Genomic DNA, 144179 nt, shown 5'->3' with positions numbered 1-144179 from the left:
GGTCAAGGAGGACATGGAGACAGAGGGAGCCCTGGTCACAGGAGGACATGGAGACAGAGGGAGCCCTGGTCACAGATGGACAGCATGTAATTTATCACTTTGACCAAGGCTTTATAAAATAATAATACTTGCATTTGGTATCGTGCCTTTCATGACCCAATCTTACATTTTAAGATGAGGAGATAGTTCGGGCCTCAGGAGCAGAAATGACTACTAACATCACACAGTGGTGGCTTACAGTAGAATAAAATAAGTCAAATGGAACAAGAGGTTTCACCATCATGGTTTCTAATACTCCACAATGGATTAACAAATGTGAAATAATAATAATAATAATAATCCTTGCATTTGATATAGCGCTTTTCCTGTCTTCTAGACGTCTCAAAGCGCTTCACAGAATATACTGTAAAGTGAATTGACGATATTTGTGGGCAAAACACAGCAGCCAAATGCGCACAGCAGTGTCCCACAAACAGTCGTGGATTGAAAATGACCAATTTATTATTGTTTTTTGGGGGGATTATTATTAGGCGTGTGGAGTAAGGAAACCTGCCCAAGGTTTCACCCTGCCTGTCTGCCTGGAATTGAACCTAGGTGTCTCGCTTACAAGGCGAGTGCTCTAACCACTGAGCTACAGGACTGTAAAATAGAATTGGACGCCATTCATTAGGAAAATAGAACATAGATGACGGCAGGATTGAGTCTGTAAATAGATTACAGTTAGATATCTTATATGTTTCATTAGTAGCTAGTTAAGCAGATGCCCTGTTCTTCTTGCCCAGTAAGTTTTCCTTAATTTAGCATTTATCATCCATATGGCACTTGGAAAGAGTTATTGGATTCAATGCTATCTTTGGAATTGTAAATAAGCAAATATGCTTTTGGAGAATTTATTTGGTAATTTTTCTGAATTTTAAATGAAGGCTACCTAATCCAAAATATTTCCTGACAGCTGGAAAATGTATGTTGTCTGTCTGTAGAATCTGAAATATTCTCAATGTGTAGTATGACACAATAAATGCACAAATGCCAGGATAATTTTCTGTTAAAAGGATTTCCATCATTCCCAGAATGTTCAAAACTTTATTTTTGCTGTGTAAATAAACATATTGCGGAAGTGGTCACTTTGTTTTGCCTAAAGCCAAACCCTAGCACTAAAGCCATCTAGCACTGCACTAATGTTACTTAGTGTTGCAATAACACTTTATCAACCAAAAGGATAGCAGGTTTGATTCCTGCTTTGGGCTAAATTGGCTGATCTCAGACTAAGGGTAAGAAGGGGGGAAAATTCACTCAAAAATACACATCTGAATTACTATTCATGGATTCTTCCTAAAAAGCCGGTCAGGCACGATGGGCTGAATGGCCTCCTTCTGTGCTGTAAGATTCTATGATTCTATGATTTTGTTTCATAGGATGTGTATTGCAAAAAGTGGGAAAGTGTCCCATTCTCCACCATTAACATCCCTCACCTAATATACATCAATTAATAAACACGTATATTGAATTTTTAAAAAAACACTAGAAGCTCTATTGAAATGGTGTTTAAGAGGATGAAGTTGGAATTGTTGGAGAATAAATACAGCAAATAGAAGATCATGAAGTGGTGCCCTAAGTAATGGTAACTAAATCCATTAGTGGATGTTTAAAATAACATCTCAATGTTTTGAGTCTGATTAAATTCAGAGAATTGTGGATTATTTTGCCAACAAAGTACATTGAAAATGACAGAAAATGACAGAGACGGTTAAACAGCCTCGTAGTATGTAGAGCAATTTACTTAATTACTTAATAATAATAATCCTTGCATTTGATATAGCACTTTTCACGTCGGGAGGAAAGCAAGCAATCATAGAATACTGTAGCACAGAAGGAGGCCATTCGGCCCATTGTGCCTGTGCTGGCTCTTTGGAAGAGCTACTCAATCAGTCCCACTCCTTGCTCTTTCCCCATAAAAGTGTTCCTTTGTATTCTCTCCTGTACTTTTATAAAATTTATAAATAGTCAGTGATATAGTGACCAGATTGGTGAAAACGATGAGAACATGTACTTAGAAACTTAGCTGCAAATCTGGCAAATAATCATTGCAATAAAACCTGCATGCAAATTACATTCAATTAAATTAGTTTAATCTAGCTACATATATGCATTCAGTGTAAACTTCCTTGTAAGAAGTACTTACCAAATGAACACAGAACGAGCCAGCATGAATTAAAGTTTCTATATATAACTAAAATGTAAGAACATAAGAAATGCGAGACAAAAAAAGACCAAGGGCCAATCTATTTCGCCTTTCACCTTGTTGGCAGTCACATGCACATGTGTCCCAAACTACCTATGTACTATATCCCATAATGTTATTTCCTAAAAGAAAACTATCTAGTCTGTGTTTGAAAGAATCAACGCTTCCTGCTTCAACCGTCTCCCTCGGGAGCCTGTTCCATAGGTTCACTATTCACTCACTGAAATAGTGAGCGAATAATAGTGAGTGAAAACGTAATGTGTTGATTATGCACATTTGCTAAACTCAGCATTTTAATCTCTTTGAAATATTGTTCTGACAATAGCATATTGTAAGAAAAAAATCTATTGAAGAGAGAGCACCAGAGTCATAATAATAAAATATTTCAAGACAAAACTTTGAGATGTCAGTAAATTCTTCATACAACTTCTGGGTGTGTTTGATATGTCCATCTTGACTGGATTGGTGCTGCAATGGATCCTTCTTCAGGGGATCTTGCCTTCCCCCTCATGACTGTACAGGAACTCTTCAGTTTGCATATTGTCTTCAGCCACACCAGCAGGTTATGTGTATTCAGCAGACATCTCTTCAATAGAGATATCAATGGATATGGAAGAATGAATTTTCTCCCCCTCGCTCATGAAGGCTGTAAATCAGACGGGACACAAAGTCTGCTTGGAATGCAAAATTCTCTGCCACAAACCATTGTTGAACCAAAGCTATAAGTTATTTTAAAAGGGAATTAGATAAATCTTTGATAAAGGGGAATATTAAAGGGTATGAGGAGCGAGCAAGAGAGTGGGATCAAATTACATGGCTCATATGGAGAAAACCGCTATGTGTAAACTTGATGGGCTGAATGAAAGAAGTTGCATTTTTATTGAGCCTATATTTCATAATGTCTCAAAGTGCTTTATAGTAAAGGATCTGAATGCATGTTATTGTAATGTATGTTACAATAATACCTTTGTCACTTCCTGGCTGGACTATTCCAACGCTCTCCTCGCTGGTCTTTCCAGCTCCACCGTACACAAAATTCAACTAATTCAAAACTCTGCCGCCCAGATACTCCTCTGCACAAAACTCCATACTCTCATCACACCAGTCCTTGCCAGGCTCCACTGGCTCCCAATCACTGAATGGATCAATTTCAAGATCCTCTCACTTGTTTTCAAATCCCTTCATACTCTCGCACTTCCCTACCGTGGAGTCCTGCAGCTCAGTGGTTAGAGCACTCGCTTTGCAAGCGAGAGACATGAGTTCAATTCCAGGCAGAGGGCGAAACCTTGGGCAAGTTTCCTTACTCCACACGCCTAATAATAATCCCTCCAAAAAACAAAACAATAATTGGTCATTTTCAATCCATGACTGTTTGTGGGACATTGCTGTGCGCAATTGGCTGCCGCGTTCGCCCACAAATATACAGTCAATTCACTTTACAGTGTGTTCTGTGAAGCGCTTTGGGACGTCCTCCCGACGTGAAAAGCACTATAACAAATGCAAGGATTATTATTATTATTATTATTATTATTATTATTATTATTATTATTATTATTATTATTACCTATCCGATTTGCTTTCTCCCTACTCCATCACCCGCTACCACCTCTTGGCTGGTTCCGGTCTCCCATTTTTGTCCCTCGTCCCCTCCGCTCCCCCATTGGTGGCCGTACTTTCAGTCACTACGCCCACTATACCCCAAAACTTTGGAACTCTCTCCAACATTTCCCCTGCCTTGCCTCCACCTTCCCACTTTCAAATCCCGCCTAAAGATCTTCCTTTTTGATCGTGCTTATGGTCACCTCCCCCTTCCCTCTCCCCCTGGCTCAGGGCCAGACACCGCCACTGTCAAGCTCCGGGATGCTACCCTGCATGAAAGGCGCCTTATAAATGCAAGTTGTTGTTCTAATGCACATTAAGTAATGTGTAATACTATACAATATTACATTTGTAAAGCGGCTTTCACGTTAGGAGGACAACCCAAGCCGTTGGACAGTCAGGTATTAGGACCCGAGCGGTGAGGCTTGGGATCAGGGAGGGTGGGGGGCAGAGAGGGTAGGAGGGTGGCTAAAGGCACATTCAAAGAAGACGGTCTTGAGGTGTACCTTGAAGGAGACAATTCCCAGTAAATGCAGAATTTGTTATTAACAAATAATTTTATAAATCTCACAAACGAGGCCCCAGTATGCAATAACAACAAAGTTTATAAAATAAGCAATCTACTCACCCTATTTTGCATTACATTATAAAAAATTCTCACCAAACTCTTTGATAATACTGAAGAGACCAATGGTTTATGGACCAAAGCTTCCCTGGATACTTGCAAGGTCAAGGTAACCATTTGTTTTGTTCAATAATAAAATAAACCCGAAGCAAGAACCTTTGGCTGGATAACTAGTAGAACCTATTCTTTTAAATTGATCTTTTAGTTTTTTAACAACTATCAAAGAAATTATCCATTGTTCTTTTTGCTTTATTGCTATCTTATATGGACCAGTATGAAAAGTTTGCTTTTAACATTCTTTGCAAGGCAGCTAGATACAATAGTCTTCATACTTTCACAAAGGCTTATTGTCTTGTATTACAACTTAGGACAACAAGTGATTTGGCATTTTGTACTCCAAAAATGTCACAAATTGCTGTTCTTGTAATTTGGTAACATTCATATTGGGCATTTCAACAAAGAAGGAACAATGTTAAACTACCTTCCTATTGCTCTTCCTGACCCTTTCAATTGCCTCATGTACTAACTTCCTTCTTATTCCTTCAGTTGTTAGTCAATTGGTGGATCGCTTTCCAGAGGTAATAATCCTTCCAAAAATAATAATAATTTGATCAATCAATCCATGATTGTGTGTGAAACACTGCTGTGCGTAATTGGCTGCCCACAAAATATAATAATAATAATAATAATCTTTGCATTTGATATACCACCTTATCATGTCTTTGAGACATCTCAAAGCGCTTCATAGAATATACTGTAAAGTGATTTGACAGTATATTTTGTGGGCAAAATTACAGTCACTGTACTTTACAGTGTAAACAAAACACAAAATACTGCAGATGCTGGAAATCTGAAACAAAAACAGAAGTCGCTGGGAACACTCAGCAGTTCAGGCAGAATCTATGGAGAAAGGAAAGTGAGTCAATGTTTTGGGTCTACCACACTTCATCACAATGGCTCTGACAGTGGAGCACTTTGAGACATCTCAACAACGAGATAAGGTACTATTTCAAATGCAAGAATTATTATTGTGTGAAACATACCAAAGAGTCAGTGTTCTGTCATTTTTCACCTTCCATTTGAGTGATGGCGTAATTATTTACATGGAAGGAATGAGGACTGTATAATAAGCAGGGAAATTAATGATCAGTCCTGCTTTTGTTAATAGAAGTGAAAAACAGGCAATTTCGTCTTAACCATTTAGACCTAACACCTGAACTGCCAGCATGTATGCTAGTTCAATTTTCAGATGTTCCAAAAATATCAGAAAGAGACATGCATAAATCATTCGTTCAGGTGACTAATAATTACAGGCTGATTGCTGTAGAAGTCAATGGTAAGATTCAGGATTCCATTGTAGTATTATGGACCTTCTGCCGCTCACTAAAAAATACCATGGTTCAATTAGAAGGATCCGGAGGGTTTTGTGACACAGAATCATTCTCGGCCAATGGTGCAGGAAACAAAATAAATACCTAAGTAAATAAAAGGAGTAACCTATAAGGGTATGGAGAATGGGCAGGTAAATGGGACTGAAATAATTGCTCTTTGAAGAGTCAGCACAGACACAATGGGCCAAATGGCCTTCAGTGCTGCAAATTTTTATGGTTCTAATTCAACTTTGTTCAACAACAATAACAAAATTACATTTGCATAGCGCCTTTCACGTCGGGAGAACCAATGGTGGGGAGGGCGAGGCAAGGGCGTGAAGTAGGCCAGTATTGAGCGGAGGGAGGGAGGTTGGTAGGGGATTAGGAGGTCGCAGAGGTAGGGGAGAGCAAGGCCATGGAGGGCCTTGAAGGTGAGAACCAAGATCTTGAATTGTATCCTCTGTGTGATGGGAAGCCAGTGGAGTCGGGGGAGGATGGGGGTAATAGGGTCGCAGAGCTTGGTGCAGGAGATGACATGGGCTGCAGAGTTCTGGATGATCTGCAGCCTATGGAGCAAGAAGTAGGGGAGGCCGACAAGCAGGGAGTTTGCATAGTCAAGCCCGGATGTTATGAATGCGTGTATGAGGGTCGTGGTGGCCTGCGGTGTGAGACAGTGGCAGAGCCAGGTGATGTTGCAGAGGTGGGAGAATGCAGTGCGGGTCATGGTATGGATGTGGGGTAGAAAGGATAGTTGAGGGTCAAACAAAATGCCAAGGTTCCAGACTGACTCAGTGAGGTGGAGTGTGCAGCCATGGATGGTGATGCTGTTAGTGCCTGAGATGAGGAGGTGCTAACGGGAGCCAATCAGGAGGGCCTCGGTCTTGTTGATATTCAACTAAATAAAGTTAACCATCATCCAGGACTTGATGTTTGACACTCATTCTGTAAGGGCAGCAGTGGCCTTGGACTCGAGGGTGGAGTCAGAGAGATAGAGTTGGGTGTCAGCGACATACTTGTGGAAATTGATCCCATGTCTGCGGATGAGGTCACCAAGAGGGGGCATATAGACATTGAAGAGGAGGGGACCAAGGACAGAGCCCTGAGGAACGCTGCACAAGATGATGCGGGGGCTAGAGGAGAAATTGTTTGTGGAGATGAAGTGGAGATGGTGTGAGAGGTAGGATGTGAACCATTCAAGGACAGAACCATGTAGGTTGAAGTAGAGGAGGATAGAGTGGTCAACGGTATCGAAGGTAGCAGAGAGGTTAAGGAGGACAATGAGGAAGAGAGAGCCCTGGTCGCAGATGGACAAAATGTCATTAACCAGCTTGTGTCAAATATTATTACAAAATTATAAATTATGATGCCAAACTATGGCCGAGCATAAAAGCAAACAAAGCTTATTTTCTAACTAAAAGAAGCAGAATTTTGAATTCTGAAAAACATGAGAGAAAAACATTCTTCAGAAGTTGGGAGGAAGGAAGGGGAGTTCAGTACAAGCCTGTCTTTAAATTCAGGTTTTCAAGAAGACGTTTTAACCGCATTTTCTGCCCTTGTGGTAATTATCTCCAGTGATAATTATCATTCCCCTGCCCCCTTTCAGTATTTCAAAATTTCAAATTGTAAAAGGTGAGATTTTGAAACTTATTAAAACCCAACCAGCACAGACACTTCCATCATGTGACACATAATAAACCTGCAGATCGAGTTTTACAATGTTCCTTTCACACCTCCAGAGAAAACCAGAGACAGCCAGACCAGATATCCAGGTTTGGATTGCCTCACTTCACATCTCTACAAAGGCTGTGATCGTAAAGCACAAGGCTGTCCTGCTCTGCTTTTAACCTTACATTTGGAAATAGTACATTAAAAAAACGCCTTTGTTTACCTAACAGTAGGTGGGAGCCCAGTCATCAGTTGATTGGCAGATAGTGGAAAGAAACTATTTGATAAAACCAAAACCCTTTTTAAATGTTTGTCCCGCTCTAGACCTTTTTGTGCTGTCCCAATAACTATGATGTTCCCTAGTAAAATGGGAGATAATGCAAAGGATCAGCTACAGTTAGTGCTTCTGGAGAACTGGCAGCCTCACAATGTAAGAAAAAAAAGGACTTCTGCATCCTCCATCACAGTCCCTCCACTTTCCTCAGGAAAGGGTTTAAAGGAAGCATCCATGTAATTGTCACTTCTGAGATCTGGCTCTGAGTCAGAATGAAATGACTCTGCAACATGGAGCACTGAGTTCAGCCACAGTATTGCTCATTTCCTTGAAGTCGGGCTGCAATGGCCCCTCCAGATGCTCAATACCAGACTAGATTGCTATCAATCAAGTTTATTCTCTGTGATGAGAGCATGATATTTTGCGGCAAACATTTCATTCTTGTGTTTACACAACTTTAATGAGCGGTATGATTTTTTATAAAAACTCTTTTAACTGGCTGTCGACAAGACTATGTGTAGATCTTTTCTGCAATGCCTTTGGAATTTCCCTCCAGCTGAGATGCCATGTCTCTGTGTAACCCCTCAGTTTCATCTTAATTGTTTTGGATTTGCTTACATATCATTTTAAAAATTACAAGGGAAATACTGTATTGATGGGTGAAATTTTTGACATTTCATAGCACACTGTGAATGTGTTCGCATTATGTATGTGTGTATAGAGTTGGCGGCCATGAAATTAGTGAGTGTGGCATTAGTTAAAATTTGGTTTTCACTATACTGATGCAAGCAATGAATCTTTCAGCATATTTCAATAGTCTGCAAGCACAATGCTGAGATTTTAGCATCAACATATTTGCCATTCCTGACATGAACACAACGAAAATTTGTAGCCAATCTGAAATAGTTTACATACTTTGGGCATATTTGTATTTCAAAAGAAAAATAAAACCAATTTAAAGCAGAGTAAGAAGAACAAATCTGAAATATCAAGCTAGTAAATATTTTACTGTTGATATTTAATATTGAGGTGTTTCACGTACCAGTGACATTATTTTTAGGTTGTGTTTCAGGAGAGTAAAGTCTTGGCCAAGTTCCTGAACCCTCTCCTGCCAGGTATTAATAATTCTTGCATTTGATGTAGCGCCTTATCACGTCATTGAGCCGTCTCAAAGCATTTCACAGAAAATACTGTAAAGTGAATTGACTATATTTTGTGGGTGAAAAACAACAACTTTCATTTATATAGCACCCCTCACGCAGGGTAGTGTCACAGAGCGCTTGACAGTGGCAGAGCACGACTCAGAGCTGGGGGAAGGGGGAGATGACCATAGACACGGTCGAATAGAAAGGTTTTCAAGCACGACCTGAAGATGATGAAGGAAGGAGCAAGGTGGAGTGATGGAGGGAGTGTTCCAGAGTGTATATTTTTTGAGGGATTATTTATTACTCCCAGAAAAGCAATCCGCCAAATACAGCTGAAACCCTGAAATGTGTTTGTCACCTGCCTGGATTACTCAAACGCACTCCTCGCCTGTCTCCCCAACTCCACTATTCAAAAGATCCAGCTCATTCAGAACTCTGCTGCCCACATACTGACCCGGACCAAACACTATACACACGTCTCACCAGTTCTGACCAGACTCCACTGGCTCCCCAACACCAAACGGATCGACTTCAAGATTCTCATACTTGTGTTCAAATCCATTCACTCTCTGGCACCTCCCTACCTCTCCAACCTTCTCACTCCCCAATCCACCACCCGGCACCTCTGCTCGATTGGCACCGGCCTCCTGCTAGTCCCTTGCACCTCCACCCCACCATCGGAGGTCGCGCTTTCAGCCACTACACCTTGAAACTCTAGAACATTCTCTCTCAACCCTTCGCCTTGTCCCCTCTCCCCTTTTCCAAGTCCCACCTGAACACCTTCCTCTCCTACTGTGTTTACGGCCACCTCCTCCCCACGGCTCGGAGTCAGGCTCCGCCACTGTTAAGCTCCCTGAGACGCTACCCTGCATAGAAGGCGTTATATAAGTGCAAGTTCTTGTGGTTGTTGTGGCATGTGGAGTAAGGAAACTTGCCTCAGGTTTCACCCAGCGCCTTGGGACATTCTCCTGACTTGAAAGGTGCTATACAAATGTAATTTATTGTTGTTGTTCTTGTTGCCCGGGAAACAAACCTGGGTCTTCTTGTTTGTGAGGCAAGTGCTCTAACCAATATGCTACAGGATTGTTTTCTTCTGAGAAGAGTTCCAGGCCCAAGGCCTCAAATCCAATCAGTAGAAAACAATTCCTCACCTGAGAAGAGCGTGGATTTGGCTCCTCAGCAGAATATATTGGAGCCTCCCCTGCCTGGGCTAGAATTTACAATGATACTCACCTCACTCCAAGGGAGAATAGAGATGGCAGTGAGCCAGGTCTGAAAGGAAGAGGGCACTTCCTGGAAGGAGTGCATTGCCACCTAGTGGTCTTTATTCTGGCATAATTTCATCCAAGTGCTTTGAAACATGACCAACTTCATCGCGATGTTTTGGATTTCCAGCTTCGTTAGTTTTGTATTTATGTCTTCCAATCTCAGTTGCTTTCTCCATTTGAGCAGTTCTCCCTAGATTTCTTTTCAGCGGAGTCGCCCACAAAATATACAGTCTCTACACTTTATAGTATATCCTGTGAAGCACTTTGAGACTTCTCAATGATGCCATGAGGTGCTATATCAAATAAAGGGATTATATTACATGTATTATATTGGAATGTCATTCCCCCCTACTTTCTTACTGCTGGGTACCTCACCTTTGTCATCTTTTATGATCAATGCAGTCTTTCACAAACTGGTAATGAACAATTAACTATCCCCTTTGTACAAGATCATTGTCTCAATTTTGTAACTTTTTCACAAACTTGTGATTTCTTGGCCTTACTGCCTTGCTGGATCATATAAATAGATTCCTCCAACCCAATTGCCTTAGTTGTGATGAAGAGTCTTATGTGAAACATTGAGCTATCTTTCTTTTATTTTGATTCACTTGCTGTGCACTCCCTGTATTTTCTATTTTTATTTCACAAGACCAACTAGGTAGGATTCCCACTTCGGATGCCTGAAATTCCACCAAGTCTTAACCTTGCAGAAAATTCTAAATTACACTTAATTTGGAACCTGGTTCCCTTTAAGAATTGCAGAAAATTAGCTTTGAAATTAAGACCAAATGTAAGAAATTTTCAACCGTTCTAAAAGATTTTACACTTTTAACCAAAGTAGCTAAAACGAGGTAGGATTTTGGTCTCTGATTGATTTCTATACTAACCCCTGCTGAAGATCTGTACCTGTGGACAGCAGGTGAGAACAGACTAAGCAGTGAGGCCCATTCTCCGGGTTTAAATCACCTCCTAACACTCTGGGTCAAGGATTGCACATGACAGAGGGCAGCTGCCATCTGTAGAACTATAACCCAATATGAGTCAGGAAAGAAATGAAAACTGGAAAGCTGAAAAAAGTACAACTTTTCCATTTTCTCTAACATCTGGAAGATGTTCCTGATTATGCTAAGAAACACTTTACTAGAACACCCAACTAGTCTGAGTCACCCACCCACCATCAACATTTCCCCTTAAATACAAAGAGCATGTGGACAATTCTGCCTAGGTGTCTAGCTTTAGGTCCTTTGAAATAGAGGGCAACAAAGGAGTTCTGGCCAATGTGTGCTGTGATTTCTTTTATTTGTTTAGGTTTATGTGTCTATCTAGAATTGTTTGAATTAGGCAACCAAACATAAGGAGAGAATAACGATGAAAAATGCCCCCAAAATACTATTGCCCAAAAAGGTTCCCATGAGTTAAAATAGATAAAAGACTTCCTGCTATTTTTGTGATTTTTCCTTTTTTGAAGTTGCTCTGGAAAAAGACCTGAACGATAGAAGCATTTTCAGAATCAACCATTTTCTTCTTCAGTCTTCAATAGAAAGCATAGTGTTTTTGGCTGCTACACTAGCTCTTAAAGTGTTTATCCCTGTGTCCTGGCCAACAATCCTACAAATAAAATTGGTCACTTACTCAATGGCTATTTGTATGACATTGTTGTGTGCAAATTGCCTGCCACATTCGCCCACAAAATATACACAGCCAATATGCTTCCTGTGAAGCATTATGAGATGTCTCAACGGCACAAGAAGGCACTGTATCAAATGCAAGGATTATCATTATTTCAGCTGCTAGCTATTTTATGCAGGATTTGAGTTGTTTCAATATCTGGCTTCATTTATGCCCCTTAAGTTTGAAGTCATCCATTACTGGATGTCCAAAGGCATGGTTGAAACTGTAGTTAGGGTATAGTTTGCCAGTGTAGCTATTGGAACATTTGATTGGGGACATCTTAAAAGAATTGGATAAACACATACAGCGGAAGGGTATAAAGGGGTATAGAGAAAGAAAGAAGAGAATTGGGATGAGGATGGATGGCTTCTTTTTCATAGATTCATAGATTCATAGAATGTTACGGCACAGAAGGAGGCCATTCGGCCCATCGAGTCTCTGCCGGCTCTTTGACAGAGTAAGTCACTTTCACTAACCCCAATCACCAGCTTTCTCCCCATAACCCTGCAAACCCGTCTTCCCCAGATACCTATCCAGTTCTCTCTTAAAAGCTGTTATCGAATCGGACTTCACTACCCTTTCAGGCAGATCATTCCAAATTCGAACAACTTGCTGAGTGAAAACATTTCTTCTAACCTCCCCTCTGCTTCTTTTGGTAGATATCTTAAGACTGTAACCACGGGTCACAGACACACCTACCAGCAGAAACAGATTTTCCTTATCTAGCCTGTCAAAACCTTTCATGATCTTGAAGACCTCTATCAGGTCCCCAGGTAACCTTCTCTGCTCTAATGGGAAAAGTCCTAACTTCTCCAGCCTGTGCTCATAGCTAAGGTTCCCCATTCCTGGCATCATTCTTGTGAATCTCCTCTGCACCCTTTCCAGTGCCTTAATGTCCTTCCTGAAGTAAGGTGCCCAGAACTGGACGCAATACTCCAGCTGAGGCCTAACCAGTGTTTTGTATAGATTAACCATAACCTCCCTGCTCTTATACTCTATGCCCCTACTAATAAAGCTCAGTACACCAAATGCCTTTTTTACTGCCTTATCTACCTGCCCCGCTACCTTTAATGATTTGCTTACTTGAACACCCAGATCTCTCTGTATGTTCACCCCCCCTTAAGATTGAGCTACCAAGTCTATATTGCCTCCTATCATTCTTCCTACCTAAGTTTATCACCTCACACTTATCCACATTAAATCCATCTGCCACATGTCAGTCCATTCCACCATTCTGTGTATGCTTGCAGTTGGTTACAGTCCTCCTCACTATTTACAACAACAACAACAAGATTCCATTTATAAAGCGCCTTTCACGTCAGGAGGACGTCCCAAGGCGCTGCACAGTTGGGTCATGACCCGAGCAGGGGGGAAATGGTCAGGGTGAGGGGAGGGAAGGGAGGGAGCGAGGAGGGGGAAATGGTCAGGGTGAGGGGAGGGAAGGGAGGGAGCGAGGAGGGGAAGAGAGTCGAGAGGGGAGCTGAAGGCACGGTCAAAGAGAAAGGTTTTGAGACCGGCCTTGAAGGAGGAAAGGGAGGAAGCAAGGCGAAGGCACTGGGGGATGGAGTTCCAGAGCCTGGGGGCTGAGAGGCTGAAGGCCCGACCACCGATGGTAGGGCGGTTGGGGCTGGGGACGTGGAGCAGACCGGAGCCAGAGGAACGGAGGGTACGGGCAGGTAGGTAGGGGGATAGTAGGTTGGAGAGGTAGGAGGGAGCAAGGCCGTGAATGGGTATTTACTACCCTACCTAACTATGTATCATCTGCAAACTTGGAAATAGTGCTCTCTATGCCCAAGTCCAGATCATTAATATTATTAGAAAGAGCAGTGGTCCCAATACCGATCCCTGGGGGACACCGCTGCACACCTCCTTCCATTTTGAGAAACACCCATTAACCACCACCCTCTGCTTTCTATCATTCAGCCAGTTCTTAATCCAAATTGCCACTGTCCCCTTAATACCGTGGGCCTCTAATTTTTTTATTAATCTCTTATGCGGTACTGTGTCAAAAGCCTTTTTGAAATCCATGTAAATAACGTCCACCACATTTCCCTCATCAACCCTCGCAGTCACCTCTTCAAAAAATTCTATTAGATTTGTTAGGCAAGATTTGCCTTTAACAAATCCATGTTGGCTGTCTCTAATTACCTCATGTTCCTCTAAATAGAGATTTATTCTGTCCCGGATTATGGTCTCCAGTAGTTTTCCTATTACCGAAGTTAGGCTGACTGGCCTGTACTTTCCGGGTTTGTCTTTCTGCCCCTTTTTGTAGAGGGGGGTAACATTAGCTACTTTCCAGTCTCTTGGCACCACTCCTGTGTCCAATGAAGATTGAAATATAATGGCCAAAGCCTCCACTATTTGAACCCGTATCTCCCACAGCGACCTTGGGTGAAACCCATCTGGCCCTGGTGACTTATCAATTTTGAGCCCAGTCAATCTTTTCAGAACTTCCTCTCTGTCTATAGTAATCTGATCTATTTCCTCTACCCTCTCATCCAATACTGCGGCATTTGGGGCATCCATTTACGTTGTGAAGACAGATGCAAAGTACTTGTTCAGTACATCAGCCATGCCCTCTGCCTCCACAAGATTGCCGTCATTATCTTTGATTGGCCCCACCCTACCTTTAACTAGCCTTTTTTACTTTATGTGCTTGTAAAATATTTTAGGATTCCCCTTTATGTTACCCGCTAACCTCTTCCAATTGTCGTACGCTGTCTTCTTCTTTTTCATCCTGGACAGAATATCCCTGGTCACCCAGGCTGGCTTGGTTGTCGCACATTTCCCTTTTGTGGGAATATATCTATTTAGACCTTGAGCTATCATATCTTTGAAGATCTCCCATTGCTCATGAGTCATTTTACCTGCTAATCTTACTTGCCAGTCCACCAACTCTAGGTCCCTTTTTAGCCCATCAAAATTAGCCCTTTTCCACTCAAGCATTTTTACCCTTGACTGTACTTTGTCCCTGTTCATGAGTAATCTAAATCTAATAATATTATGGTCACTGTTACCTAGATGCTCCCCTACCGAAACCTGTTCAACCTGACCTATTTCATTCCTCAGGACTAGATCCAGCAATGCTTCCTTCCTCGTAGGACTGAAGACATACTGCTCAAGAAAATTTTCCTGTACACAGTTTATGAATCTTTCTCCTGCCTTGCCCTTAGCGCTGCTATTTTGCCAGTCTATATTGGGATAATTGAAATCCCCCATTATTACAACTCTGTTCGCCTTACATCTATCCGCGATCTGGTTGCAGATCTGCTCCTCTATCTCCTTCTCGCTGTCTGGTGGTCTATAGTAAGCCCCTATCAGTGTAACCACTCCTTTCTCATTTCTTATCTCTAATCAGATGGATTCTGTTGTCCAGAGCCTCGTTCCTTTCTACAGCTATAATTTTATCCTTAACTAATATTGCCACCCTTCCTCCTTTTCTTCCTTCTCTATCCTTCCTGAATACATTATATCCTGGAATATTTAACTCCCATTCCTGTCCTGGCTTGAGCCATGTCTCGGTTACTGCTACCACATCGTAACCCCCTACAGCTAGTTGGACCTGCAGCTCATCAACCTTATTCCCTAAGCTACGTGCATTTAGGTACATGCATTTGAGGAAATCGTCCACTTGTACCTGCTCTACACTTCCCACTTGCCTTTTTCCTCTAATCTCTAATCCGTTGTTTATCCTTGGATACCCATCCCCCCTCGACACTGGTTTAAATCCGCCCCTACAGCATTTGATAATCTCTTGGCAAGGAAGCTCACCCCTGCCTTGCTTAAGTGCCACCCATCCTCAAGGTAAAGATCCCACCTCCCCCAGTAGTGGTCCCAATTGTTCAGAAAATGGAAACCTTCTTTTCCGGACCATTTCTCCAGCCAATCGTTCATATGCCTGATCCTTTCATTATGGTGCCTTGTTGCCCGAGGTATCGGGAGTAACCCAGAGATCACCACCTTAGATGTTCTGGACTTGAGTTTGCTCCCCAGCTTTTGATACTCTCCCTGCAGTATCTCAGCCCTCTTCTTACCAATATCGTGGGTCCCCACATGGATCACGACTTCTGGACATTCTCCTTCCCCCCGAAGAATCTTGTCCATGCGCTCTGTGAAGTCCACTACCCTTGCACCAGGAAGGCAGCAAACCATCCTAGCTTCACGATTCTGATTACAGAAGATCCTGTCAGTGCCTCTTACTGTTGAATCCCCCATCATAACTGTATTGCCCTTGTGAACCATGCCCTTGTCCTGCTGTCCTCACGAGAGACTTCCACGTTCTCAATAGCTAATGTTGAGTACCGATTAGAGACTGGTATTCTGTTGGGGGTGTTCTGCCTTGAACAAGCCCTCTTCTTGCCCTGTCGTACTGTCACCCAATCACTTTTAGCATGAATGAAGGGTGGCTGTGTGTTGGGCTCCTCTGGGAGTGGTCCTTTTCTTGAACTCTGACCTCCTGATAGCTCCAGCACCCCTCTCTCATGACTCCTATACAGCGATGGGCTGCTATAACTGAGTCCTAAGGGAGTGAGGGTCTCCTCCACCATGCTGTCCAGGAACCTCTCACTGTCCCTGATGGAGCGCAGTGTCTGCACCTGAGATTCCAGCTCAGCTATTCTATGTTGGAGCTTGCTCAGTTGCAGACATTTCCTGCAGATGAAGTCACCTGGGCTCAGGTTGCCCTCCATCAACTCCCACATATCACATTCCTCGCACATCACCTGCCAGACCATTATCTATCTCCTCTTACTTCCCCTTAGATATATAACCTGCACCTTCTTGAAGGAACACATACTCAGGCAAAAACATGTGCCGAATGGCCTTCTACAGCATCATACATTTCTATGGTTATACAGCTCTAAATTGAAGCTACAAGTCTCTTAGTGATATTCACAATAATGTTATAGTAAGACGTATGCTTCAAGAAACAAAGGGTACATTGATGTCTGGGGATATCTGATGGTCTTGGATCCAGGCAATGTGTTAGAACCTGAAAGTTAAAAACTGCACCAGTAGAACAAAGGCGATGTTGATCTGCAGTAACCTGCGTTTCTTCCTTATTCTAATATGTAGCTGGGTAATCCGCCTCCACTGGTTTTTCCAGCTATGGCTTAGGAGGCTATGAGCAAGTCATGAAATGGTTGCTTCTTGTGGTCTTTGTTAATAATAACATAGGACTCAATCTACTGGTTCTCTCAATATTATCCACATCCAGATTAAAAGTTTTGGATGTGCACAGACATTCCCCTCTCCCATTCCCTCACTCTGGGATTTTCTCAACATGATCCATAAAGCTGAGTATGTTGAAGCTCCAGTTTGTGGCTCATGATCTTCTGCCATTTGTTGGATTCAGTTATTTGTCAATCCACAGCACAGTTTAGATTCAATAGATCCTTTATTTCAACCTTGCACTTCAACTTTTATGTTTCCTGCTTGCTTCTCATTGTCAATGTCCAAATGCCAATTTAGCCTTAAAGCAATATGCAACAGCAGTGGCAAACTGCACAGGTTACAGTGTAAGAATGCATTCTGAAAGTTTCACTGTGCTGCTTGATTCAGTCATGACAATGTAGCTTCCGTGCCCTGAATGTCTTGTGAGATAAACGGCTGCAACTGTGAACAATGATACTTATTTGAAGCTTTTCATTCAGGATGAACATCTCGAAATGTTTCACAAGATGAACAAACCAATCTTGCAGATAAATATCCACTATCCGGGGTCATGCCATGATGATGAGAGATAGGGAATGAGCCTGCTTTCCAAGGACCTCTTAATCTTCTCTTTTTCAGTGAAAACAGACCAATTTTTCGAAGGTATCCTTACAACTATAATCCCTCAACCCTGGCATTATCCATGTGAACCTATGTTATACATTTTCTTTGATTTGATGTCCTTTCTGTAATCTGCATTTGTAACTACACAAATTCTTCCAACTGTAGTCTTATGTAAATTTATCATCACTTTCTTACTTTGGAAGATATTTTCTCCCCTTTCCTGTCACTCTGCCACACATTATGTCCACTTCCAAGTCTCTACAACTTGGTTTCAACAAATGTGTGAATACTTCAGGGAATATTTCCTTTGCGTGTCACCTTCGAGATGACACCCCACAAGAAATGCGCTATATAAATGCAAGATGGTGTTGTTGTGTCTGGACTCTGACGAATATCTCTCAGCAAGTAATAAATAATAATAATATCTCTCAGCAAGTGAACAATAGCACAGAGAAACTCAACCACTACCAGTCTGTGCCACACTGTTATCGTGCTCCAGTGCCACGATGCCATCCTATAATAATAATAATCCTTGCATTTGATATACCGTTTTATAATGTCTTTGAGACATTTCAAAACTCTTCACAGAATATACTGTAAACTGAATTAACTGTGTACTTTGTGGGCGAAACACAGCAGCCAATTGCACACAGCAGTGTCCCACAAACAGTCGTGGATTGAAGTGACCAATTTTTTTTAAGGAATTAATACCCCCTGAAAAGCAATCCACCAATCAACTAACAATTGGGATCCTATTTACTGCTGGTAAACAGAGGCATGTGGAGTAAAGAAACTTGCCCAATATTTTGCCCTACCGGGAATCAAACCCAGATCTCTCACTTGCGAGGCGAGTGCTCTAACCAATGAGCTACAGGACTCCACATGCATGTCTATCTACGATATATTCAAGTGAACCATGATTATGTGTCTTACCATGACAAAAGCCAAGTGACAGAATCAGTATCAACAAATAGGAATTGCTGAATAATAATAATAATCTTTGCATTTGATACAGTCTTACCATGTCTTCGAGATGTCTCAAAGTGCTTCACAGAATATACTATAAAGTGAATTGACTGTATATTTTGTGGGCGAATAATGGAACAGACTGTGGTTGTTCACAGAATCCTCACTAATAGCTTGAAAGAGTAGCTTATTCCTGGAAGAACATTGCTAGGATACTGGAAGAAAGCCACCTTGGTGGCTGTTTGCATGGAAACCTGATTTTCATTCCTTTTGTGCCCTTTCAAACTGTACATTTTGACAGCTTGCAGAATCGCTGAGCTCCCTGTGTGAAGGTCCCAGTGGTAGCTGAGCCTGAATGTGAAGTAATATACTAGTAAGGCAGCTCACCTTGTTAGTTGTAAAAATACATGTTAGAACTTGTTTCCTTTTTTAACTGTCAGGTTCTATTCTGTTCATCAACTTCCCTTCTGGTCTCTCTCAACCCCAATCTACAGGAAGGCACAGCAGGTTACCTAATTCTAATCAAAATATGTCCATCTGTTGCAGAGGATTTTACAAAGAGCCTTTACAAGAGCCTCAAGTATCAAGACACTGTTGTGTCGCTAAGGCAAGTGGATCAATACGGGCAGAACTTCCTTGTGCCTGCCGTAATAACTGACAAGACTGCTGTTATTCAGACAGCTGGCCTGGTGTAATTGCTTCCTCAGGAAGTCTACCAGAAGAACATGGTAAACCACCTGATCAGATTGGAGGACCCATTCAGGATATATAATACTGGAGCTGATCCCTTTGTTTATAAGATCATGCCCTGTGTGCCACATCAAAGCTCTTAAAGAGTTTGAAAACGATAGACCTTCCTTCCTCACCCCCCCCCACCCCCACCCTTCCCGCCGAGGAAGAAATCATGATTGGGATTTTAAGGTAAAGTTTATAGACATCAGAATTTGGGTATACCGTTCAATCTCTGTTACTGTTCATGCCATTTACCTGCATCTCAAAGCATTTGTTCTTCTATGTTCAGAGCCTTGGGATGTCCTCCCAACGTGAAAAGCGCTATACAAATGTAATTATGTTGTTATGTCCAATGTTATTTTTAGTAGTTTTCCAATAAAATGATATGTCAAGGATTGCAGTCTTTGAAACCTTTAGATTCAATACACTTTTTAAAAGAAAATCATTGATTTACATTTGTTCAATGAATTTGTTTCAAATTAGTGAGATAATCCATCACATCAGAATATCACAAACTGATATTTATTTTGTAGTTTGAAATGGATTTGTTTTTCTTGTATCATTTTCAAGTGGAATGTTTAAAATACACTTATATTCTCGCACTCCCCCTTGCTCAGCGCACCCCATCATCTTTGTGAAAGATTATATTTGAAAGGTGCCAATCTGGCTCAATTGGTTTTGGGTCTCTCGTCTCTGAGTCAAAAGGTTATGAGTTCAAGCTCCATGTCAGCACTTTGAACTCACAATCTATGCTGACACTCCAGTTGGAGTGTAAAAAAATAAAATAATAATAATAATAAATTGGATCACTTCAATCCATGACTGTGGACATTGTTATGTGCATTGGTTGCTGTGTTTCACCCACAAAATATACAGTCAATTCACTTTACAGTATATTCTGTGAAGCCCTTTGAGAAGTCTCGAAGACATGATAAGGCGCGATATTAAATGCCAGGATTATTATTAATTGTTGGAGACAACATCCTTCAGTTGAAAAGTTAAACTAAGATCCCATCTCTCTATTCTGGTGGATGTTAAAGATCCCATCACGCTACTGTATTCAACAACTTCAACAACTTGCATTTGCCTTGGGACATCCTCCCGACATGAAAGGCGCTATACAAATGTAATCTTGTTGTTGTTATCTTGTTGTTGTATAGCGTCTGTCATGCAGGGTTGTGTCCCAGAGCACTTGACAGTGGTGGAGCACAACGCCGAGCCAGGGGGTGGGGGAGGTGACCGTAGCCACGGTTGAAGAGGAAGGTCTTCAGGTGAGATCTGAAGATGGCAAAGGAAGGAGCAAGCTAGAGGGATAGAGGAAGAATGTTCCAGAGTTTGGGACCCTAGTGGGTTGAAAGAGTGGCTGCCAATGGTGGAACAGAGGACACAAGGGACACGTAGAAGGCCAGAGCCAGTCGAGCGGAGGCAGTGGGTTGTGAGTTGTAAGCAGATTGCAGGTTCTGGGCACTGCACTTTAGGAAAGATGTTAGGGCATTGGAGAGGGTGTAAAGGAGGTTTACCAGGATGGTACCAGGAATGAAGGACCTTAGTTATGAGGAGAGGTTAGCGAAACTAGGATTATTCTCCCTAGAGCAGAGAAGATTAAGAGGGGATTTAATAGATGTTTTCAAGATCATGAGAGGATTTGATAGGTTGAACCGGGAAAAACTGTTTCCACTGGCATGTGGGTCAGTAACTTGAGGACACCGATTTAAGATAGTTGTTAAAAGAAACAGAGGGGAGGATAGGAAAAAAAAATTCAACCAGCGAGTTGTTCGGATCTGGAATGCATTACCTGAAAGGGTAGTGGAAGCCAATTCAATAACAACTTTTAAGAGAGAAGTAGATGGGTATTTGAGGAGGACAGGATTGCAGGGCTATGAAGAGAAAGCGGGTCATTGGGATTGAGTTGGATTGCTCTTTTAGGAGCTGGCGCAGACACGATGGGCTGAAGGGCCTCTTTCTGTGCTGTATGATTCTATGATTCTATGAAGAGGTAGAGAGGTTCCAGGGCATGAAGGGATTTTTAAACGAGTGTGGGATCTTGAAATGGAGGGAAGAAGGGGATGAGAGTTTCTCCCAGTATCCTGACCAACAATCCTTCAGATAAAATTGATCATTTACTTTATAGCTGTTTGTGGGACATTGACCTATGCAAAGTGCCTACCTCATTTGCCTACAGACACAAGGTCACTACATGTTACAGAATAAACTCTGTGAAGCACTTTCAGCTGTTTCAGCTTGATAAGGCATTATGATAAAAGGCAGGATTATTATTACCTGAAATATGTCACCTAACGTACTTAAAAATAATTCTTTTTTTATAGCATCTTTCAATCGGGAGGCCATCTCAAAGCACTTCACAGGACATACACACAAGACATAAAATATGTGTATTTTATAGGCTTTTTATTTTAAGAAAACAGAACAAAGCTGTGTTACGGTTGTGTTCTTCAACATCATAATCTTTTAAAAGGCAATGTCATATATTATAAATTCTTAGCCATTGTTAAGAAAAAAAAGACATAACCCCGTTGGTTGAGGAAGAAACCATGTATTTTTATAGTTTTTGTTATAATTTTAGTTTACAATTTATTTTCAATTCTTTCTCCGACTGACACTGCTCCTGATCCCTAGTCTCCTCTTGCTGAAGTGAGGTCCTACGTACACTGGTTTCCCTCCACTATCTCAACCAAGTAGCCATTATTCCTATTATTCCTGTGTGAGGCTTGGCAGTGACGGTCAGCAAGCCACCCAGCTGTGGAGGGCATCATGGCTAAGTGGTAGGTGGACCAGGAGTACTAACCTAGCTGGATCTCCTCTCCATAACCCTGAAAAGGCTGGGGCCAATTTAGCCATCCCATGCAGCCCTGGCTGAGAACAGCCAACACAACACAGACAGCAAGCTCCTGGTCCATAAGCTGCAACTCCATCCATTCACTGTACCATTGGGGCTCAATCTTTTTGTAGCTTCTTATCACATCAAAACATCTCAAAGCATTTCACAGAAATTACTGTCAAGTGTATTTGCAGGCCACAGTTGAGTGAAAATTGTTTCCCAAAGGCTGTAATGATAAGTTGCTTTTATACAGCTGATGTGTCTATAGAGGCAAGTCTGGCTTTAGATCTGCCACTCCCCATGACAAAACTTTTGCCCACAAAATATACATTCAAACAGATTTACACTATATTCTGTGAAGCACTTTGAGATGTCACAACGATGTGGTAAGGCGTTACATCAAATGCAAGGATTATTATTATTATATTATTATTATAAAACTTGTCATATTTACATTCAGAGTTGTTTCCACTTTATGACCGTGGAAATAATCTTTCTTTTCTTGGAGTCAGAAGAGTTCCAAACCAAGGAAATATTTTCTTATCTTCTCCGTTAGGTCCAACACCTCCCCTCCCCCATGGAGCACAAGAGAAAACCAGCAGCCACCATCAGTCTCTGCTTCTTCCATACATCACACGCTTGGAGCAAAAGAGGAAACACACACAATAGGGAGCACGAATGAGTCAAGGGTAAATCCCAGGGAAGGGCCAGCTCCCATGCTGTGCACAAAAATAAGGGGAAAAAACATACGCCCAAAGGAAAGGTGCTAACCACAGCGGTCTGTGTCTTTCTATATTTTATTGTCACCACTGCATCTCAGATCCTTCCTCTCTTGGCTCTTCTGAGGCCGAAATATGCTGCTCCACTCTCTTCCTCCTCCCATAGCCTCACTTTACTGAAACCATTCTTTCCCAGGACCTTAATGCTGTGGATTTCACTTCACTCAGCCTTTCTTTTCTCTTACAAACACAGACGTATAAAACCTGAGCTGGTACAATCTAACTTGTTCTCGCCCTGTCTTATTGTTTCCTTCCCTTTTTAACCTTGGTTACGTGACTCGTGTACAGACGACACTTCACTTGTGTTTTTTTAAATCCTCTCCTTTATAATGTATCATGGGTCAGCCTGGCTCAGTGGTGGAACTCTTGCCTTTGAGTCAGAGGGTTTTGGGTTCAAGGCCCACATCGGGAAATAACTCACATTGTCTATGCTCACACTCCAGTGCAATGTCAGAGGTGCCAGCTTCAGATGAGATGTTAAATCAAGGACCCATCTGCTTGTTCAGATTAAAGACCCCATGGCAATATTCGAAAAGAGAAGTAAGGTTCTCCGGGTGTCCTGGCCAACAATCCCGCAACTAAAATTGATCATTCATTTCACGGCTGTTTTGGAGAAATTGCTGTTTAAAAAACTGACTGCCGCATTTGCCCACAAATAACAGTCACTCCACTTTACATCAAATCCTATAAAACGCTTTGGGAAGTTCTCCTGACGTAAAAGGCCCAATACTAAATGCAAGGATTTGGATTATTATTACTGGCAGAGAATTGTCACAGGATTAGTAGGAAGAATATTAATTATTTTATAATAATTAATTTGTCATGAATTAAATCCAGTTGCATTTTGATTTTTGTTTTATTCTTTTCCGTTGCAGTGGCGTAAGTGTATATTGACTATGATCCACAAACTCAATCAACCTCAATAATAGAGAAATTCAACTAAATTCAGTGCAGTAATAATATATTACACCCTCTAGTGGCTGTGAATATTAATGAACATTTAATTGAAAGGGTATTGTATTTATATAATATGTAAATACATGAGTATTTAATAAGGTGTAAGTGGTGGTTAAAAAATTTTATGTAAGGAGGATGTCTCAAAATGTTTCACAGGATTTATTGTAAAGTGTAGAGACTGACTATTTGTTTGCGAATGTGCAGCCAATTTGTGCACAGCATTGCACCACAAACAGCAATAAAGTAAATAACCGATTTTATTTGGAGATTGTTGGCCCAGAATATCGGCAGAAACTCCCTTCTCTTTTAGAATGGCGCCATAATAGTGTAGTCACAGCATGATTCAAAATTAATTTGGAAATATTGATTAAACAGATGCATATCAACAACAAAATTGTAGAAATGTAAAGCGCCTTTCATATCAGGAGGATGTCCCAAGGCACTGAACAGTTGGGGATCAGGACCCGAGGGTGGGGAGGGCAGGGTTGGGATGAGGGAGGGCAGAGAGGTAAGAGGGGGCAAGCTCATGGAGGGCCTTGAAAGTGAGGACGAGGATTTTGAATTCTATCCTCTGAGGGATGGGGAGCCAGTGGAGCCGGGCAAGGGTGGGGGTGATGGGGTGACGGAGTCTGGTGTGGGAAAGGACATGATTTGCAGAGTTCAGGATGATCTGCAGCTTGAGGGAAGAGTTGGGGAGGCCGACAAGGAAGGAGTTTCCGTAGTCGAACCTTGAGGTGACAAATGCGTGTATGAGAGTTTTGGTGGCCTGAGGGGTGAGGCAGTGGTGGAGTCGGGCAATGTTGCAGAGGTGGGGGAAGGCAGAGCGGGTCATGGCACGGATATGGGGGAGAAAGAATACCTGAGGGTGAAACAAGACGCCCAGGTTCCCTACTGGCTTGGTGAGGTGGAGTGTGCAACCGTGGATGCTGATGCTGCCAGTGCCTGAGGTGTGGAAGTCAATCATTCAGAAGGGCCTCGGACTTGCTGACATTCAGCTGTAGAAATTATGTCACCAAGGGGGAGCATGTAGAGGTTGAAGAGGAGGGGACCGAGGACAGAGCCCTGAGGAACACCACATGAGACTGTGCAGGACTGGAAGAGATACCATTGGCGGAGACAAATTGGAAATGGTATGGGAGATAAGACCTGAGCCATTCAAGGACAGAACCTTAAAGGTTGAGGTGAGAGGAGAGGCAAAGGAGGAGAATGGAGTGGTCTACAGTATCGAAGACAGCAGAGAGGTCCAGGAGGAAGAGGAGGCAGAGGGAGCCTGGTCACAGATTGACAGGATGTCGTTTGTGTCCTTGACCAGAGCTGTTTCCGTGCTGTGAGCTGTTTTTAGGGAGCTGGGAATGGTTCCAGATAACAGACGATCAAGATGATCTTTGGGAAATCTGCACCAACATGGATGAAGGAAATCTCTTTGCAGTGGAGTTCCTGTGGGTTGGTGTAATGCACATCTTGTTACCTGCAGGAATCAATCCCCTGCACCCCCACCACTGGTGGTCAGGCCTTAAGCCTTTCTGCCCCCACTCTCTGGAATTCCATCTCGGAGTTCCTTTTCCTCGCCCCCTCCGTTGCCTCTCTTTTGTTGTCAAGTGATGGTTCTGTGCAGCCTGCCCAAAAGCAAATCCATCTGAAGTCAGTTGGATGTACAGGAAACCCCACATATTCATACTAAAAACATTTGCATTACTGTAAACAAAAAGCATGCTTAATTCAGCTCCAGAATCCGAGGCATTATGTTAAATTGGTATTCTTTCCACTGGAAACAGGCGAGATTGAAATGGGATATAAGGGGAGGATATGGGGAAAGAGTTAAAATTTGACATTAATTAAAAGGTTAACTAAAATACTAGAGGTAACAAGTGGTAGAGACACAATCTGAAATGTGTATGTTTCTATGATTTTAAGTCAGATATGTAGTTGCTTAATAATTACAAAACATAAGTATATTCCTATCTGAACCTGTGCTGCTTTTACTCCCTTTTTCATCTTTTATTTAAACATTACATTTGATATTTTATCAGCACCAGCAATCTGGCGATTATGAACGCCTTGTTTGTGGTTCTACGGACTTCCTTTAGATGAAACTTCCTAGTTTGTGATAACTTAGTACTTGTATTCTCCTCCAATTTGGTTGGAGAAATGATGTTTGGTTTATCAAAGTATAGTTCATACCCTTTCTGGGATCTGTAACTGGTATTCCCAGATGCTTACAACATCTGTGTGTTAGCTTGACTCAGTTGGTAGCACTCTTGCCTCAGAGACAAAAGCTTGTGGATCGGATGGCAGGATTTTGAGCTCACAGTCTCAGCTGAACTCCAGTGCAGTGCTGGAGGAGTACTGCATTGGTTGAGATGCCGTCCTTCTGAATCAACATTAAACTGACATCCTGCTTGTGTGGACATGAAAGATTATATGACAATATGTGCAAAGAGAAGGAAATTTCTCTCAGTGTTGTAGCCAACAATTCTTCAATTCCCTCTTGGCCATTTGTGAAATTTGCATGCAAATTGTTCGCTTCATATGCAGACGAATACACATAGAAGTACATAGACTGATGAGGCATGGAAATAGGCGATTCAGGTGAACATACTTGCCGGTGAATAAACTTCACTCAAGCCACCACCCATCAGATTCCCCTCTCCTATACCCCTTTATGCCATGTCACTACATTTGACCTGTGAAGGTCTTTGAGACATTTTATTATACTGGCTGAATCAAATACAAAGGTTATGTATTATTATCCATCTTTGTTAGTTAGAGGGTCACTCAATGATACTCGCTTGTATATCTTGTAGAGTCAAAACAGTTGTAGTAGATACTTCAGGTACATTACCTGGTCTATCTACTTGGTTGCTCTCTTAGTCAAGAAATAGAGGAAAAAAAGGGAAAGATCAGAAATACTAAAAAAAACTGCAAATAATTCTTTCAAAATTTCCCTTGGGCAATGGTGGCAGAGTTAATGTTGGTTCAACCAATGGAATATCCAGTTCCATAACAAACTTTAAATTAGAAGAGGAACTCATACATAGTTTATAATAAGTAATGAAAAAAAGTCATTTATTTTCTAAGTTAAATAAAGAGGAAGACGTCAAATACTAAAAGAAAAGAACACGACCAAACAAAGAGATTATGTAATTCCAAGGTAAACTGTTTCTTAAAGCATGACTCTATCAGGGCATAACTTTTTGTAATCAAATTTGAAGGAGTTGCTGGAAACAAGAGTTTTTTTATATAAAACAGAATCTCATTCAATCAGTATGCACATGCCATGTTGGAATGAAACAATATTCAAAGGAGTTCTTAGCAATTGGTAAGGTTTACTCTGCAATGTATATGAGCTGAAGGAGAATAAAGATATATGAACCTCAATTAATTCAATACAAAATGATACTCAGCTACTGTTGATAAACTGCACAGATTTAAATATGACTAGCACACTATTAGAGCTAGCGGGATAGCCTCCCAACATGAAGGTGCTATGTAAGTGTAAATTTTAAATAATATGATAATAATTATTATTATAAATTTTGTTGTGTATTGCATTTTTAACTGTTTATTTGAGTATTTAATTTGTTCCCAAACAATGGGAAGTGAAGGTATCCATACCTTTTTACCCTCATGAGAATGTTTTTTATAATAATGAAGTGCACAATTCCCTTCTAAACCATACTTCAATAAATAAATAATCGCAATCCTTGCATTTGATATAGCACCTTTCACAGATGGAGGGCATCTCATAGCACTTCCTTTTTGTAACTGCAAAGTGTAGTTGTGCACAAATGTCACATTCACCTCCAAAAATGCTCAGTCACTACTTTACAATGAATCATGTGAAGGGTCTTGATATGTCCTCTTGATATGAAAGGTGCTATGTCAATTGCAAGGGTTGTTATAAGTGAATTGATGGATTTTAAAATAATTTAGTGTTGCATTGCATCTCTGCAAAGAAACAAAATTCACCAAACACGTTTTTGTGAAAATAATGCATCTTTAAACAGCTCTTGAAAGAAAAGAACAGGAAATGATTTACAGACTTTTTACTGATATTAAAAACAATGCAGCCACTTTCACAGAGTAACTGACCAACCAATTCAATGTGAATGGAAGTAGACATCCAGCTGCCTACACTTTTACTTGCTCCCAATGGTGGCCAGGAAGTTGCTTCATTCTTGAGTTTTATCATGAGATCAATTAGCTCTCTCCGCCTTTTGGATTATTCACCAATCTGCTCTTTGCTTTGCTTTCCAGGATGTAAAAGTCTCAGCAGTGTAGATTATCAATATGATGATAGGTACTGCAATAAATCATTTGCATAGACTTGGTTTATCAAAGTGTTACATTAATTATTATTTGTATCAAATTTAGCAGTTTCAGAACTATTTCAGTTTTAGAAATTTAGTATAGTTTTAATATTACTAAATTAAACAAAATTTAGTTTTGATATTTTAGTTTCAATAGTCTATAAAGAGTCAAGATGTAAAATGTTTACCACAAACATTTAGCATTAACTTAAATTTCCATAATTTGTGTAATAATAATTTAGTTTGGATACTCTTAAGCATGGCAATGGGTTTGAACATTTGTCAGATACCCAGCTATCCAAAAAAATGCTCTCCCATTGTGTCATTCAGCCCATCATATTAGTAGTTCAAAAATAACAGACACAGCTTTTTTACCTTCTGAAATCCTTATCATTGTGCACGAAGTGAATGAATCGTAGAGATGCCTTCAGCACCATTCTGTAGACAACCACTTGGAGGTGAACCACGGTAGCCTAAGCTTTCTGTCTCTTCCACGAGCCCCCTCCTTCTCCTCCCATGTCCGTACAATTGGTCTGTGATGACATCTCTGATGCAGGAACTGTTAAGAACCTAACTTTCTTCACAACGGCCCAGCATGACAGAACTCGGTTGCACTGTGCTGTATCCCAATCCTGTCCTTTTCGACTTCATCAAGTGTGTGCTAAAGCAAACTCAACCTCATCCATTATAATAACATTGTATCAGAACAAACTAATATACTAACCCGCTTGTTGACATTTGTTATATTTTCAACTATACTGATACTTTCCTTTTGAAAAAATATTTAATTACAATTATTATATAATATATTATTAATTCACAATTATATTAAATTATTTAAAGATTACATTTGGTATAGCACCTTTGACATCAGGAGGACATCCCAAAGTGCTTCACACGATATCTGTGTGATTTTTGTGGGCGAATGCAGCAGCTAATCTGCGCACAGCAATGTCCCACGAACAGCCATGAAATGAATGACCAATTTTATTTGGGGGATTGTTAGCCAGTAAATGTTTGCCTCGGTTTAATATCTCATCTAAAGGACGGCACCTCCAACAATGAAGCACATCCCCAGCATTTCACTGGGGTGTCATCTTAGGCTACATGAGTTCCAAGTACCAATGTGAAACTTGAATCCACAACTTTCTGACCCAAGAATCTTTTTTTAGAATTATTTTTTCTCCTCTTTGGAAGATGCGTAAGATTTAATTGATAAAGACGTACATTTGTCTTTTTCTACCTGGAGTAATTCATTTTTATCGCTGTTGTCTCAGACTTGTCCCTGTTGCCTACAAAATTGATTTGTTTTTAAAAAACTGTAGCATTATCATTTCTGCTTGGTTTGCACTCAGATCGCTTTTGGTTTGCTAATGTATTTTAAATTATTCTATAAGAAATACGTATTCCCGTTACAGATCTCTCCTGGGATAATTCTCTTGGAGAGTGCAGTGCTTCCTCCTCTAACCTTGGAACATAAAACTAAAAATAGATGGATAAGAAAACTAAAGCAAGCCTGGCAATTAAGAGGTTAACAGAAATATCCAGGCAATTGTGAATTCCAAATAACTCCAGCTGTACAAACAAGCCCGAGCACCACTGGAGACCTGGAGACAAAATGTCTGATAACAAACTGGATTTACAACTATTAAAGACCCAGGGGGTCAGAAAAGATTCACAGTTAGCTTTCTTAGTTACAGATTAATCACCAAACTTTGCAAGATAAAAGAAACAGATGTTTTCCCCTGTAGTCTGTAGGAAAGTGAAGACGTGTCTGTTTTATAGGATGAGAATTATATCCGTCCAATTTACACGATGAGAAATCATTCTGTATGGGGTTGTAAGGAATATTTGTTAGTACTTATGTGCCTATGCATCATACTTACCTTAAAGTGGGGCACCATATGAATTTGTCTAATGCATTTAGGCTTTGTCTTACCTTACAGAAAGAATGGTGCTCAATAGGAGGCTTTGACACTTGAGAATTTTTTTTGTTTTCTTTCCAAGTTCAGTTCCACAGTGGTGTCATTGCCTACAGAATACACAGTTACTACACTTTACAGTAAATCCTGTGAAGTACTATGAGACATCCTCTCGACGTGAAAACCACTATATAAAATGAAAGATTATTATTATTTTGTATCTTGTAACATACATGAATGGTTTCACATATATTACAAGGTGTATGTGATGAAATAAGATCTTAGGTCCTGTGCACATGCAGAAACATTGGTGGCAAAAAGGGTTTACACCCTCCAATAAAGTCTCATAATGTTGTTTATGGTCATGATATTGACATTAATGGTTCGAGTATTTTAATTTACAACAACACATTGCATTTATATAGCACCCTTCACACAGGATAGCATCTCAGAGCATGTGAACGGAGCTAAGTAAATGTAAGCTGTTGTTGACTGCAGGGTTGCCTTCACTGACCAACTTACAGTTTAAATTGGATGCTTATAGGATATTGCTATGCACAAATTGGCTGCCGCATTCGGCCACAAAGCAGTCACAGTACTTTACGGAGAATCCTGTGAAACGCTTTGGGATGTTCTGCCAATGTGAAAGGTGCAATACCAAATGTAAGGATAATTATTAATAATAATCAACCCAGCATAAGACAACAAATCAGAAAATTGTTTCAGTAATAGTTTTGACCAGTTTAACAAATTTGAGATCAATCTCTCATTTACCTCACTGTAATACCAACAAGCCTCAATAACTGAGAAATGCGAACCATATTTTACAGAACAAGAGTTGCAGTGTATTACAGATGAGGTGATGGAGAGGAAACGAGCCATTTTTGGCACGACCACCAATTTCCCCCAAATCCACCGCACGTTGCAAGTCACAAGGGAAAGCGGCTGACTTAAACAGTTTCCTGGATAAGAAGAACTGGCAGAATGTCAGAAAACATAAAGAAGACAGCCAAGAAGGTTGAACTGAATCAGTAGGCTTGCAAAGCCATTGAAGACCACCCAGTCTTGAAAAACGGATACAGTACCAGCAGAGGAAATTACATCTCCAGTTCTTTTTCCTTTATTTGTTTCAGGGACGGAGAGGTGGTGTGCTATTTTTATTTTGGGTGCTAATTTTCTTTCTATCTTGCATTTTGACTCATTGCTGGGGCACAATGTCATAAAAAAAATATAATAAATAATCATTAAGATTTGATATAACACCTTTCACGTCAGGAGGATATCTCAAAGTACTTCACAGGTTAGGAATTTTGTAGGTGAATGAGCAGTGAATGTGTGCACAGCAACATACCACAAACAGTCATGACTTGAGTGACCAGTTTTATTTAGAGTTTTCTTGGCCAGATTGCTGGCAGAAATTCCCTTCTCTTTTCGAATAGTGCTATGAGACCTTAAACGTCTACCTGAACAGGGAGACGTGTCCGGAATTTAACGTCTTATCCAAAGGCGCATTAGTAGCTTTTTCTGTGTTATTCATGGCTGAGCTTATTAAATAAATGTTGGGGGGGTTCTTCTGCCATGAATAGCATCACATGAAATAACAATATCAACATAAAATAATGGTTTAAAAATAATATTTCCGATGATGGTATGCATTTGGAGTTATACATAACATATATTGGAGATGTGCAAAATGTGGCAATTTTTTATTCTTATATTCTCAATTAGTTTCATTTTGCCTCTTATCAGATTGTCAAATTATAACAACAACGACAAAATTACATTTGTATGGCGCCATTCACGTCGGGTGGATGTCCCAAAGGCTCTGGACAATCAGTGTTTCGGACCCAAGCTGGGGTCGGGATCAGGGAGGGTGGAGAGGAACAACAATAGCAACAACAACTTGCACTTAAATAGCACCCTCCATGCAGGGTAGCATCTCAGAGCACTTAACAGTGCCGGAGCCTGACTACGAGCTGGGGGGAAGGGGTGGTGGCCATAAGCACAGTCGAATAGAAAGGTTTTCAGGTGGGTCTTGAAAGAAGGGAGAGAGGGAGCAAGGCGGAGAGTGAAGGAGAGTGTTCCAGAGTTTCAGGGCATAGTGGCTGAAAGCACAACCACTGATGGTGGGGCGGAGGGTGCAAGGGATGAGCAGGAGGCTGGTGCCAGTCGAGCGGAGGCGCCAGGTTTTGGATTGGGGAGTAGGAGGTCGGAGAGGTAGGGAGGTGCCAGGGATTGAATGGATTTAAACACGAGACTGAGGATCTTGAAGTTGATCCAGGTGATGAGGAGCCATTGGAGCCTAGCCAGAACTGGTGAGATGTGGGTACAGTGTTTGGTCTGGGTCAGTATGCGGGTGGCAGAGTTCTGAATGAGCTGGATCTTTCGAATAGTGGAGCTGGGCAGACCTGCGAGAAGTGCGTTGGAGTAATCCAGGTGGGAGGTGACAAACGCATGCACAAGGGTTTCGACTGTATTTGGGATAAGGTACGGTTAGAGGTGGACAATGTGACGGAGGTGGAAGAAAGCGGTCCGATCAGGGACCAGATGTGGGGGAGGAAGGACAGTTGGGGGGTTGAGCCAGATGCCTAGGTTGCACACTGGTTCGGTGAGTCTGAGGGAGAGTCCAGGATGGTTTAGGAGTTTAGATCCTCAGGAGTGAAGACTTTGACGGGAGCCAAGAAGTATGGCTTCTGTCTTGACCATATTCAGCTGCAGGAAGTTTACACTCATCCAGGCCTTGATGTCTGTCAGACAAGCTGGTAGAACAGTGACTGTCCTGGAGTTGGTACTGAAGGCAAAGTATATTTGTGTCATTCGCACATATGTGGAAATTTACCCCATGTCTGTGGATGACATCGCCCAGAGGGAGCATATAGATAAGGGAAAGAGCCAAGGATGGAGCCCTGGGGTACCCCGCAGGTGACCAGCCGGGGGCGAGAGGAGAAACCATTTGCTGAGATGAAATGGAGGTGGTTGGTTAAGTAGGATTCAAGCCACTAAGGTGCATGAGGGAGGAGAGCCGATGGAGGAGGATGGCATGGTCGACTGTGTCGAATGCGCTATAGAGATCCAGGAGGATGAGGAGGCATGAGGGAGCCCTAGTCACAGATAGAGAGAATGTCATTTATGACTTTGACAAGCGCTGTCTGTGTGCTGCGGGCAGGGTGAAAAACAGACTGCAGGGGCTCAAGGATGGAGTGGAGGGAAAGATGTAACCGAAGTTGACCTGCAGCAGTGCATTTCAGGACTTTGGCATGGAAGGGTAGGTTGGAGATGGGACAATTAGAGGGATCGAGGATGGATTTTTTGAGGAGGGTGTGATGGCAGCGGTTTTCAGGGGGAGTGGAACAGAGCCTGAGGAGAGAGACTGGTTGACTGTTGGCCAGCAGGGGGGAGAGAAGGAGTTGACCAGCAATACAGTGTGATACAATATATATAATATATACAAAATATAGTGTGACCAGCAACTGGGGGGGAGGGGATCGAGGTAGCAGGTGGTGAACTTCATTGAGTGATTATGGTTGAGTGGGAGGAGCGAGAAATGGGGACAAAGGAGTGTAAGGAGGGGCTAGTGGCAGGAGCCGTGGCGGAGGGAAAAGGCGGTGTGAATGGTCTGGGTGGGGTGGAAGGAGACATGGGGGGGAAGATCGATGCAGCCAAGTGGATGTTTTCAATTTTTGAGGCAAGGAAGTCTAGGACCTTTTTGCGCTTGCCTTTTGACGTGAGGATAGAGGGGGCTTGAGGGAATGCACGGAGGAGGTGATGGACAGTGGAAAACAAGGTCTTTGGATTGTTGTTTGCCTCCAGGATGACCTTGGAGTAAAAGTCAGATTATTCAGAACTCTGTAGCTCGTGTCCTCTCCTGTACCTGGTTCTGTGACTCTATCAACCCCACCCTTGCCTGGCTACACTAGCTCCCCATCTCCTAGACGATAGAGATCAAAATCCTTGTACCCGCCTTCAAAGCCCTCCATGGCCTTGCTCCTTCCCTACCTCTGTGAGCTGCTAATGCCATATCGAGCTGTTCGCTCCCTCCCCTCCGCAGGCTCCGGTCTGCTCCACGTCCCCCGCCTGGCCTACCTCACCATCGGCAGTTGGGCCTTCATCTTCTCTGCTCCCAGCCTTTGGAACTCCAACCCACAGTCCTTCACTTCGCTCCCTCACTTGCCTTCTTCAAGGCACATCTCAAGACCCTACTTTTCGACCATGCCTTTATCCACTCTCCCACCCCTACTTTCCTGATCCCAAACCGCTGCTTGGGTCCAAATCCCTGACTGTCCAGCGCTTTGGGATGTCCTCCTGACGTGAAGGGCGCTCTACAAATGTAATTTGTTGTTATTGTTGTTGGGTGCTGAAGCACAATTCAATCATTAGCACTGCTGTCTCAGTCAATATCAGAGGATATAACGCTGGAGGAGGAAGCACCTGTTCAGATCCCTTTCCAACTCTTAAGGAGAAAGAAGGTCACAGAGACGGAACAAGGAAGGCATGTGAACATAACCTTCAGGGACAAAATTCTATTCCATCAACAGGATGTGGAAACTTATGCTCTTTCAGTGAAGCAATGCAGGAAGCACTTCAATAGCATTGTAAGAGTGCATTGCATGTTGTACAATTTGTGTGTCAGTTTGATTCAATTGGTAGCACTGTAGGTCAGAAGGTATGGGTTCCAGCCCTTTGTCAGGGCTTAAGATCATAGCCTGGGTTGACAGTCGAGGATTGTATTTGGGGAGTGTTGTATTGTTGAATAGTTTGTCCTTGGTTTAGACATTAAACTGAATTCCTGATCCAGTGACACTATTTGAAAAGGATAGAGAGCTTCTTTGGCTAACAGTACTCCAGATAAACTGGTCATTCACCTCAAGGCTCCTGCTAGCATGTATTGCTGCTATACATGCACACAAAAATAGTCACGACCTTTATCCGGATCAAATTGTCACATTGACAGAAATCCTCTATCCTTTTCAAGTATCATTATAGGATCTTTAATATCCATCTGAATGGGTGTCAGTGTGCTCAATTGGTAGCACCCTCACCACTTAATCAGAATGTCGTTGAACTTACACTGAACTTACACTCCAGGATAAAACTCCAATACAGAGTCGGGATAAAGCTGCATTATTGAAGGGGCAGTATTTTTTATTTGACATGTTAAACTAGGGTTCCGTCTGCCTGTTCAGATAGATGTTAAAGATCCCATGACACTATTCAAAAAGAGAAGAAATTTTTCCCAGTGTCCTGGCCAACAATCCCGCAGATAAAACTTACTGTTCACTTCTTTGTTGTTTGTGGGACACTGCTGTGGGCAAATTGGCTGCCACGTTCTCTGCAATCTCAGCTCCCCCACCGCCTACCATAAACTTACATATTCTGTGTGGTCACTTCTCATGCAGTGTCCTTGATGGTAACATTAAAAGTGTTTCAGATATGACCAATTAACTGTGTACAATATTAAGAATGAATTAAAAAGTGAATTAACTGTATATTTTTTGGGTGATGGGACCTTTCAACAACAACAACTTGCTTTTGTACAGTATTTTTCACACAGAACAAAAGTCTTGAAGAGTTTTATAAATATGATACAGAGCACCAAGCAGGGTGAAAGAGGAATGTTGACAACAGGCATGGGTGAAGATGTCTATTCAGTAGGGGTTTGAAGGCGAGAGGAAAGAAAGTTTGGGAAAAGAGTTCCTTGGGGCAGAGCTTCCCATGTTTGCCACAAATCCACCTCACTACTTGATCCCGAACTTTGCAAAAGAGCCGGAGGAAACCCCTCCACTGCATCCCCAGGAGCTCAGATCCATAAAGAAGGACTGTTTTCACACTGATTTTATAGGCCGCAAGCTTGACCTGTGTTAGGACCTTGCTGTGAAGAGAGATAAGCACAACCAGAGTGCCCTTTACTTCTTCTCTGCTCAGTCCTTCAGGACAGTGTTGAAGTGACTGCAGTGCATTTTTCCGTGCAATCATGAAAATCCAGTGGTATCATAAAAGCATTGATGTGGGCAGCCTGTGCCTTTGGGGATCTTGGAAAGAAAGTGGATATATCTCTATATCCTTCAACATAATTTGACATTGTCAACTGTCAGCGGCACAACAATCTCTTCCTGGTGACTGGACATGTGTAGCATACAATATAATAGCAGCAGACATGTCCCTACAACTGGTAGTGCTGTGACATTGAGAGATGATGACTTCTGGTAACCATTCAGCATTTGGCAATCTCTGGGTAGCCAAAACTGTTAGTTAAATAAAGCGAGAAAATTATCATTGGATGACAATTCCTTTACAACTGCGTCACTGCTTAAATACACAACATGAGAGATTTGTGTGTTTATTTTGTCTCCCCTGAAGGAGCTGCTTCATACTGTGGTGAAGGAGTTAATAAGAGTCTCAGGACTCTGGGGGAGAAGTATAGGGAATCTTTTTAACAAGATTCAAAGGAAGTAATATTCAGATTGATTCACCATCTGACACATCTGCTGTGATATTTGCACTTTTCCGCTTTTAATTCTACGTCATTTAAAGCATAAAATTGACCTCCACTGTCTAAACCAATTTTCGCTTTTAAAACTCGCTTCTAAAGAATTTTATTTTCCAATCTAACTCTCTCCCCAGTCAGACTCACTGTACGTTCTGCTCTACTTCATGTTGACATCAAATATAAAAGTGGCTTGTCTAGTGGAAACCCCACTGAGGCTTTCTTCCAACCTTTTTTATTCCAAACAACATTCTTCTCAGGCTTTGGATTTCCGCCCATCTCCAGTCCTCGGCTCATTCACCACAACCATAAAGTCAGATGATACAGGGCTGCGATGAGTGATCACCTAAATACTAGCCAATCAGATACTGCAAACTCTCCAAGTGATATATGCCAGAACATTACTCAGAGGAATCAGGCTGAGTGAATTGAAGAATGTGAGGTTTACAAAGCGTTTGACGGAAAATGGCAGCAGAAATGGCTCCTTGTAATGGGAGACTCCCCATGGGTTGTAACGTCCATATCTTTCAGAGAGCAACAATGATTCTGTTCCCATAAGATCTCAGGTTGGACATGAACTCTCTTAGGTCAGCAAGGCATATTTGGGATTCCCTGGAGAAGACACTTTACATCCCAAAGTACTTTATCCAGTGCAAGGGGCCATTTTCACTTTGGTTTTCTTGTTAAGTGCTTTTAAGCTCCTGCATAACTTTTACTGAATTCGATCTGGAACAAGTATTACAAAATAGCTATTTTTCCTCTGGATGATTTATAGCATAGCTCTGTATCTTTGGGAGTACAAAAGGTGAGCAACATTATAGCTTCTCTAATATTTTTTCCAAAAAAGTGTTGGATTCAAAGACTCCAATCCTTAACTTGTCCTGGAAACTCTTCTGCTGAGCTTTGTATTAGACTTCGGTTATTTGTCCTCAAAATACTCTGCTGTGCATCAAAAGAGCTTCTTTTAAATCCAAGATTCTAATTATTTCCTCCAAACGTGTTGCATGATCAGAAAGATTTTTATGATATCTTTATCAACAATTGTGTATCATCCTGGCTCAGTTAGTAGCACTCTCACCTCTGAGTCACCCCTGGGTTGTGGGTTCAGGCACTACCTGATACTCCGATGCAGTACTCCGATGCACTCCAATGGAGTGTGGCATTATTGGAGGTGCTGTCCTTTGGATGAGATGTTAAACCGAAGCCCCGTCTACCTGTTTAGGTGCACCTTAAAGATCCCACGGCAATATTCAAAAAGAGAAGGGAGTTCCTCCCAGTGTCTGTGTCAACAATCCCCCAAATAAAATTGGCCATTCTCTTTATAGCTGTTTGTAGGACATTGCTGTGTGCAATTGGGTTGCTGTATTTGCCTACAAATACACAGTCACTCCAAGTTACTGTAACAATCCTGCAACGTACTTTGAGATGTCCTCCTGACATGAAAGGTACTAAATCAAAGGCACAAATTATTACTATTATTTGTTATACATAAAAACAACATGAGTTGTTATTCCACATTTTATCCATAGTTTCTAACTTGTGTCATCAGTTTCATCAAACCTCGGCAGTTGAGTCATTTCGTAGACTCTGAGGGATTTTTCCTCTATCAATTCTTGCCATTTAAGTCCAAGCACTAAGCTAGCAATTGGTCATGGGTGGGTGCAAAACAGGATTGCATTAATTATTGTGGTCTGTTTGTGACAATGACTGGAGGGTGAAGATTGCTCTAGTTCAGTTACCTGCTTCAACTGGCAATCTTTGCCTGACTGAGCTGCAGAGTTCATGACTGTTTCCTCATATGGGACATGTTGGCTTACATTCAAACTTGCGTACAATCTGCTGGCTGTATTTGTTTTAATTTTCCTGCTTTTTAAACTTTATATCCATAGATTTGTTGTTGGCTATCATCACACAATACTGGCTAGTGACCAACTAGTGATTATTCTCCCGGGGGAGAGGAGGTAAGCAGATCCCCTTGGAGCTAGCTGAACTAGCTTCAAAGTGACATGTTTGGCAACGGAATGTTGGAATCGATTCAACACTTTGTGGCGTTCTTGGTAGTGCATTTTCTGAGCCGGGGGATCCTCAGTAAGTACTCCAGGGTACTGCTGATGACAACACAGCCAGCCTGGTTCATTGGTAGGATTTGAAGGACAAATCACTCACAGGGGACAGGAATTCCCCCCGCTCAGCTCTTGTTAACCCTGCAACCTACTAATAATAATAATCCTTCCATTTAATATAACACCTAACTTCATTTTCGAGATGTCTCAAAGCGCTTCACAGAATATACTATAGAGTGAATTGACTGTATATTTTGTGGGTGAAATGTGGCAGTTAATTGAGCACAGCAGTGTCCCACAACAGTCGTGGATTAAGTGACCATTTTTGTTTTTAATGGATTATTATCCCCAGAAACTGATCCGTTAATCAACTAAAAAATAGGTTCCTACTTACTACAACAACAACAAAATTACATTTATAGAGCGCCTTTCACGTCGGGAGAACATCCCAAAGCGCTGAACAATCAGGTGTCGGGGCCCGAGCATGGGGGAGGGGGGGGTGGTGTAGGGGTGAGGGAAGGCAGAGAGGTGGGAGGGAGACCAAAGGCATGGTTGAAGAGAAAGGTCTTGAGACCGACCTTGAAGGAGGCAAGGGAGGAAGCGATGAGAAGGGACCGTGGGATGGAGTTCCAGAGTGTGGGGGCAGAGAGGCTGAAAGCCCGGCCACTGATGGTAGAGCGGGTGGAATAAGGAAACTTGCCTAAGGTTTCGCCCTGCCCAGCAATCAAATCCGGGCCCTCTTGCTTGGTTTACAAAAATATGTTGGTGGAGTTAGTTGGGACAAGCAACGTGAAGTTTGTCAGACTGTGCTTTAAATGGCAAACTACATGGTTTTAGCTGGTTAAACTCCAACAGTACCCCAACACACACCCTGGGATTCCCAAGGCTTGAGCCAAATACTCTTCAAAATTAGGTAAGCAGAATGCATCTCTCTTCACGCTCCACCACCTCACTACCACTCTCGCTGTTTGTATCCCACTTCTCTGCCCTCCACTTTTGTTCAGCTAATACAGGCCGCTGCACATTCCCCAATCCCTCTGTGCCACAATCGGTGGTCGTACCTTCAGCCACTGCATCCCTAATCTCTGGAATTTCCTGCCTGGTTCCCTCTGCCAAGCCCCCTCTTTATCTATATTTAAATCCCACTGATCGCACCTATTTCTACGATCACACCTAGGAGATCAAAGGGTACTTTGTAGGCGTTCGCCTAAAAACAACAACAACAACAAGGGCAAGATTTCATTTATAGAGCGCCTTTCACGTCGGGAGGACGTCCCAAGGCGCTGGACAGTTGGGTCGGGACCCAACACAGTCACTACACTTTAGAGTAAAAATCCTGTGAAGGGCATGGAAACGTTCTCATGACATGGAAGGCGTTATATCATATATACAGATTATTATTGATATTTATCTGACTAATCTTGTGATCATTCAATTTAGTGCTCTTTTCGGCTGGAGTTCCTGATGGCCATTACATTATTCCGGAGGTGGGGGGGACAGTCCAGCCTAGTGACAATTTATAAACTGCAATTATTTCCTCCACTTGCAGCAACCTTACTGTAGGTGTCAGAGTAACTGAGTAACCATGCTATAACGATTCTTGTTTAGGCATTGTTGCCCCCAGTGACTGGTCTGTTCTTCCAAGTCCTGCTAATGAGTCAGTCTTACTGGTCTGTCACCAACAGCATTTTGAAGTACTGTGGACTTGCCTGGCTCAGTTACTAAACTAAGGCTGCCACACTGGATCCACTCAATTCCAATATTCCATTGCCAGGCTCCTCCCCTTGGCAATACCCACAAAAAGACCCGGCTCTACCCTAGGCACCCTGCCCCCAGGAGATAACCACAACTTGGTCATTAGACATTTAAGAAGCACAGTGATATGGATTTGTGATAAAAAGGATTAGAAAGCTGTGAGTTCAAGACCCGTGTTGGAACTTAATAATAATAATAATCCTTGCATTTGATATAGCGCTTTTCACGTCGGGAGGACGTCCCAAAGCGCTTCACAGAACACACTGTAAAGTGAATTGACCGTATATTTGTGGGCGAACGCGGCAGCCAATTGCGCACAGCAGTGTCCCACAAACAGTCATATGGATTGAAAATGACCAATTTATTATTGTTTTGTTTTTTTGGAGGGATTATTATTAGGTGTGTGGAGTAAGGAAACTTGCCCAAGGTTTCGCTCTGCCTGGAATTGAACTCAGGTCTCTCGCTTGCAAAGCGAGTGCTCTAACCACTGAGCTACAGGACTCCAGGACTTGAGCTCATAAGCCCAACTGACTTATGACTTATTACAATGCAGTTTCGAGGAAGTGGTGCCATACTTCAGATGAGGCATTAAACTAAGATCTCACTTGCCTGTTCAGAACAAGAATTTTAATCCCACAATACTATTTAGAAAGAGAAGTGAGTTTGATCCAATGTCCTGACTAACAATCCTCCAGATAAAGACATTACTGCGCGCAAACTGGCTGCCGCATTTACTCACAGCAATTACCCATGAAGAACTTTGACACTCTATCAAATGCAAGTATTGTCATTAATTATGTAGAAAATACAATATTATATTGAAATTTTAGCTCAACAATGTAAACGCTCCACTGTTGTGTTAGCCCCATATTCGAAAAGGAAAATGAGAACTAGTGTAAATATTGCCAATATAGACTTTAACCAGCTCAGCATTATCCAGATGGCTGTACCTCAGCATATAAATTGCTGACAGACAGGTTATCACTCTTGCTGCTATCTGGATATTCTTTGCTGGAACAGGATAAAGTCTTGGACAAGGCTGAGCTTCAGCACGGTGCTTATAAGAGCAATCATTTCATAAAAGATAAATATATCTACTGACCTTGCAATGTAATCGCACTAATGAGAACATAACAAGAGAAGAAAAATATATTTTTCATATCTTATATCATACATTTTCTGACAAATTCAAAAGATTTTAATCTCATCTGCATTAATTAGTTATATCACGTCATCAAACTGTCTCAAAGTCCTTCACAGAATTGATTACAAAGTGCAGAGCAGTGACTGTGTATTAACGCATAAGCCAACTTGCATATAGCAATGTCCCACCAATATCCATGAAGTGAATGATTATTTTTTCTGGGGCAATTTTTGGCCAATGGGAGGGAAATTCCCTTCTCTATGTTGAATTGTATACAACAATCCCATCTTTAGGAGTTGTTTAAATGCCTATTTAAATGGCTACAGGTAGTTAAACAATTGCAGTTACTTATCAGGTACTTATTTGTTTTTTTGAATCTTCATTTCCAAACAGTAAGGCATAAGGTACGAATTTCACCAGAAGTTGTTTGGAATATGATGCTGTATCGACCATAACAGCAACAAAGTCTAACTGGAACGTGAAGTGTTTGCCTTTGATTAGGAACAGATAGACAACATTTCTGCAATGACAAGTGAAAGATTAGAGATTGCAATTTGTCTGAAAAAAAGTCAAGGTAAATAAACTAATTGGCAGAGAGACAAGTGAGAAAACTCATGAAATCTGAAGAGTCTGAGTTCATTAAACAAATGACTTCAACTGTTTACCATTTACTTACTTAGTCAATTTTAAAATTGGTTATGGATTTTAAATGCCTGTTTTGAAAAATTGGATTTATTATGAAATACTTCTTTTTAAAAAAAATTTCATAAACAATAACTTCCAAATGTTCAACCTGATTAAGAACAATTTTTGATTCAAATTCCTGATTACACATCATTAGAGATAACCGTATGGAACAATAATAAAATTGGCCACTTCAATCCACAATTGTTTGTGGGATACTGCTGTGCACAATTGGCTACCATGTTTCACCCACAAATATACAGTCAATTCACTTTACAGTATATTCTGTGAAGCGCTTTGAGATGTCTAGAAGACGTGAAAAAGCACTTATCAAATGCAAGGATTATTATTATGGAACATTAGGAACTTAAACCAACACCGGGATTTAATTTGTGAGATTCTCTAAAGATTTGTATATAGCAGATCCTGTAACTATTTGGTGTATTTCAGACTGATCTCCCCAAAGACAGGTGCCTCAGGTGCCGGGAGCCACATTTTGGCCACAATCAAACTTCAGGGAAGTCAATTCATAGATGCTAGAATATCTTATTCCACAATCAACTGAGCCATTATTCCACAGGCTTGCTCAGAGATACAGCTGGCTATCTGTAAGATTTGCTATTTACAAATTCTATCTTAGTAACTCAGAGCATCTAGAATGTTTACAGTGCAGAAGATTGCCATTCAGCCCAACGGATCTAGGATCTGGAAGTAAATGCCCAACTTAGAAAAAAGCAGAGATGAAGCTTTAATATTAATTCTAGGAAATATACATATTTCTCTTCATGGCTGTTTGTGGGACATTGCTGTGTGCAAATTGACTGTCGCATTTGCCTACAAAATACATAATCCCTACACTTTAGAGTAAATCATGTGAAGCACTTTTAGATGTCCTTCTAACATGATAGACACCTTATCAAATGCAATTTTGTTATGTGTCAGGAAAAACCTTAACCAATTCCATAGTGAACACTTCCTTGACAGATACTGGGCTAAAAATGATTTTAAAGGTAACATTTTCAAGTTAAAAAGCTCTTTTTAGCAACTATGAATGTAGTAATTGTGACCTACATTGGAAACAAAGGTGGTAGAATTTCTATTCTGAAAAAGGCCAAGAGAGAAATTTTGACCTCATATACACATGGGGAAAGTTATAGTTGTAAATGATATGTGCAAAACTCTGTTCAGCCAGAGAATCAAAGCAGCTCTGCTACTTTTGAAGTGCCTTTTCAGCCACTGAACAAACCAGTTGTTTCTTAATTCAGTAGCCTTTAATAAGGTCTTTAGAAGTTAAATTTGTGTTTTCTTTCCCCTTTACACAGCAGCTTTTTGCTGTTTTTTCAAGGGAGTTGGAATACTTGAGTATCACTGAACCCAGATGATTAATCCATTGGAGTATCTTTCAGAACTTTTACCCATTTATTTGTTCCTGGAGATTAGCAAACAGAGCAATGTCAGTCCCTAAATTGCAATCATGGGTCCGAAATTCTTGATTTAAGTCCAAAGTTCTTTAAGTTTTAGAACATAATAATAATAATAATACTTGCATTTGATATAGCGCTTTTCACATCAGGAGGACGTCCCAAAATGCTTCACAGAACACACTGTAAAGTGAATTGACTGTATATTTGTGGGCGAACGCGGCAGCCAATTGCGCACAGCAATGTCTCACAAACAGTCATATGGATTGAAAATGACCAATTTATTATTGTTTTTTTTTGGAGGGATTATTATTAGGCGTGTGGAGTAAGGAAACCTGCCCAGGGTTTCACCCTGCCTGGAATTGAACTCAGGTCTCTCACTTACAAAGCGAGTGCTCTAACCACTGAGCTACAGGACTCAGAATTTTGGGGGAAAATCATAAATTCCATCTTAATTTGCAAGCCGATTCTCAACATGGTTTTTCTTTGGTTGTGCAGAAAATTGTTCCAAATTAATTCTGAATTTAAAACTGTTTCTAAAATTCTACATAATCTTTTATTTTAAGACAATGATCTTAAACCAAAGAATTGGAGAAATTTCAAGAATCCTTTCCATCTCAGATATGCTGAGCCAGTTATTAATACTATTGCTGTCGCTTCACCCAGGCTGAGATAAACTAACTCAGCACAGTCCAGTAGGTGTTGAACTTGGAAGTTTCTTGATGTTTTTTTTACCCATTGGAGTTGAACTCATTCTAATTTTTAAAATTGGTGATCTTATTGCTGCAAAGTGAAAAAATTGCTATATTTATCAATCAGTATAAAATATCCCCACTGAATAATTCATTTTTGTACATTTTGAGTGTTTACGTCCTTCTTTAGTATGTAAATGATTGACCTTTTATATGAAGTGCAGAATATTAAATAATATATTAAATTTTATATTAAATATCATATTTAATTACTTGTGCTTTATCTTTTCAAAATTGTGCATCAGCTGCTGCAGATACTTAGCAAACATAAACCTCCCTACCTTCAAGGAAAAAGTAGTGTTAAAAACTTAAGTAACAGATAAAAAGCACTCAATGCTATGTGCTTACTCAGAAAGACTTTGACTTTAATCCATATGCATTTACTCAGGCTTCCTATTTTAGAACTACCGTAACCTGGTTTAAAAGGTGAGCATTTTTCCTTCAGTACATAGTTAAGATGAATTGTTTTGAAGACTGATCAATGCAATGGTCAGGCTTCCCTTTAGAGCATTGTTACAGTTTAAAATCTAGATTGATTAAATTTGCCTGTATATCTTGCACTCCGAAATTAAGATTGAAAGTTTAATGTGCACTAATGCTTGCAATATGCAGTTACAGCATGAAGATTAAATGTGCCATATATGTTTAGTATTTAGCCATAACCTATAAATTGCAGACCAGTGATTGAATTCATTTAGAAAAAAATAGGAGGAATGAATCTGATTTACACCATCATTTGTCCATTTTTTTACATATTAATTTGATTTGGTTAGGCACTCAGATGAAACAGTTACCATATAATATATCAGTAGCCTCTGAATTGATCACAGCTGGAAGGAAATTCATTGATAACGGCCTACAGAAATTCATTTAACAGCATTATTTACCAGTAACAACACCACAATGGCTTCCATGACCTGAATGACCAATTTTAGCCTAACTGATGAGTTGCAATATATCTATATTTAGATGCAAGCTAATAAGATCCCTTTCTTGCTCATTAGGTAAATACACTGCCTGAAGTGCCACGGTGGCACAGAGGAATCAGGCTCAATAGCGTATGCTGAGTTAGCTGATCCCAGCTAGGGAAACTGTGAGAGTGTAACAATTGACTTTGAGGAGAATCAACCATGATTCCTGCCCCTAATTGCTAACCATAACCTTCTTGTAAGTATGTTTGTGTTGACCTCAGGTGAGAATAGAATTAAAGATGGGCACAGAGAACCCATCGTCAAGTAATAGCCCAACAAAATTTAATTGCCAAGGTTAACACAAGATAAATGACCTTGAATGGGATTAGTCACCATTTTATTTGGGTCAGCCAGCCAGGTGCCTGACACATGCGGAATCCATCACCATGTTAAGATTACCCAAACCAGACTGAGAGTTTCCCCATATAGATAGAAATATATAGAAGTATGTGCCCTCTACAATGGGAAATTTCACTATGTCTTGAATGGAACATGCCTTCTCTCCCTGGAGGGATGAATCATGCTTAAGCACTCTGAGACACTTCCCCGCACAAAGAGCACTATATAAATGTAAACTGTTGTTATTGTTGGTTTTGTTTATTCAATTTTAAGACACTATTAGGCACAGGTTGGTAGGAACCATGTTTAGGGATCCCAGAGTGTGGGTTAGGGGTACTGCTGTAATTTAACAGGCTAATACCGCTTAGCTTGTTAATAATAGAAAAATTCTTGCATTTGATATAGCTCTTTTCAGGTCTTCTTGACGTCTCAAAGCGCTTCACAGAATATACTGTAAAGTGAATTGACTGTAGTTGAAACGCGGCAGCCAATTGCGCACAGCAGTGTCCCACAAACAGTCGTCGATTGAAGTGACCAATTTATTATTGGTTTTTTTCTTGAGGGATTATTATTAGGCATATGGAGTAACGAAACTTGTCCAAGGTTTCACCCTGCCTGGAATTGAACCCAGGTCTTTCGCTTGCGAGGCGAGTGCTCCAACCACTGAGCTACATTCAGAGCTGCTTATCCAGCTAGGACTACTCTATCTGTAAGGGATTTGGCTTCAGAATTAGCAGAAGCTGAGTGCTCTCAGACATTAGTCTTCCCCTCCAGGTCCTGCTGCCAAGGCAGGCTGGTTGGTTTCTTAGCAACAGTATCTTGGAATACTGGAGACCTACCTCGCTCAGGAACCAGACGACTGAAACAGCCACATTGGATGGACTTGACTTTGACTTTCTGTGGCCAAGCTCCTCACCTTGGAAGCAGCTCATCACCAAGGAGACCCTGCTCACCTATCCTCCCCCCACCCCCATAAAATCCAACAAGTACATATTGGAGCCCTCAATCAGTAGATAGCAGTGCCTTCAGCCACTACGACCCGAGGCTCTGGAACTCCCTTCTTCATGCTTTGCCCCCTCTCTTCCTATTTTCAGGTCTCGGCTGAAGACCTTTCTTTTCGACCGCACCTTTGGTCACCTTTCCCCCCCTCCTCCTGGCTCAGCCCCAGGATCCGTTACTGTGAAGTGCTCTGAGACGCCGTCCGGCGTGGAGGACGCTATATAAATCCAAGTTGTTGTTGTTGTAACAAGATCTCCCTGTAAACATCCTGATAAGCAACACAACTCAGCATGAAATGTGTGAGAGCATTGCTACCATTCTCCTGCCCACAACTCAGACACACATCCCTACCATTGAACAATGGTTCCACTAGCTGAAAGTGCAGAGCTTGAGCAGAAGCAATTCGCTTCTTTGCAACTCAATCAAGGTGGATACCGAGGCCTGGACATATGAGTGTACGTCCACAAAAGTCAGGACAGAATTGTAGCCTAGTATGAGAACAGAAGGGAGACAAACTCAAACAGAAAATACAAGGTCACAAGATCTAGTACCTAACTCTCTGCTAGGAAAAACTGTTATCTGTTTTACAAAAAAAAAGAAACATAATCTCCATTGCAAAAGTAAATAGCAAACTATTTTTGTTGGTCTGCCAAACACTTAAAATGGTGAAGTGAATCACATTTAAGTCAATTATGAAAACATGATATAAATAATGAGCACTTCTATAGATTGTTCTCCCTCTGGTCATTACATTTCTTTTGCTGTATGAAACAAACTCTGCTTGAACTAAGAGCAGAGCACTTAGGATGTACACTTAAGATGCATTGCACCTTCCCTTAATTGGTAATACAATATAGTGTTTTAAATTTGATCTTGATATTCTTTTAATTCTCAATATTCCTTTACTCTTTATTCCTGTTTAAACCAAGTTCAAATCTTAAGAAATCAGTCAAGAAACACTGCAGATCAGCATCCAATAAAGAACAATGATAAATTCCTCCCCAATTAGATTTACTCTATGTATGTAGCATTTAATGAGCATCCAGAATTTGGCAAATTCTTAAATAGATCCACTTTTCTGCAATACTTCAAGAAACTACAGAAAATGATTTCAGATATAAGACTGAATTAAAAAAATTGGCAATTTGCAGATTGGGAGCATTTAAAAGAAGATTTGACAAACACATGGATAGGAAGACAATGAAAGGAAATGGGGATGGAGATGGGAATTGAGATTAGGATGGATGGTTTCACACTTGTCACATTGCAGCATAAAGCAGACAGAGTGCAGAATGGAACACAAAAATATTGGGAACACAAAAATACTTATTGTATGAAACATGTAAGTGAAACTTATTAGCTTCTCTGTGAATTATACTTCAAAAGATCAAACAGTGAACTGTATGTGTTTGTGTTTGGGTGATGGGAGCGCGGAGGGGAGAATGGTGTTGTCAATGTTCTATCCATTTCTTCTCCTTCTACTAAAGGCACTGATACCTGATGGGTGGAATTCAAGAGTTGTAGCAGCACTTGGCTATCTTACAAAAATGATTATTTTCCTTTGTAAGTGCAATAAGTGAAGGAAATCTCAGTTTAATCCAATACTTTTCTCACTCAATGTACATAGCAAGCTCATTCTCAAACAGGGAGTTATTGATCAGATGCAGGAACCTTGGCTGATTTCCCCCCCCACCCCCCACCCCATCCTCCTCGCTGATACATATCTGAATTCTAGTGCCCTGACCACTGCCCCAGCAGAAATCTTAGTCTTAATTTTAGTTTCTTAGTCAGTGTAAATTAATAAGAAAATGTCACAAATTAGACAACACGATCAGCAACCTCTTCAAACAGAGCCTGACATTGAAGCCACTGTTTCATGACTGGAGATAAGAATTTATATGAAATGTGAAATATTACAATGAAATGTCAGGAGAGAAATTATTCATATGAAGGGTTTTTGATTTTTGAAAAGTAAATGCAATCAAAAACACAATCATGTGAAAACTGTTGGGTGGCTCAGTGCTCGGAATCATGCGCTCATTAAATCATTTTTTAATATCCCAAACAATAACCTAAAATAGTTTCTTAAAAATAGCCTGAGTAGATTAAATGATTGACCAAAATATTAAAGAAAAGCAACGTTTGAAGAGGAAAACGTTTTTAAATTTAAAAAATTAGGCAGGGGTACCCACTCAGATCATTATAGAGTGACATCTGTTGGGAAATATTTGTGTGTGGTATTTGATGAGAACAGGATTGAGGTTAGCTGTGATAATTTATGGTCTAACAATCTGTCAACTAGGGCTTAATTCCAAAGGATATATGAATGAAACATGCTCTTTGTCTCATTTAATCTCATTCACCAGAATACCCACTTTACAGTCAGAATACCAATCCTGTTGCCTTCACCTTAGAGTATCAGGTTATCTTATGTGGAGTCCTGTAGCTCAGTGGTTAGAGCACTCGCTTTGTAAGTGAGAGACCTGGGTTCATTTCCAGACAGGGCGAAACCTTGGGCAAGTTTCCTTACTCCACACCCCTAATAATAATCCCTCCAAAACCCAAAACAATAATAAATTGGTCATTTTCAATCTACGACTGTTTGTGGGACATTGCTGTGCGCAATTGGCTGCCGCGTTCGCCCACAGATATACAGTCAATTCACTTTACAGTGTGTTCTGTGAAGCGCTTTGGGACGTCCTCCCGACGTGAAAAGCGCTATATCAAATGCAAGGATTATTATTATTATTATTATTATTATCTCTTCAATGAGTCCAGAGTCCTGGCATCTGCCACTTTTCCTGATGACTCTTTGCAGTTGCTTATTACCCTCTGTGTAAAAAAAAATACTTCCAGGTGTTTGCTATAAAATTCCCTACATACTTGTTCTGCTGCCTTGGTATATCTGAAAGTATTGTTCTAGATTTACTTTCTCAATCCCATTCAGCATCCATCTTTAAGGTCCTCCTCATTTCAAAGCAGAAAAACGCCACCTTATCTATTTGTTCTTCTTAGCTCATCGCATTAACACTGCAGGATTCACTGATCACTATTATGCAATAATCTTTCACTATATCTTTAGCATAGGATTTGACATCATGAAGATATATCAAAAATATATATTTTTTACCAATCATAGAATGTTTACAGCAGAGAAAGAAGTCATTCAGCTCATATATGTTTGTGCTGGTGTTAGCTTCCCCACTAGAGTTATCCACTTCAATCCTGTTCCCTTGCTCTTTTGCCACAGTCTTTCAAATTATTTCTTTTGAAGTATGTATCCAATTTTTTTATGGGCCCAGGTGAGGGAAATTAAATCCTTATACCTAGGTTCATTCATGAAGAATGGTTACTTGAGTAAAAAATGCAACCAAAACCCAGAAATAGTCACAGCCTTTAGTTAGGAAGAGAGCAAAAGATGGATATTTGCTGAAAAAAGCCCAAGCACTGTTATATGACCTGATGTAGCCTTGATCCTTCATTACAAAATCAATAATAGCTTCTCTTCTATGTCACACCCAACTGGTTTCAGATTCGAAGGACATTACAAAACCTCCATATCAAGAAACCGAGCCAGACAACAGTAAGTAAGTAAAGTTCCTGGTATATATTATAAATGATAGCAGGAATGTATAATTGGATTTAAGGCTATAATCCAATCTCAAGAGTTCAGATAACAAACGTAAACTGCTCAAACTCAGCTTTCTTGATTTATGATGTCATCTGAATCCCAAGATTGGATTACTGTCTTGTAATTCACTTATATGTATCCATTCTCCAGCCAGTAATGTAGTAAAACCAATTCAGTGCAATACACATAAAAATTATTCTTCCTATAGTGTTTCCAGCAATTTAGCCAGTCAACCACAATCATGATCTTTACTGAGACATTATAAAGAATTATCCACTAATTCTTTAAGGATGCTGTACCAATTTGGAACACATTAAAATAACACCACTGGAATCTTTCAGGATGTCTGGAACTTACTATAAATAACCACATACATTTACAACACCATCACCTTTCTTATCATAGTCTTATATTTTAATTCAAACACATTACCTTCCTTGTTATGATTATACATTATATTTACAACTCTATATATTATGGAACGACTTAATTTAAACTTTTAGATGGAACTGCACTAACATTAACTGTATAATTCTTTCAGCTCCACATGAGGCACAGGAAGAACAGCCACAGCCAGCCAATGGTACACCCTTTTTGTTGTTATTATTTAAAGTTTTTCATATGGCAGTTCAATCCATTGCCTTAATGTTACTTCTCAATTCCTCATTTTCCAAAATAAAGTCAACCCTCTTAAACTGCTACATTTGGAAGCCTTGCAACAAAGTAATTTACCTTGGTTGCTGATTAGAAAATGTTTTGAATGACTTCACTATTAATGTGATCGACATTCAAAGGGATATGTTGAAGAATACATTATTAGACTTAATGGTATATCAATCTGTGACATTAAGTGACTGCAACACTACAAAAATATTTTGGTGCAACGATAAGACTTTTGCTTTGGTGTACTGATACTATAATAATAATCCTTGCAATTGATATAGCGCTTTTCACGTCAGGAGGAGGTCCCAAAGCGCTTCACAGAACACACTGTAAAGTGAATTGACTGCATATTTGTGGGCGAACGCGGCAGCCAATTGCGCACAGCAATGTCCCACAAACAGTCGTAGATTGAAAATGACCAATTTATTATTGTTTTTGATTTTGGAGGGATTATTATTAGGCTCTGTGTGGAGTAAGGAAACTTGCCCAAGGTTTGGCCCTGCCTGGAATTGAACTCAGGTCTCTCACTTGCAAAGTGAGTGCTCTAACCACTGAGCTACAGGACTCCACAAAAACTATTGCAATGGTTTGTATTGGAAAGCTAGTTATTTTTCACCTCCTGCCAGTGGTGCTGTAAGTTGTCATTCAGGGGGATGGGAGGACCTGTCAATCTCAGCGTAGGATGGCACTTGCTTTGTTAAAGCCTTTAAAACCTTCTGCTTAAATAACAACAATAACAACATGGATTTATATAGGGCCCTTCACGCGGCTAACGTCCCATGTAAAGGAGGTAAAAAATTAAAAATGCTTCGAAAGAATAAAGCTAAAACAAAAGTTGGCTTATTTCCTACAATTTATTTCTTAAATAAAATATTTTGATGTGAAACTGAACCATACAGATGGGAAAGGTTTCATCCCTAGTCAAGATCCTCATCCTCACCTACAAGGCCATTCACGGCCTTGCTCCCTCCTACCTCTCTGATCTACTATCCCCCTATCTACCTGCCCGTACCCTCCGTTCCTCTGGCTCCGGTCTGTTCCACATCCCCCGCCCCAACCGCCCTACTATCGGTGGCCAGGCCTTCAGCCTCTCAGCCCCCAGGCTCTGGAACTCTATCCCCCAGTGCCTTCGCCGCCTCCTCCCTTTCCTCCTTCAAGGCCGGTCTCAAGACCTTTCTCTTTGACTGTGCCTTCAACTCCCCTCTCGACTCTCTACCCCTCCTCGCTCCCTCCCTTCCCTCCCCTCACCCTGACCATTTCCCCCCTGCTCGGGTCCTGACCCAACTGTACAGTGCCTTGGGACGTCCTCCCGACGTGAAAGGCACTCTATAAATGGAATCTTGTTGTTGTTGTTGTTGTTGTAGTCTTTGCTGAGGTGCCTGATATCAGTCTGAGCATAAGTTGTGGAGCTACAATTCACCCGAGGGTTAAGGAAGGGAAAAAGTCAGTCAAGGAAACGATCACTTTTTTCTTAAAAGGACAATTTAGCTCTCCCTTTCCCTAGCCTATGATTAGGAGGTGCTACCAACATGGAGCTTATTTCAGATTTCTTTTGAAAATGCCCCGTCTGACTGCTATACCTCCAAAATTAATTCCAACATATTATAAATTCTAAATTGACCTCTAAAATGTCTACCTTATTGTTATGCATAAGAGGGGTTGTCCAAGACTAGGTAGGACATCTTAGAATTCGATTCCTGTAATAACATTTTTGTTGAATAAGAGAATGAGAGGAAGCAGACACACATAATCTCTCCTCAAAACCCACACTGTCTGGTATCAGGCCCTCTAGGTTTAGACACAGGTTATTATTCAGAGTGTTTTTGACTTATAATAAAATACATATTCATTGGTTTACAACATGTTCGCAGCAGTTCAGCCTCTGTGTCATTCCTGCTGCCACACAACTCATTACTAATTGACAAAAAACATCCAGGAAAATTTAAAAGGCATGTGGCTAGGGAAAGATTATTTATGAAGGTACAGAACTAGAGTGCATAGTTTTAGAATCAGGACTGTGCTGAACGGCGATTAGGAAAACTTTTTCACACCAAGAGTGGTGGAAGTGTGGAATTCTCTGCAACAGTCAGTTGTTCAAAAAAAGGCTGAACACAATAAGGTTGAGGGATATGAGGGAAAAGCCAGGATAAGGGACGAGGGATAGGATCTAGATATGTGTGTGGAGAATAATCACCAGCCGGACTGGATGAGTCGAATGGCCTGTTTCTGAACTGTACCATCTATGAATCTATGTCTCAAATCTCAACTTGTGCAAGTTGCTTTGATGTCTAAAATATTCAATAATACCAAAACATTTAATACACCAAAGAGTGTCACATTTGAACTTTGGCTGTTGGCATTCATTAACTACTAAATTTCTGATTTTATTAAAATGGTGGTTTTAATTTTTATTTTATTAAAATATACTTTACATTTTTATAGTGTCTTTCACGTCAGGAGGCTGTCCCAAAGACCTTAACACTACTGGCAGGGCACCCGAGTTTCGAGTGGAAGCCGAAGGAGGTGGAGACGAGAAAGATGACCAAAAGTGTGATCAAAAAGCATGCCTTGAGATGGACCTTGAGGTGAGGAAGCAAGTCAAAGGGATGGAGATGCTGAGAGAATGGGCAGAGTGGCTGAAAGCCCGCCCACCAATGGTGGCGAGGATAAGGCAGGGGACATGTTCGCCAAGCAAAGGGAGCGGCCTGTTCGGGAGGGTATATTTTATAATAATCAGGGTAAAAATAGCCATTATAAAATTGCGATTAACAAACTTGTTATTTTAAAACATTTTCATTTCATGAGCAGACTGGAATTCAAACACAAAACTGCACTGAGCCTCTTGGTGTTTACTCAGGCTATGGAGCCTCACAGCAGCCAGCAGTTTGGATGCATCTTCCACAACTGCCTAATAACTGTCCTTCTGGCCTGGAATACCTCACTCAGGTAAGAGAAAAGTCATGGGTTTATCACGCGCTTAACTTTAGAAATTCCTAAAGGATTGAATAGAAATTATTCAGATATGCCCGAGGCAGATATTCCCAATGCTGTTCTCAATGCTGATGTCCAGGAGGTCACACCGCACAGTCAAATTCCAGCTCACTGCTTGTGACACTTCACCATCAGTTATCGGGATAGAGGCTTTTTGGTAAACAAAATATTTATATTAAAGAGGCAAAAGATTCAGGTTAAAGATTCAATCCTCAAGTTGAATGAAGCAGTACTGCAGGTGTGATTGGCAGCTCCTCTGTGAGTAAGCAAAGCTACACTGAAGGTGTGCCTGGTAGCATCTCTGTGATATTTGTGAAGTAGCTGTTGGAGATGCCATCCCTCAGTTGAGATACTAAAGCAAGGCTCGGTCCTGGTGGTTCAGCGGGATGTTAAGGATCACATAACATTACTTTGAAGAAGAGCAGAGAGTTCCTGAGAAATCTGTTTAATATTACTCCCTCATCACAATTCACCAAAAACATATATAAATTGGCTAATTGAATGACACAGGATAATATAGTCCTGTAGCTCAGTGGTTAGAGTATTCGATTCCAAGCAGGGTGAAATGTTGAGCAAGTTTCCTTACAATACAATACAAAATTACATTTGTAAAGCACTTTTCATGTCGAGAGAACGTCGCAAGGCACTGAACACTCATGGATTAGGGCCCAAGCGGAGGTTGGGATCAGGGAGGGTGCAGGGCACCCCACAGTCCTCTGTTTACCAAGCAGTAAGTTGGAACCTGGTTGTTAGTCAATTGGCAGATTGCTTTTCCGGGGGTAATAATTCCTTTTTAAAAAAGAAAATTGGTTACTTCAATCCACAACTGTTTGTGGATCACTGCTGTGCACAATTGGCTGCTGCATTTGGCCCACAAATTATAGTCAATTCACTTTACAGTATACAGTATAAAAGCTGTTAAAAAAAAGCATATGGGATACTAGGCTTTATAAATAGGGGCATAGAATACAAAAGTCATGAAGTTATGATGAGCCTTTATAAAACACTGATTATGCCTCAACTAGAGTTCTGTGTTCAGTTCTGGGCACCAACACTTTAGGAAGGATGTCTAGGCATTGGAGATGATGCAAAGGAGATTTACCAGGTTGGTACCAGGAATGAGGGACTTCAGTTATCAGGAGAGGCTTGGAGCAGAGATGGTTAAAAGGAGACTTAATAGAAGTTTTCAAAATTATGAGGGGATTCGATAGGGTGAACAAGGAGAAACTATTTCCGCTGGCGGGTGGGTCGGTAACCCGAGGACACAGATTTAAAATAGTTGTTAAAAGAAACAGAGGGGAGGGGAGGTGAGGAAAAAAATTTTCACACTGCAAGTTGTTTGGATCTGGAATGCATTGCCTGAAAGGGTGGTGGAAGTCGATTTGATAACAACTTTTAAGAGAGAAGTAGATAATTATTTGGGGAGGACAAGTTTGCAGACCTGTGGGGAAAGAGTGAGGGAGTGGGACTGAATTGGATAGCTCTTTTCAAAGAGCAGACACCGACATGATGGACTGAATGCCTCCTTCTGTGCTGTATAATTCTATGTAATTCTCATGATATATTCTGTGAAGCACTCTGAGACATATCAAAGATGTGATAAGGTGCAATATCAAATACAAGGATTATTATTTTTAAATAACTTCAGAATACAGAGGTACAATATGTTACATCTGTAATTTTTGAAACTAAGTATCATGCCAAATCAGCTTACTGTTTTGATCAAGTGAACAAGATACTAAATTTGTTATTTGTTATTTAGTTAACATATTTTTCTTTATGTTACAGATTGATCAGCTGCTGGTTCAACAACAAATGGATATTCTAGAAAGTAGATTCTATCAATATTGGTACATTTCTCGTTTTTAGCGAAAATTACAATCTTGCAAATCAAATATCAATGGATGCTTGCATAGCCGGTACAGAATCTCTACAGAAGCTGTCTTGTTCAACTCCCAACTCTGCTTTAAATCCCGCATTTGTACTCCGCTTATCTTTCCACCACCTTCATAATATTGCCCACCTCCGCTACTAACTCTCCCCTCGGACCAACAAAACTCTAATCCATGTATTTATCACATCAAGACTTGATTACGCCAATGCTCTGCTCACTGAACTACCCAACTCTTCCTTAGACGAGCTGCAGACTATCTAGAACTCTGCAGCTCACGTCTTTTCCCACACTAGGCTCTGTGACCCAACATCTCATCTTCACCTAGATCCATTGGTTCCCCATCCCTCAAGATCCTTTTCCTCATCTCCTCAAACTGTAACAACCTAGTTGTTCCCTTCCCTCAGCAGGCCTGTTTCATGCTACACCCCCAACCATGAGAGGTCAAGCTTTCAGCCTGTCTGCCCAACTCTTTGGAACTCTAGAGTCCTGGAGTCCCCTGACTCATCCCCTCCCTTACCTTTTTCAAGGCCCTTCTCAAGACTTTCCTCTTTGACGGCAGCTTTGGTCATCTTTCCCCTCCCCAACCCCTCAACTCTCACCCAGCTCGGTTGCCAAGCCAGGACCTTCAAGCGCCTTAGAATGTCTTTTTGATGTGAAAGTGTTACATAACTGTAAATTTGTATTGTATTGGTGGTGTTCCATCACATCAAAACCTTCCCAGAACTTCGCACAATTGAGGTTATTTTACTCTGATTGCTAAAAGCTGCAGTTTTGTTTACATTTTAACTTCTTTAAATACGTATCTACTTGGGGTTTAGGAGTTAAATGAATAAGTGTGGACTGAGAAGAACAAATATGTTCTATGCGACACAATGATTTCTGTATTTCTGTGCCTGGATAGTGGGTTATGTGGAACAATGGAGGACAATATTGCCGTTAAGGGAATGGAAGAATATTTTGGACAATATTTTGGTTTCCTTTGAGGATCAAGCAGTCTGCATTAGAGAACCAGTCCAAGAAGATAGAATGGGTGAGGGAAAGTCAGCAAAGGATACATTTTATGTGGTCTGTGCAAGGAGTAGGCTGAAGGACTAATGGCCCTTTCTTCTTCCATATTTCCCTTTGTGGCCAGCCTAGCTCAGTTGATAGCAGTCTCATCTGTGGGTCAAAAGGGCTTTTTCATCCAAACCTCCCGTTATCATTTAATGAAGACCTTGGGATCTATTCTTCAACACAAACTTTTAAGATTGAAAGAAATGTTAGATTTCGTGGCAACCAGATTCTGTTTTATTAGAAAGAGATCATTTATCACTAAGCGTTATGTGAGAGTCAACCGTTTTAAAGTCACTGCATTTCTAGAAATATGTTAGCGTGAGATACACTATTGCAAAACCCATAAATTAGGAAATCTCTGATGTAAACATTCAAATAATTTGAAATGTTTAACACTCAGCTGTAAGAAAATGATCTGACTATGTTTGGTGATGGTATTAAGGCTGATACAGTTAAACGCACAAGGTTTCTGTGGAGTTTTTGGGGGTGATGAAGGGCTTAGACAGTACTGAGGGAAACATGTTGCAATATATTTTCTTTATCTCCTTTCTTCAATTATTGCTGGTCATCCATCTACAAATAAATACCACATTAAAAATTTTTGCAAGTGAAATTATATATTTTTCAGAAGAGCATAGCATGAAGCCTGGAAACCTCAAGGCACTTGAGACACAGATTTGTAATATCAATAAACAGGAGGTGATTCACCTGAGCCAACCTTTTAGTTGCTCTTTCATGATCTGCCCTTTTAACTTACGGGAGGTGAGTTTTGGTCGCAAGTCTATTCCAAATCTTCATTACAAGGAGATAGATCATTATGCTTGAATTCACACATTAAAATCATTAATATTAATTACAAGAAGAAATCAGGTTAAAATTCACTAAATGTATCAAATATGTCAGTTTTCTCTTTCTCTCTCAACCTCTCTGCCTATTCAGTCATTGCTTCTCTTTCCAATTTTCTCCCATCTTCTCGTGAAAACATTTATACAAACTGGGATATGGTTCCACCAACACTATCATGTTCCTACCATAACTTAATACAGACAAAGCATTGAACAGGAAGCCTGTCTAGTCTATATGGCCCTGTTACCCACTGAACTGGGAAGTTCGAATGGCTTTTAACTAATTCACAAAATAAAAAATTTATTTTCAAAATTGTTTTAGAGATCCAGGTTTTATGCAAACGTTTTCATTAAAGGAAAGAACATGTCACAAAATTATCAATATAAAGCATTATTATGCCTAAAAAGATATACACGCTAGATGGCCTCGTACAATGCTTTTCTGACTGTCTATTGCATTGTTCCTTATGGGAGATTGGAACAGAGTTGAGTCGAGTCCTGTAGCTCAGTGGTTCGAGCACTCGCTTTGCAAGTGAGAGACCTGAGTTCAATTCCAGGCAGGGCGAAACCTTGGGCAAGTTTCCTTACTCCATACCCCTAATAATAATGCCTCCAAAAAAAAACAATAATAAATTGGTCATTTTTAATCCATGACCGTTTGTGGGACACTGCTGTGCGCAATTGGCTGCCACATTCACCCACAAATATACAGTCAATTCACTTTACAATATATTCTGTGAAGCGCATTGGGACGTCTAGAAGACGTGAAAAGCGCTATATCAAATGCAAGGATTATTATTATTATTATTAACATGTCAATACCACAACTTCAAAGGTGAAGCAAAATCCTTTTGTTTCCATTGCGAGGTTCGCCAATTACATGGCATTGGTGTGGAGCGCAGAATGGAACAGCAATTACATTGTAAGGAGGTCAAATAAACAATTGTAGTATGACAAGAATGTGAAAGCTTAGTTAAGATTCCTGAAATTAAAATTGCATGAAATTCAGCTTTGCCCTTTTATTTAGATTGTTCCAACTGCTCACTAAATTTAATCTATGCAGTGAAGATATTATCTTTGTTATAATAATAATCTCTTATCTCTTATGAATCACTGCTGAAACCCTTATTCAAGACTGTGTTACCTCCAACCTAGACTTTCCAAATGAATTCCACAAATCTACCATCCATAAACTCCAGCTAAGCAAAACCTCCAACGCCCACATGCTTACCCACATCAAACTCCATATTCCCATCACCCAGGCATGCCAGGCTCCACTGTCTGTCTGACAGCGTCCTTACCCTCACCTTATATCTGTCTCTTTGATCTTCAGAAGAAAGTTTAAAAAAAGCAACATTGAATAAAATGCCACAAAAATAATAAAATTCTGATTCTTGGGAAGCAGTCATATTAATGCTGTTACATCTGGGGATGAATCCCTCAAAATTTATTGTGTGGAAAATTGAGCCACAATAATAGTTAATGGCATGTTATTAAAGGGTTTTATCAGTTGATTTATCAACAAAGAATTCATACAAAATACAATTAACATCATAGTTCAGCTATAGAAAATGTAGCATTGTCACATGAGCAAATTTCGTTGTTAACTGTAAAATTACCAAATTTGTTACATGCTTTTAACAATATTATTTATGCTTTAGATAGAAATTAAGGCACCTCCTGGAAAGGTCATAGCTTATGTGAAGCAGAAATACCATCCATGTGCTCCCAGGTTCCTGATTAAAGATGGCCAGGGGGAAACTGCTCACAATCAGAAGCAAAAGTTGCATCTCTTTCTCTTCAAACAATATCAACTTTGAGGCAAGTTTTCGAAAAATGTTCTGCTATTATACTAGCCCACCTTGGAGTTTGATATGTCAGAGTGATTAATTAACACAAGGAATGTATTATGAACTGGTGCAAATTTTACCCTAATGATTGGCAACTTTAGGTACAAAAGGATCGTAAAAACTTATCCTCTCCAAATAAAATAAGGTCGGTTACTTTTACCTTGTTAAATTTGGTTCAGTTTAGTGTTATGGTTTTCTATGCTTCAGGCTGGTTGAAAAATAAAATCTTTCATAAATGATTCAATGTAATTGCAAATCTGTTAAAAAATAACATTTCAGTTAATAATTATCGGTTTCGGGTATGAACGCACCCAATAATTTAGGCACAATAGCTGGAAATTAGGCTCCCTTAATCATAGAGAATAATGGGTTTGGAAGCTAAATATAAGATAACGGCATAACTCAACCAGTATGCTTTAAAATCACACTCAGATGCTGCTGCCATGGTTAATAAAAAGTAGTATTGGCTCCCTGGTAAGTGCAAATCCAAGCTGGGGGCCAATCAAACTTGAAAAGAGTCTTCGGAACAAATTATTATGCCAAGTTGGAAGGTGTATTCACACCAATTTAAATGTTGCTGTTTCTTAAAAGATTCATTTTCAACACTGTATATCTACGAATGCAATTTTCCTTTATAAGAATATTCACAATGTTATTTTAAAGCAATAAGATTTGAGGTGGGACTTATCTATGGACAAGGTCATTGTGGACATCAATTTACAATACAATTTGTATTTATATAGCACCTTTCACATCAGAAGGGCATTCCAATTAATTTTTAATTTGGTTATTGAAGTAAATAAAATTATGATTTAGGAAACTTTCAGAATCCATAATAGCAACTCTGGGATTTGGGGACCGAGTACAGAAAGGATTCAGAGACTATAGACAATCAGAGCCATATCTATTTCTGTAAATTAACATCTCAACCATCTGCTTTATGTTTTGTGCAAACTCAAACTGAAGCTGTGTAAGTTTGGAATTAAATTTTGTGTCTAGGGAGACATTACAGCAGGAATTGTTCCATTTTTCTTTATCAGCAGCAGAACTGTGCAAGGACATTTCTCCTTCCATCTGTGGAATTGGTTAAGACTGCAGAGTACACTGATGGGATGAAAAGCTTGTTACTTTTACGCCTTCTACATGAATTAAGTTTGAGCTGTCTCAATCCAGTTCCCAGTGTGTGTACCTATGTCACAAACCTCATATTTGACATTAATTTGAAAGGCAATCTCTCTCTCAAAGTCTCTTGGCATTGCTGCAGAGAAGATATTGGGCTCTAAATTTTGCCGATTGATAAAACTAGCAATTTCTTTGGTAATTTTTTATAATGGACTTTCCCATTTTACCATTAAGCATACTATAGTCTCCAGTAATTCATCAAGCTGGTTTTGAACAATATCAGATTCCCTAAAGACTGCCTTAGACATTCTGTAAAAATAAAGAACATATGTATGTCCAGAATTATGATTTGAAATGCAACATTGATTAAAACCATTGTGGGAATGACAATTATATTTTCCAAACCAAGAATAATGTACGACCCATTTAAAGTTGTTGTTACCATCTGAATGTCTGATTGTTTTCGTCAGATTTTTGACAGAAACTGGGAAGGTTGAGAAGGTTGGTGTCATCTCATGGCATATTACAGATGCATCTCAAGACCACTTTGCTGATAATTTTTCAATATAATTCCCATTGGATCTACATTCAAAGTTACATTCATAAAATATACCTTATTTGTCAATTTAAAAATTAAAAAAATCTAGTATTTGAGCAGTTGTGGAGTCCTGTAGCTCAGTGGTTAGAGCACTCGTTTTGCAAGCGAGAGACCTGGGTTCAATTCCAGGCAGGGCGAAACCTTGGGCAAGTTTCCTTACTCCACACGCCTAATAATAATCCCTCCAAAACTAAAAACAATAGTTAAATTGGTCATTTTCAATCTACGACTGTTTGTGGGACATTGCTGTGCGCAATTGGCTGCCGCGTTCGCCCACAAATATACAGTCAATTCACTTTACAGTGTGTTCTGTGAAGCGCTTTGGGACATCCTCCCGACGTGAAAAGCGCTATATCAAATGCAAGGATTATTATTATTATTAGTTGATTAATTTTTGGAAAATTATCTTCCATAATTGTGAAATGGAAATATCTTGTCTTTTCTAATTGCTGTGTCAAGGTCTATGCAATACAAAATTACATTTGTATAATGTGTTTTAAGGCGCTGGACAGTCAGGGATCTGGACCCGAGCAGTAGGGTTGGGATCAGAGAGGGTGGAGTTCAGGGAGGGTAGGAGGGTGGCCAAAGGCGCAGAAAGAAGATTGTCTTGAGACTGCCTTGAAGGAGGCAAGGGAGGGAGCGAGGCGAAGGGCATCTGGGATGGAGTTCCAAAGGGTGGGAGCAAAGAGGCTGAAGGCCTGACTGCCGATGGTGGGCAGGCCGTATGGGGTACTTGGAGCAGGTCGCAGTCTGCTGAGCGGAGGTAGCGGCCAGGTTGATATGCGGTCGCAGGTCACAGAGGAAGGAGCAAGTCTGTGGAGGGCCTTTTTTCTATTAGAGCAGAAAAGCATGTACCAGTCTGGCTAAATTGGTAGCCTTCTCACCTCTGAGTCAGAAGGCTGTGGGTTCAATCCCTCCCCTTCCCCCCACCCCAAATCCGGTCTTTAGTCTAGTCTGACACTCTAACACAGTGCTGGAGGTGCACGTATTGTAGAAGGTATCATCTTCATTTGAGATGTTAAACCAAGGTCTCATCTGCCTGTTCAAGTACATTAATGATCCTATGGCACTATTCAAAAAGAGAAGGGAATTTCTCCCAATCTCCTGGTCAATCATCCCTCAGATAAAATTAGTAATTCACTTTCTGGCTGTTTATGGCACATTGCTGTACAATTTGTATATACATATATCCATCATATACAGTCACTACAATTTACAGTAAATCCTGTGAAGCACTTTGAGACATCCTCCTGGCATTAAAGGTGATATATCAAATGCAATGATTATTATTATAAAAACCAATCATTCCTCCAGTACAGTTCATCATTTGTGTTAAGAAACATGTGGTTTTGTTGCAGGATTTCTTGTACTTTGATTACAGAAAGAAACCTATAGCCCATCTAGACTGATGACAGCAGAGAAACATGAAGAATTTTCAAACCACATCCTGAATAAAATTATACTTTTGTCAATTCCATTATTTATTACAAATCCAACCTTAATGAAATTTTACCCAGTATATTGACTAATTTAAACAAATACAATTTGAATTAATTGGGACTCTAGCAGTGTCAGCACAACGTTAATATATATGCAATGTTTCACCAGTGGGATCTGTTCTGTTTCAGAAAATACAGAGATATTTGGAATAAACAGTTGTTTACTGGCTCCCATATGGTTTTGAAAAAGCTGTTGATAATTAACATAATGATATAATTTGCATTGTGAAAAGATCATGAAAGCACAGCTGCATTACACACAATTTCATTGCTCTTAAAAAGAAGGCCATTTGACCTTTTGTGTCTGGGCTGGTTCTTTAAAAGAGCAATGCATTCAGTCCCATTTATCTGCTCTTTCCCCATACCCCTGCAAATCCATTTTAGATATCTCTTCAGTTTCCTCTTGAAAACTAATATGGATTCTGCTTGAAATATGGCATCTGGCACAACATTCCATATTTTAATAACATCAATATGGGGTCATATCCACACACGCCAGTACATTAAACATTGGAAAAATCCTAAATTTGACATAATCAGTAACCAGTTATCCATCCAAAGGAGACACAACCACATATTAAATAGCAATGAGAGAGGGGGATATACTCTTCTGATGTATACAGTACAAAAGAATTGTTTCACGATCACTGATTTTATTTTTATTTCAAGAGGAAACAATATTCTGCAATGAATCATTTTTAGTACATATAGTATTTGTATTAATTAATGTGTTGTTACATATTACTTAACAGCAAGTCATATAAAGGAATACTGAGCAACATTTACTGATGCTCCTTTTATATCAGAGATGTGACATTATTTCCACAATTACAGCAATTTAAACTGGAAACCAGACTTTCACTGTCCACTTCAGGTCTTTCTTGCCTGTTATTGAGGACAGCTCTGCATATGTACAACTAAGGATGTAGTCTTATCTCAGCCTTCCTAGCAAGTGGCCCTTAAGTAAACATTAAAAGAAAATGTACTCCTTGATGAAAAGTGGTAACACCAGCCAGGGGCATTCAAAGCCAGTTTCGGCCTGCTCTGAGACCAATTTTAAAATGAGAATCTGCAACATGTCTGATAAAATAGATGAAATATTAAAACTTGAAGCAGTGTGAAGAATATCTTTGCACATCCAAGCATTTCAAATGGCTAAATTTTTCCAAATATGCCATGAAGCAATAATGGAAGCACCCATCTTTTTAGGTCTTTGGGCATTTTGATGTTTTTTTTTCAGTTACATATAGAGATGATTTATTGGCTGTCATGACTAGAAATCATATATGAACAGTGGTCTGAGAGTTAGGCTAGTGCAAGGAGCATTGATAAGCAACAAAATATTAATGAACATATCCCTCCAGCAGTAAGCAGATTTAAGGGAAGTACAAATGATTGCTCTGGGTTAGTCCTGGAGTACTATTTAATTAGTTGGATGCTTCTAATGAGATAACTTATTATGGCAGTACTCGGTTCCCCAGGCTGCTAACATAGGTTATTTCATCGAGTTCTTGAGGCTCCCAATGAAACACTGGAAAAATGTCAAAAGTTTGACCTGGGTAGACCAATATTCAGTCATCTGAATGCCTTTGGAAACCACTGGGTTCCGGCTCCAAAATGGAAGGATATCAATACACAGAAACAGACATGTTATTTTATTCAAATAATAATAAAAAAAGTAAATAAAAGCTAAAATAGTAAAGCCACATCAAAATATAAAATTGATGACACTTGCATTTTACCCACAAAAATTGTGTCCAATTTTGTCTAGCGTACAATACCTGTATCCAAGCTGCTCAAGAAAGGACAAAGCAATTTCTTTGTAGAATTATGATTCAAGTCACTGGATCAATCACTATCTTGCTGCAGTAATTTTATGCCTTTGTCTTATTTTTTAATTGCCATAATAATATTCATTTAGTATCTAACATGTCATAAATTTAGATTCTACTTACTTTTGTAAATCTGAGAGCAGAAGGCTATTTGATTTAGTGGGTGGAAAACCAGATGGCACTGGTTTAAGATTAACAAACCTCAAGTGACCTTCGAGATTACAAGGATATTTTCCCAATACAATATTAATATTTACAATATATTATATAATTTATACAGGATAGAGTATGCAAAACTAGAGTAACCTTGACACTACACACTATGAAGCTCTTTGATATATTTTGACAATATGATAAGGTGCCATATCAAATGCGAGGATTATTATTGGAGTACGTTTTTCTATTTTCTACCTGTTATAATGCCAACGGTTTGAATGCAAGTTCCGCATCTACCTGAAAACAATTTCCATATCAAATAGTTTGAATAATGCATTAATACTATACATTTTGAAAGCTATTTTCAGTAAATTGAGTTCATATAAAATCTTGACACTGTCACAATCTCACAATCCAACCAGAAGAACCGATTTTCAATTATTTGCTCCAATACAATACAACTTCAAATGTATTCAAGCATATTATTCAACAGCATTTTACGTTTCTATAGCGCCTTTACAGTGGAAGGATGTCTCAAAGCACTTCATACAACTGATTGAGAGCCTGAGCTGTGGGGGTGGGGTGGGAGTGAGGGGAAGTGCCTGAAAATGTGGTCAAAGGGTAGGTCTTAATGTGGTATTTGAAGTCTGGGAAGGTGGGAGCAAGGTGGTGTACTTTGCGATCGAGTTCCATCAATCTTGCCCACGATAATAATAATAATCCTTGCATTTGATATAGCGCTTTTCACTTCGGGAGGACGTCCCAAAGCGCTTCACAGAACACACTGTAAAGTGAATTGACTGTATATTTGTGGGCGAACGCGGCAGCCAATTGCGCACAGCAATGTCCCACAAACAGTCGTAGATTGAAAATGACCAATTTATTATTGTTTTGGGTTTTGGAGGGATTATTATTAGGCGTGTGGAGTAAGGAAACTTGCCCAAGGTGTCGCCCTGCCTGGAATTGAACTCAGGTCTCTCGCTTGCAAAGTGAGTGCTTAACCACTGAGCTACAGGACTCCACAATGGAGTGGAATGGGATGAGGTGGGGTGAGTCTGGTCAGGTCAGGCAGGGGAATGGATTTGAAAGTGAATAAAGGGATATTGAATTTGAAGATGGGGAGCTAAGGGAGGATAGGGCTTGCGGAACCTAGTGCAACGGCTCATAAGCATAACCCTTCTGAAAAAAATCAAACGCACTTGCTCTATGATGACTGATTTGCTCGCATTAACACATAACGATTTATTACAATATATGCTACAAAGAAAATATTGTATCTTAGCATTTGAAATAATAACAGCAATATATAAAAAATGTTGGCATCATCATTTCTCATCTGAAACAACAGATTGAATGAAGTATTTATGCACAAATGTATTTTCTCATTTCTAATTAGAATCAAGCACCCATAGGAACTAGTTCAATAATAAACTGGAATCTAACATTATTAAGTAGATCTATCCTGAAGGAGCAGAAACCTTGCGGGTGTATAGTCAATCACATTGCAAAGATTTTTATATTTTAATGAAATTTAGCAGCATAGGGGAATTGGGGAACCAGATATGGCTCACCTTATATATTCAATATGAACCATATTAATCCACTTGTCATTTATGTTTTTATATAGATAAAATTGTCTTAACATGAAACAAAACATTTCAGTTCTGAAGAATTAAACATACAATGCCTCACAGAATCCCCTCCCTCCGTGAATTTCCAAATAAGCAATTGCTGTAGTTGCAACTTGTTAGCAAATTTGAAGCCATAAACAAATTTAATGGAGATTTGGGGAACTGGTAAGTAAGGCCTAGCTGATGACTTTGAACGATACACAGATAAAGTGAATTGCAATTATTCTTTACCTGGGTATGTGTCAAACACTCTTCAGAAAAAATCTCTTTTGCAAAAGGCAATAATTTCCAGAGTTTGATTTTGGGTAATATCTCAGGATGTCTTCATTGAACTTTTATAACAGCAATAAGTAGGTGACTTAGTTGAACTGACATTTTAGTTGCTCCCTGGTTTGTTGCCTTTGCAATACACAAGAGATTCTGTTACAACTCGTGTATATGCTATAACCAGGCACAAATTCTGAAATTATCACATTTGAGAACCGATCTGTAGATGGTAACCATCAACTAACAAAAAACAATACATATTTGGGTTTATCCCAGAAGTGAAAGTCTCTTTCTTAAATTCCAGAGTTAGTTGTCTTAATAGGGAACTTTCACTTGAAGATTGATATAAATTCTAACATGGATTGCAATGAGCCATATCTAAGCGCTGTGGGACGCTACCCGGCATGAAGGGTACTATATACATGCAAGTTGTTGTTGTTGCATCGTAACAAGAGAAAATAACAAAAAGGGGCTGCAAAGTAGGTATAATGATTGTATATCAGCATTAGCCATGGAGGGGAGTTCAAACATAAGGCGACAACATTAATAAATACTAAAAATGGCAAATGTTGGAAATATGAAATAAAACACCAGGAATATGAAATAGAAATTGTGTTTGAAATAAAACATAATAATCCTTGCATTTGATATAGCCCCTTATCACGCCTTTGAGACGTCTCAAAGCACTTCACAGAATATACTGTCAAGTGAATTGACTGTATATTTGTTGGAAATATGAAATCAAAAAAAACAATAACGTGGGAAAATATAAAAATAAAATGCGATAACGTTGGAAATAAAAAGCGTAGGTTTTAACAGGGCTGGAAATCCAAAAATAAAAACTGGTGCGAAACGACGAAATAAAAGAACTAAAATACTGAAAAGCCCGACAGCGAGACAGGTGTTTGACAGAAAAGGAACAAGTTGAAGTTTGAGGCTCTGGGGTGAGGTGGGTGGGGGTGGTGGGGGGGGGGTGGGGGGGGGTGGGGGTGCTGGATAGCCAGAAATTTAAAAATATGTTTGTAGCCCAAAGTCAACCAAAACACTATCCCAAAAAGTGTGGTCTCCAACAGGTAGCAGCAGATTGCACTTCAAACTGTGTAAGAAAAGGTCTTCAGAGGTGGTGGGGGGGGGGGGGGGAGGGTGGTGTGGGGGGGGGGGAGGGGGGGGGGGTGGTGGGGGGAGGGGTGGTGGTGGGGGGGGGGGGGGGGGTGGTGGTGGTGGGGGGGGGTGTGGTGGTGGGGGGGGGGGGGGGGTGGTGGTGGGGGGGGGGGGGTGGGGTGGTGGGGGGGGGGGGTGGGGTGGGGGGGGGAGGGTGGTGGTGGTGGGGGGGGGGAGGGGTGGTGGTGGTGGGGGGGTGGGGGGGGAGTTTTTTTTACAGGTTCAAATTGCAATTATAAGAGTATAAAATACACGGGTCCGTTGCTGGAAACCTGCAATAAAAACAGAAGTCGCTGTGAACACTGAGAGCAACAGCGCAAACCCAACCCATTGACCCGCTGTGGCCCAGTGTGTTTGGGGGGCGGGCGAGGGGACGGGGGCGGGGCGAGTGGGCGGGGCGGAGTGAGTGGGCGGGGCGGAGTGAGTGGGCGGGGCGGAGTGAGTGGGCGGGGCGGGGGGAGGCGGGGTAGCAGTTTGACACCTCCGGCTGCTGGTTTTGGCGCCACAAGTGATTGACAGGAGGTGGGGCGCGCGAGGCAGTGACCGTTAGACCGGGAGAGAGGCAGAGAGGGAGCGCGCGCGCGCGCGGCTTCCGGCTCGAGCCTTCACATGGCGGAGGGTGAAGCCCAGGTCCTGGTGTTGGCTGTGGAGCGGTACCTGAGGGACCGCACGGGCCCGGGCCCGGGCCCGGCCTCGGGCTCCGGCTCCTCCCTGTACGATGTGACCGTGACGGGGCTCGGGGTCCCGGTCAAAAAGTACCTCCTGTCACCGCAGCTGAACCGCCTGGTGCAGAGGAACCTGCTGAGCTCCGGCTGCCTCCTGAGGGTCAGCCGCTTCTCGGCGCTGCCGAACGGGGTGCCTGTGATCGAGAGGGCCGAGGCCCTGGGAGCAGCCTCCCCGGCTCCCGCTGCCGGGCTGCCCGCCTCCCTCCCGGGTTCGCGCCCTTTAACCACCTGCAGACGGCACTACCTGCCCCTCTGGGGCGACAGTGATTATTACGGGGAGGAGTGGAGGGCGATGGGCTGCGAGCAGGAGGATGTCAGCACTGAAGGTGACCACAGCCGCAACCTGCATTCATAATAATAATAATAATAATAATAATCCTTGCATTTGATATAGTGCTTTTCACGTCGGGAGGACGTCCCAAAGCGCTTCACAGAACACACTGTAAAGTGAATTGACTGTATGTTTGTGGGCGAACGCGGCAGCCAATTGCGCACAGCAATGTCCCACAAACAGTCGTAGATTGAAAATGACCAATTTATTATTGTTTTTAGTTTTGGAGGGATTATTATTAGGCTCTGTGTGGAGTAAGGAAACTTGCCCAAGGTTTCGCCCTCTGCCTGGAATTGAACTCAGGTCTCTCGCTTGCAAAGCGAGTGCTCTAACCACTGAGCTACAGGACTCTTTTGGTCACTCAGTCCACGACTGTTTTGGGACACTGCTGTGCAAAATTGGCTGCAGCGTTTTCACCCACAAAATATACAGGCAATTCACTTTACAGAATACTCTGCGAAGCGCTTTGCAACGTCTCGAAGACGTGATAAGGCGCTATATCAAATGCAAGGATTGCTATTATTGTTGCTACTGTTTATTGTAAAAGCTACGAGTACTTTTATTTATGAGCTGCTAAACTAACATGATTATCATTTAGTCATGGAAATGACAGGACACGTCCTATGCTCGTTGTATATGTGCAAAGGGTTGTCATCCCACCCTATAGCACCGACGTCAAACTGATCAACTGCAACATGATTTTTTATTTTGCAAAACTGAAGAAAGAAACTCACCCCCATGCACTTTTCTAAGCACAAATGCTTTGTATGTGTTTGGGGACAGACAAGAGTCCAGTGTTTGCCAACCAAAACTTGTTGCAGAATAACACAAACTTTCTTAATGGACCCTTTTCCAGCGTAGGTGGTCATCAGAAGGTTATGGGTTCCAAAGCCCTATGAGATTTTGAGCTCATGGTCCTATGAGTCATAGGACTATGAGCTCAAAATCTTCATCAGAACAGTTCTGACGAAGGGTCGTGGACCTGAAATCTTGACTCACTTTCCTTTCTCCATATACGCTGCCTGACCTGCTGAGTGTTCCCAGCGACTTCTGTTTTTGTTTCACATTTCCAGTATTTTGTGTTTTGTTTTAACAAAACACAGATTGCTTTGTGCTCATTTTCCAGTTGTAACAAAATGATCTTTATGATAATGGCCTCTAAACATTCTGGGACGTAAACTACAACAGAAATTCTGTTGATTTCTCACAACGTTTTTGATACAAGACAAAATAGAAGCACCCAAAATTTCTCCAAAGAAGGAAATACAAATTAATTTCTGCATACATTGTGTCACTTGTACACAGAATTATTTTCCCTATTTGTATACAATAATATACGGGGCCGGAGGAAAAACTGGCTTTTGCAGGTTAATCTGTTGGTGATTGATCCAAATGTAACATATACATGGCACCTCAAAACCTTTCTAACTGATTTGTACAAAGTCCTAGTCTAACAGTCTTCATTAAATTAACTTTCATAACCTGTCACTGGAAAGGGTGAGATTTTATTCAAAACATACGGGAATATATTCTTTGAATTTGATATAGTGCCTCACCCATCATTGAGACATCTCAAAACACTTCACAGGTCCCAGTGTTCTGCAATGCAATAACTTGTTTACTTCTGACTTGACTGTCAAATTTAACACATCTGAATCTTATTTTCCAGCTTCCTGGTTAACTCTTCTGTTTCTTCTTACTTTATTAATTTACAGGTCTAAAGATAATCACTCTAAAGGAGCTGGAGATGACTTGGAAGGGAAGGTGGAAGTTACCCCCATTATTGGTGAAAGTCATGTACAAATCCAGATTACGGCATTATGGAAAACCTTGCAAAAATGTTGATTGGCCTTATCAGGCAAGTGATTATCCTGTGCACTATTGAATCTTTAAGTTAAGCTTGTTGGGTGAGTATGAAATAATAGAAGCCTCTAATTTTAAGACCAAAAGTAACTACCAACATTTGTATGAAACTTTTAAATCCATTTTTCTACTAATTATATACCGCACAATGTTACCAGGAATTTAGTAAAGTGTACCAGTGTGGGTGTAAAACAGTCATGTTACTGTACAACCTCTTAACTGTAAACACTCAGCTGTACCATAATAGATTCTAAACTTGTATCTGTATGGGCAATTTTGAGTGATGTTACGCTATGATAAAGTGATGGAAGCAACATGAGATTCTACGTTAAATGGTATTAGATTTTGTGGTGTTTTTCTTATTGCTTCTGTTGTTACTGACGGCCATAATCTGGTTGCAGGCGGGCTAAGATCTTAGATTGATAAATCTAAGGCAGAAAATAAAATAAGGTTGCAATTTGCATGCGTAGTTGTTTCTGTATTGCCTCTGATGCAGTAGATTCCTAAAGTGTTGCACCTGCATATATTGTGCAGCAGCTTTAGGTCACACATGTGTTGTCACCTTAGATTGTATGAGGTTTTATTTCACTCCTGTTGCTCTGGTATGATGACAGCAGTTCTATGGAACTCATTATGTCCAAGATTATTTAGGAGCCTGGAGATTGGAACAGTATTACTTATACAGCAGTATGTTGTAAAAGATGGATATCAGAAGCGGACTCGGCCTGTTTCATACTACCCGGAGATAAAAATCTGCAATGAAATTGGTAATGAGAAAGTGTTTTGTGTTGTAGCTATAATATCTATACTATTAAAGACGAAATGTCTGTGCGTGTGTGTCTGTCCGCCAATTACGCAATAACCGATTAATGTAGAGACATGATTCATACCTCATCGGAAAGATCTTGCATGGGGGAATGTCATGGGCGTATGTTTTTGGGGGCGGGATGTCCTAGCGTTGATGAACAATGACCTAAACAAGCTCATCACACATGTATGGCAGTTTTGCTTAAGGTGTGCACACAGGGTTTATAGCACATAAAATGGTTTGTGAGTGGTATCACTGAAAACGCCAGCACTAAAAATGAGCATTAATAATAATAATAATAATCCTTGCATTTGATATAGCGCTTTTCACGTCGGGAGGACGTCCCGAAGCGCTTCACAGAACACACAGTGTAAAGTGAATTGACTGTATATTTGTGGGCGAACGCGGCAGCCAATTGCGCACAGCAATGTCCCACAAACAGTCGTAGATTAAAAATGACCAATTTATTATTGTTTTGTTTTGGAGGGATTATTATTAGGTGTGTGGAGTAAGGAAACTTGCCCAAGGTTTGGCCCTGCCTGGAATTGAACTCAGGTCTCTCACTTGCAAAGCGAGTGCTCTAACCACTGAGCTACAGGACTCCACGCATACAGAAATGATATAGCCAGTATCTACAATCGTTGATGAGATAATTCCAATATATGTGTTATTGTAACATATGAGAAATATGTGACGTCAGATGTAACACTGTCTGTACGAGTTCAATAGTACATTTTCTTAAGATGCCCAAGAAGTAAAGACAAATAAATATGCCAGACAAAATACAGAAAAACAATTAAATTAAACTGAAGAACAAAGAACAGCACAGTTGGACTTGGACCACAGAAAAGCATGCAAGAACACGGCAAAATGAATTGCCCGCTCAAAGAAACACTCTGCTGGACTTCAATGCTGAAAGGACTGCAAGAGCACCGCAAAATGAGTTGCTCTCTTAAAGAGCAGTTTGGCTGGACTTGGATGGAAAAAGACATGCAAGAACACAGCAAAATGACGCCCAGCAGCAGAGGTCACTCCAGTTAGCTGCAAAAGCAAAATTGACAACTTGTGAACCAAACAATTGGCAAAGTTCTGAACTGTATCTGAATATCACAGAAGATCATTTTAATATTTTAATTTGTCCGAAGGCAGAATGTCATCACTCAACTTGCATGGGAAAGAGGAAATAGTACACTATTAGTAATTCTGGAGGGTTCTGAATGAAAGTGCATATCCACGCACATGGAAATGACTGAAGTATACATCAGTATTTGCTGATATATTTTGCCCACAAAATATAGTCAATTCATTTTACAGTATATCCTGTGAAGCGCTTTGAGACGTCTCAAAGACATAAGGCGCTATATCAAATGCAAGGATTATTATATATCATATAAAAAGGTGAAAAGTTGACATTCATACAAAGCCTCTTTTCAATGGTGGGGAGAGAGAGTCATCAGTGGGATCATTGGCTGAATTTTCTTTTTCTTCCCATCTGCTAGGTGCTGAGGTTCCTATTGGTGTTCTGCTTAAAATAATCTTAATTCAGCACAAACTAGAACCTGAACAGCTTCACAGAGCTTAGTACCACACTGGCATTTACTTACAGAGTCATTGGGTTGCTTTTCAGAGTGCACTATGTTGAATAGAAAATCTTTGTAATTAATAGCTCATTTGTTTGTTGTAGACATTTCTTTGAACTCTCAGAAGCCAACAGCTGATATCAAGATTATTCCACAGAATCAAGTTAAACCTGAGTGGAGGCTACCAGAGATTAAGTATCACTTTATTACAAGGTAACTGACCAGAACTTTGCCTCTCTACAGTTGTACTCATGATACCTAGATTAAAAAAAATACCATTCACATTTAGTAGTCACAGAGCAAAGTGTTAAAACAGCCACAACAGTTTTTGAAAGGGTATTAGATACATGGTATCATCTAGCTGGCAGCCACGTTGGCCTACGAAATACAGTCGCTATACTTTAAATCCTTCAAAATCTGTCTTGCTCATTGTAGTATTATATTAATTTTTTGAAGAGTTTGAATTTGGGCCTTCTAAATGAATTCTGATTTTGGTCAAATAATTTAGTAATATTATCTACCCTTGGTATCTACCCTTTGTGGAGTCCTGTAGCTCAGTGGTTAGAGCACTCGCTTTGCAAGCGAGAGACCTGAGTTCAATTCCAGGCAGGACGAAACCTTGGGCAAGTTTCCTTACTCCACACGCCTAATAATAATCCCTCCAAAACCAAAAACAATAATAAATTGGTAATTTTCAATCTACGACCGTTTGTGGGACATTGCTGTGCGCAATTGGCTGCCGCGTTCACCCACAAATATACAGTCAATTCACTTTACAGTGTTCTGTGAAGCGCTTTGGGACGTCCTCCCGACGTGAAAAGCGCTATATCAAATGCAAGGATTATTATTATTATATTATTGGTGAATATTAAAGTAAAATTAGTCACGGTTTCCAAGGTTTGTTTTAATTACTGTATTTGTGCAAATTAGTATACAATGTGTGTGATTATAAGATTTGTATTCAATAAAGAATTCTGCTGTTTAATTCAAAATACTGTATATAATCAGGGAATATTTGGCTGAGACTTTTTACATTTTGAATATGGTACTTTTGCAAATCCTTAATTTCATTCATAAAGCAACATATTTTTTGTTTCCAGGAATAAACTGGAGACACTGCCTGATAATTATACTTGTGATGTCATAGGCCTTGTCACCTTTGTGGGCAGATGTGAAAGAATCAGAAAGACAGGTATAATGTTTGTAATGCTCATTTTAAAAAATATATAGTATTAGCAAATGCTAACAGCCATGAGCTATTTAAAGGTTTCTCTTTTAAAATGCATTATCTAGATGATGAGGATTTTTGGATTCGACGGTTTGTTGAGATGGTGGATGAAACCAGTGAAAAACCATTTATTTTGGAGCTTTATTCGACTTCCCAGCCAGAAATTCATGAGAAGCTTCACCCAGGTATTGAATATTGTTTAAGTTTGTCAAATGTATATTTCTTCCTAATTTATGTTCTGCATACCATATTGTTGCTGAAACGTAAATTAATAAGTGACCTTTTATGTTTGACAGCTGGCCACCTAATACAGGATTCCCCTCAATATGGAGAACATCTCTGGTCTTTTTAATTTACTTTCTGCTTTCTTGCTATTGGACTTTATCTGATGCAGCAAGCTTCGTAAGATGTAGAGCGTTTTTTAACACCTGACTACCGACAGACCAGTGAAATTCTGTGCTCTGTTATTAATAATACATTTTTATTTAGGTGCAAGGAGTAGCTTTATTACTGTATTATTGACCTTCTACTTCTAAAACACACTATTAGTGCAGATCACATAGGTTAATGGAATGACTACTCTGTTGCAAAATATAGTTTTTTTTAACAGTTGAATGTTGTTTATTTGAACAATAAACACTGTTTGCATAAGTGATGTTTTACTCTTTCTTGGGATGTGGGTGACGCTGGCAGGTCCAGGATTTACTGTACATCCATAGTTCATATTATTTAGATAAATCAGCAAATAAACTGTATACAATTAAATAATGATATACCCAGGGAAATGTAGCTGGTTAGTTTGGATGGACAGTTTCATGTGTCCCTGTCTTAAAAGAGTTTGCTGCAGATCCTGTTCTTGATAATATGTAAAATAATTTGTATAATATTTAAATCTGGAAGGGATAAACATGTTAAATCATGTAAACTGACTATTGTGTTTCAACAAATGATCTGACACTTCAAAAGTTAACTGAAGTAATGTAAAACAAAATTGTAGTTTGATATGGGGATTACATTGTTCTTTGTGGAGGGGTGCAAAGATCAGAAAACAATTGTTTACTTCCTTTGTTATCTTTTTATCAGTGACCTTCTTAGTGTGTACTCAGATGAGAATTATTGGAAGCAATTTGCAAACTGGAAAACCCATTACTTATTTAACTTCATCCAGTGAGACTCAGATTTACGTTACAGGTAAGTAGTAGTTAAACAAAACTATGCTTTTGTACAAACATAGTATGATATCAGCATCCATTGTGGGTATAATTTGAACTAATGTACGAAACCGAAAATCCTGGAAATACAAGGTAGATTCTTCCCCTTCTGTTTTGCATATAGTTGCAGTCTCTCCCTCACGTAATCCAAGCCCAATTATCTCCCTTCCCACAGTGCCAGCCTTTTTTTCTCCCATGCCCAATGTCAATCTTTCTCCACCTGTCTTTTTACTGTCTTTCTCTCCAGTTCCCTCTCTTGCTGACTCACCATTCTCTTTCCTTCCTCGCCAGTACCAGACTCACTTACAAATACCATGCTGATCTTCTCTCTTCCCCCACCCTCTTTCTCTTCCCCAGATCTCCCTTACTAGGAATCTAAGAAATGTCAGGAAAGGACTAGAAGCAGTACTCACTCTGCCTGGTGGTTTACAGGTGTCAGTTCCCATATGTGTTGGTGCTGGGAATGGGCCTCAGGGTTTCACCACTGCTGACATCTGGGTCCTATCTGCTGATGGACCTCATACATGGTTCCTGCTTGGACTTGGGGAAATTCTAAACAGTTTATTTTTAGCCATGCTATTTTTGTGATTCTGATGGAGAAAGGTCACTTGAATGAGATACAGGAGGGTGGCTAATGCCCATGAAATTATACTCCATTCATAATTATATAAAGCATACATTTTCCCATTGTCACTTATGAAACAGACACATAATTATACAGGCTATGGATGTTGAACATTTCTTTATCTGTGATTGCAAAATAGAATTTATTTCAGAAGTGCAGGCATAGAAATTAAAATATATGTTGAACTATGGTGACAAATCAGAAGCAGTTATCCAGTCAAAGATGGTGATAACATAAATGAAAAGAATTTGACAAAAATCGATACCATATTGAATAAGTGCAATTTAGAAGTGAATTCGTGGTCAGCTGTGTGCAATGCTTTGAGTTATCATACTGATATGAAAGATGCTTATTTAAATGTAAATTGCTGTTGAATTACTTTCAAATACCAGACTTTTAGTTTGTAATTTGTTTTCCTATAAATCTTGATTACTTTTTAAAAAGCTCTGAATAACTTACTTTTAAATGATAAAGCAATTTATTTTTTAAGTTCTTTCATTTTGAAATATGGTGTAATTGCATGTGGGTTAGATGGATATGAAAAGAACATCATTTTTATTTATATCTGAAAGTTAAGTTAAACTTATTTTTTGGTGGTCGTAATTTTATTCATTTTTTCTCAATTTTCTTACTCCTTCCATTTTCTGAAAATGCTGATTCATCAACAAAAGCTTACATTAATATAGTGCCCCTCACATAGAGTAGGATCCCAGAGTGCTTAATTCCTTTGCTAGAGTATAATTTCATGGGCACCAAGCCCCCTCCTATATCTCATTCTAGTGATTGTTCTTTATGAACTCAGAAGGTGAAGCTCAGCAGACCCTCAGTAAGCATCACAACTGTACCCAATTATGTCCCCAAGAGACATCAATCAATATGTACTTTTCCAGCAGGGGTAACATGGTTTGCCGTCAGTGCTGGATAAATGTTAATGTGGAATACAATGCCTCAAATAATATTTGTAAATATATGTTGTTTACAGGTTATCACAAGGGGAGGCCTTACACAGCTGACAGTCGAGTCAAAAGATTTATTCAGTGGGCAAAATCACAGCAAGAGAAGGATTTTCTGGAAAGAGCTTTTGTCGGAGGACACTATTCTTTCCCTCTTCTCCCATCAAGTTTTCGGGAATACAGTCAAAGCATAAAAGGTATAGGTTGAAAAGTATTCCTTTATTAGAGTTAATTGTTTTTAGAGAAACAGTTTTATTTCATGCAATTACATGTTTTCAATCTACCATTCTTCAGCAGCGGCAGGTAGTCTAAATTTCTGGGACCTATTATGATTGTTTTCAACCACGAAAAAAAAATACAAATATTGGAAGAACAAAATATCTTCTAACTTTGACATTTGAAAATCTGTACGTTGCAGCATTCTTTGAAACCCATATATAAGTACATGATAGATAATTTTTTTTTACAACTTACAATTTTCCTTTATTTAAAAAAATAGATTATAACATCAGGACTGCTATTGCAGTGAAGAGTGGGAGTAATCAAAAAATATTAAACCCAACTGAGGCCTAAAATTCCACTTAGGTGACCTTGGACAGTGTCAGATAGATCTCAAAGAATTTGGAAGGGAGATATCTGAAGTATCTAAAAATGAGGACTGGATCCTTGAAATTGAGCTAGAGGAGGACAGAGAAATCAGAGAAGATGGAGTTGAGAAACTTATTCTGTTACGTAACATAATTGCACAAAGTTCCTTTTTTTGAGTTTTCATACTTTCCTATGTTGAATGTGATTTATACTTTTTCCACATAATTCTTTCATATTCTTTCCACATCATAGAGATCACTCTCACGTCAATGGGTGAGGTCAAAGAAAAAATAGAAAGTCTAAATTATAAGGAACATAAACGTTTAGTCGTTCAAGGAATTATTACTTCTGTCAGATATAATTCCCCTTCTCCGTCAGCTGAATGCTTAACAGACAAAGAGCACATTCAGGTATGCAGTTTATCTGTGGACCCTCTCTAAATTTTATGTCTGTTGCTATTTTTGTTTGGAAACATAAATGATGTTTAAAATACTGTCCATGGAAGTTGTATTTTCCACACCAGTTTCCTAGAACCAAAGATTGTAATTTTTTTTATTAAACTCAGTGGCGATGTTGAAAATATTTGCAGTGCAATATCCAAGATATTTCGACCACTAACACAAGCAAATAGTGCCTTGAATAGATGTTATACATTCACTACACTCTTGAAAGCCACAAAAAATGTGTTAATTATACAAAGGGAATATGGATGGAAATGTGTTAACTGTTGTTCAAAACTTTCAAATAAAAAGTTTTTAAGAGTATTTTAAACCCCCTAAATTACATTCTGTTGTATATTTCTGAACCTCTTTTTTCCAAAATGATTTTACACTTGATTGTTAAACTTCTCAGATTTTGCCAACAGTTTGCATTATGTTATTGTCATTTTTTGTTGCTGATTTGATCCATGATTTCACATCACATTTCCTGGAGAAGTAGTTTCACTGGAAAATAATTGTAATCTTCCCATTCAATAGGGGTATGGTTTACTTAAAAAGCATTTTTTATTTTATCCACCTAACCCTTTATATGGAGGGATGCTAGTTTTTTTTTATTTTCATCATAAAGGTAAAATAAACATCAATATTGTTTTCGAATATTTTAGTGATCTTTTCTACTTCAAAAAATAATATTCTATTAGTAAGGTTGTATTGGATGGAAGTGATTTTTGAGGCATTGCTCACTCATACAGTAGCTCCATGTGTTGTGACCAAATGTTTCAATCGAGCAAGGTGCTTCATTTTGTACCGTAGTGCTTAAAGGAATAAGTTGGAAAGTCCTGAGAGAAGAGAAGTTATTTGGCAGTGGCCCTCGGTAAATTTGTAATATCTCAACAAATTCCATATTGAAGATATTTAATATGTATTGAAATGTTATTCCTGAATAGAACTAGGTAATGCGTACAATTCATCTTTTTCTTATTTACATATTTATCAAATTGGAACAAAAGTATTACAATATTTGTTTTTACTATTTAAAATATTTTCAATGATGTTAAAAATAGATGTTAGACAGTGATAAACGTAACTAATTCAAAAGTTAGCATAATGTCTTATCTCTCTCCCTAAAAAAGTATAGATGTAATAAAGGGAATGAAGAGCAGAGCAAAAAAAGAAAAGTAATGCAAATCAAGTAGGTATACAAAATTTTATTAACAATTAAACCTGTACAGAGATACTTTACTTCTGTATTTTGGTATTTTTCTGTATTCTCATTTTTAAAATCAAGCTAAGTGGTGCTTCTCCACTAATGGCTCAGGGGGTAAATGCACTATATGTTATTGTGTTGAATCTGGTTGAGTTTGTTTGCTTGTCTGTCAAATTAATTGATCTCAGCTCAGGCAGAACATTTATTGGAGGCTTGGTAGTTGATTTCTGTCTCCCCAGGTTAGGCACATGTGATGTCAAACTACCTATCATCATCATTTATTGGTTCCTGCTAGAAGTGTATGCAGAAACAATCAGGGTTAGCCAGAGTCAAAATTCCAAAACTATACGTGGGTATTTGGTGATTCTCTTTTATGCTCCCTTGGTTCACCCATTTTGAGAGCAAGGAACTGAATTTCACAGTTTGGTTTACAATAGACTCAACATTGTTAATAAGATGCGAGTATTTTTGTCTATGTTGAATTGAATATTAAGTAAACTTGAAACATTCATGAATTTTGTATGTAATTCTATGGTTAATTGGGAAGAAATCTAAGTAAACAAAGAAAAAACTAAACTGATATTTTTGCTGTGACAGATCTGGACTTTCTGAACCTTCTCACAAATCCATCAAGGAAGAACTTGTTCCTAATCCAGATCAATTGTCCAGTAGTGAAGAAACAGAAGAGGAATATATACTGCTGATGAAGGTGTGCTTAAATATGGACATTTTTCTTACCATTATTACTCCAAAAACAGTGAACAATGATATTCCACAACATTAAGTAAATATATTCATATTTCCTATTTTTCATAGTTTATCAGTACTATGTGAAAGTTCTTTCAGAATATTTTAATTTACTGTAGCTTATCCAACTTTCTGCTAAATTTTAATTAAACTACATGTGAACTTTTAGAAGACCTTAGTTAGGACAAAGTTGGAATATAGTTTTGGGCATCCCATTGTAGGAAGGATCTAAATGCAATGAAGAGAGGCCGATGTAGATTCACTGGGATGTTTCCAAGATAGGAGTTTTCAGTTACGAATAGATTTGAACCTGTTTTAATTGATGTCATTTAGTGTGATGCAATTTGGGAAAATAGCGCAAATAATGAGGTTAGACACAAAAGAAAACAGGATGATGGAGAGGGATTTAAATAGTCTGCATAGTATGGGAACCTGGCTAATTAGAATCAGAAGCTAAGTGTGTAGCATTTCTGGTTAGCCCAAGTCCACAGGAGACCTACAGTTTAAATGAGACCATGTTTTATCGAAGGGAGCTACAATGGGGTTCCCCTACGTTAGTTTTCTTCAGAGTAATTACCATATCTTCTAGAACTAGTGTCTAACTTTGTTGTAGCCCAGCAGAAAGCTCGATTTCACGTTGCACTTACTGAACACTTTTCACATAGGATGAACGTCTTGAAATGTTACACAGAAACAATAGGGAGCAGGAAAGATAATTTAAGGATGTTTGTCAAAGGCATGATCAAAGAAGTTTTTGAGAGTGTTTTTAAGCAGGAAGAGAAACAGCAAGTTGAAGTGATTTTGAAAGAACTTTCACAGACCAATAAATACCATTGTAAGGTAGAAGCTCAATCTCTGATATGTAGTACTTAGTGCTTCAAGAAAATGTGTTAGTATATAAATGATGCTCATACATTAGCATAAACCAGTATTACTATACAATCCTGTTTGGAGCTCTATTATATTATAAAAAGTCCTATTTTAGGTGTCAATGGAATAGAAGAAGTTGCAAACTTTGAACCAAAAGAAGTTGCCTTCGATTACTCCTGGCAAAGTTCAAAGTGGCCCAATATTAAACGTCAAGTGAAAGAAATCTTGCCGTTTGGCCAGCTACTTCCTGAAAGTTATCCGCACAGGTTTAAATATTCACAGAAAGAAGAACTAATGAGGCAGCATAACCTTCATCCATCAAGTTATGTTTCAACCCTGCTTGACTCCACCAAGAATGCTAAGGAGTTCACGTCTGCCTTGAATCATGGTTACTACAGTGTCACTATTGTTGGTATGTATTTGAACTTGAAATCAATAAAAAATTATCGTATGTCAAGGCATGTAATAAACCCTAATTAACCTTATCGTGTCTTCTTTGACAGATCTAAATCAAGAAATTGCAATGGATATTGTTTTTCTGCCGTCAGGCTTGGGAGTTGACAGGATCTTTGATACTTCTGCAAATGATACTAGTTTGATTTCCATCTTGTCTGGTGCTTGCACTTCTGAAACTGCAGTCTCGAATGGTAATAAGCATTTTTACAACTAGCAGAACTTCAGTAGAACCCCCATTATAAACTCTTTGTTATAACATGATTGGGTTATGGACCCTGACATTTTCTTAGCTGAAAATACGAACATTGTGCCATCCAAATCAGTCATTCCACTTAAATTGAAATCCAGTTGTTGCAAGTCATCATGCTCAAAGTCTCATTGTCGAGCTTTAAAAGGCATCAGTGTAACAACAGGATTTGAAGTGCAACCACAAAATTTAAAGCGGAGACTAAGCCGGCTTGCTTTCTACACATCTGCAAGCACGCATCCTGTTGTGTGATAGGTAATATCTCAATGCAGAAGGGCTGACGGCCAACTCATGGTCGCATCCCATTATAACGCAGGTTGGAATTTTATGGCCATCAATGATTGGAGTTCTATTGCAGTAAACAATTAGCATGAACACATTGACATTTGCAGTTTCATAAATCCTTATTCTGTATTCCTCCTGTAAGTGCTCCAAGACACTATCCTGCAGAAGAGGGCTATATAAATTCAAGTTGTTGTTAATTCAACGTAGTACCAGACATTTACAGCACAAAAGAGGCGTTTTTGGTGCCTCTGGGATCTTTGAAAAAGTACTGTGTCGTAAGAGAAGTTAACTTTGCAGGTATCTGTTGGAGACCACCTCATGAAAAGCAGAATATTGTCATGCAACTTAATGATAGAATCTCTATCTGCATTGAATAATTGTGCCATGTTCACAGAAATTAATGATTTTATAAAAACTATTTCCTCATTTAGAATTTTTTAACTCCTGTTACCAATTGGAAGCAAAATTAAATCGTAATTATGTGTAGTTCCTGTTCATTATTATCAATTAAAAATCTTTTTGATTTTTTTTAAAACAAGTATCTAAAATTGATTAACTTATTTTCAGATGTTACACAATTCAGAATTATACTGTCTTTCAAATTGTGTTTAATTAGTTGGGCCTGATAATGTATCATTTTAACCATTTTATTTCCTTTTAGACCAACTCATGAAAACTGCCCCTGAGCTAGATGGAAAGCACTTCCTATTCATATTGGATCTCTACTATAATGGGAATAACAGAACTGAAGTTATGCTAAAAAGAGTATATGAAAGATGTTAACTTATTTCATAAGTTGCCATTTTGTTACAGAAAAAATCTTATAAAGATGCTGACTCATTCTTGGATTTGGTTTCACAAGCAAATGTAACTTTCTGGTACCATGATTCAGTGACTAATCTTTATATGGGAACTTGGAGGTTGATTGTTGGCAAGCAATTTGACTGGAGGGCATCAGAGCCAAACAAAATGTTTTCATCCAATGCCATTTGTGCTCACTTCAGGAACACTGAACACTCCACATTATTATCCAGAATTATCCAAACTACAAAAGGTTTCCTTGCTTCAATTTTAGGCTTCCTTAGTTATGTCGTATTAAAAAACACTCAGAATTTCTTAGCAATTGGTCAATTCTTGATTTCACCAAATAGGTGGTATTGAGTGATTAATGGTTGAAAATTATTTTCACCAAAGGTTAGGTTTTTGTAAGCCTTTAGATATTAATAGATGTAAAGTACTTATATTAATGTTATAGCCATTAAAAAAGTAAATACTAATAAATGTCTTTGTAACAGTACAATACAAAATTACATTTATATATCGCCTTTCACTTTGAAAGGACGACAAAATGGAGACAGTGTCAGAGGTAGAACTACTCAAGGACAGAACCATGAAGGTTGAGGTGAGAGGGCAGAGGTGGTGGAGGAGGATAGAGTGATCAGTGGTTTCAAAGGCAGAGGATAGGTCAAGGAGGACGAGGAGACAGGAGCCCTGGTCACAGATGGACAGAATGTAATTTGTCACTGACCAGGGCTGTGCTGTGGCAACACGGAAACCTGATTGGAGGAGTTTGTATAGGGAGTGACGTGAGAGGAAGAAGTGAAGCTGGGACATTGGAAAAAAAGTATTTTATATCTATGTATTGCATGTTCATTGATTTTTCATATTATATGTACCCTATTTATTAAAACAAGTGTTGCATGTAACATTTTAATTAAATAAATGAAAAATTAGTATACAGTATGTTGGCATTTATTATGTACCATTTGTCATATTTCAAACAAATTGTTTTACTTAGCAGTAGTTCAATAACTACTATATTGTAATTTTCTTTGCTATGTTTTGTATATATATATTGAATTATATGTGTTCTGTTTCACTCAGAATACAAATGTTTGAATATTACAATAAATTAGGTAGAAACTGACAGTAGAGTAGACCAGTACTCCATGAAAAGTATTCTTTGCAACTAAAGTATTATTCTAAACTATATACTTTTTGTTTGTTTTCTGACCAAGTAACCTAACAATAACACAAAGAAGCAAAGGCATTACATTGTTTTGTAAGACACATTAACTTATTTACAAACCAAGTGGAGCAAATTACAACAATTTGAATTTATAAAACATCTTTCACATAAAATAACTTCTCAAAGTGCTTGAAAAATGTAGTGTTGCACACTGTCTGGCAAAGACGACTTCCCTGCTGACTGTCCAGCTAGGACTACCTATCAGTTGGGGCTTTGTCTCGCTGAGTTTGAAGACCCAAATTTGGTTGTCTGATGTGTTGGAAGCCAATGATGCTTGTGGTACATGGTGTTGATAGATGTGTGGGTCAGAAAAATGGGATGCAGAGTCAAACTGCTGGGACAGCAGTTTTCTTAGTGATTGGTTAAATAATAATCTTGCATTTGATATAGCACTTTTCACGTCTTCTAGATGTCTCAAAGCGCGTCACACAATATGCTGTAAAGTGAATTGACTATTTGTGGGCGATACATGGCAGCCAATTGCACACAGCAGTGTCCCACGAACAGTCGTGGATTGAGTGACCAAATTTTTTTTAAGGGATTATTATTAGGCATATGGAGTAAGAAAAATTGCCCAAGGCTTCGCCCTGCCGGGAATCGAACCCAGGTCCCTCGCTTGCGAGGCGAGTGCTCTAACCACTGAACTACAGAGCTCCATAGTGCATTGTTAACAGTTCACTAACAGTTCATTGTTTGTGCTCTCAAATGACAAGCTTTCCATACAAACAATTGGTATTAATATAAATTTTTGGCCTATTGGCCAATCTTAAGTCGGACTACATCCTTGAATCTTTCCTTTTCATCATCTATATGTTGCCCAACTGTCCTTTTAAGTCCAGGACCACTGCTATTCTGATCGATTGTCCATCAGACTTCAAGTCCTGGGTATTGTCTAACTTTCTTCAGCTAAAGACGCAAGACTGAGGCTCTCCTACTTGGCTCCCATCAGTGCCTTATCACTTCAGGCACTGACTGCATTAATCAACAACAACAACAAGATTTCATTTATAGAGAGCCTTTCATGTCGGGAGGACGTCCCAAGGCGCTGGACAGTTGGGTCAGGACCCGAGCAGGGGGGAAATGGTCAGGGTGAGGGGAGGGAAGGGAGGGAGTGAGGAGGGGGTAGAGAGTCGAGAGGGGAGCTGAAGGCACGGTCAAAGAGAAAGGTCTTGAGACCGGCCTTGAAGGAGGAAAGGGAGGAGGCGGCGAAGGCACTGGGGGATGGAGTTCCAGAGCCTGGGGGCTGAGAGGCTGAAAGCCCGGCTACCGATGGTAGGGTGGATAGGGCGGGGATGGGGAGCAGACCGGAGCCAGAGGAATGGAGGGTACGGGCAGGTAAGTGGGGGATAGTAGGTCGGAGAGGTAGGAGGGAGCAAGGCCGTGAATGGCCTTGTAGGTGAGGGTGAGGATCTTGAATTCGAATTAATTGAATTAATTAATTGAATTAATCTGCACAGATTTCCACTTGCATCTCACTCAGCCAGTGCGCAGCCTTGGTGTCTTGTTCAACCCCAACCGTACTTCAAGCAATACATCTGGGCTCTGTCACTTTACTTTTCCTCACTGCAGCGTCGTCCACCTCCACTACTACCCCTCTCCCAGGCTGCTGAGACCCTCATTCACACCATCATCACATCTGGGCTCAACCAATCAAATGCCCAGTTCGCTGGATTCCTACTCCATCCTATCAGCTCCTCCTTTCACAAGCTGCAGACCATCCATAACTACAGCTTGTCCTCTCCCACACTGAGCTCCATGAGCTTATAGCTCACATTACTGATCGGTTCCACTGTGTCCCAGCAGATCAAATTCAAGATCCTTGTTCTGGAGTTCAAATCCCTCCACGGCCTAGCGCCACGCTACTTTTGTAACATGCAACCCTATCACCCTGGCTGCTCCCTCCACTCAGCGAACACCACCTCCTTCATATCTCCTGCCTGATCCGCCCCACCCCACCATGAGTGGGTGAGCTTTCTGCCATTCTGCCCTGCTCTCAATCCAGTGTCCCTCCATCTTGCCCCTCTTTCCTCACCTTTAAAACCCGCCTTAAGACCCAGACAGTGCTGTGAAAGTGAAGAGCCTAGGTGTAAGGATGAAGTTATTTTTCTCTGAATAAGGTACGGTTGACCAGTCTGTTTAGCTTAGTTCAACAATAATAACTTGTATTTATATATCCATTCTTCGGATAAAATGTTAAACTAAGGCCACCTCTGCCTGTTGAGGTGGACTTTAAAGATCCCATGGCACTATTTGAAAAGCGAAGACAGTTTATTCTTGTGTCCTGGCCAACAATCTCCCAAATAAAATTGGTCATTCACTTCATGGCTGTTTGTGGGACATTGCTGTGTCCAAATTGGCTGCACTTGATTCGGATGGCTCTTTTCAAAGAGTCGGCACAGACACCATGGACCGAATGGCCTCCTTCTGTGCTGTATGATTCTATGACTTCACAGTAAACCCTGGGAGGCACTTTGGGATGTCCTCCTGGCCTTATACCAAAGTTAAGGATTGTTATATAGTGCCCTTCAAAAGGGTAGCATCCCTGAGTGCTGAATAACGATCAGTGAGATTTAAGAGGAATGGCATTCAGCCCTTAAACCCCAACAGGTAAGGTTTCCCCAAATTGTACTTAAAATACAAGAAAGTAAATTTAAGGTTGGGACTATTAAGGGGCTGAGGAACTGAACTGAAGAGAATTTGCATCTGGGAAAGAGGTGACGTGGTTTAAATGGGTACCTTGTGCCCACGGGCTGCTGCTGCTGCTGGTGGTGGTGCTGGTGGTGGTAGAGTGAGACTGGGTTCTCGAATTGCTCCTGTAATGTTTGCTGTTCTGCTTTCACTGCTTTTGTTATTAATTATTTTTGAAGTCGAATGCGTTCGACTCAACTGTTCCAAAGCCAAGTGCCAGATCTGGGGCGTGGAGACAGGGACCTGTGGGGAGGCAGTGTCCTGAGAGAGAGATATATATATATATAGAGAGAGAGAGAGAGAGAGAGTATCATGGAACAGACAGCAACCAGGAGCTCCCACCCTGACCTTATCCACTGGTGAGAGATTCAAAGTCGTTCAATATCCTATATAGATCCTAACGCATATTCATTGTATAAACGATTTTAATAATAATATTATTATTATCACACACGATTTTATTTCCGACAGAGCCTCTCCATCCTAAATGTCTCTGAAATGGAATATTACTCTTTGGGGAGGTGTCGAAATTACAGTTTATTTACACAGCAGAGAAAGCAATATGTTTTTTGGGGGTTTGGAAAACAACATTGATTTAAGATGTTTTTTTTTAATTTGATGGGATCAATGTAGCATCAACGCCACGTGAACCCTTCAGTTGTTTCTATTGCCTTATGAGCACTGGATCCAGCAATAAAACGAGTTTCGTTTCGAAAGAGACTGTGGATGGAAAATCCTTTTCGATAAAATACATTTATTTTTTTTTGAAAAAAACTGTCATTTTCGGTCAAACCTCGGAGGTCTGGGGCCGCACGGTCTTGTGCATTGGAATGGTATAAACATAACGGATTATATACACATAATGTTTACACAGAAAGAAAGATACGATGCATAAAGATCAGATGCGGTGGAGCTGAGATCCACATTAATTACGCGGTGTGGGCGCAATGCTACAGCAGGACATCGCCCATCGGAATTCCAGCGTTTTGCTGGATCTCTCCTTTTGCCACCGTTGGAAATCAACCTGATCCCCGATTAACTCGGCTGTTGTTCTTCTCGGTTCCCAGGCTGCTGGAACACTTTCACATTTGCGAAGGCTGGAGCATTCCACGTGGGCTGATGTACCAGTTTTACCTGGAATATTGCAACCACAGTACATCCAACCCAATAAATGCTGCTACCTTTGGAAAGGTATGCTCAGTAAGAGTTGACACAAGGCAATGATTTGTTGATTTGGGAGTGACTGGTTTTTAGTGTATGCTGTATATGCACTACTGTGTATTTTTAATACTTGTAACGTGATCCTTCAGTCCTTCAGACCAAGTGGCACAGTTAAGCTGTCTTCAATTCTGCATCACCTCGACTTACATTCATGCACATGTTTATCGCACGTGGAGGAAGACATTCCAATTTGACTTAGCCTTTAAGTGGGCGCACAATTTGGCAAATTCTGCAATAAAGTCTTCAAATGAAACTTATTGTCCGTAGGTTGTTTTTTAAAGAGCTGTAAAATAAAATAGTAGGTTTATTTGGGAATTTGCCAAATGTTGTACCCTTTCAAATGCCAAGAAAGTACAGACCAATGAGGATTTTCTCTCCCATAAATAGGAACCTTAGAATATTAGACTTCTCTGGGATTTAACACTTTAACTTTGAGAAAGCTCTTCATAAAGACTTGGCGAACCCCAGAGAACAACTATAGAACATTCCTCCATCTTCACAGACAGCACCCCTTGCTCCCCCTCCTGCAGCCCAACCCAGCAGCTAATTTGTGCCCAGCAACTCCCTTCGCTTTTCAGCTAATGCCACCAGACCTGTAATGTTCATCTAAACAGGTAGATTGGGTCTCGATTTAATGTCTCATTTGTAGGGTGGCACCTCTGATAATGAGGCACTCCCCTCGCACTGCTTTGGAGTGTCAACGTCAACTACATTACTGGAGAGAAATTCCACCTGAGTCTAGATTTACTCTATTTTAGATTGTGTGGAATTTGGAAAAATCTTAAATACAGCCTTCATTTTAAGGCTCGGTTTGTGTAAGTTTTTTTTAAGAACTATAGAAAACCATCTTCAAAGTTAACACTGAAATGAATCATTTGTCAAATTCCGGATGCTCTGAAATACCATATAAATAGAGAAAATCTAGAGCCAGGTGGATTTTCTTCCCAATATATGTACCAAGCAGCCCTTATACATAGTTTCATTACTTCTTCAAAGAGTTCCAATAGATTTTTTTTAAATTTCTTTTCAACCTGTATTTTCAATAAAGCAAGACATTAGAAGAAGGAAATTCTTGACTTGATCCTTTTCACTATTGTTTTGTTAACCATAAATTGTTATAAATGAATCCATCTACCTTTTAAAGCTTGTTCGTTCGGTATTCAGCGATCTGCGAACCAGGCGATTGGGTACGAGAGGTTGTGCAAGGTAACCCTTTAATTTCCTCAGTTATCATTTAAAGACTAGAGGCTTAAATCTTCACCTCGGCTTAGAATGTGAGACCAATTTGCCTTAAAATTTAAGATGATGTACAATTGTGGAAAATTCTACAATTCAGCTTCAATTTCATCCACAAAATACACAACCTACAGTATTTCCTGTGAAGTGCTTTGAGACATCTCAACGATGTGACAAGGCACCATATCAAATGCAAGGATTATTTTTATTAGTATTATTAATTTTGAAGCCTTTTTTAAGAATTGCAGAAAATGGATTTATGGGTTTTCCACTGTTCCATGGAATCTTAAATTTTAAGACAAAATGGTCTTCCAGTCTTAGACTAAGTGGAATTTCAGGCTTTGGGGTCTACTTCAGTATTTATTGTGTGCTGGAAATGCAGTTCTTCAACTAGTAAAGACTGTTTTGGTATTTTGCCCACAAAATATACAGTCAATTCAGTTTACAATAGATTCTGTGAAGCGTTTTGAGATGTCTCGAAGAGGTGATACGGTGCTATATCAAATGCAAGGATTAATAAAAAAGATTTAAATATTTTGCTCTCTGTCCTCTTGGTAGACTTCTTAAGCATTTTCTCAGATGCAAAAAGGCACAAAAACAAACAACTCACCCTCAGAAGCTATGAATCATGATCATGGGTTTTGCATCTTTTTTCAACCTTTTCAAAAAAACAAAACAGAAATCTGACAAAAGGTCACAAATAGAAACATTGGCTGCAAAATAGCATTTTTGTGAGAATCAATCCTGCAATTTCATTTACTAACCAAAAATTGTTATTAGCACAGTGACTTCTCATTTGCGAATACTTTGCTGCATTTTTCACCCCATTTTTAGAAGCTGGAATGAGTGCTAACTCATTTAAACCAAAATGGTTCAAATAATTAACCCCAAATGATCCCATTAATAAAACAAATCCAGGGTATCAACTGAGGTTAGTGGCAACAAAGCAAAAATTCCAAAAAGCAATGTGCCAAAGCAAATTTGAGCCATTCAGCCTTAAGATGAATACCTATCCCAAAAATATTTATGCTTTGTAATTCTTTTTACACTCTGAGCAATGTAAACGTTCCAGGGGTGTATCCTGCATGGAGGGCAATAAAATAAATTCAAGTAGTAATTGTGCAATGCAATTAGTTTATAAGTTCATTTCTCACTGCAGAATTGAAGCATAGAGATAATAGCAAATGGGCATAGAGATTCAGTCCCCAGGATTTGCTGTACAACATGAAAATATGAATTGGTATTGTTAGTAAAACTTTGAGAAAATCCTGACTTTTACCAAAAATAATTTTATAGGTATCATTATGAAGGAATACGTGTGAGAAGGCATTCTCCCCTGTACGGTCGGTACTCCTCTCTGATGACCAACAAACAGTTTGAAAGGTAAATTTAATGTATGTTCTACATGTGCATTTCACATCTGTTAAGCAGTTTATGAACTTATCCACTTGAGAGTCTCCACATCTTTACCCGTATTCAATCGGTGATAGCCATCAGAAGGAGTTTACAAAATACTGTACTTGGAACTGCACACTGTTAAATCAAATGAAGAAAACTGCACTCATGGTATTAACCTGGAAAGCATTATGGCAATTATGTAAGCAGTTAGGAGTTGAATTTTATTATATCAGAAGATCCATAGTAATTAAATGGCTAATTAAATGTGTGCTCTACTAATTAACCTTGAGGTTTTTTTTCTCTTCCCTGAAAACAAGCTTGGATTTTTCCAGTTTAGAAGAAGGAAGTTTCTTTAGTGCCGGTAATAAATATGAAAAGGTTTGTAAATAAAATCATTTTGATGTATTAATTTATTTAATTTTAGTTTTATAAGCTTAAGGTTCATGGTGAAGTGTTTCTTCTTCTGTGTACATGTGTACACATGCAAGTACATGTATGTGTATACATATGTTGGTATCAGTGTGTATGTGTGTGAGTTTGTGGGTGCTGACCTTCTGCACTGTGGTTGACGTGGAGTCTTGACCATTGAATCATATGCTAACAGCAAAAGGACTTAAAAGTTCTTACAGTCATGAGTAATTTTAGTTCTGTCTCAGCCCAATTTCATCTGGTAGCAAGACAGAAAGCATGCTGATTTAATCCATCTATTTTGATTCTTGGCTTAAGAAGATGGAAACTGGAAATGTCATCCAGTGTCCTGTTGCACAATTGTACCACATATTTATAGCGTAACTTTGTATTTTCATGTTTAATTTGAATAGAGCATTTTATACAATGCGAGTGTTGGATGATTTAATAACTCACAAGGTCACTGGAAATATGATAGTCTTCTGTAGCAGTGTTGTACAAGTTTTTGACGAACCACAGCTGTGGCTATGGCGACAACATTATAACCAGGTTCACTAATTTTAGTAGAAAACCCCTTACACTCACACGATACAGGTAAATGTACTTCACATGTATGTTTACATGTAGATTTACTTACCAACAACAAATTATACTTGTACGGCACCTTTCACGCCAGGAGGATGTCCCAAGGCGGATGTACCAAACATCTACTTAACAAGCACTTATCACCATTCAGTGCAAAACTTTGCAGTTTTCTCTTTATTTTACTTGCACAAGATGTGCCAGATCAGTCCCTGTTCTCGCAACCTCTCAGAACGTGGTTGGATGTTGCTTGCCCTTTGCCATGAGGTGCCTCATTATTGGCTGGACTTGCTTTCTGCTGCTAGCCTAGAGCGGTTATTTTGTTTGGTTAAGATGATTATGATAATCCCCTCTCCACACAGTATTGCTGGTGTTTGCATGCTGTTGAAATCCAGCATTTCACTTGTATTGAACATCATTTTAGCAGATAATCAATAAGCAGTAACCAAGGAAGTAAAGCACACACAACGATCAAAAAACACACTGCTTTTATGCAACTAAGCATTGCTGTTGGGTAGCGATGTGATCTGATTTTGCATCCTTTAACCTGTTACATTCATTTGATCAAGACAACAGTTATCATCATATACCGGTGTTGGTACAGATTTTAACATTACTTCTACATGGTGAAGTGATTCTTCACAAGCCTCTGTTGACAGTAACCATCATTGTTGATATATGCAAACTGTGGGATGTTTTCTAACATTGTTATTATTAATGAAGGCAGAAAGTCCACGTAATGCAATCTGTGAATTCACTCGGTTTACCTCCTGGGAGCAAGAACTAGGAAAAAAATATTCTACTCAGATGGCAAGTGAACCTCCTCTTCTCTCCATCCTCCTTACAACAAATAGTCAATTTCATTTTAATTACATTTTAGTTGAACAATTTTCTTCCCTCCTATTCTGTCCTGCTAGTTTACCATGGTTGCAGATGTATATTACAAGCACTGTCAGGATATTTTGCAGCATATCCGAAGTAATCGATTTGACAAGGTATGAGTAGCACAATACCAGCAAACAATCTCAATTCAGTGATAAGAGGAAAAAATATTTCTGTGAAAATTTTAGCCATCACAAAACTCCATGTTTTTTTACAAAATGCCACAACATGTCACATTGGAAGTGCTGCTTGCATATTCAACGCAATTTACTCTCAACACCCCCCACCCCCCACCACAAAATAAATCGCCTGTTTATTATTTCAGCCAAAGATACAGCTGGGGAGAAAATCAACGTGGGCTCAGATTTACTCTATTTATGAAGAATTTCAGCATGTCAAAACTTTGGCAAACTCTAAAGTACAGCCTCAAATGCAAGGATTGTTATTGTTTTATTAACTTTCAAGCTGATTTTCTGTTATTGTGAGAACTACAGGTGAAATTTCTCCTCTAGTATGTTTACAGGTTGACTGTGAGCCACACAGTAATGATACATAAGTTATTTGAATCAATACAACCATCCTTCATAATCAATTGGGACATTATGTATCTGTAGATTAATCCTACTGACAAAGTGAATATTTTTTCTTGTTTCATTTCTTGCATTACTTGTGAATATAGGCCTCTCAGTATAACTCTTAACAGATTCTTGTTTTCATGACTTTTATAATTTTATCAACTAATTTCATTCTCTGCGTTATCCCCCACTTGACTCAAAAACTGCAGAAAAAGAACATTTAATTAATTGGTTGAACGGTTTATCTAAATTTCTGTCTCCATTATTGTTCTCTCTGGGATTGTAACGATATTGTATTTGTTTAACATCAGTGCTTTGGGCAAGAAATGAAGTAAAGAGCAAGTTGTTAAAATGTTTGCCATTGTACCCGACTAAATATTTAGCTTTGTTCCCTGATAAATAAGAGTTTAGGATTCTTGAGAAAATTGTTTTTGCACAAAGGGTTATTAAAATGTAAAATGCATTACCAGAAGATCAAGTCAATTATGGCATTTAAAAGGGAATTACAAACCCATGACAATTGAAGATATAAAGGAAGTTGTAGCAATAATGTGGGATTAGATTAAATTAGATTTCACAGCCTCAAAGGGGAAGCACAATTCCATGTCCTACGTTTATGCTGAAAGTTTTATGATTCTAGAATAGGGTGACCATTTATTCGTGATTTCCGGGGACATTCCCTGGATGACGGAGATGGACAATGTGACTCTGTCCATACCTCACAACCAAGGCAGACAAAACCCTCGTCCACGCCTTAGTCACTTCCCGACTGGACTACTCCAATACCCTCTTCGCTGGTCTCCCCAGCTCCACGATACACAAAATCCAATTAATTAAAAACTCTGCCACCTCGATACTCACCCGCACAAAACTCTGTACTCCCATCGCACCAGTCCTTGCCAGGCTCCATTGGCTCCCAATCACTGAACAGATCAATTTCAAGATCCTCTCACTCGTTTTCAAATCCCTTCGTACCCTCTCACCTCCCTACCTATCGGATATGCTTAGCTGCCACTCCACCACCGGCTGCTTCCACTCGGCTGACTCTGGCCTCCTGCTTCTCTCATTCCCTTTGCTCCAACAGCAGTGGCTGTGCCTTCAGCCATTACACCCAAAGCTCTGGAACTCTCTCCCTCAAACCCTCCACCTTGCCCCCTCCCACACATCCTTCACATCCTACATAAAGACCTTCCTTTTTGATCATGCTTACAGTCACCTCCCACCTCCCTCTCCCCCTGGCTCAGTGTCAGACTCCACCATTGTCCAGAACTCTGGAACGCTACACCGCATGAAAAGGGCTATATAAACGCAGGTTGTTGTTGTTCTGACCCTGGCCAAATATGCCCTGTCTTGTGTTCAGCAAACAAACTGAGTAAGAACAATAAAATTCTAAAACACATACACTCATCAAAGAAATACAGCCATGAATCCAACAAAAGGTTTCTTCAGTACTACCAGCATCAGGAATTGTGGTGAGTTCACCTTTTTACATGTGTCCCCATATTTGGTTTACAAAATATGGTCACCCTAATCTGTGAGCTTCTGAAGAGAGTGAGAAAGCTTCATAAAAAGATAACTATTTAAGATACCTTCTGTGCTTATAATGACCAGAGTAAAATAAAGTTGAACAGAGTACAAAATATTCTCATAAGGTTTTCAACTATATATAGCATATAATAATAATAATCCTTGCATTTGATATAGCACCTTATTACATCTTCATGACGTCTCAAAGCACTTCACAGTGTATATTTTGTGGGTGAAAAGCAGCAGCCAATTGCGCACAACAGTGGCGGTCGTGGATTGAGTGACCAAATTATTATTATTACAGTATTTATTTTGGAGGGACTATTATCTGCGGAAAAGCGATCCGTCAGTCGACTAACAACTGGGTTCCTATTTACTGCTAGATAAACAGAGGTGTGCAGAGTAAGGAAACTTGCCTAATGTTTCGCCCTGCCCGAGAATCAAACCAAGGTTCTCTCGCTTGCGAGGCGAGTGCTCTAACCAATATGCCTCAAGACTGCAATTGATTGCTTTTAATCATGTAAATGTACTATCTGGAGATAGCACACAAGCTCCAAAATCTTCAAAGTCCAATTTGCTTATGTGCAAAAATCACACTTGTAACATTGCAAATATTTATTCAAAAGTCAACCCTTGCGTATAAGCATGATTTATTTGTAGATATTGAGATACCTGACATCTGGCATCTGTATAAGTATGCAGAAAGTGTCACAGAGTAAGGCGAGTTTTCTAAATTTTATCTAGAGTGATAATGTATTTTTGGTGTTAAGCTATGCAACGTGTTGTTGCACTGTGTTGTTTTAGCAGCATGAGATGTTTTAGCACAGCATGGTTATTGCAACATTAAATGAAAATTAAATTTCAGCTCACAAGGGATACCACAGATACCAATCAATTTACAAGAAAATCTCTTTATAATTCTATATTGTAGATTAAAGGTCTTCTCGCTTTGTTTTGGAAATCATTGCCATACGATGTCATCAATACAATATCCTTGCCAGATATATGCCATCTTTTCTGCTGTTACGATACACAGCTGTACAAGGTAATTTGTAACTGTAACCACCTGTATTGGAAACACAACACTGAAAGCTCCTTACACCAAGTTCATCAAAAGTATTGCCAGGACACATTAAAATGTGTTGTTTAAAATAATTCCAGGTGGCATCAATAACAGTGCTTTTTTAAAACAGAATCTCTATGGAAACTAAACTGACTAAAAATCTGTAGTGTTTTTTGCACCTTCATGTTTTGATAATTGAAAGTGTTGTAACTATAAATTGGCATCTGTTACCTGAGTTATTTAAACTGTGTAATTGCTACCAGAAGGCAATGTGGAATGGTGACATGATATACAAGGTGCTGAATGATTTGTAACATATAAAGGGTAACCTGAGGTTTGCCTTCCAAACAGATTACAAACTGGAGATGTGGCTTAGATTTGGTTTAGGAACATTTCTGTGGCGCCACAGTCCATCCTGTTCACCATAATGTTTAGTTTGTGTGTGTTTTCACTCAGAAACAATGGGTTGGGGGTTGCAGGGGGGCTGTGGGGTGGGGGGCTAATTTGCAAATATGTAAAAGGATTTGTAGATAGCAAATCCTGCAGGGACCTGGATGTGTCTCATGACAACTCTCCAGAAATCTGCTTGGATGCCAATCTTCATTCCGACCGTCAGACTGTGGCCAAAATAGTCTCCTGTCCTGCTTCCCCCTCCCTCCCCCCCGCCCCTCATCCCAGTTAGGGATTGGCATCAATTAGATTAACAAATTTCTGGAGGGTTGGACACAGACATGCAACAGGCAACTTGTTCTCAGGCCTTTGTTAATCCATTTGAAGATGCATAAGTCTGAGGAGTCCTGTAGCTCAGTGGTTAGAGCACTTGCCTTGCAAGTGAGAGACCTGGGTTCGATTCCTGGCAGGGCAAAACCTTGGGTAAGTTTTCTTACTCCACACGCCTGATAATAATTTCTCAAGAACAAAAACAATAATAAAATTGGTCACTTCAATCCACGACTATTTGTGGGACACTGCTGTGCACAATTGTCTGCCGTGTTTTGCCCACGAAATATACAGTCAATTCACTTTACAGTATATTCTGAGACGTTTAGAAGACATGAAAAGCGCTATATCAAATGCAAGGATTATTATTTTTCTTTCCATATTTTCTGAAACATATTTATGTTGAGTTTCCTCACATTGTAAAAGATCCCTAATAATCCTTGCATTTGATATAGCAATCTATAGCATCATCAAAGCACTTCACAGGATTTTACTGTAAAGTGTAGTGAATATGTATTTTGTAAGTAAAAGTGGTAGCCAATTTGTGCAGCACAGGAATGTCCCACAAACAGCCACAAATTTATCTCTGAGAGAAACAATAAGCTTCAAATTTACTTCTAGGCAATATAATATGAAAGGCCAGTTTGTTCAGGGTTTTATTGTTCACTTCTACTGTGTTAACAGATGATTGAAGAAGTCCTCCTTCGGGACTTCCTAGCTGACTTTTCTGTACAGCATCTTCAGAGTGCAAGATCCTTTGCTAAGAAGTTTAAAAGTTGGCTGGTTGATGCATTGGAAGGGACACCATTGCTACTGCAGACATTTAAAATGAGAGGTATTATTTTGTGTCAATTAATTATTGAAGCTTTATTTACCAGTGTTGCAGCAGTTGTGTGATTGTGGGAAACCTGTGTAGGACCAACTCTGATGTTATTGGTTTGAATCTAAAAGTATGGCCTTCACATGAACTTTTCATTCGCAGCTGTTTGAACTGACAGAGTACTTCTGCTATAATCAATCTCTTCTAAGTTATTGTATTGTTTCCATGAAGCCACTCACAGCTCATATTTAAGTGCAATAGAGAGTTCAATAAGATGCACATTGCAGCCCAAGATATCCCTGTGTGCAAATCTGTATCTCCATTGGTGCAATTGATTGATACTTGGGAAGGATGTCTGGCTGTAAGAATAGATTAGAAGTATTGAAAATAGAATTAGAAATATTGATGGCACATGTTTTAATTAGCCCCAGTACTTATTCTACTTAAATGTTTTCAAGACATATAATTGGCTTATTTTAATGGGCAGAAAGGCACTTCTGAACTTGCTAACAATTCTTAGCTGCTTGCATTAATTTGACCCGTTCAATGTAATTCCATGAGCCTAAATAGTCAAAATACAGTGGCTTATCCATCAAATCTTTTCTGTGTCCTCAGTCAATAATGTGGATAGGTTGCTCTGGCCCAAACAAATAATTAAATGCTTTGTTCCCTTTCTAATAATAACATGTTTATTAGAACACAAAAGAATCAGCAATACATGAGCAACTGGATGCTAATTGTGATTTTCTATCGTAAAAAATTGCTTGTAAAATTCAATCAAATCTATTGAAAATTGATGTTCATGAATACGAATAAGAGCTGAATCCACATTGTTTCTGTTTGCTATACAAACAAAGTGAACCTATGTCAATGATATAAAAAGAAGTATTAATGGATTCTTATTTTGATTTTGCTGTGTTTTATACAATGAACCAGACATTAGAAAGTTTTGAAGGTAATATCTAAGCATTTATTCAGAAATCTGCTTGAGTGGCCCGGAATGAATTCCATTCTTCCATTTCCATCATGCCTGAGATTGCAAATTCACTATTTGAAGGATGATGTGCATGAACTGCATCTCAGAAAATAATAATTCTTGCATTGAATTGAATTCTTACCTTTCACATTTGGAGGATATTTCAAAGTGCTTCATGTTATGTATTGTGAAGTGTAGTGATTGCATTTTGCATCTCCTTTGCTGCAAATGAACTTACCACCCTTTGCAATACCAGCCCACAACTCGTTTTTTTAAATGAACCACCTGCTTTAATAATGTTTTAAATATATATCTGACATGACTGTTTCCAATCTTTCAGCAGTGAGTATGTTTGTTAACAGACTACGAAGAAGAACGTGCATTTGTAATCTAGCAAAGGTAATGTATACAGCACACACTTCAATCTTTTCCCCTTTAAGAATGTGTGTGTTTACATCCCTATATCTCTTCACAATACAGAGAAGCCTGTTGTAAGTTTTTTATTGCTCCTCTATAGCGCACGTTTGGTTATAATGTGGTTGCAGTGTCAACCCTCTTGCTTCCTATGTTTTGGTTGGCACTCACGCTAAAATGGCTAACTTCCAGATCATTAGGTCAACGCCAATATCACTTCCTACCACTGGATGTGTGCAGCGCACAGCAAGTGATGTTGGCAGAGATTTAATTACCTGGCGGTCGGCCATTTTAGCATCATGTGCTAATAAATGACCAACTATTGAGTCATCAGGTTGCCACTTATGACACTTCGTGCTTTGCAGATCACAGAGGACATGATGTCAGCAGTGTCCATATGACTCAGAAGATGGTCTTGTTTTAGCACAGGAACCAACTTGTGTGCAGGGTTGGCTGCATGCATTAGGCATGAAAACGGCTCTTGCACCTCGTTATATAGAGATTTTATGGATCCAACCACTGCATTAAGTACTGTAACATTTAGGGTCGACTTCCTTTCTTTGTGCTATAGAAACATTCCTTTACCCTTACTCTTTACCTTTCATCTCTCTACCATCCTTCTATCTGGGCCACCAATTCACATTCAGGAATATGAAGTTTTTTTAAGTTTAGTAAGCAGTCTTTTATGAGGCACTTTATCAGATGTCTTCTGAAAATCTACGAACAAATCATCAACGTTAAACCCTTCAACCAATGCAGCCAAAATCCTTGTCCATACCTTTGTTACTTCCCAGCTGGTCTATTCAATGCCCTCCTCGCTAGGTTCCCCAGCTCCACCATACACAAAATTCAATTAATTCAAAACTCTGCCACCCAGATATTGACCTGCAAAAAACTCTGTACCCCCATCACACCAGTCCTTACCAGGCTCCATTAGCTATATAAATGCAATTAGTTGTTGTTGTTCATGCATGCACTTGGACTTCCTTAAATTTTTTTATTGAATTAGTGAAGCATGTCATGCATTTTATAAGTTCATGCTGACTCTCCTGGACCAATTCGTGTTCTAGGTTTACTTTCTCTATCCAGTTTAGAATTGTATACGGTATACTGGGAGTCCTGTAGCTCAGTGACCTTGCAAGCGAGAGACCCGGGTTCGATTCCCGGCAGGACAAGTTTCCTTACTGCACATGCCTGATAATAATCCCTCAAGAAAAAAAACAATAATAAAATTGGTCACTTCAATCCACGACTGTTTGTGGGACACTGCTGTCCATAATTGGCTGCCGGGTTTTGCCCACAAATATACAGTCAATTCACTTTACAATATATTCTGTGAAGCGCTTTTAAGACGTCTAGAAGACGTGAAAAGCGCTATATCAAATGCAAGTATTATTATTACTTTACTCCAATGAGGTCCCCTTCCATGAAGCCTCTTTTCAATATTCAAGAGCCTTAGTGTGTCTAATAATTCCTCGTAGCTCAGTAATCTATTATTAGAGATTGTTTTTCTGCAATAGACAGATATTCTGTGTTTGTTTCAGAGCATGCACGTGGTTTTGAATAATCGCAGAATGGTCAGCACTTTAAAAGCTGACCTGAATTCCATGCTCACCCAGGGACTGCTGGATATCCCCAGCAAACCCAAGCAATCAGTCAGCTGTCCACTGGATGAAATAGGCAACAGTTTGAATGGAAATGTAAGCATGTGTTGTCTTAATTCCTCCTGACACAAAGAGCCTGTATTTGATATTCAGATTGTTAATCTTTCATCTCCCCACTCCCGGAGGTCCAGATTTGAGCTGGGGTATGGTTCAGCAGGAGCCTGAGGCCGTCCAATTGCCCTTCCATATGGCCATTCTTCATGCATGTGTCCAGACAATGTGTTTGGCAGATTATTTCACCCACTGGGCCATTTACAATTGAATTGCATCTTGTCCTCACCAGATATGTGCACTTTTCAGAAGGATCATTGGATAATGAGCAAAAAGAGGAATGCAGATTTCCTTTCTCTTACCAAGGGCCCTGAGGCCAATTGTAGCATCTCTAATGTGACCCTGGCTGATATAAACTAACAGCATTAGACCACAGTTTAAACCTGACCCGCTGGTCTGTTTGGCTGAGTTTCACTCTAGGCAGTGACTTTAGCATAAGGAGAACTTGGTAATATGATATTTAATCATTTTCTCACCACTGTGTCCAAAAAGAGATTTGATCCTATAATTTCATTGAATAATAAAACGTAAGTAACATTATTTATGCTTTGTATGCAATAGATATTTAAAAGTATAGTATCTTTAGTTATAGTACATGAAATAAATGTTACTATTCAGATGCTTTGGGCATATTTAGACATAAATCAATTCCTCTGTCTTAATTTTTCTTTAGTTGGTCATGTGCTAGATAGCTCTGTGGTATTAAACATATGATAAAATAATATGCATGTGTAAGTTTGATTCATTTAATTTCAGGTCTTGACAGCCTCCTAATGTTGCTGGATACTGCAGCAGACATTAGAGCTTATTTTCACTGCGTGTCAACACTTGTACATGACTTTGTATTTCAGGTATGTTCCTGGACATAATGGAGTGCATTATGTGGTGATTTCTAGCAGGATTTAGGTAACAGAACTTTAATAAAGAAACTGGTATATCATGTCGACCCACCTGAACTCCACTTCATGTTGATCCCGTACAAATACAGTCACTATACTTTATCGAACTCTATGAAACACTTTGAGATATTTTCATATGATGGTGCTATAAAACTCAATGATTTTTATTTTCTACTTTCAGGTGGAATTCTGTACTTCTGATTACCAGAAGGAGTCCAAACTTGGGTTCCTTATTTAGGAATTCCATTAGAAATCACTGCATATCTGACCTAATTTAATATCACTGTTATGATTGTTATCCTGTTATGTAATGTAATACTTTCAATTGTGCACGTGTCCCTTCTACTGAGCACTTCCCAATCAGCAAGACAATCAAGATCAAAGCATTGTAGTTTGTTACCAATGTCATTAGTGTGAGTGATTAATACTTTAAATATTTGGTGCTTTAACTAAACACGTTTGGTATTCCAGCCTAGCAACTTTAGGGGAGAAGAATTCATACAACTGGCTGCAAATTTCCAGCTGAGATGGAACTATTTTCTTTCTGCCATAAGTCGGGCCTTAACACTCTCAAATGCAGAAAGCTTTGGTGAGTCTTACCTCTGAGACCTGTTGTAACAATATCTTTAAGTTTAAAAATCAACTGTACACAAATTGGATTTGGGAAGTAAAATATGCCTCTCTGTATCACACTTTGCAGGTAGACAGCAAGACTGCAGTGGAGCAATAACTTGTAATCTGCAGTTTTTCGCAATTTTAGCCAAACTAGTGGTTTTAGCAGGAAATTGTTAGTACTTAAAACCATTTTAATAATCAGATTTAATTTCACTGTACATTCTTTTTGCAGATTGTTAATGGAACAATAAAGCCTCATTTCTACTATTTCTTAACAGGGTTGCCTAATAAGGAAGTTATGCACAAGGGTTAGAATCTGGTATTAATCAATCACATGCATTAACAAAGAGATAATAACTTCTAGAGAGAACTACATTTCTGGGATATAGTATGTGCTGGTTTGTAATGAATAATGACAACTTAAAAACACCACAATAAACTATTTAGTGATTTTGAGCAATTTCATAGATTTTTGTGAAAATTTATTGAGTCCCTTAATTATTTATTATACAACAGGATCTTGGCACTTGGTAAATCTGCTCATTTCAGAGTACCTGACTCACGTGCTGCAATCTTACATGGAAGAAGAGATGGACAAGCCAGCACAAGAAGGAACGGAACAGCTTCCACATGAAATAGTTCAGGAACCAGACTTTGAAACTGTTCTTGACACTTATTCAGCACCGTCAGAGTCTCCTAATATAAATTCTGATCAATTCAGTGACCAAGACCTCAATTTACAAAATATTACTATCAAACCTCTGGGCTTTGAGGTTGATGCGTTAACTGGCAACAAGGTAACTTTCTACTGGAGTCTACAGATTGCATCTGTTCATGCAATCCCCAATGCCTCCCTGCCACCAAAATCAAATAAGATTGTTATCTCTGCTTCTTAACATTTAACACAACAACAACTTGCACTTATACAGCGCCCTCCACGCAGGGTAGCATCTCAGAGCGCTTAGCAGTGGCGGAGCCTGACTCCGAGCCGGGAGAAGGGGGAGGTGGCCCTAAGCACGGGCCAAACAATGCAAGATCCACATTGGCAGATTATTTTTATGACAATGGCACAAATGTGGCACACTGGGATCTTCAGATTTTTATACCTATTGCCAGTCGGAATAAGCTTGTGACATGCACGAGGGCAGCAGTATAGTATCCCTGTGCAACTCTGAGTGATTAGTGCTGCAAGTTCCCCACTGTGAAGGTTTCCCTGCTGATTGAATCAAACTAAAGACAGCACATGTAAAACATCTGGAAGTGTGTCCTTTTCTCTCTGAGGAAAGGATTGTCAATGATCCCCTCAGGGTCAGATAATTAAGGGTTTAAGATACTCGTCTTGGTTTGAGTCTGGTACTGAAGTGCTGCACTGGGAGAGAGCTCCACTGTTAGCAATATTATCCTTTGGATAAGATGTTAAACCCGGGTCCTGTCTGCATGTTCAGCTGGATTTTAAGGATCCCATTACATTATTCAAAAAGAGAAGGCAGTTTCCCGGTGTCCTGGCCAAAACCCACCGAGGTTAATTGGTCATTCACCGGTTATGACCAACTCGTTGCACGTACTAGCAACTTGTTGATCCAAATGGCTGTCATGTTTCGTTATGGGATAAAATTCCTTCTGCGCCTAGATTTACTTTACTCTAAACATGGCATTTTAGAATGTCCAGAATTTAGCAAATTGTTGAATTCACTTTTAACTTTCAAGTTGGTTTCTACAGATTTTAAAAGAGCTTTCAGAAAACTGTCATCAAAATTAAAGCTGTATTTAAGAATCTGCCAAATTCTGGACCCTCTGAAATACTGCATCAATGAAGTATATCAAGACAGGGTGAAATTTCTATGGCCAAGTCTCCATACTTGTCAATGATTACTTTTGACATGATAGAAACCATAGAACTATAGAAATTTACAACATAGAAGGAGGCCATTGGACCCATTGTGACTGTGCTGCTCTTTTAAGAGCAATCTTTTCAGTCCCATTTACCCGCCCTTTTTCCATACTAATGTTTACTCCTTTTTACGTATTTATCTAGTTCCTTTTGAAAGCTAATATGGATTATGCTTCAATCACAACTCCCGGCATGGCATTCCATATCCTAACTATGTGTAAAAAAAATTCTCCTAACCGCCCATTAATTAATTTGCTAACTATCCTAACCAGTGCTCTCCAGTCACTGACTCACCTACCAGTAGAAATAAAGCACTATGAAGAGTTATTTCTTGTAACAGAAGAGAGAAATGTTGCCACTTATTCTATAGATGGAAGAGTTGATTCACTTCTTCCTTCTTCATGTGTCATTGATGCTTGCTGAATATTTTACAATTATGTAACTAGTGCATTCAAACCATCTTAATTACTGTAAATTGTGTGATTATTTCTTCCAGGTAATTCAGGTTTTGGTTGAAGATGAAGCAACTAAGAGCGTTCTTAAATTGAGCTTGCCAATAGGGAAGAAAGCAGTCGTCACTTTAAAAAATGGTCAGATGTTTGAGATCCACACCTCAAAGATGCAGCAGAACATCACTGGTGATATGCAAGCATAATAATTTGAATATTAATTTAAAAGTGCCTGAGCATGATTTTCACAAAGATAGCATGTAGGAGCATAGATTAGTTCAGTTTGCATTGATCGCTAAAAATATTCATCTAGAAACATAATGTTTTTGTTATTTTAATTTGAAGTGGAGCTAGTAATTGGAGAGTGAAAGGATTACAAAGCAATTTATTCTGTGGAATTCCAATGATTCTGAATGGAGAGATACGATTCTCTGCAATGGGAACATTGAATCCTTTAGTCCAATCTCGCTCAGCCTCATAGATTAACATTGCACTGCAGTTTCTTTCTGCCTTTGTCATCGATGTAACCAGCTGGTGTAAACAAAATGTTATTTAATTAAAAACAATTACAACATGAATTATCCTTATTTACTTCAGCAACTATCATTAAATGGATGGGTTTGGTTTTATTGATCTGATTTTTTAAAAAAAGTTAAAGCACGTCAATCAATCAATTGTCATTGCAGTTAACTGCACACACCACGAGATTCTGGATCAATCCTGAGACTTTCTGTATGACTCAGTCTTACACTAAGCAGTGGCTTTAGCAATTGAAGCAGCGGAGAAGCCCCACCTCAGTGCCCCCATGCTTTTTATTGATTAATTCAATTAAATCTTAGTCCTTGACACTTTAATCTTGTTTTGATCTTCACCAAAGAACAAGTTTTACCCACAGTCCATCCGTTTTACCGTATATCCTGTGAATCACTTTGAGACATCTCGACGATATAAGGCGCTATATCAAATGCAAGGATTATTATTATCGTTATACAGGCTCCTCTTAATCAGTCACCTCCCAAATATCAACAGCATCCTTTCTACTTTTGCCTGACATCATAATTTGTTAAAATTGGAAAGTTTTCAGAATGCTGCAACTAAAATGCTGTCAATGTACATCTGCAGCATCCACATGGTCAGATACAATAATAGACATTTGATATTATTTATACAAAGTGAAATGTTTAATTTAAAACAGCAATATTTACGATGATATGAGTTATTATTGAGTCACAGAGACCAAGGTAACAAAGGAGGCTGCAGCTCATTTTCTACTAAAGGTATTGTGCAGAATGCTCAGTCAGGGTTTTGCAGCTCAACATACAATGCAAATCACATGGGCAGGTGGGATGTTGAGCAAGCAGACAGGCAAATACTGGAAAACAATCCCTCTTTAATCACAATTTCCTTTGCAGACGTTTGATCCTTTTATTTTAAAAGCACATCTATCCCCTTTGGGTAGTGAAAAATAAATGCTACATAACGGGAGGACAAGTTTGCATGGCTATAGCGAGAGAGTAGAGGAGTGGGATTGATTTGGATAATTCTTTTAAAAGAGCTGGCACAGACATGATGGGCCGAATGGCCTCCTTCTGTGCTGTATAATTCTATGATTCTTTAGATTTCTATTTTTTTAAATCTATTAGAAAGGCAGATATTTCCAATGGTGTCAGAAGAGATTTGTTAAACAAGGATCATGTTTTAATAGATTTTTTTTAATGGAAGTCTCGGTTCATGTATATGTCAATTTTTAGAAGGCTTTTCATAAGAAACTAGTTGAGAAAATGAAGGCACATGTATTACAGGAATTTGTTACAAAAATGGCAGCAACAACTTGCATATGTATAGCACCTTACACATGGGGTAAAGTCTTGAAGAACTTAACAGTAGCAGAAATGGGAAGAGAGGGGAGGACACCATAGGCACAGTCAAAGAGAATGGTCTTAAGGTGCAATATGAAGATGGGCAAGAAAGGTGGAGGGATTGAAGCATAGAGTTTCGTGACATAGTGGAAGGGACAAGGGATGTGTAGAAGGCTGGAGCCAGCTGAGTGAAGGGGGCAGGTAGAGGAGTTGGAGGTAAGCAGGTTGGAGAGATAGGGAGGTGTTAGAGTGTTAGCATTTATGGAGTAAGACATATGTAAGAGATAGAATAAAAGACAAAAGAGTAGGGATAACTAATATTTCTTGGATTTAGGAGATGTACTTGGTGGCATGCCCTAGAGAATTTCTGTGGTGGGGCTTTTTTTTTGTTTTCTATCTATATTGATTTGGGAATAGGGTTTGCTATTGCTGGTACCAAGTAAGGAGGTATGACAAACTGTGCAGAAGTATGCAGGAAACTGCAGAAGAACATAGCAGAATAAGCAGAGAGGAGGTAGATTCAGTTCAACGGTAGGAAATGGCAAGTATTCAAGAATATACTCCCTTCAAGTTTTGAATTGTGTCATTGGATCTTTATAACGTCCATCGGATCTCGGTTTAACATCTCATCCAAGGGCCGGTACTTCCATGGGCACTCCCTCCCCCCAGTACTGTACTGAAGTGTCAGGCGAGATTGTTGGCTTGAAGTCCTGACCTACTTGAACCCACTAACTTGTAACTTGGAGACAAGAGCGCTACCAACTGAGTCATTCTAGCACCGAGGTTACCAGTGGCCCCAGAAGAAAAGCAGGTCTATCTAATAAACATCACACTATTGTTAAAAGCAGAGTAACAATGGCAGAGTGTGAGGCACTAATGTAGTAATAAGCACATCGATAGGATATTCTGTGACATTTTTCTAAAACACTCTTTAAACATAAAGAAGTTCGCATTTTTGGCACAATTGCATCTTTGAAACACAACCCCGGGAGGAAGCAAACGGTTGCAAAGAAGCAAGTTATTGCCATCATTTTCAGAAGGCTGCGACTGAAACATTGCCGACCAATATTTGCATCATCCGGACGGTCAGATACAACAGCAGATATTTGATATTTGCCGCATTTATACGAAGCGAAGGGCTGAATTAATTAATTGGAAACAGCAAATATTTACGACGATGTGAGCTATCGTTAAATCACAAGGGGCCAAATCTGCAAAAAGTGTCTGGGGGGGTGGGGGGGTGGGGTGGAGGCTGCAGCTGAGTTTCCCCCCACCACAGGGTTTTGCAGCTCAACGTCCAATGCAACTCCCCGGGGGCGGGCGAGGTGGGCAGCAAATACAGCCGTGAAAACACCGGAGGAGGACCATCACCCTCTTTCGATCTCAATTTGCTTTGCAGCTCGTCTGATCCTCGATTGACCCACACACACAACAACACACACACACACAACAACACACACACACACACACACACACACACACAACACACACACACACACAACAACACACACACACACACAACAACACACACACACACACAACAACACACACACACACAACAACACACACACAACACACACAACAACACACACACACAACAACACACACACACACAACAACACACACACACAACAACACACACACAACAACAACACACACAACAACAACACACACACACACAACAACACACACACAACAACACACACACACAACAACAACACACACAACAACAACACACACACAACACACACACAACAACACACACACACAACAACACACACACACACACAACAACACACACACACAACAACACACACACACAACAACACACACACACACACACACAACAACACACACACACACACAACAACACACACAACACACACAACAACACACACACAACAACACACACACACAACAACACACACACACAACAACACACACAACAACACAACAACAACACACAACAACACACACACCGGAGAGAGAAGAGATTGGGTGAGAAAAGCAAAACCAAAAGGCTTTTCGCCTCGGTCAGCAGATGGTGCTCCTGTACAAATTGCAGCCCCAGTTATCCCCCCATCACCACCACCATCACCACCACCACCATCACCACACCCACACCAGGAAGCCTTGGGGACTGTTTGACCTGCAGAAGCGCCGCTGGATGGACCATGTCTGCGTGCGGTCTGATCTCCATCGCCCTCCTGGTCTGGACGCTGCGCCTCTCCAGCGGTTACGTGCTCGTTAACTCTGTGTCCTGGGCACCGGCCAACCGGGAGGAGACGGTCTCCAACGAGGAGGAGGTGGAGGCGCTGCCCAACCGCCTGTTCGAGAGCGGCAGCAGCATCTGGAAAGCCTCCTACCCCTCCGTGGGGTACCGGCGGGAGGAGGTCCCCGGCGTGGCCGAGCTGCCCAGTCCCAAGGAGGTCCTCAGCTTCCCCTCTCGCATGTTTTCTTACCGCAGAGAAGGAGGGAGAGGGAAGGAGTCGGAGCAGAGTGATCCCCCCCCTCCTCCTCCTCCTCCTCCTCCCGAGGAGAGAGCCCGCACAGCCCGTCACATCATCACCTCCTCCAGCAAAGGCTTCCTGGCCACCCTCTCCTCCCTTGACCAGGTACCAGCCAGTCAGCCCTGCCCTGACTGTGCAGCTTGTTACCCCTTCAACCATTTTATGAAACTTGGGAACACTCTTACTCTTATGTCTCCGCCTTGGCCCCTCCGCCTTCTCCATCTTCAGGTCGCGCCTCATAGACCTTCCTCTTTGACCGCGCCGACGGTCATCTCCCCCGCCCCGCCCCGCCCCGGGCGGCTCGGCATCGAGCTCGGCCACTGTCAAGCGCTCTGGGAGGACGCTGCCCTGCGCTTCGTGTTTTTTTCATTTGTGCAAAGATGTTTGGTACACTACTTGCGCTCACAAACAGTGGTGAACGTGGAAAGAGAAGGTGGAACTGGGCACCGGAAGATGTGGTTGAAGCAGAAAGCGTCAGTGCATTTAAAAAGAAACTCTGCGTGGGCATGAGGGAGAAAGGAATAAACAGATATAGGAATAATAATAATAATAATAATAATCCTTGCATTTGATATAGCGCTTTTCACGTCGGGAGGACGTCCCAAAGCGCTTCACAGAATATACTGTAAAGTGAATTGACTGTATATTTGTGGGCGAACGCGGCAGCCAATTGCGCACAGCAATGTCCTACAAACAGTCGTAGATTGAAAATGACCAATTTATTATTGTTTTTGGTTTTGGAGGGATTATTATTAGGCATGTGGAGTAAGGATAATTATTGATGCAATTTTATCTCCTTCTGAGATATATCGCAGATATATTGATATATATAAACCAATATGGGAGAGGAGATGGTGAGGGAGAGGGTTGGGGAAAGGCTCATGTGGAGTATAAATACCAACACAGACTAGTTGGGCCAAATAGCTTGTTTCGCTGATGTACAGTTTATGTAATTCTATATAATGTAAATGTTGTTTAGTATTTTGAGCACTTAAAGACATGACCAATTAATAAATTTAGGGTGTGGAATCTTACATTTGATTGCTGCCATTCTTAAATGGTCGTAATGGGATCAACGAGTGTAATTATTTGTGACAGGAACATGGAACTTGTTATTTTTCTAGAAGGGATTTGTCTGCAGTATTTACTTTGCTTCAATCTCACCCAGGTAACCTCACCCTATACACTATGTCTGGGCATATTTCCTGTATGGATCAACTGAATTGCATGTCATCGCTTGAAAAACATAAAAAGTAATGTTCCTTTTACCAGATTTGTAGACTAAGAATTAATTAGTATTGTACTACACTACCACTACAGCTTCTATGTGATCAACATAAACATACATGAAGCGTAGCTGGTACTTGCAGTTTGTCCCCTATAATCTGCTACAATGGATTGAGTTGCAGTGAACGATTCTATTAAATAGTTCAATGCTACTTCTCCAAAAAATTAACTGACCTCGTAAGTTTTTAGAACTATATTTTCATTGTGCATACAAAACCTTTTAACAGGGACAAAGAAAAGATTGTGGGCATTTCTTAACATTGCATAAATGTTATAATAATATAATATTTCTTGCATTTGATAGTGCCTGATCACATCTTCGAGGTATCTCAAAGCGCTTCACAGAATATACTGTAAAGTGAATTGAGTGACCAAATTATTTTCGTTTACATTTTTTTAAGGGATTATAACCCTCGGAAAAGCAATCTGCCAATCAACTAACAACCAGGTTCCTACTTACTGCTAGGTAAACAGGGGGGAGGAGTTTCCGGATCCAAACCTCACCTGACATCTACCTGATACATTTATTTTCCAACAAGAATAAATGGATAATGAATAGGAGTAAACTATCAAAATGTCTTTTAATGATTTGAACACGAGTGTGAGGATCTTGAAGTCGATCCGTTCGGTGATGGGGAGTCTGGCCAGAACTGGCGAGATGTGGCGTTTGGTCCGGGTCAGTATGCGGGCGGCAGAGTTTTGAATGAGCTGGAGTGATGGAGCTGGGGAGACCAGCGAGGAGTGTGTTGGAGTAATCCAAGCGGGAGATGACAAACGCATGAACCTTCTAACCAAAGAAGAACTTCCTAGTATCTGTCCTGAAATTACCCTTTACACTATGTTGTCTTGTTCTACTGTCTTGTTTCATTCTGAAGTATTGAGCTAGGTTTACTTTTACAATCATATTTAACATTTTATACCAATGTGTTGCTAGATCAAAGGGTTGCCATTTGGAAACATATTTTCAATCAGTGATGGCGTCCCAGACAACAGTACCGGCATTCCTTTCTTCTACGTCACTCCAAAGGACAACTCAGTGTTGGATCTGATGAAAAACCCAAATGCTTCTTTGACACTATCAGAGGCTGAAGGAGATTACTGCAGGTATGCTCACCTCAATATGTTCTCACCACACGTAAGGTCACTGACAGGAGTCAAGCTTAAATGAAATTGCCACAGATGCTGACAAGGGTAGAAAGTAAAAGTGTGCCACTGGTACAGGTCTAAAAGCAGAAAGTTATTCCACTTGACATCCCTGGAGTAGATTAAGCCAAAATAAAATATGCAAAAAGAAGGGTGGTTATAATTTTTTTAAATAAATTTGAATATCTGAAATAAGAACAGAAATGCTGGAAATTAATTTGAAAGAGAAAGGGAACAGTAGTTTAACATTTCATGCATCATGAATGGTCACACCTAATGCACAACCCATTTTTCTCATTTAGATGCCAAATGATCTGCAGTGGATTTTCAGTCATTCTCGAAGCTGCCATGCCTTTGTTTCAGAAGGTTGTGGGTTCAGGTCCACTTTAGGTCTTTTAGTCGAGGCTGACAGTACTGGGGGAGCATTGGTCCTTTGAATGAGGTGTTAAACCAAGGAACAGTTTGCTTCTTCAGGTGCACCAGATATTATTTAAAAAGTGAAGGAATTTTCCTTTGGTGTCCTGGCCAACTATCCGTCAATTAAATATGTCACATCATGACTGTGTGTGGGTTTGGGACCTTTCTGTTTGTAAATTGGCTTCTGCATTTGTCTACAAACACAGTTTTTGCAATTGACAATAAATCCCTGTGAAATGCTTTGAGATGTGTACGACTTTATAAACATCATTCAAATGCAAGGATTTTTGATTATGTTTTTATTTGAAAGAAAACAGTGGCAAATTTAGATGGGGGTGACTAAATAAAAACAAAAATAAAAACAATTTCCACGCATATAATCAAGGCAAAGTAGGTAAAACATTATAAAAGAGACTTTTTTTTTGATCATTGTGACACAAAATCATTACTTTGTTGCAGAAGGTGGATTTTTCAAGAGAAAATCCAGGAAAAGCAAAGGCTTAGTGATCCATAATCTTGACCATGACCTTGTGAAGCCAGAGTAACACGTCCTATTGAATTTACTTGTCTCAGTTAGACAGCTAGTTTCTCTCAAACAAATTTTGTTTCGTGTAACTTGACTTTTTTCTGTATTCTATCTATCTAGAGAGAATCTCATCGCCCCTGAGGATCTAAAGTGTGCCAGGTTGACTCTTACAGGAAAGATGGTGACAGTCTCCCCTGAAGAAGTTGAATTTGCAAAGCAAGCTATGTTCTCAAGGTCTGTTATTTTAGCAAACCACCATTATGTAGGGAGATTAGAAAAGAGCTCCTAATCTCTCTCTTGAAGTCCTGTGTTTATCTATGTTTAGGGAGTCTCTGTTAATTTTGTGCACACCAAAATAATGCAAGACTAACATTTGAACGTACTCTATAAATGGAGAACGGAACCAGTGCCTATATTTTGATACCCAAATTTGTTTTTAAATTCTTAATAGAAATAATTTATGGATAGGGCTGCCAATTATTGGAAAATTCTTAAGAGAATTGTGAAAAAACAGCTTCTAAATTAATACTGAATTTAAGAAATATTCAATTTGTATGACAATATATTGGCTGATTTTCTCTACTTCCTTATTTTTTTAAGTTGTATTCACTTGAGATAATAGCCACATCAATAATACTACATGTACGGTCTATTTGATTCTTTGCTAATATCTGGTCTGTTGCAGATTATTATTATTAATGTAAGGCAACAATAAACAATGAAACATGATGCTGGGCTGTATTGCCAAATGAAGAAGAAACGTTTCATAATATTAATAACCTATTTTAATGAAAAAATTAACAAGGTCAGGTGAGATAAAGAAGACCCTACGGCCCATTTGATCCTATCCTTCCGGAATACTCACCCTCCTGTCCTCCCATTACAGTAATTTCTTAAATGTACTGTTTCTTAAATTACTTCACATTCTTGGTCTCAACCAATCCTTCCTACTCTCAAACACTCTTCCTGGTAGCCTGTTCAAACTATAAATTATTCTCTGCGTAAAGAAATACTTCCATGTATATTTTCTGAAACTGGCTTTTTTGAAACCGTGTCCCTGAAACTCTGCAAGTGCTGCTTTGGATATACTTTCTCAAACCCCTTTAAAGTGTCAGACATCTGAGCCATCTCTTTTTAAGGCTGAAGAGCCCTAATTTGTCCAATCATTGCTCATAATTCTTTTCTCCAACAGTAAGGATCAATACTTTGATAAGTAACAAACTATTTGATTCCTTGTGCTATTTTGGTTCATTTTTGCTTGAAAAATAATGTATCAGATTGAGCAAAATGCTTAGTTCCTTTAGTTATTATTCCCCCATCCCCCTGCGGCTCGCTTCCTCCCTTGCCTCCTTCAAGGCCGGTCTCAAGACCCTCCTCTTCAATCGTGCCTTCGGTCGCCCTCCCACCTCTCTGCCTTCCCTCACCCCTACCCCACCCCTCCCCCGTGCGCGGGTCCTGACCCCTGACTGTCCAGCGCTTTGGGACATCCTCCCGATGTGAAAGGCACTCTATAAATCTAATTTTGTTGTTGTTGTGATTAGCACCTAGGTGTTCAACGAACAGGCTACATATTCAGTGCTGACTACAGTAAACCGATAACTCGACCCTGGCTTAACTTGTCGTTACCACTTTAGTCATTAAGTTGTCAACACTCCGGCCATATTTATTTATGTATTTATACATATGCCTAACTCGCCACTCTGGATACCTTGTCACTGAGCCTCTTTCCTTTGGAGTGACGAGTTATCAGGAGTTTGCTGTATTTGTTTTATAAGTTATCGAAAATGATTGAGACTAAACAAAACTATCATTTCTTTGGCCAAAAATAACACAGATTCGTCACACAGAAGTTGCAAAGCATTAATTGTAAAATGAACACATTAAAATTGAAGGATTATAACATTACATAGTCTGAAGTTGTCAGAGCACTGAATTGAGAGATTCATTTTATTGATTAGTCAAGGTCTGTTCATTCATGGTAGCCTGTTCAATTGTGATGTCTCAGTTTTTCGTTCAGCATCTGATTTTCTGTACTTGAATGAGTGAAGGGGGTAGTTGGGAGGGGATGTGTGTGTGTCTTTCAATAGACTGCATGTGCTGTTGTATAATCCCTCAAGAAAAAAAAGCAATAAAAATTGGTCACTTCAATCCACGACTGTTTGTGGGACAGTGCTGTGTGCAATTGGCTGCCCCACTGTCTCTGTCATTTTCATTTGTTATTTTTTACTGTTATTTTGACTTTGTTACATTGCTTGTTCGTATTGCAGTATAATGAGCCTCACGCATGTTAGCTCCTGCACCCAGTCAGCCCAGTGATGCCAGTTATTTGAACACTCCCTTTGTTGCAATGAGTAGTGATGACATAAAGTCTCCCTCTGTTGCGATGAGTAGTGATAACATAAAGGTTGCTGACCCAACTGCCTCTCATTCCAGCAAACATTAAAATGAAGCACAGGCAGGTATCAAAGGCCGTTCCAAACACTCAAAGCATTCAACAATGAATCAAAAAGTTAGTTAATGATTTCAATGTGTATTTATATTGTTTGTTTTGTAAAACAAATATTTTGATCGCTGCAACTACAGTTGAACAGTTCAGAAATGTGGGTAGTTGGTGGACCATTTTGGAAAGAAACATTGTTTAAAAGGGCACTTTCAAATTGGTAATGACATTCTGCATAGTAAAATGTATTAAAAGCTATTCCACTTTTTTTCATTGCCTCTATGTGTTTTGTAGGCAGAATAATTGGAAGTGTTTCAATATTTTATAATACACAGAAAATTTACTTAATAATCTTAACAATTGCTTTAGGTCAACAGCCAGAATTGCCACTGAATATTAATGTGTGATAACTGCAACAGGCCCAAGTTAGTAGTGAGAAGAGAGAATTCTGAGTAATGTATTATATTTGCTGAGTTATAACTGTTTGTGCCAACAGGCATCCAGTGATGAAAATGTGGCCTCCAGACCACGATTGNTTTTTTATGAAAATGGATATTCAGCAGATTTGGCTCCAGAATTGGTTTGGAGGAGTGTCTGTCATTCCGCTAGAAGAATACTTCAAGAAAAGCCCAAGAAAAGTTGAATGAATAGGTTGCCACAGGAATGTTTTTTTCTGTTAAACAGAATTTTTTTCTTTTGTCCACTGCTTGTGTTTTCAGGGTGAAAAAGTTTTGTTATTCATATTTGATGCATGTTAGTTGACTCCAAGGGAAAGGCACTGCACCATATAATGTAATATGGACAATTTATCTTCCCCTGGCCTAGTTCTGTTTTAAATTCATGTCATTGATGATCAAATCGGTGTGGATACTCCACATGAAATGCTGTGAGAAGCTTCCTGCAGAGCTGCCAAACCTCAATCGAAGTTTTCCAACGCAAGATTGCAGTTGGAAACTACAAGTTATTTTGATTGTGTTCTTCTGCTCATTTTATTCAGATTTCTTTTAATCACCACATTTCAAATGCTATTAATACGCTGCCTTATTCCTACCCCAAGATGGTGTGCAGCTTTACTGTTTTCAGTAATTCGTGTTGTAACCTGATTCTTTCTGAATTTGTGCATTTCAACTGTTTGTTTTACACTAGTTTTTGTGATCACGGGGATACAAAAGAGCCCCTGACAGGTCGTTTGTTATTAACAGCAATGTATGAATGTTTGCTTGTGATCAAAACTAATCCTGTTTTATTGATCAAATAGGGACAATCCGCTGCTGAGCCATGATACAAGCAGTCGATACTACGTCTTAATTCAGATCTTAATAATACACAACCATTGTTGGCCAGGCTCAGCTGTCACATGGATGATCTGTGTTATTACATGGTTGTATTAAAATTTGAAATAACTGAGCATGTTTCACTGTCTGCTGAATGATTTTAAAATGTGAAATTTAAATTCACTGTGAGCTAATTTGCGTGCAAAATAAGTTAGCAATAAAGTTGCATGAATCTAGATAATGGAAGGGTAAGAAGATGCACAAATTAATTTTACTTAGCGATTGCTCACGTCCTTTTGACTGTCAGTTGAACCATGTAATTAACATTTTAAAATGAATGATGTGAGTAAGCACGGTGCATTAGGATGCTAAATTATTTAAGAATTATTTCTATTGTTGGTTACATTTCCACTGATGGTTAAAAGCCTGGTTTCTGATTGTGGTTACGTAGTTCGAGAATTCCCGCTGATCTGTTTTACTTTACACTAGTTTTTGCTGGTATCCTGAGTGTAACAGGAAAAACTGCTGCCCACAGTCATATTGATATTGAGGTCTATCAAATACTAATTCCTAATCTTGGGAGTGCTGTAGCATATTCGTTAGAGCCCATGCTTCACAAGCGAGAGGAGCTGGCTTTGATTCCTGGGCAGGGTGAAACCTTAGGCATGTTTCCTTACTCCATACGCTTCTGTTTACCTGTTTACCTACCTCACTCAATCCACAACTGTTTGTGGGACATTGTTAAGCGCAATTGGCTGCCCCATTTTGTTCTCAAAATATACAATCAATTCATTTTACAATATGCAGTATTCTGTGAACTGCTTTGAGATGTTAAACATTATGAGCCACTATCAAATACAAGAATTATTATTATAATACAGTATTAACGATCTTTTTGTTAAATGTTTATAGAGATCAGGGGTGTTAGCAATTAGTATGTGATAGGACCCTCATCAATCATCTGCAATGTTCTGAGTGCTTCAACATTGGCCTTGAAATGTACTTTCTCACAGAAAAATCTGCATATTGAGGAAGTTACTTGTAAAACACCAGCTATTTTATAATGTTGCTTCCAGGATTGATATTAATGTGAAGTTTCATGCTAAGTTAATTTGCCAATAGGCACTGGGCTAATACACAGAGGGTAAAAATGATGCATAAGTGGGGATGTTTTTAATTTCTCTGCTTGGGAGCTAATTCAAAGCAAATTTAACCCAAACTTTAGTTAATTTAGAAGAATTCTATCTGAGGATGAGAATCATTGACAATGTTTTTGAACCTAATCTATTTCTTGCAAATATCCTGGAAGCTAAAGTCATAGAGCATCTTGTCACAGAATTGCCTGAAAGGGCCTCATGAGGAAATAATATTCAAATATTAAGGTGTTATCTCTACATGCAATGTGTCGCTAAGGTTTAATCATCTGAGTTTAAGCTGAATCATGCTCAAATATGGCTTGCAAAAATGCCACATCACATTACAAGGGACCCAGTGTACATTACTAATAATTGAAGTGTTTTTGAACCTAAAATAAGATACAAAAGAGATTATTCTTATCAAATGCCAATACATAGCTGAGCAAAAATGATTTGGCCGTCAGTCACAACTTGCTGGTATTGTTTAAAATTCAGAGTTAACCGACCAGGCTGGAGCCAAAATATGTTAACTTCTAATAACAAACTTCAATTTTCCATTTCTCAACATGAAGATAACAGAAATGTCTACATGGAGTATAGGAATAACTATCCGTAATCATTTCACTTATTTATTGTCACTTAACCATGTTTCCAGGACCACAAATGATGATTGTTTGCATTCTCCAATCTTCAAACCAAGGTTTTTTGTTTGAATTTTTGTATTCATTAAAATGAGTCAGTATTTGTACATGAAGTACACATACTTAAGATCCAATGCCATCATCAAGTATGCTGAGGTCAGCTTCAAAATAGCTAAAACCTATTTGAAAGCTCCCTCTGCCTTCAAACATCTTCCTTGATGCAATCCCAGCATACACTATTGAACCTATTGCACAATAGCACAGCCTTTGGAGTGATTCTGCCAATTTATGCCAGTTTAGGCAGCTATGGACTTGTATTCTTAAGGCATTCATCAGAGCTTCACCCAGAAGGGGAAAAACATATTCATCTCATATAGTCTAGAAATTTATTCAAATCCAGGTCCTGGAGATAAAAAAATGCTTTCTATGCCATGAAGCCACCTAGTCACCTAAACTATTTCATACTAACCAAAAAATATTTATAAATAGTAAGTCAACACTAAATTAACAGAACAGTATAATGATTGGAATATTTTTTATAAAGGAAAGCCTCAGGGCACGAACAACCCTTTTAAGGTTTGCTTAGAATAATAATTATCCTTGCATTTGATAGAGTGCCTTATCATGTCTTTGAGATGTCTCAAAGCACTTTTATTGTAAAGTGAATTGACTGCTTATTTTGTGGGCTAACCATGGCAGCCAATTGGGCACAACAGTGTCCCACAAATAGTCATGGACTGAGTGACCAAATTCTTAAAAAAAATTTTTTAAGGGATTATTGTCCCCGGAAAAGCCAATCGATTAACAACCGGGTTCCTACTTACTGATAGGTAACACAGGTGTATAGAGCAAGGAAACTTCCCTAACGTTTCGGCATGCCCGGAAATCGAACCCAGGTCCTTGCGCTTGCAAGGCGTGTGCTCTAACCAATACTTTACTGCACTCAATGTATTGCTTATTTGATAAATACAAAGTGGCAAGTACTGAAGGCCTTCAGCGAGCTCCATATTTTGACATTTGAGAAATCGTTGGTAAAGCAATACAATGTAATTTGACCTTCAAACAGATAAACCAACACAAGTGAATATCCTTATTAGCATTTGGTCAAACATTGTTTTCTCAGTAGCTGTTGTATACATCAAACAGATTTTATTGAGTTTTAGCGAGTATCATAACTCAGCAAATAATATGTAGTCATTTGGAGAAGGAAAATTAAAAGCAGCTGGCCTGGATTTACAAAAGGTAAGTCATGCTTGACCTACCTTATTGAAATCGTTGAAGTAGGTAAGGGAAATTCAGTGGATGTATTGTATCTGGATTTCCAGAAAGCTTTTGATAAAATGCCACATGAGAGGTTCATGATTAAACAGGGACAGGTGGAATTGTGGAAGAGGAAGCAGAATGGATTAAAGAATGGTTAGGAGACCAAAAGCAAAGGGCAGGAGTTAACGGTATCTTCTCGGGCTGGAAAGGAGTAGCAAATGGTGTTCTGCAGGAATCAGTGTTAGGTCCGCCACTGTTCAGCATAGACATAAATGATTTGGATTCAGGTATAGATAGTGTGGTATCAAAATTTACAGATAACACAGGAGTGTGTGGGTGTGTAATAACAGTGAAGATGATTGTAGAAGAATGCAGGAAGACAAGCAGCCTGGACAGATAGATGGCAAATGAAGTTTAATGTAGGAAAATACAAAGTAACTCACTTTGGCAGCAAAAATAAAGAAGCTGTCTATAGTCTACATATAGAGCCATACCAGGTGGTTGAGACATCTGAAAGCACTTGACAGAATATACTTTAAAGTGGATTGACTGTATATTTTGTGGGCAAAATAGGCCTTAAAAGAAAGGCCAATGGGATCTTGGGCTTTATATCGAGAGGGCTAGAATATAAAAGTGAGCATGTGATGTTGAATCCAGACAAAATCTTGGTTAGATCACATTTGGAGTATGGGATCCAATTCTGGTCTCCATACTATAGAAAGTTGATGGAAAGAGTACAGAGTAGGATTGCAATTACGAGGATAATACTAGTGCTGGCAGGTTACTGCGATCAAGATAGACTGGATAGGTTGGGCCTTTTTTCACTGGAGGAGAGACTTTTAAGGGAGACCTAATAGGTGTTTAAAATTATAAAAGGGTTCAACAAGATTAACATAAATACGCTGTTTCCTCTAGTTGGGGTGTCCGTAATCAGGGGACACAAATATAAGATAGTGACTGGGGATCAATAATAAGTACAGAATTTATGAGGAACTATAACAACATACAACTTGCATCTATATAGCACATGTCATGTTGGGAGGATGTTAGATTGTGTAACTCGCTGCCTAAAGCGATGATTGAATCAGATAGTATAGATGCATTCATGAGAAAATTTAGTCCTTCACATGAGTGAGAAATAAATGGAGCAGTAAGGAAGTAAAGGAATGGGTGGAAACTCTGTGGTGTATAAACACTGGCACAGACAGATTGGGCCGAGTGGACTGTTTCTGTGTTGTACATTCTTTGTAAATCTTGCATTTAATAATAGTTCCTATAATGTTGAAATATCTCACAGTACTTGAGAGTACTTGAGAGTCAAGTAAGTGTTATCAAGTATAATCACTATGTTTGTAGCCATTTTGTGCACAGCAAAACTCCATAAACAGGCATGAAATGGATGAGCAATTTATGTAGAGGATTGTTGCCAAGGGTGGCTGTTGAAGCATTTGGGGCATTTAAAATGGAATTTGACAGGTACATGCAGATGAAAGTAGCATTTACAAACTAGAAACACTGATTGTCCAGCGCCTTGGGACGTCCTCCCGACGTGAAAGACACTATACAAATGTAATTTTGTTGTTGTAGAAGTCACTACTTGGCAAGAAAAGTACGAGCCCAAAGGCCAGCAATAATAATTTTCTAGACCTCCTGTTAATACTGTACTTCTCAGGACTTCTAGATCAAGATATTTTTAAGCAAATTTGATAGTGAATTCCAAAATACCAGTCAACAGATAAAAGTACAGTAACTCCCAAATGTCAAATGTCAAATTTTCAACCCCAATGTCATCAGTTGCCAAAATATAACTATATATGCTGATCCTGTAAGACAGCATGATACAATTTGCCTATAACCAATCATTCTTGCATTCTTCATTTCCAAATAATCAAACACAGCTTCCAAAATCTCATCATCTTCAAGAAATAAATGTTTGGCAAAACTCTTGGTTTGTTTGCAAATAATATGTATCACTTGTGTGTGACTTATTTGCAACAAAAAGCGAAGTACTGTACAACTTTTCTGACTCTTCGTTTTGGTACATAAGGTCACACAAAGCTGGGACATTCTGTGATTCACGAGAGATACAACCAAGGAGCAAAGATAGATAATACTATCTTTGAAAGATAAATAATACTATAGTTTATTTTACAAATCTTAAGGCAATTAGTTAATTTGTACGTATCAAGGAACTGGGAGGGAAAGACAGTGAAAGAGAGAATTAAAACATAGCTAGGTTGTAAAGAGAGAGAAATAGAGGAAATGAGCCACAAACAGCACATATGGAGAGAAACTAAGCCAGTAATAAGACAGAAAGCGAGAAAAAAAACAGCCAAAACTGAGAGAGAAACTCAGACTGAACCAGAATCACAAGGTTTACCACAGTCTATGGCTAACCCATAGACTGAAAGTCTTACATACATACACACACACACTCACTCACAGACTGAGTCTCACACACACAATCTCACTCACAGACTGAGAATCTCATGCTCACTGACTGAGTTTCTTACACGCTCACTCACTAACTGAGAATCCCTCATATTCACTGACTGACGGTCTCACACACTCACTGAGAGTCAGTTTCTCACTCACTCACTCACTCACTCACTGAGAGTCAGTCAGTCTGTAACTTAATCACTTACTCAGTCTCTCACACACTGACTGAGTCAGTCACCCACTCACTGAGAGTCGGTTACTCACTCACTCACTGAGAGTCGGTCTCACACACTCACTGAGAGTCAGTCAGTTACTCACTCACTCAGGGAGTCAGTCTCTCACACATTCACTGAGAGTCAGTCACTCACACACTCACTGAGTCAGTCACTCACACACTCACTGAGAGTCAGTCAATCAGTCACTCACTCACTGAGGGTCAGTCACTCACACACTCACTGAGAGGGAGTCACACACATACTCAGAGTCAGTCACACACACTCACTGAGAGTCAGTCAATCAATCACTCACTCACTGAGGGTCACTCACTCACACTCACTGAGGGTCAGTCACTCACACACTCACTGAGTGTCAGTCTCTCACACACTCACTGAGTGTCAGTCTCTCACACACTCACTGAGTCAGTCAGTCACTCACTGAGAGTCGACAGTCAGTCACTCACTCACTGAGATTCAGCCAGTCACTCACTGAGAGTCACTCACTCACTCACTGAGAGTCAGACAGTCAGTCACTCAGTCACTCACTCATTGAGATTCAGTCAGTCACTCACTGAGAGTCAGTCAGTCAGTCAGTCACTCACTGAGATTCAATCAGTCACTCACTGAGAGTCAGTCAAGTCAGTCACTCACTGAGAGTCAGTCGGTCAGTCAGTCACTCACTGAGAGTCAGTCACTCACTCACTGAGAGTCAGTCACTCACTCACTGAGAGTCAGTCGCTCACTCACTGAATCACTCACTCACTGACTGACTTGACTGGCTGAGTCTCTCTCACTGGCTGAGTCTCTCACACACTGACTGACTGAGCTGCTCTCTCTCACTGACTGACTGAGTCTCTTACTCACTGACTGACTGAGCTGCTCTCTCTCTCTCTCTCTCTCTCACTCACTGACTGACTGAGTCTCTCTCTCACTGACTGACTGAGTCTCTTACTCACTGACTGACTGAGCTGCTCTCTCTCTCTCTCTCACACACTGACTGACTGAGTCTCTCTCTCACTGACTGACTGAGTCTCTCTCTCACTGACTGACTGAGTCTCTCTCTCACTGACTGAGTCTCTCTCACTCACTGAGTCTCTCACTCACTTACTGACTGAGTCTGTCTCTCTCACTGACTGACTGAGTCTCTCTCTCACTGACTGAGTCTCTCTCTCACTGACTGAGTCTGTCTCTCTCACTCACTGACTGAGTCTCTCTCTCACTGACTGAGTCTGTCTCTCTCACTCACTGACTGAGTCTCTCACTCACTTACTGACTGAGTCTCTCTCTCACTGACTGAGTCTCTCTCTCTCTCACTGACTGACTGAGTCTCTCACTCACTCACTGACTAAGTCTCTCTCTCACTGACTGACTTGAGTCTCTCTCTCACTGACTGACTGAGTCACTGACTGACTGACTGACTGAGAGTGACTCACACACTGACTGACAGTTGGGAGCCGTTGACTCCCTCACAGGTCGGGACACAGACACTGAGTCACAGACTAAGTCACTGACGGACACAGAGGTTGGGCGGGACGTGCTGAGCGGAGGCTCAGAGTGAGCTCGAGCCGCTGAGAGGCAGTCGGACACCCGGACGCTGGGAGCCGCTGACATGGCAGGAGCCGCGCTGGGCGGCAGCCGGAGCCTGGAGGAGGCGAGGCCGGGGCTCCGGGCGCTGCTGCTGCTGCTGCTGGGCCTGGGCTCCGGCCTGGGCTCGGGTCCGGCCTCCGTGTCGGGCCGCACCACCGAGTGGTACACGGCCTTCGTGAGCACCGCCTACCTGGAGCCCGTCACCAACATCACCCTGTCAGCCAACGCCGAGAGCGGCAGGTGAGGGGCCGGGGAGAGGGGGGGAGAGAGGGGGGGGGAGAGGTGGGGGGGGACAGAGAGGGAGAGGGGGGGGAGAGAGGGGGGGAGGGAGAGAGAGAGAGGAGGGGGGAAGGAGGAGGGAGGGAGAGGAAGGGGCAAGAGAGGGAGAGGGGGAGAGAGAGAGAGGAGGGGGGGGGAGGGAGAGAGAAGTGGGGACAGAGAGGGAGGGGGGGGGAGAGAGGGGGGGGGACAGAGAGGTGGGGGACAGAGAGGGAGAGGGGGGGGGAGAGAGGTGGGGGGGGGGACAGAGAGGGAGAGGGGGGGGAGAGAGGTGGGGGGGGGACAGAGAGGGAGAGGGGGGGAGAGGGGGGGGAGAGGGGGGGGACAGAGAGGGAGGGGGGGAGAGAGGGGGGGGACAGAGAGGTGGGGGACAGAGAGGGAGAGGGGGGGGGAGAGAGGTGGGGGGGGACAGAGAGGGAGAGGGGGGGAGAGAGGGAGAGGAGGGGGAGAGGGGGGGGACAGAGATGGGGAGAGGGTGGGGAGAGAGGTGGGGGGGGGACAGAGAGGGAGAGGGGGGGAGAGGGGGGGACAGAGAGGGAGAGGGGGGGACAGAGAGGGGGGGGTGACAGAGAGGGAGAGGGGGTGACAGAGAGGGAGAGTGGGGGGACAGAGAGGGAGAGAGGGGGGAGAGAGGGGGGGGGACAGAGAGGGAGAGGGGGGAGAGAGGGGGGGGGACAGAGAGGGAGAGGGGGGGGACAGAGAGGGAGAGGGGGGGGTGACAGAGAGGGAGAGGGGGTGACAGAGAGGGAGAGGGGAGGGAGAGAGAAGTGGGGGCACAGAGGGAGAGGGGGGAGAGAGGGGGGGAGAGGGGAGGGAGAGGGGAGAGAGAGAGGAAGGGGGAGGGAGAGAGGTGGGGGGGGGACAGAGAGGGGGAGAGAGAGAGGAGGGGGGACAGAGAGGGAGAGGGGACAGAGAGGGAGAGGGGGGGAGAGAGAGGAGGGGGACAGAGAGGGAGAGGGGGGAGAGAGAGAGGAGGGGTGAGAGAGGAGGGAGGGAGAGGAAGGGGGAAGAGAGGAGAGGGGAGAGAGAGAAGAGGGAGGGGGGGGGAGGAGGGAGAACTGGGGAGAGGGAGAGGAGGTGGTGGGGGGTGAGAGGGGAATGGGAAGAGAGGGAATTGAGGGGAGGGGGAGAGAGTTGAGGGGATGAGAGAGAAGAGGGGAAGAAGGAGTGATGAGGGGTTGAGATGGGAGGTGGGTGGGGGGGGGAAGGAAGGAGGAAAGGGAGTGGGGGGGAGAGGGAATGGAGGAGAAGAGAGAGAGGAGGAGGAGGAGGGGAAGGTGGTGAAAGTGGGATGATGGGGGGGAAGAGAGAGGTGAAAGGAGGCCGCAGTTGTGCTTAGTAAGAGTTGGGTATTTGTTATTAAAATTTTATGAAGAGCTTTGAGATGTCCTCCTAAATGCAAGGATTATTACTATTATTATTATTAATGTGAAACGCGCTATATAAATCTAAATTGTATGGTATTGAATTTGCTCTTCTCTTGTAGGTATGGTGACAGTTCCCCTAAAGATAGCGTGCAAGGCGTGCTTGGGATCCCCAGGAACAACCGAGATCAACTGGGCTGTGATCCCAACACAGAGTACTTTATACCCAGATCTGGGGAGCCGTGGATAGCTCTGGTAGCCAGAGGGAATTGTACTTTCAAGGAGAAGATTTTAATTGCTGCCCAGAAAATGGCCTCTGCAGTGGTGATATACAATTTTATGGGGACTGGGAATGCTACTGTCACCATGAACCATATTGGTAAGATGTCATTTAATAATACTTTATAAAAATAACTATAGGAAGAGAGGAATTGGATTTCGATAGTGCCTCTAATGTCGAAACATCCCAAAATAGGTCACAGTAATTAATGTCAGGCACGGTACCTGGTTGTCGGCAAACAAATCAGCCATTTGCACACAGGAAACGCTCATAAACGGCTAAGAGGTGAGTGACCAATGTATCTAGAGGATTGTTGGCCAGGACGTTGAGAGGAGCTCTCTTCTCTTTTGATTAGTACAAAGGGAACTTTGCATGAAAAGAGAATCCTGCTATACTGACCACAAAGTCCATCAGATACAAATTTTTTCATTCACTGTGGAATATTGCTGTGCTCACATTGGCTGTTGAGTTCATTGACAAAATACACGGTTACTACACTTTACAGTAAATCTTGTGAAGCATTTTGAGATGTCCTGATGACATGTAAACTATATATCAAATGCAAGAACCATTATTAATAATGACATCCATCTGAATAGGCAAATGTGGCAGCTTGGTTTCATGTCTCCTTGGAAGGACGGCACCTTTGACTATAAATTGTTCCCTCAGTACCGCACTGAAGTGTCAGCAAAGACTATGAACTCAAGTCCTGAGTTGGTACTTGACAGTAAATAGCTAAAACAGAAGAGAGAAACAGGAAGAAAGTTTCTCTCAATGTCCTGACCACAATCCCCAAACAAAATTGGTTGTTTGTTTCATGGTTGTTTGAGGGACAGTGCTATGTATCAACTAGGCTGATATTTTTGCCTACAAGTACAGTCACAGTAAATCCAGTGAAGTGCTTTGTCCTCCCAACGGGAAAGGAGCTATACCAAATGCAAGGATTATTATAAAGAAAAGATGTCAAATGGTTACAGAAGAGCTGGGGAGAAAGTTGGTGAGGTGGTGGATGACAGAGCGTGGAAGCAGCTTGGTATTTCTAAAGATGATCATTCTTTACAGGCGAATGTAGGAAAGCTTTATAATTATAAATTTATAATCACAGCAATTATGTGCTGTGAACAAGAGCTGTGAATGTTTTCGTACAAAACTGAAACTTTTGCCCTCTTCAAGGTTTCAGGCAAACCATGTTCTACGTTCTCTCACCAGCAAAAACTTTACTTTTGATTGACATTGATCTTGAACTTCATTCTGTGTGGACTTGATTTCATTCCATTTGTTTGATTTTGACAATGTTTTGTTTTGGTGATCCGGATGAAATTACAGTAGTATCTTTGATTGACTATGACTGAGATTAGAACCTGATCTCTGATTGTGAACCATGATGGATCATGCTTCAATAAAGAGCACTTTCTACAGTGGTAATGCAGTTCTGAGAGTAGGTAATGGGGGCTTGTGCAGGATGCTCTTTTGTAAGATAAACCGATTTGTGAGACTATACCTACCAACACTGCAGCTTCATTTATAAATATTCTGTTCTGGATCACTGAACTTTAGGATCAACTTCAAAAGGCAGTTATATGTAGTGAGTTTGATAGTGGGTATTCTTCAGTCAAAGACAGAGAGATCCTAATAGCTCTAAGAAACAAGGCACAAAATTCAAGACTCCTATTTTGTTTTAACCAATATAATCCCATGGATCTGGTTTATATGGTTAAATGTGCTTACTTGGATGAACCCTATGTAAAGTAATGACACTTTGAGTTGGTTCCAGTTGTTGCCATAATTTGTTTTGTGTAATACTGTAGTTCAAAAGGATGTAAGTAAGATCTGGTTTAGAATCATACAGTAATGTAACTAAGGCAAACTGCTTGAGGCTACTATCTGAAGTCATTCATAATCTTATTTTCAGTACCTCAGGCTGTAGCCTTCCAATTTATGATTTGATTATTAGAAGGGAGCCACTGTGCTACTTTCATTTCTACATCTGTTAAACCTTTTCATTAAATTAGGTTTTCATTTGCATCAATTTGGATAAACTGCAGTTTCTGAAAAGTGTAAGTTAGGTGCATAATACTTTATTAAGATTCACATCATACCACCAGCACAGTCTCTGTGGCTCTGTTTGATTTTGACATTTTTTTTAATTTTGTTGATACAGATGCAATTGCAGTAGTATATTTAAGCCTACTTAAATATCTTTGGAGTGAAGCTGACATGTGTTGCTTTGCAGTTTTGTGCTGTTCTTTGGGGAAAGGGAAATTTACATGCATCTGTGAAACTCTCAGTAGCTTTGTTTGGATATTTTTAAGTATGGTGATACATTTCTGTGTATGTCAGACACCCAACAGATCAAAAAAAAGTGTATGCGTGTTGTGTCTTGTTGGCTGCAGGCTGATACTCATAGCTGTTTTAATTTCCAGTGTCAAAACAAATATTTCAGCAGTTGATGAAAACATTTCCCTGTATCAATTTTACAAAACCAAATACAGTTGCATCCCTTTATGACGTGATGGATTGGGTCCATAAAATCAGACAGGTCATCGTGTAATACAGAGGTTGATCAGCCTTTCTAGGTCATCAGGTTGCTGATGATGGCTGCTGGTATCACCAAACAGTGGTGTGTGCAGGAAGCTGACAATCACTTTCGCAAGCGTTTCCGCAGTTTGCTAAGACAATTGGAGGCCTTCACACTAGAAGTGTCCCAGTAGATGATAGGTCCACTGCACCCATACTACAAACAAATCTTGCTATATAATGGGGTCTGTTTACAGTAACAGTATCAGGCAGAGTTAGACCATATCATTAGTCCATCTAGTCTGCCATTCCAATTTCCCCAGATTCTTCTGACAAGTTTTTCTTTCACTAGATCTATTTAGTTGGGTGGGAAAGTGTTCCATGCAAGAAGTGTGTTCATGATATTGAAAGAATCAGTGTTTAAATTTAAAACCTTGGAACAGTGGCATGATGGAACAACGATCAAATGTGAAGCTGGAGTAGTGTATGAGCATTTGCTTGTGATCAACTGATATAGCCTTGAAATGTACACACTTGAGGCCTTTTATCTCACACAATGTGTATAAATTTTATTGGGAATTTTTATTCTTTGATTAGTTTTAATGCTGGGAAATATACCGTGGAGTTCATTGGAGACTGGAAGCGTAAAGAGTCAATGGGAATGGATTTCTTGTCAATGGCTTGTAATGTTATAATGCATCTTGAAACCCACAGTGTGCAAATGTAGGAACAGATAACATTAACGTTATGCAACTACTTTCAGATGAATGCAATTTTTCTTTAATTGAGAGTTCTGGCTTTGAGCAGAGCTAAGTGAAAATGTTCAGCAGCCTTAAACTATTCGAATCTCATTCTAAAAGCAAATTGTACCTGTGTCTTTATATTTGAAAAAAGAATGAGCTGAAAGAGGAATCAGTCATGCCTGAAAGTCAGACAGAAATTCAATTGGTAGTTACATTGTGAATATAAATTGCTCTCATTGTTCGGTACATCCAGCTCCCTCAGCACATTGAAAGATGAGCTTTGTCTTTCAGCTGGTTTGATAACTTCACTGTTGCCAACACTTTTGTGCTGCATTTATTGTGCCCTGCACATGATGTTGTTTTGACCATTTTTTGTTGAGTGAGCATACCAGTGTGTAGCAAAAGCTTGGTTCGTTCATTTTAAATGTACAAATTTTGCATTTTGCACATTAAAACAAAAATCACATCAATGAAATAATTGTGCTTCCAGCTCTGTCCGCACATTGAAGACAAGATTTGGATTAAAAAATATGCTATTTTTGACCATGGAAATGTAGTAAATATGATGATAGGCTTGAGCAGAGCAGCCCAAGCTATAACTAATTGTGACAGTACTAGTGCAAGTTACTGTGGAAATCAGCATGTTGTGATTTTATTTTTTAAAGAAAGAAGTTTCTGGACACTTCTAACATATTAATAGCTTTCGCAAGCTACTGGTGGTATAGTAGGTCAGCGGGCTGTTCTCTCACCAGTGGGGCCTCCTTCTTTCAAACCTCGGCCAGATTAATGGTCTGGAAATATCCTCTGCCAGCTGCAATGTTTCTAAAATCTGCTATTATTTGTTTTAAAAAAATCCGCTTTGACTGTTATCCTTTATGGAAAACTGTGAGCTATTGTTAACATAATCCCCAGGTTTTAATCCAGATCTCTTTCACGGCCACTGAATGGGTCTTATTTGTAACCTTCGACTTCTACCACTTTCATTGGCAGTGTGGGGTGGGATTCACTAGTTGACGTTGTGATATTTTTTCAGTTCCAGCTAAACATTATTTACTTTTGTTACTTTCCAACAGTACTCGGTTTCTAAGGAATTCAATCAGCGTAATATTCTTAGTTTTGTTGTGTGCATGTATTTTCCTGTCTATGGGTGAATTTTTAATCTCTGCATGCATCTGTGACAGTTTAGCACTGTAGTAGGCTTTCAAATGGAAAATGGTATACTTTAATGTGAGCTGTAATCTTTAGATTGCAAAGGTTCTATTAGTACAGGTTTTGTTCACAGTTAACAGATTAAGAGATTTTAACAGTTTGATGTTCAGCAATATAAAATTCTTAACACAGTACTTAAATTTCAAAATAATTATTTTATGACTATTTTGCTATTTTATTTTCAGATACTTGGAATTTTCAGTCGTGTCTGTTTCTTTTCCAGATTCAAAGATTTGAATTCTAAGTAACCTCCACATAGACACAAATTTAAAAGATGCTGAAATGTTCTCAAGAAACTAACTAGGAAACTCAGTTAAAGAAACATTATGTTCTAGCATGGCCTAAGCTTGGCTTTCCTATATAAACATGCCTTTGAATTACATTGAGGACAATTGTGGGTCATTGCTGTAACAAATGGAAAATAAAAACATAAACGGGGTAGAGAAGCAAAGGGACCTAGGGATACACATACACAATTCACGAAAAGTAGCAACGCAGCTTAATAAGGCCATAAAAAAGCAAACCAGGCATTGGGGCTCGTTTCTAGAGGAATAGAAATGAAAAGCAGGGAAGTTATGGTAAACTGCTATAGAAACTTTGGTTAGACCACACTTAGAATACTGTGTGCAGTTCTGGTCCCCACATTATAGAAAGGATGTAGAGGCACTGGAGAGGGTGCAAAGGAGATTCACAAGGATGATCCCAGAACTGAGAGGTTATACCTATCAGGAAAGGCTGAACGTACTTGGACTCTTTTTTCTTGAAAAGAGGAGGGTAAGGGGTGACCGGATAGAGGTCTTCAAAATGATGAAAGGTTTTGATAGGGTAGACTTAGGGAAGATGTTTCCACTTGTGGGGCAGACTAAAACCAGGGGCCATTAATATAAAATAGTCACAAATAGATCAAATAGGGAAGTTAGAAGAAATTTCTTCACACAGAGAGTAGTGGGAATGTGGAAAATGCTACCACAAGGAGTTGTTGAGGCAAATAACATAGATGTATTTAAGGGAAAGCTAGATAGGTACATAAGGGAGAAAGGAATAGAAGGTTATGTTAGAAGGCTTAGTTGAGGAAGGGCAGGAGGAGATTCATGTGGTGCATAAACACAGGCATCGACCAGTTGGGCCGAATGGCCTGTTTCTGTGCTCTATATTCTAATGTATTCTAATGTAAATACAGTTAATATACTTTAAAATAACAATTGTAAATTTCTGTAGCTCAGTGGTTAGAGGACTCGCTTCGCAACCTGTGTTCAATTCCCGGCAGGAAGAAATGTTGGGCAGGTTTCTTTATTCCACACGCCTCTGTTTGCCTAACAGTAAATAGGAACCCAGTTGCTAGTCGATTGGCGGATCGCTTTTCCGGGGGTGAAAATTCCTTCAAAAAAATAACAATAATAATTGATCACTTCAATACGTGACTGTTTGTGGGACACTGCTGTGCGCAGTTAACTGCCATGTTTCGCACACAAAATATACAGTCAATTCAGTTTACAGTATATTCTGTGAAACGCTTTGAGACGTCTCGAAGACACGATAAAGCGCTATATCAAATCCAAGGACTATTATTATAAAATCCTGAAACACACTTTTCACAGTCCTCTCTTCCACAGAAGTGTTATATCAAATGCAAGGAATATTATTCAAAACTTTACATGTAATAGGATGTTGGATCATTTCTGGATTTTGTTCATTTATATGATCACATCCTCAGTGTACTGGATTGTCAGGTGTCTCTGGACTAGGTAGAAAAGTAGGCCATAAGAATTCCCTGATACTTATCCAACGGGCACTGCTGGACAAAGTTTGCTTGGACATTTGATGGAGGAAGAATTTTTTTTAAAAAAGGAAGGCTTGAAGTGCCTTCAGCTCCCCTCTCGACTCTCTACCCCCTCCTCGCTCCCTCCCTTCCCTCCCCTCACCCTGACCATTTCCCCCCTGCTCAGGTCCTGACCCAACTGTCCAGCGCCTTGGGACGTCCTCCCGACGTGAAAGGCACTCAATAAATGGAATCGTGTTGTTGTTGTTGTTGTTGTTGAAGCAGAGAGAAGATCCATTGGGCCAAATATAATTTTATATATATATATAGCACCTTTCACATTGGGAGAGCGTCTCAAAACGCTTCACATGCCTGGCTGGGCACTTGAACATGAAAGCCGATATTTTAAAAATAGTTTAGGGGAGCCAAAATAGATCAGAATATTTCTTTCAATATAACAATAATAGCATAAGTCAAGAAGGAACAGGAGATAGCAAATAAATTACATAATACTTCTTGTGGCGGTTATAAAGGAGAGGATACTGACAATATTTGTTCAACATCTCAAATATTTCATGGAACTTTTACAATAACAAGTTGCAGGTTCTAGAAAATAAGTAAATCCCCCTAGAACAGATTAACTATTTCCAGGGTCTTTCGAGACATAAGGAAGGTGATAAGAGAAGTCATGACAATCAATTTGAAGGAATTGTTGAATACCGGGGAGACGCCGGCTGGAAACAATAACATGCACTTCCCATATTCAAGATGGGTGTCAGAGGTGTACCTGTCAAATATAGACCTGAAAACTAATAGAATCAATAATCAAAAACAAATCATCAAGATCTTGAACTTCCTGTAATAACCTAATAATAATAATCCTTCTAGACATCAAGAAAGCACTTCACAGAATATACTGTAAAGTGAATTGACTATATATATATATATTTTTGTGGACGAAACGCAGCAGCCAGTTGCGCACAGCAGTGTCTCACAAACAATCGTGGATTGAATTGAGCAATTTATTATTGTTTTTGATAATAACCTAATCTTAATAATAACCTAATGATAATAATCTCTGAAGTCCTGTGTAAGCTGTACTATGTTCTGGCCATGCCATACCCAGAAATATTCTGTAATTACCATTCTGATCACAGCAAAATAGAGGCTTCTCAGGCAATGCAGAGGAGAGTAAGGAGTTGATAATATTCCTTGTGTTTGATATAGTACCTCTTGTGTTAAGAAAGTCTCAATCCCTAGAGTTAGAAGAATGAGCTAAGAGGAATGACAGGATAAGATAGGACTTTTCAATCTTGAAAAGAGATCTCAAAGGGATCAAAGAGATCTTTAGAAATACAGTATATGTTTAATGTATGGAGAAAATAAATCCAGATCTTTCAAATACTTTCAAATGTGTAGTAGAACAAAAGGGCACAGGTTCAGGGTTGTGAAGAGCAAGTTAGGACAGATATTGAGTATTTTTATACAGATGGTAATCAAAAAGTAGAACAGACTTTAAACAAATCTCTGATGAGATTAGGATATTAAAAATATAAGCTCTGTTTAAAATATATATAACATCATATTTTAGCATTGATTAAAGGCTTGAATGTGTACCTCAGCTCACCAGTAATTAAAGTGTTATTCTAATCACCATTTGCATAAAGAGTGGGAGCTTGATAAGTCTGATCCATAAATGCAATTGATTAAGATGCATGTTTAACATCAGTTTTTGTTAGATATGAAACTAGTGCTCTCTTCACTTCTAGAAACATTAAGCAATTGAATCAGAACAATTATATTCAGAAATTTATATTTCATTCCGTGGTAAACACAAATAAGAGTCTGATTTGCTTATAAATCCTGCTAATACTGGAAAGGGCTGAATTTTGAATTATATAATATATATTATGTAGCAAGGTTTAAAATATCTATGTAGCACTGGGCGCAACATGTAAGTAAGTATATGTGCTGTTCGTCAGAGCTTGCAGTAGCTCAGTTGAGACACTGGTATACAGCATGAATTTTACTTATTACTGAACATATATTTCTGATTATAATGCCTGTTGGTTGGAGTATGGAATTTCAATAGTGAAAGAATACCACTTGCAAATTGAGTCAGTGCTCTATGCACAATATGTGTTATGTAATAACAGTTTGGGGTAGCAGTTGACCATTGGTCTATCTAGCCCAGAGGTTCTCAATCTTTGTCACAGTGAACCTTCCTAATATAATAAGAAAACAATTGCATCTCTTCACAGTTCACCAAGACAGTACAAAGAAATGAAAATCCTATATTCTGCAAGAATATGAACAACAAATTCTGATCAATACAGTTACAATAAGAACATTGAAAGCACAAATTGTACTTCACGAAGTACCCTCCCTGCTATCATACAACTCTGCCCAAAAAGAGTACAAAATGAGCCTGCCAAAACAAAACTGCACAAAACGCTCTGGGAACTCATGAGTACAGATCATGTCAGTACAATATTCATCAATCCCATCCCATTAGCAGGAGGAGTCAGCCTGTCTCCTCCCTTACAAAGTAGTGGAATTCGGGGTTGCACTGTAGAAAAGTAGAGGTCATTGCGGCAGCCCTGCTGCGAAGCAAGGCCAGATCCGAGAAACCTGGGACTGTTGGGAGGCCCGCAACCAGTGTCTGAGCCCCCCCCCCCTCCTGGGAGACACGACAAAACCTCGGGCAAGTTTTCTTGCTCCACATGTCTAATAATAATCCCTCAAGAAAAGAAATAATAATAAATTGGTCACTTCAATCCACAACTGTTTGTGGGATACTGCTGTGTGCAATTGGCTGCCATGTTTCGCCCACCATACAGTCAATTCACTTTACAATATATTCTGTGAAGGCTTTAGGACGTCTAGAAGATGTGAAAAGCGATATATCAACTGCAAGGATTATTATTATTTTATTATTAATCTCTGATCTAGCCTATAGCTTCCCAAACAATTCTTTCAAGCCATCTATCTCAACAACTAACAACTCTGAATTCTTTTAATTTCCAGGAACTTGTCAAATTTTTTAAACTCTTTATTCAGCAGTTTCTTGTTTCACCACCAGTGCTTGTATCATTTTGCGTAAACCTCTTTTGCAACTCACTTTGCTTTTATTGTCATTTTGAATGATGCCTTGTTTTTTGAATTTTGAAAAAAAACTCATTCAAGATTTCTGAGCCCCTTCCGATTTTAAATACCTTTGATTCCCCCCCCCCCCCCCCACACACACACATACACAATCTTAATTCAAAAAGAGAAGTCATAGTGTCCAATCTTTCCCATTAGCTCAATGCGAGGGTATGACCCATCTTTTGCATGTTATCGCCTTATACAGTACTAGCAGCTTCGCTTGCAACCAAAGGATCCAATATGGAATCTTGATTGACACGCAGACAGACATTTCATCTTTATCTTATTTTGGCCTTGCTGTTCTTTGAGTGGGCAACTCAGTTTGGCGCGCTGTTGCAGTCTTTTCAGCATTTAAGTGCAGCCGCGCTGTTCTTTGTTCTTCAGTTTTATTTAATGGTCCTTCTCTCTTTTGTCTAGCATTTTTACTTATCCTTGAAAGGTTTGATTTTCGCTCAGGCATCTTTACAATCATCAATATAAATGTATAATTTATAATCACTGGGATGTCCTCCCAACGTGAAAGGAGCTTTAAAAATTTTAAAATTTTGTTGTTGTTGTGGCTTAGCTTCGTCTGTGTTCTTTATTTTGTTGCCGCCGCCACTTGGCTACGTGCCTGCTCTGTGACGTGTGATGCCACAGCGCCACTTTGACTTGGCGGCCACCAGGTGTAACTACAGCGAAAAGTGCAAAACTTAAATACATTTTAGGTCTTAATTCATGAACAATAGGAGATACCCAAAAACAAATATGCCCATGTCACTCCAAGTGGCAAGACCTTTTCAACGAGATATAAATCATGTTTCTACGTCAATCATTTATTGAGATCCTTCTTGAAGCACAGAAAGACAGACATTGTCGTTTTATTAGTATAGATTATCTAGTTGCCTTCAAGTGTCACTAACCAACAGGGAAAACCCAGGCTTTGATTTTGATGCTCTTGAATTGTCCACTGAGATATGTTTCTCCTCAGTTTCATTTTGCGCTTTTCACATATTTGTTTGCGAGTATCAACTCCAAATACTCCTGGGGTTAATATGAACATATTGAAATACTGTATATCAAAACCTTATCTCATTTGATTGATTTTGTTGTATTTTGTGAGCCACAACTTTGGACACTTTGTTCACCAATGCGTTATTTGCTTCACTGCTAAATCTAATCTAAATTGCGTACAACAGTTCTTTTGGGGATTTTGATCTAACATTATGCTGTAGTTAATCTTTTGTTCATGTTAAACGTTTCACTGTTGCACAGCAATAAATACAACAGTAACCTTCACTCTCAGTTTGTTACAGCTGTTGAATGTAGTACATTTCAATGACCAAGGGAGTTGATGAATTTATCATACTGTCATTGAAAAACAATACTCATTTGCCACTAGCTTGTAACTAATGACAAATTATATTTATGAAATATGCTTCTGACCATGAATGCACAAGTGATATATGTGTGGACTGTACTGTATATGGAGAATTTGTAGATTGCTTCATGCCTTACAGCGATGATGATGCTGCTGGAGCAAAGACCTAATTTCACTTTATAGGAACAGTGGAAGAAATCAGATTAACTAACACCTTTGGGACAGTCATCAGATGGCTGGGAAAACCAGACAACTAGTTTTCTTTTTTAAAAATACATTACCGAATGGAGGGTTACTTGTCTCGCTAAAGGATAATGATGTGTTATTTACTGAATAATCTCATTCACCCAGGCCTCAGGAATATAGCATTTTAACCATTTCCAATAATTGTACAGTTGAATTAAGTCTAGAAAACACTATTATAAAGATAAGTAGATATTCAAAGCATTACACTTGTGAATACATTTTACAAAATGCAAAGATTATTACATAATGTATTATTTGGTTCTTGTCTCATTTCTATAATATTGGAACTGGGGACTATTATCTTTACCTGAAATTTTATTTCCACCAAGGTGAGGCTTCTCATTGCCTGGAAATGTATTGTTTATCATGCTTATCATTTTTTGTCCTATCCTTCTCTCTCACCACCACCCCCCTCCCCTGAAGGTGATGATAGTAATAATAATATGATTTGTGCTGGTTATGGTACTTGCTGGTACTTCTACAACTCTTGACAACCCACTACTTTGCACCAAATTATTATTTGTTTATCTGCTGAATGCAGAGCAGTCATTGCTTGCTTTTTAGCTACAATTTCAGAATTGTACTCCAGTTGTGCCTTTCTGAGTATCAATCTTGCATTTAATAATAATCCTTTTATTTGGTACATACTACATGTATAAGTATAGACAGTGCGCATCAGCAGATTGTTTGTCCCTGGGAAACATCAAATCTAAGACTGATCCTTTTCCAACCCAGGATGATGGTTTCAAAACGGTCTTTAGTTTGTGTTTTGGGGAACTGCAGCATATTGTAGCTTGGCCTTTTTGGCTCCCTAATAATTATGTGATGTTTCTGGGTGTAGGGTGTAAAAAATCGTAAAATCCTATCTTTTTTACAATTGCTGGACATTTGGAAATTGATAATTACCAATTTTTTTTCAGGGACTGGAAACACCGTGGCCATTATGATTGGTAACGCAAAGGGAATGGAGATTCTGGAGGTAATCCGTCGAGGTATCCCAGTGATAATGTCCATCACTGTCGGTACACGCCATGTGCAAGAGTGGATGAGCTCACAGTCCGTTGTGTTTGTAATTATTGCTTTCATCACAATGATGATCATCTCTCTGGCTTGGCTCATCTTCTACTACATTCAGCGGTTTCTATACTCAGGCTCACAGTTTTCAAATCAGGTAAATATTTATGATATTCTGTATCTTAACATGAGATAGTTCAGTAAATTTGAACTCCACAGATACAGCATTTAAAACATTGCAACAAATCTGCAAAATTTACATACAGAATGTGAAAATTCTTTAAATTATTCACTTTAGTATACTTTGAAATAAACACCTTGTTGGTTTAATTTTGGTTAGATTTCAATAGTTTTGGGGGCTTTCCATTTTCTTCAATGGCTAATATAAAAAATATATATTTTGTAGGTTTAAACACTGTGCACTTAACACTCAGTGTCAGAATTTTTGTTTGCATGTCTATATGGTTTTAAAAAATATAATATTTTATATTTAAAAAATATATAAATTTAAAGACTATAAAAGGAAGGCTGATTGGTTGATTTTGCTGTTATAGATATCATTGCAATTTTCAATTCAATCCATTGGTTGTCTTTTAATCCAAAATTTAACTTTTTTAATCAGAACAAGAAAAACCGAAATAACAGGAAAGAGGCCAAGAAAGCCATCAGTAAACTTCAACTTCATACAGTCAAGTGTGGAGATAAGGTAACCTGCTGTCTGTTGTTTGCTACCTGTTGACAGAACTTTCATTTTAACCAAGTTACAATAATAATCCTTGCATTTGATATAATTACTTAACACATCATTTAGTCATCTCAAAGTGCTTCACAGGATATACTGTAAAATGGTATTTGTGTGTTTTAGCAGTGTTGGGGGGGGGGGCATCTGGGTGTCTGATATGCAGAAAGCCATCACAATGCTTAAGAGTGTCCAAAACAAAATGAGAATTCCATGCATCCCACTTATACAACAACAAGATTCCATCTATAGAGAGCCTTTCATGTCGGGAGGACGTCCCGAGGCGCTGGACAGTTGGGTCAGGACCCGAGCAGGGGAGAAATGGTCAGGGTGAGGGGAGAGAAGGGAGGGAGCGAGGAGGGGTAGAGAGTCGAGAGGGGAGCTGAAGGCAGGGTCAAAGAGAAAGGTCTTGAGACCGGCCTTGAAGGAGGAAAGGGAGGAGGCAAGGCGAAGGCACTGGGGGATGGAGTTCCAGAGCCTCGGGGCTGAGAGGCTGAAGGCCCGGCCACCGATGGTAGAGCGGTTGGGGCGGGGGATGTGGAACAGACTGGAGCCAGAGGAATGGAGGGTAAGGGCAGGTTGGTAGGGGAATAGTAGGTTGGAGTGGTAGGAGGGAGCAAGGCCGTGAATGGCCTTGTAGATGAGGATGAGGATCTTGAATTCGATCCTCTGGGGTATGGGAAGCCATCCCCCAGTATACGTGGAAATTACCAAGATATTTATTGGAATGCCCAATCTCCCTGGAGGGATGCATCCTGCTTACCTAGAGATTAATGCTTGGGGACCCCAGCATGTGCTTTGAGGTACTTCTGGATTCTAAACAGCTAAAACCATATAGCTTGCTATTGAAAGCGCTGTCTGGCAAATTTTCCCACTGCTTGTCCAGCTAGGACCACCCTACCTGTTAGGGCTTTGACTTGCAGCATTAATGGGAACTGAGTGGGAAAAGTCCCTGTTCCACTGTTTGGCCTGCTCATCCAAGTCCTGCCGATGAGCCAGGCTGGCTGTGCTGTCATCAGCAGTGCCTGGAATACTGCAGAATGGCCTGGCTCAGGAACTGGACTATCAATACCTCCACAGAGGGCTGGCTCAATTCTGACATTCTGTTGGCAAACATGTCACTTTGGAGCCAGTTTACGGAGGATAATCACTAGTTGTTCATTTGACATCCAACAACCCTGGGTTGTAAATTTAATGTCAAATTTTGATCCTCCCCAGGAAATCGATTTGGATATTGATGGTTGTGCTGTGTGCATTGAAGTATATAGATCCAGGGATGTTGTTCGAATTCTACCATGCAAGTATGTATATGATGTAATTTATGGCTTAGAATTCATTTATGAACAGAAAGTGCCTCAATTGAATCTAATTATTCAATCTTATTTTAAATAGACAAAAAGGGACTCTTAGTATATCTGAAATGTTTGTTTCTGTACCTTAATCACAATAAAACTACAATTGTGTAAAGTGTTTAGCTGAGATGAACTGTTTTAATCTAACAATTATTTTAGGCACATAAATAAATTGGTAATCATGGCTGTCAAGGGAATTGGCACTTTATATTGGGAAATTCAGTGGGCAACTTGCCCAAATTGCCTAGTTGTACAATAAAATCAATGGAGACCGGCTTAGAATGAAGCAATAAAATCAATGGAGACCTTGCGCATGCCCTGTTTGACAAGAAACAATGTGTAGAATGGGGTAAATCTAAATAGGTAAGAAAATTTACATTTTAAAGAAAAAGACAGATGTATCTTCCACGGTAGGTAAGCAAACATTGCATTCAGAACAGGAAGGGCAATTGAGTTCAGAAAGGGTAGTTGAGGCGACGGCTTGATGCTGTCATGGGAAGATGATAGAGTGGGCATTCTGAAAGGATGAGATTAAATTGCCTTCTTCATCCAAACATCTCGTGATGAGATGATCACATCTGAATCTGACTCTCGACTGTTGCCATCAAGTTCGTATTATTTTTACCTGAATCATTCCTTATCTGTCACATAACAATTGAGCTACTGAGCTCTACCTGTGGTGGTGGTGGAGCTCAATTGTTACGTGAGAGATGAGAAAAATGTTCACTGCTTGACTAAGCAACCCCATCAGAGGGGTGGCATTCACGGCGGTGATAGAAAGCTTATGGTGACAGAAATCGATCTCTGTATGGCAATTCCTTCACTTATGTAAATGACCATTGTACACATATCAAATCCCTCAATCTGATTTCCAGTCCTGTTTTCAGTTCTCATGTTGCTTGCTCATGCCATTCATTGCTTGAATTGCCGACAATCTGGTACAGTACATTATTTTCAATTTACTTATTACTTTTTTTGTACATCTGAAAGCTATGCTGAATTCCAGTTATTCTTCCTTCCCTATTCAGCTGCCGATTTTCCTGATTAAATGCATGCTTCAATTACCATTCAAATTTAAGAGTGGTTGAATTTGATGGTGTTTGTAATTGTAGTTAACAGTATTGCAGAAATAATCTGATTAGATGCATTACTGTGATGTAAATTGACAGCTGTTCTGGACTGCTACTAAAAATGGTGCATTACTTGTATAGAGAAAAATGTTTTAACATGCAATTAACATTTCTATTGAAATCTGTGTTAGATTTTTAACCTTTTTAAATGCGCACAGAACATGGAAGGCAAATGTAGTTTTGTGCCTGTACATCATAATTGTTTTTATTATTGGGTTGAGTTTAGCATTAAAATAATCAACACTGCCATTCATTTTTGATGCGTAAGACTATCCACTTAATCCACATCTTTCATGCTCAGTTTCTCATATATACTTAACCCCTCCTCCACAAAATTAAGCTTTTATTTGGGGGAAAAAATATTAAATTTGACACATTTGCAGATGCTAACTTGGCTTAGTTGGTATCACTCTCAACTCCAAGTCAGAAGGTTGAGGATTCAAGGATTCACATAGGGACTTTTAGCTTAGTCAAGGCTGACACTCCAGAGCAGTGCTGGACGAGTACTGCATTGTTGGAGGTGCCATCCTTTGGATGAGACATTAAACCGAGGCCCCATCCATCTAATTCAGGTAGACCTTAAAGATCACAGTTCACTATTTGAAAAGAGACAGGAGTTTTTCCCAGTGTCCTGGCCGCCAATCTCTCAGATAAAATTAGTCATTCGCTTCATGCCTATTTGTGGGACATTGTTGAAAACAAATTGGCTTCTGTATTCGCCTATAAATAGTCAGCACAGTTTACAGTAAATCCTGTGAAGTGATTTGAAACATTCTCACAATGTGAAAGGCACTTTATCAATGTAAGGATTAATAAGAATAAACTTGCCTGAGGTTTTGCCCCACACAGGAATAAATCCTTTTATTATTTATGAACCTTGCTTTAAACATGGGAAACAGATCATGGTTTTGAAAGTTCTGCCTGCTTTAAATGTGTTAATTCGAAGTAATTTTTCTAATATGATTCAGGAGCTGTACAAAGAAAGCTAACTACAAGTTTGTATTCATGTGAGTTAATAACCAGTTAATCTAAAATAAAAAACACCATCAATATTAGTAATTTATATTTCATTCTTGAAACATTTATTATTTGAGTTCAGGTGTTACTCAATATTTACCCAGATAATAGGAAGCAGTAACATGTGTGAATAAAACGTATATTTCATATTCAGGTTTCTATCAATGAGAATTGATATAAATAATACTTCCAAATACAGCTGATTTTAATTGTATTTGTTCTGCATATTTTATCCATGGAATTTGGGGATAGCAGTGACATTACATTTTTAGAAGCTTAAATATTTCTATCTGATTATATGGATTTTGCAGTACTTAACAGAAGCCAATAGAGAGTTTTGGGTGAGGGATTAGGAGGGGTGAAGGCTCCAGTGGAGTACGAACATTGTCAAAGACTATTCGGGCCGAAAAGCCTGTTTCCATGCTGTACTGTGTGTTCAATTCTATGTCAATTATAAAGTGGGTTCATTAATCAAGCAAGTGAGAAAATTGCAGCAAGCTAGCGTTTGCAATCTATTCTAATTCATTCTGTGAGATATCTCTATCTTTTCTTTAGACATGTTTTCCATAGGATATGCATTGATCCGTGGCTTCTTGAACATCAAACTTGTCCAATGTGTAAACTTGATGTTATTAAAGCACTTGGCTTTCTGGTAAGTAATAATACTTGATCATTTAAAAAAAAACTCAACATCCAGTAATTGCTTTTAGATGATAAAGGCTTAGTAAACCTTGTGTTTTCTGACAAAAAATGCTGTTATAGTAATTGCTGTAAAACACTTCAGAACATTTTGACATGAGAAGGCACTCAAAATACACATTTTATCTTTTTAAGAGGATAATCTACCAAATTGTTTCTCATACAAAAATACAACAATGTAAAAAGTATGAAGTAGAATCTTACAAAATTGCAACATAAGAGGAGGCCTATTATTCTATTGCTGATTTGTATCATTGCTAGGTGGATGCACATGAAGATATTGAAATAGTGATACCAGAATCAGCACCCGTCAGTATCCCAGTCAGCAATTCAAGCCCTTCTTTACATGAAGACGGAGGAAATGAAGTCAGTACCTTCCCAGAGTCTTCCACCTTTGAATCATTACAACACGACGACAGACTGGAAGAGGATGAAGCAGCTGCTCTAATTGGTAAGTGTAACTACAGTATATGGCAAGGACCCAGACAGAGTGCTAGGTTACTTTGCATAACTCACAATAGAGTGAAGTGAATTGGGAGGGTGGGGGAATTCATACCTGACCACATTTACATTTTGACATAATTATTGCATGTTCAACCGCTGGTAGGGTCACTTGCATCGTTCCTCAGCACTCTGTCCTTGGTCCTTTCCTTTTCAACATCAACATACTCTTCCCTTGGTGATGCCTCCCTGTTTTTTTTATCCACTATCAAGGTTCCTCTCCATTTCTGTGAGAGTCTGTTAATTTTTACTTTTGTAGACAGAAAATATCAAAGCTACCTGGAGAAGTACTGTAGGCTTATGAAACTCTGTGTCACCAGGACAATTGCTCACACTTACTAAATATTAGTATTGCAAACAAACACCAGATTTGTCTGCCGAGCCAACAATAATATGTAGTACATTATCAGTTTTTTTAAAACTAGACTTTTTTCTTGCTCTTATAATCCTTCTTATTTTGTTTCCAGAAAACAATCCAGGGAGTCAACCAAATGATGACAGTTCAGGCTGTCCTGTTGCATGTCCAGATGCCAGATGAATGTTTCTGAAGAAAATAAACTGTGTTGAGTGAATATGAGTGATGCAGCCTTTCAAAACACAAAATGAATATAAACATGCTGTATATTGCTTAATGTGTGCAACCACGTACAAAGTTGTGCATTTTAAATTTGTTATTACATTCTCAACTGATTTACAATTTAGATTTTAAATTTGTCATTACAGACTCAACTGATTTACATAACTAGATGAAATGGATAATGCTTTATAGAAGTGCGTTTGTCGATTTGGTAACGCATGGGATTCCTGCTGTTAGTACTTTCATAGCAATAAGAATCAAAAAGGTACTTGTGCAAGTGCCTTGGCAAAGAGGTGGGTTTTACTGAAACTGGAATTAATGTTTTAAATCACTGTTTAGGTATGAGAGTGACTATGTTGTTGTCTCTTAAGAAATTCATACGTCCTTCTCAATGAACACAACTGTTCATTCTTGTTTATAAGAAGCCTGTGAAATACATTTGTAAATATACTGTCTCTTTAAATAGCTTATTTTTTACTTGATTTATCCTTAGCAAATATTTAGTAAGATGAAGTTGCCCTATTCCCAGTTGTCAAACAGTAATGTTAATAAGTTTAATTAAACGTAGAATAATGTTATATGGTAACATTAAACCATTGTCTTTTACTTTACATATATTTAATGCCTAGGAATGCTTTAAAAAGTTGGTAGTTTTAACAGTCTGATCATTCTGCAGTAAGAATATCATGTAGTACTTAAAATTTTGAATTTTGTAGAAAATATTAAAGTATAGTGCCATAGGTAAATGTTTTCCTTTAAATTACACTGAAAGGTTATGGAATTAAAACAAGCATTCAACTTTTAATTGATATTGCTGCTGTAAAAGACTACTGTATAATTTTGTTGAAATAGGGTGTATGTGTATATAAAATGTTGCAGAGGTATTGTATTGAACTATCTGTACTACACATGCCCTGAAGCAGTTGTTCTGCTCTTTGGGGTAACTTTTGCTGTAGAAGGGATACTTCAAATAAAAGTTATTAAATTCATTAGTTGTGAAGCATAAGACAAGTTGTATTTGAATAGAGCCCTTCACACGGGTCGCTTAATGGTGGCGGAGCTTGATGGTGAACCGGGGAGAGAGGACCATGGCACTGTCAAAGAGGAAGGGCTTCAGATGCCATCTGAAGATACATAATTATAATAATCCTTGCATTTGATATAGCTCTTTTCACGTCTTCAACGTCTCAAAGCGCTTCACAGAAGACTGTATATTTGTGGGTGAAACGCGGCAGCCAATTGCACGCAACAGTGTCCCACAAACAGTCGTGGATTGAAAATGACCAATTTATT

General features: G+C 39.8%; 5 protein-coding genes across 5 annotated transcripts; all 5 read left to right on the top strand.

Annotated features, from left to right (window-relative positions):
- Nucleotides 1-68533: 68533 nt before the first annotated feature.
- On the top strand, nucleotides 68534-71266 carry LOC121848915 (RPA-related protein RADX-like). The gene is made up of 2 exons (XM_042334629.1): nucleotides 68534-68995; nucleotides 70716-71266. The coding sequence occupies exons 1-2, from the start codon at nucleotides 68554-68556 to the stop codon at nucleotides 70883-70885; spliced, it is 612 nt and encodes a 203-aa protein (XP_042190563.1). The 5' UTR covers nucleotides 68534-68553; the 3' UTR covers nucleotides 70886-71266.
- Nucleotides 71267-71460: 194 nt separating this feature from the next.
- LOC103172517 (RPA-related protein RADX) lies at nucleotides 71461-83619 on the top strand. Its single transcript, XM_007885274.2, has 12 exons — nucleotides 71461-71630; nucleotides 73356-73464; nucleotides 74352-74443; nucleotides 74545-74664; nucleotides 75563-75670; nucleotides 77298-77465; nucleotides 78109-78266; nucleotides 79430-79488; nucleotides 80101-80212; nucleotides 81236-81532; nucleotides 81624-81767; nucleotides 82770-83619. The coding sequence occupies exons 1-10, from the start codon at nucleotides 71468-71470 to the stop codon at nucleotides 81248-81250; spliced, it is 1104 nt and encodes a 367-aa protein (XP_007883465.2). The 5' UTR covers nucleotides 71461-71467; the 3' UTR covers nucleotides 81251-81532; nucleotides 81624-81767; nucleotides 82770-83619.
- Nucleotides 83620-87929: 4310 nt separating this feature from the next.
- Nucleotides 87930-104422, top strand: LOC103173174 (DNA-binding protein RFX8). Its single transcript, XM_042334412.1, has 14 exons — nucleotides 87930-88016; nucleotides 89191-89252; nucleotides 90579-90665; nucleotides 90998-91058; nucleotides 92394-92480; nucleotides 92588-92665; nucleotides 95586-95699; nucleotides 97122-97272; nucleotides 98574-98632; nucleotides 100192-100333; nucleotides 101119-101213; nucleotides 101733-101850; nucleotides 102393-102673; nucleotides 104264-104422. The coding sequence occupies exons 1-14, from the start codon at nucleotides 87945-87947 to the stop codon at nucleotides 104420-104422; spliced, it is 1566 nt and encodes a 521-aa protein (XP_042190346.1). The 5' UTR covers nucleotides 87930-87944.
- A 3622-nt stretch (nucleotides 104423-108044) lies between these two features.
- creg2 (cellular repressor of E1A-stimulated genes 2) lies at nucleotides 108045-115913 on the top strand. Its single transcript, XM_007885282.2, has 4 exons — nucleotides 108045-108690; nucleotides 110807-110976; nucleotides 112079-112192; nucleotides 114895-115913. Exons 1-4 carry the CDS (start codon nucleotides 108250-108252, stop codon nucleotides 115043-115045), a joined length of 876 nt encoding a protein of 291 aa, XP_007883473.2. The 5' UTR covers nucleotides 108045-108249; the 3' UTR covers nucleotides 115046-115913.
- A 6853-nt stretch (nucleotides 115914-122766) lies between these two features.
- Nucleotides 122767-143875, top strand: LOC103172538 (E3 ubiquitin-protein ligase RNF149). Its single transcript, XM_042334585.1, has 8 exons — nucleotides 122767-123193; nucleotides 124719-124975; nucleotides 136778-137028; nucleotides 137494-137577; nucleotides 138829-138911; nucleotides 141665-141761; nucleotides 142070-142259; nucleotides 142777-143875. Exons 1-8 carry the CDS (start codon nucleotides 122976-122978, stop codon nucleotides 142845-142847), a joined length of 1251 nt encoding a protein of 416 aa, XP_042190519.1. The 5' UTR covers nucleotides 122767-122975; the 3' UTR covers nucleotides 142848-143875.
- The last annotated feature ends 304 nt before the right edge of the window (nucleotides 143876-144179 follow it).

Source organism: Callorhinchus milii, unplaced genomic scaffold (assembly GCF_018977255.1).
Source record: "Callorhinchus milii isolate IMCB2004 unplaced genomic scaffold, IMCB_Cmil_1.0 Scaffold4, whole genome shotgun sequence".
Lineage (NCBI taxonomy): Eukaryota > Metazoa > Chordata > Chondrichthyes > Chimaeriformes > Callorhinchidae > Callorhinchus > Callorhinchus milii.
The sequence above is the reverse complement of the archived record's forward strand: the minus strand, read 5'-3'. Positions and strand labels throughout refer to the sequence as shown.

Coding starts and splice junctions, on each gene's coding strand:
- LOC103172538 (XM_042334585.1), top strand. CDS start 122,976: ATGGCAGGAGCCGCGCTGGGCGGCAGCCGGAGCCTGGAGGAGGCGAGG. Junction 137,029..137,493: donor GCTCACAGTTTTCAAATCAG/GTAAATATTTAT, acceptor TTTTTTAATCAG/AACAAGAAAAACCGAAATAA. Junction 141,762..142,069: donor TTAAAGCACTTGGCTTTCTG/GTAAGTAATAAT, acceptor TATCATTGCTAG/GTGGATGCACATGAAGATAT.
- LOC103173174 (XM_042334412.1), top strand. CDS start 87,945: ATGTACCAGTTTTACCTGGAATATTGCAACCACAGTACATCCAACCCA. Junction 88,017..89,190: donor ATGCTGCTACCTTTGGAAAG/GTATGCTCAGTA, acceptor TACCTTTTAAAG/CTTGTTCGTTCGGTATTCAG. Junction 91,059..92,393: donor CCGGTAATAAATATGAAAAG/GTTTGTAAATAA, acceptor TTATTAATGAAG/GCAGAAAGTCCACGTAATGC.
- LOC121848915 (XM_042334629.1), top strand. CDS start 68,554: ATGGCGGAGGGTGAAGCCCAGGTCCTGGTGTTGGCTGTGGAGCGGTAC. Junction 68,996..70,715: donor GGAGGATGTCAGCACTGAAG/GTGACCACAGCC, acceptor ATTAATTTACAG/GTCTAAAGATAATCACTCTA.
- LOC103172517 (XM_007885274.2), top strand. CDS start 71,468: ATGATGACAGCAGTTCTATGGAACTCATTATGTCCAAGATTATTTAGG. Junction 75,671..77,297: donor GACTCAGATTTACGTTACAG/GTAAGTAGTAGT, acceptor TGTTGTTTACAG/GTTATCACAAGGGGAGGCCT. Junction 79,489..80,100: donor AGAAAAGTAATGCAAATCAA/GTAGGTATACAA, acceptor TTGCTGTGACAG/ATCTGGACTTTCTGAACCTT.